Source organism: Physella acuta, unplaced genomic scaffold (genome assembly GCF_028476545.2).
Source record: "Physella acuta isolate Inbredline_101_S28 unplaced genomic scaffold, ASM2847654v3 ptg000608l, whole genome shotgun sequence".
Classification (NCBI taxonomy): domain Eukaryota; kingdom Metazoa; phylum Mollusca; class Gastropoda; family Physidae; genus Physella; species Physella acuta.
The window spans coordinates 18,292-162,470 of NW_026732127.1; the positions used below are offsets into that span (position 1 = coordinate 18,292).

The 144,179-nt window shown below is 39.6% G+C and overlaps 5 protein-coding genes and 1 long non-coding RNA gene across 16 annotated transcripts in view; 3 read left to right on the forward strand and 3 right to left on the reverse strand.

Annotated features, from left to right (window-relative positions):
* The window catches only part of LOC131947842 (uncharacterized), a 10,166-nt gene extending 5,943 nt beyond the window's left edge, over positions 1-4,223 (reverse strand). Inside the window, exon 1 of the mRNA XM_059309201.1 lies at positions 4,112-4,223. Within this exon, the coding sequence (XP_059165184.1) occupies positions 4,112-4,166 (55 nt within the window). The 5' untranslated portion in view covers positions 4,167-4,223. The remainder of the gene's footprint in view (positions 1-4,111) is intronic.
* A 21,790-nt stretch (positions 4,224-26,013) lies between these two features.
* LOC131947838 (uncharacterized) lies at positions 26,014-64,139 on the reverse strand. 5 transcript variants are annotated; one of them, XM_059309189.1, is made up of 13 exons: positions 63,907-64,139; positions 63,633-63,725; positions 60,897-61,025; positions 56,822-57,145; positions 53,316-53,434; positions 52,187-52,412; positions 51,857-52,003; positions 50,453-50,713; positions 49,555-49,608; positions 49,053-49,116; positions 27,929-27,951; positions 27,261-27,311; positions 26,014-26,514 (listed from the first exon to the last, which is right to left on the reverse strand). In XM_059309189.1, the coding sequence occupies exons 3-13, from the start codon at positions 60,949-60,951 to the stop codon at positions 26,465-26,467; spliced, it is 1,374 nt and encodes a 457-aa protein (XP_059165172.1). In that variant the 5' UTR covers positions 60,952-61,025; positions 63,633-63,725; positions 63,907-64,139; the 3' UTR covers positions 26,014-26,464. The 5 variants fall into 5 exon arrangements, with proteins under 5 accessions (XP_059165172.1, XP_059165170.1, XP_059165169.1 ...); XM_059309187.1 differs by lacking the exon at positions 63,633-63,725; XM_059309186.1 differs by lacking the exon at positions 63,907-64,139 and having other exon boundaries at positions 63,633-63,782.
* On the forward strand, positions 41,906-42,720 carry LOC131947839 (uncharacterized). Its single transcript, XR_009387932.1, has 3 exons — positions 41,906-42,014; positions 42,301-42,358; positions 42,597-42,720. It is a non-coding gene; the product is annotated as an uncharacterized LOC131947839 (long non-coding RNA).
* Positions 64,140-71,022: 6,883 nt separating the features above from the next.
* On the reverse strand, positions 71,023-81,722 carry LOC131947840 (uncharacterized). Of its 4 annotated transcripts, none has more exons than XM_059309195.1 (8): positions 81,661-81,722; positions 81,115-81,232; positions 80,438-80,625; positions 79,000-79,213; positions 77,367-77,651; positions 76,575-76,688; positions 75,872-75,912; positions 71,023-71,629 (listed from the first exon to the last, which is right to left on the reverse strand). In XM_059309195.1, exons 2-8 carry the CDS (start codon positions 81,119-81,121, stop codon positions 71,600-71,602), a joined length of 879 nt encoding a protein of 292 aa, XP_059165178.1. In that variant the 5' UTR covers positions 81,122-81,232; positions 81,661-81,722; the 3' UTR covers positions 71,023-71,599. The 4 variants fall into 4 exon arrangements, with proteins under 4 accessions (XP_059165178.1, XP_059165177.1, XP_059165176.1 ...); XM_059309194.1 differs by having other exon boundaries at positions 81,115-81,259; positions 81,661-81,681; XM_059309193.1 differs by having other exon boundaries at positions 76,575-76,679; positions 81,115-81,675.
* A 457-nt stretch (positions 81,723-82,179) lies between these two features.
* Positions 82,180-115,649, forward strand: LOC131947841 (uncharacterized). 4 transcript variants are annotated; one of them, XM_059309196.1, is made up of 8 exons: positions 82,180-82,308; positions 88,163-88,435; positions 93,733-93,864; positions 103,082-103,375; positions 103,576-103,680; positions 104,674-104,704; positions 114,269-114,312; positions 114,731-115,649. In XM_059309196.1, exons 1-8 carry the CDS (start codon positions 82,254-82,256, stop codon positions 114,814-114,816), a joined length of 1,020 nt encoding a protein of 339 aa, XP_059165179.1. In that variant the 5' UTR covers positions 82,180-82,253; the 3' UTR covers positions 114,817-115,649. The 4 variants fall into 4 exon arrangements, with proteins under 4 accessions (XP_059165179.1, XP_059165181.1, XP_059165182.1 ...); XM_059309198.1 differs by having other exon boundaries at positions 103,579-103,680; XM_059309200.1 differs by having other exon boundaries at positions 82,206-82,324.
* A 1,688-nt stretch (positions 115,650-117,337) lies between these two features.
* LOC131947815 (uncharacterized) overlaps positions 117,338-144,179 on the forward strand; it is a 31,730-nt gene continuing 4,888 nt past the window's right edge. The window contains exons 1-3 of the mRNA XM_059309152.1: positions 117,338-117,514; positions 117,748-117,858; positions 140,497-140,595. Of these exons, the coding sequence (XP_059165135.1) occupies positions 117,445-117,514; positions 117,748-117,858; positions 140,497-140,595 (280 nt within the window). The 5' untranslated portion in view covers positions 117,338-117,444. The remainder of the gene's footprint in view (positions 117,515-117,747; positions 117,859-140,496; positions 140,596-144,179) is intronic.

Sequence of the window (144,179 nt, forward strand, 5' to 3'; positions counted from 1 at the left end):
GTATGTTTAGAACAGTCACCTAAATTCTGACGCTATGTTCATTCTGAGTTAGTTATATCCCCCCACCACCACCACCTCACCACCATAACTGGACAGGTCGTAATTGTGTAGAGAGACATTAATGTCACACCTAGTGACAGTAATGTCACACCTAGTGACAGTAATGAATGAAGTTGATCCCCCCCCAACCCACCACGAACTGATGTGTTTTGACATTTACAATGAAATGTGCCGACATATACATTTCTTTATTAAGATAGTGATTATTTCCCTCACTGGGGCGGAACTAGAAAAAAGGCTCCCCCGCAAAAAGTTATTGCTTCACCCCTTTATATATATATATATATATATATATATATATATATATATATATATATATATATATATATATATATATATATATATATATATATATATATATATATATATATATATATATATATATATATAAGTAGAATGCGTCACTAAATTTTATACAATCTATTTCCTGCATAATTTAACGTATTTCATTGCAACGTATAACTACCCTGAGACAACAAACCAGATAAAATTATGCCCAAACTTATTTCGAGCCTGAAATAATCGTGTTTTATAATTAAAAAAAAAAAAACTTTTATTTGCCATAAAACAAATGACTACATATTTACAATAACAGAATTTACTTACCATTGATAGGTTAATAATAATTGAATAGATTAATCAAAGTTAAATAAATAGTTAACTTTGGTATATACAAAAACCAATGGAAAAAACAAAAGGGGGAATAATCATAATCATAAGGTGTTGATTACCACGAATAACCATAAATTACAAAGCTGTAACAAAAAAAAGTTTACTAAACATCCAAAGTTCAAAAGATGTCAGATTACCTTGTGACCTACTTAGGTCTTTTTGCTTTATGTATATTTAATCTCCTGAGTTATGTATTTGTCCTTGGGAGAATTGTCAGTTCACTGGTACGAATCGGTCAACTGAACTCTGTCACATCAGGTGATTGTATTTTTAATCCCTGACAGAACCTCAACCAATGATCTTGCGACCGTGAGGATCCTTGACAGATCCTCAACCAATAGTCTTAAGACTTTTGAGTTATTTCCCCTTAATCTGAGTTGTATTTAATCTCGGGTTTTTTCATGTCTAGAGGCAGCCAGATTGACCTTTGGACCAGGAGAGTTGTGCCGGTGGTTATGTACGCCACTTTGCAGTATTGTAATTATGTGAAATGTTTTATCACCTTTGTATAAGGTATTGTGTGGCAAGTTGTAGTATTTCAACTATTTTGTTCTGGTGTATTATTGCACCTTTTTGATTACTTCGGTTTTATTTTTTTCCTTTATTTGGATTTCTATTGTTGTAGAGGCTATACGTCTCTTCTTGGTTTTTTGTGGTCATTATGATGCCATTCAGTTGTGTGAAGTATTGATCTGTATTGGTGTATAATTTACTAAGCCACAGCTGTGATATATTGTGATTTTCTCAAACTGTAAGTTGGAGTTTTTGAGCTTATTTATTGTACTCTTAGAGTCTGTACATTTTGAACTTACCTAGTGTCATAGCTTGTACATTTATTAAAAAGGTATTGATAGTTTAAGTCGTGTTGAGTCTCTTCGATTTGTCGTGTTTTACCCCTAGACAACATTAACGAGCTCACGGCAAGTTGTTGGGATTCCATTAAAGTGACTTCTATCGGTACCATACCAAACGAACCTGGGGTGTCCGCTCCCTCCGCGGCTGTCGGGGAGCGGTCCATAACAACCTCTTTACTACTTAGTATTGTTTATCTTAAATGCCTTACCCTTTTAATAAGGTGATACTTTTCTAAACCACTGATGTTTCCAATAAAGTGACTTCTCATGGCTGGCAGCGTCTATATTTAATACAATTACAAAACCCGTGCCGTTCTGACAGTGTTACACTGGGGTCATAGGTTATGGGTTGAAAGGGGGGGGGGGGGCAGACATCAGAAATACTCCTTGTTTTTCCGCGTCTGGTCGGGTTAGGGTTAGGGTTTTGCTTGTTCTGCGTGGTAATCAGTGGGGATGGTTTGGTAGTAGGTTTGCGTTTGACGCCTGTTCTTTGTGGCTGGGCGTGTCGGGCTCTGTATTGTGTCGGTTGTAATTATGTGATCGGCGTAGCCTGTCTTGGCAAGCTTTGATTTTCTGTTGACTAGTGTTGTACAAAGTTCATCTTGTGCTGGGTCTGTGGCTGGTTTCGCTGATAGTTGATCATCTGTTAAACTTCTGTCATTATATTCGTCTTCAGTTTGTAGCTGATCTTGACCTTCGTAATGATTGCCTTCTTCGTCTACACAGATATTGTCTCTTTCCCTTACGAATGGGTTCCTACATGCTAAAGGGCCGTGTTTTGTAGTCGAACAAAGTGAGCATATTGTCTTCCTACTGTTCAACTGCAGGAGAATTGTATAGGTTTCATCGCCTATTTCCAGTTGAATAAAGTGTGGTAATTCGTTGGCTGGGTGTTAGGGCAAAAATCAATTGCCCAGCTGTCTCCTTTTCCGATTTTAAGAGTTGTAATCATCTATCTGGTTATGAAATGGATGTCACTATGTCGTTTACCATGTCCTTGTTAAAAATTGGTGGTATCCATTTAAGGTGACTTATTGGTGACTAGTATGTGTATCGTAGACAAAGATCTCTTCTAGAGTGATTTCATCTTGCTAACTTTTATGATCATTCTTAAGGTGTTCTTGTGGTGTTCTTGTGGTGTTCTTGTGGTGTTCTTGTGGTGTTGCCCCGGTGAAAACCCCGGGATGTTGATCTATTAATGAAGTTGTTGTTCTCACAGTTGTGGAAGTTTCCGCATTTTCCCGCGCAATGTTCAGGGTGTCTGTTACACTACATGGTGCAGTTTCTTGTCTAGGATGAAATCTCGACTCATCTGCATCATTTGGGTATTCGATTCTGTTCTCTGGGTATAGTTGGGGCAAACTGGGGTATTTTAAGAGATCTCCTTTACCACCTTTTCTAGACATATTTTTTTTCTTTGTTGATGAACAAGTGTTCGAAAAAACGAGTGTTTTATAATTATTTGTGTAGCATTTATGCTCATCGAAAATTGTGAAAATAATTATTTGAAACAGCAAGCTGGTCAAAAGTATATAAACTTGATTTGTCCAATGGTTTCTCGCGTTAAGTTTATTTTCATGATTTAAAAACATTAGTATTATTAAATTTGAATACCTTCATTTTTATATAGCTATACAATTCTTTATTATGTCTTATTTAAATAATAGTTAAGATAATGAATTGCTTTTTAATTTACATAGTACACAACTGTTTAAATGAGCTTTATGGGCACCCCTATTTTAAAGAAGGGCAATAAGTCATGGAAGTAGTGTTAAGGTTTGCCTATCTTTCAAACTATAGCCCTTGTAGATTCAAAAATATTTTTCTACGCAACAGTGTGTGTTAGCTACTGTAGAGCAATCACTGCTATAGTAGACATGTTTTTTTTTTACAAAATCACTATCAAGGTGCACGAAAAACATTATTAATGAAAAGAAAAGTCATTGTTTATTGGTAGGCAATGGGCCCCCTAAATGTCCTGGCCTCCCGGGGTTCCTGCGGCATGGTAGTTCCGCCCCTGTTTACCCTAGTTCGCTTCTCTTAATTAATATTCCAGCAATTATTATGTCAATTTTTTTACAATGATTACAAAATATATTGCGTATCGTTCATTGTTATTCATTGTATTGTGTGTATATTTTTACATCATAGCGAAGCAATGACATACATTCAATATATATATATATATATATATATATATATATATATATATATATATATACATATATATATATATATATATATATACAAATGATGGAAAATTTTGAACCCCCCCCATGAGACGATCCTGTTTACGCCACTGCGTACACACATGTTTTTGTGCATGCTGTTTAAAATATATATATATATATATATATATATATATATATATATATATATATATATATATATATATATATATATATATGGGTATAGAGGGCCTAGGATGGTTGCTAAAGTACAATAAATCGATTTTTGTCATTAACTCCTCTCTAAACATACAATTTCTAGATGTGTGATGTAAAATATCTATAGCTATTACTTACCAGTTAAATGTATGCTGCAAATTAAAAGGAAAACTACGCTTAACCAGTGGAACATTTTGACGTTACATTTCTGTTACCAACACAAGCATTTATTTTAATGTGGGAAAACAAGCGTCGTTCTAATTTTTTTTACTTATTCGAAGCTTGTGGACACACGTTATATTTTGTTTTTAACCTCTGATTATATTTTTAAAGCATCAGAAAGCCACAGTCAACATGAAAGCAGCAACAACACATTCTTTGTTGTAGCAGTAATTCTTGTGCTGTTCATGGCAGTGGCTACATTTGTTGTAAGTAAGTATTTAAAACAAATTAATTGGGATACTATTTATATCACGAGAGAAATGGCAGGTTGAAGGAGAAATACAACGGGCGCTAGGTTGTTAGTGTTGTCTTTTTCTCCACACTAAAACCAAAATCACCATCTCAACTTCAAATCTAACTGGAAACGAAAAATGTAATTGAAAACGGATTTGTATTCAGAATCCTGTTACATAGGTTCCCGTGTTTTGCTGTTTAATGTTGTGTTAGAGTGGGTCATATTGGGTCCTATATCCCGTTACATAGGTTCCCGTGTTTTGCTGTTTAATGTTGTGTTAGAGTGGGTCATATTGGGTCCTATATCCCGTTACATAGGTTCCCGTGTTTTGCTGTTTAATGTTGTGTTAGAGTGGGTCATATTGGGTCCTATATCCCGTTACATAGGTTCCCGTGCTTTGTAAACACACGAAAGTGCAAGGATATGCATGGTTGGTTCTATTGTAAAACCATCCATTGTCTTTGTCAACACGCTTTTAAGATCAATGAAAACAACAAAAGCCTAGGTTTTTGAAGAAATATAAAGCACGCCATGAAAACAACAAAAGCCCAGGTTTTTGAAGAAATATAAAGCACGCCTTGAAAACAACAAAAGCCTAGGTTTTTGAAGAAATATAAAGCACGCCATGAAAACAACAAAAGCCTAGGTTTTTGAAAAAATATAAAGCACGCCATGAAAACAACAAAAGCCTGGGTTTTTGAAGAAATATAAAGCACGCCACGAAAACAACAAAAGCCTAGGTTTTTGAAGAAATATAAAGCACGCCATGAAAACAACAAAAGCCTAGGTTTTTGAAAAAATATAAAGCACGCCATGAAAACAACAAAAGCCTAGGTTTTTGAAGAAATATAAAGCACGCCATGAAAACAACAAAAGCCTAGGTTTTTGAAAAAATATAAAGCACGCCATGAAAACAACAAAAGCCTAGGTTTTTGAAGAAATATAAAGCACGCCATGAAAACAACAAAAGCCTGGGTTTTTGAAGAAATATAAAGCACGCCATGAAAACAACAAAAGCCTAGGTTTTTGAAGAAATATAAAGCACGCCATGAAAACAACAAAAGCCTAGGTTTTTGAAGAAATATAAAGCACGCCATGAAAACAACAAAAGCCTGGGTTTTTGAAGAAATATAAAGCACGCCACTCTAAACTTTTGGTTTAGGCAACATAAACTTTTGGTTTAGGCAACATAAACATTTGAATTAGGCAACATAAACTTTTGGTTTAGGCAACATAAACATTTGGTTTAGGCAACCTAAACATTTGGTTTAGGCAAGATAAACATCAGGCAGAGGTGGGTGGGGGTAGGTAATGAGATAGGCATGGGCGGGTGATGAGTACCAACTTCCTTATTTCCGAGTCTAAAGATGTAATACTTGGCTAATAGTTAGAACTCAAAGAGATAAGCATAAAAATATTTTTTTTCATTTTTTAAATCCTCCGTTGCCATGGTGACGGCGGCCATATTGGATTTTATTGACGATTTTTAAATGGAAATAACTCAAAAATGGTTTGTACAAATTTCATAAAAACTTAATATAATCTTGAGACACATGTGTTTAACACTTCTGATAGATTACATTTTCAAAATAGAAGATAGTTTTTTTTTTACTTTTTTTTCCCATACATCGCTGTAAAAATTTCATTATTTCGTCAATTTTTTTCACTATTTCAACAATACAATTTTTTTTTTAAATTTCCAAAAGTGTTCTATCAGTTTTATTTGAACATATATACAGAGTAACTGTAGCAAATTTAGTTCAGTTCTGATAATTATTAACAAAGTTATTTCAATAATTGTACACAAAAGTATCAAACTGAGAAAAACGCAAAAAAACCAACAAAAAGTTGCAAAAAAAGAAAAGTTACAGCTGTATGTCACTAAAATTGACCACATTTATTGCCTGAAGTATGGTGTTGCTGAATATATTCCTTCTGAGCTTGTTCAGCTGTTAGTTTCCTTTTTTTCTGGCTTTCTTTGTTTTACCTAGAGCTGTAGTAAAGCTGTTGTGAAGGCGTCTTTTTTGGCGTCCTTCACTGAGTCTTCGACTATGGTTTCCTTCTTTTGACAGCAATGCCATAGCATGCATGGTCCCAATACTGAATTATGCTATCGCAGAAACAGCAGTATATTTTGCATGGTCTCATGTCTAAAGCCAATTATGATAAGACGATGTCTTTGTTTATTGTGAATGGCCTTGTTCTGGATTCTTTTGCAGTTGTATATTTACGGTTTACAACATTTTTATAACTGCCACACCATGCTTGAAGCAAACCCTTTACACTTTTTTCATCAATAGTAGCCACTACATCACAGTTACACTCTGGGCAAGGAAATTTATTGATAACATCAAGAAGCAAATCACAGTCGACAATAATTCTGCATGGCTGTTGTTTACAATTAGCACTACCATACTAGATGTAACAGTGCTTTCTTCTGTCTGTAAAAACTGTCTACATTGATATAATAGATTGGAAACACTGACGAGAAGCCGCGTTGGTTGTTAACAAGCCTTTATTCAGCCATGATGGAAGAGAGAGGGCGGAAGTGACGAGAGACAATTATTTATAAACATGTAAGGGACATCACTCAAGATAACAGTATAAATATAATACTAATACAAGAAGAGTGAGTTCCCTTGACTTCACAAGTCTCACTATATTACATCCCTTTACCCTTAGTAAACACAACACATCTCTCAATAGAACAATTTGCAGTATCCTAAAATCACCAATTATATTGTAACATGAACTCTATGGTAGATTACATCCTTACAAACAATGCACAATATGTTACAACATAATTAAAATACAAAACAATGATGTCAAAGTCCTTTTTTGTGATGACTGTTAGAGATGCTCCAGTGTCAAGTTGGAAGCTGATGCTCTTACCGTTGATATTAACTAGTACATTGATGGGAGAATGACTTATTGATTTCACAGAGAACAGGTTGAAATCCGGCTGCGAATCAGTTTGAGCATTTTCACAGGTAGAGTGGTTCATTGGTTGGGTTAGGTAGTCTTGGCGAGAGTTAACATAGTGCTGCCTTTGGTTGCGGTACTGTCTTGACTGGCTAGATTTAGCAACAGACGAAGACTTTGCAAAGCAGGCCTTGGCAATGTGACCTTGCTTACTGCACTTATAACAAGTTGCAGACTTGAACTTGCACCGATGAGATGCATGGGGACCTTTGCATCGATGACATTTTTGATAATTATTACTAGATTTAGATCTAGGCTTTAGACGTGCAGGCTGTTTAGCATAAGTTGGAATGCTCTTATGGGGTTGGTGTTTGTTGACTAACCTGCTGTTTACTGCATGGATCTCTGAAGGTGCTAGAGATCTCGCCGCATCTGATGACTGCTGTAATGAAGTTGCAAGTTGTATTGCTTTTTCTAATGTTAGATCTGACTCGAGCAGCAACTTTCTTTGAACATCAGGGCTGTTTACACCTGTCACAAACTTTTCACATAGTCTGTCAGACAGCGTTTCTCCGAATTCACAGAATCTACTTAAATGACGTAAAGCAGCAACATATTCTGATATTGACTCGTTTGGTTGACGCGTCCTACTGTCAAATCTAGCTCTACATAGAAACTTTGATGGGGTAGGCGCATGGTGGTCTGTTAGCAATTTGCTCAGCTCGTTAAAGCTCTTGGTAGTTAGACTAGCTGGTGCGCATAAGTCCTTTAGTAGCCTAAATTGTTGAGGCCCTATGACTGTTAACAAAACAGCTCTCTTTTTGGCTTCTATCGTCACGTTGTTTGCTTCAAGGTAAAAGCTTAACCTATCTAGATAATCATGAATGATTTCATCATTCGAATCAAATTCTTTTATTTGGCCATACAGCGCCATTATTCTAGAAATACTTAGCCAATATGCTCTAGCAAACCTCTTTTTGAGTAAGTAGGTGCTCTTTCTAGTGGATTATTTATCCTCGTCGCCAATTGAGGTAGATTGGAGTGGTTCTATTATAATACACTGACGAGAAGCCATGCTGTTTGTATATAGATTTTATTGGGCCTCAGCTAACATGATGGAGACCGGAACAGGAAGTAACAATATATAAATACAAGGGACATCACTCAATAACAACATTATAAATATAACTAATACAAGAAGAGTGAGTTCCCCTGACCTCACAAATCCCAATATATTACAATTGCCGCAGTTTCTTAGTAAATGTGCATATTACATCTGCACCAGTGCTTGTGTGAATAGTGCTAGATTGAGTCGAGGTAGATGCAATCAGTTGCATTCGGACGTGCCCTTGCTTTAGTAAATTCGTTAGATGTGTGTATCTTTTTTTAGCGAGTGTTTTGCTCTACCCATTATCGAAAGAGAAACAAATTAAATCGTCTCACTGCTTATGATAATTCACACAAACTAATCTAAACTGTTAAAAGTATATTTAATTTAAATAATTATATGTTAAAATAATGTAAGTATTTCACAGAAGCTTAGAGAAACAAAACTAGATCAAACTTAGCAACGCGCTGAAACTAAGGGAATGTTTACTTCCGAAGCGAAACGACCAATCGCTAACTAGCTTCCGCCGTTGAATGCCAATGAGAAAATTGAGGTCAAAAATTTGCATACCGGAAAAACCCAAGTGAGTAAAATAAACAACTTTATGACGACGACAAATAATCACATTAAAATAGGTATTTTGATTGGTCCTTTAATTTTAGAACAAATAAAGAAAGGAGGTCACGGCCTTTCCATTGATATGAAACACATTAGGCTTCGGCGAAATCTAATAGTACTTTTCTAGGTCGAAAAATGGCTATTTTTACCGAAAAAGTGAACAAATTACCCTGAACACACTACTTTGAACCCGGTTTTTCATAAATAAATAATGTTTTCAGGGTCATAACAATGTCATTTTTAGATTCAACGATGGTTATTCTGTATAGATCAAGTAAAAGTGGGAAATCGATGATTTAGTGGATTTATGAACTAACCCATGCCCTTAACTATTGATGAGATAATGAGATAGACGGGGATTAAACTATTGATGAGATAATGAGATAGACGGGGATTTAACTATGGATGAGGTAGTGAGATACATGGGGATTAAACTATTGATGAGGTAATCAGATAGACGGGGATTAAACTATTGATGAGATAATGAGATAGACGGGGATTAAACTATTGATGAGGTAATGAGATAGATGGGGGAGGGAGAGTGAGAGAGACATAAATAAAGAGTATAATTGACATGGGAATAATTAGGTGACATCTTGCGACATCAGGAAACATCCTGTGACATCGGAATAGACCAGATGACATCCATTCACACACCTCTTATAATTGGAACTAACCCCCCCCGCACCCGCATGTTCAACATGTCACGTGTGCGTACGTGTAAGGATCAGCTCAAGTTGATGCCTATCGTTTATGTTAATGTAATTATGTTAATGTAATTATGTTAATGTAATTATGTTAATGTAATTATGTTAATGTAATTATGTTAATGTAATTATGTTAATGTAATTATATTAATGTAATTATGTAATGTAATCACTTTGTATGGCTCAGTAACTGTACAATCTGTTTTGGTATGACTCATTTAGGTCGTTTATAAATTAGCTACTATAATTTCTCACTTTGTAACCATCTGATACATGAGGTGGGGGGGGGGTGGGGGGGGGGAAGATGTCAGATGAATTATGATATACCTATGTGCACCCTGAATCACATACATTTAGATCTTGACTTGTACCCCATAAGTCATCTGATGTAGCCCTGTGCACTTGGGTTCCCAAACTTTGTGTAGGTCTGTGTTCCCTTAGTCCAGTGGTTCCCAAACTTTGTGTAGGTCTGTGTTCCCTTAGTCCAGTGGTTCCCAAAAGTTGTGTAGGTCTGTGTTCCCTTAGTCCAGTGGTTCCCAAACTTTGTGTAGGCCTGTGTTCCCTTAATCCAGTGGTTCCCAAACTTTGTGTAGGTCTGTGTTCCCTTTGTCCAGTGGTTCCCAAACTTTGTGTAGGTCTGTATTCCCTTAGTCCAGTGGTTCCCAAACTTTGTGTAGGTCTGTGTTCCCTTAGTCCAGTGGTTCCCAAAAGTTGTGTAGGTCTGTGTTCCCTTAGTCCAGTGGTTCCCAAACTTTGTGTAGGTCTGTGTTCCCTTAGTCCAGTGGTTCCCAAACTTTGTGTAGGTCTGTGTTCCCTTAGTCCAGTGGTTCCCAAACTTTGTGTAGGTCTGTGTTCCCTTAGTCCAGTGGTTCCCAAACTTTGTGTAGGTCTGTGTTCCCTTAGTCCAGTGGTTCCCAAACTTTGTGTAGGTCTGTGTTCCCTTAGTCCAGTGGTTCCCAAAACTTGTGTAGGTCTGTGTTCCCTTTGTCCAGCGGTTCCCAAAACTTGTGTAGGTCTGTGTTCCCTTAGTCCAGTGGTTCCCAAAACTTGTGTAGGTCTGTGTTCCCTTAGTCCAGTGGTTCCCAAACTTTGTGTAGGTCTGTGTTCCCTTAATCAAGTGGTTCCCAAACTTTGTGTAGGTCTGTGTTCCCTTAGTCCAGTGGTTCCCAAACTTTGTGTAGGTCTGTGTTCCCTAAGTCCAGTGGTTCCCAAAACTTGTGTAGGTCTGTGTTCCCTTTGTCCAGCGATTCCCAAAACTTGTGTAGGTCTGTGTTCCCTTAGTCCAGTGGTTCCCAAACTTTGTGTAGGTCTGTGTTCCCTTAGTCCAGTGGTTCCCAAACTTTGTGTATGTCTGTGTTCCCTTAGTCAAGTGGTTCCTAAACTTTGTGTAGGTCTGTATTCCCTTAGTCCAGTGGTTCCCAAAACTTGTGTAGGTCTGTGTTCCCTTAGTCCAGTGGTTCCAAAACTTTGTGTAGGTCTGTGTTCCCTTAGTCCAGTGGTTCCCAAACTTTGTGTAGGTCTGTGTTCCCTTAGTCCAGTGGTTCCCAAACTTTGTGTAGGTCTGTGCTCCCTTAGTCCAGTGGTTCCCAAACTTTCTGTAGGTCTGTGCTCCCTTAGTCCAGTGGTTCCCAAACTTTGTGTAGGTCTGTGTTCCCTTAGTCCAGTGGTTCCCATACTTTTTGTAGGTCTGTGTTCCCTTAGTCCAGTGGTTCCCAAAACTTGTGTAGGTCTGTGTTCCCTTAGTCCAGTGGTTCCCAAAACTTGTGTAGGTCTGTGTTCCCTTAGTCCAGTGGTTCCCAAACTTTGTGTAGGTCTGTGTTCCCTTAGTCCAGTGGTTCCCAAACTTTGTGTAGGTCTGTGTTCCCTTTGTCCAGTTGTTCCCATAACTTGTGTAGGTCTGTGTTCCCTTAGTCCAGTGGTTCCCAAACTTTGTGTAGGTCTGTGTTCCCTTAGTCCAGTGGTTCCCAAACTTTGTGTAGGTCTGTGTTCCCTTAGTCCAGTGGTTCCCAAAAGTTGTGTAGGTCTGTGTTCCCTTAGTCCAGTGGTTCCCAAACTTTGTGTAGGTCTGTGTTCCCTTAATCCAGTGGTTCCCAAACTTTGTGTAGGTCTGTGTTCCCTTAGTCCAGTGGTTCCCAAACTTTGTGTAGGTCTGTATTCCCTTAGTCCAGTGGTTCCCAAACTTTGTGTAGGTCTGTGTTCCCTTAGTCCAGTGGTTCCCAAACTTTGTGTAGGTCTGTGTTCCCTTAGTCCAGTGATTCCCAAACTTTGTGTAGGTCTGTGTTCCCTTTGTCCAGTTGTTCCCAAAACTTGTGTAGGTCTGTGTTCCCTTAGTCCAATGGTTCCCAAACTTTGTGTAGGTCTGTGTTCCCTTTGTCCAGTGGTTCCAAAAACTTGTGTAGGTCTGTGTTCCCTTTGTCCAGTGGTTCCCAAACTTTGTGTAGGTCTGTGTTCCCTTAGTCCAGTGGTTCCCAAAAGTTGTGTAGGTCTGTGTTCCTAAGTCCAGTGGTTCCCAAAAGTTTTTTATAGGTCTGTGTTCCTAAGTCCAGCGGTCCCTTCCATTATTAACCTGTAACAATGCCTACTAGAGATATAGCACCGTTATACCTTATACATTGCACTAGCGCATGAAAATTGCATGAGAGGGATCGATAAATTATACAACGTAGCCTAGGATTGATCGATCACCTCTACATTACACCTATAGCCTATTTATCGACCAACTTTATCGCGCAATAGATGGTAGAGGGCATTGAAGTTGATTATTTAGCAACCATCGTTAACCTAATACAATCTCTATACACTAACCTAATACAATCTCTATACACTAACCTAATACAATCTCTATACACTAACCTAATACAATCTCTATACACTAACCGAATACAATCTTTATACACTAACCTAATACAATCTCTAGACACTAACCTAATACAATCTCTATACACTAACCTAATACAATCTCTATACACTAACCTAATACAATCTCTAGACACTAACCTAATATAATCTCTATACACTAACCTAATACAATCTCTATACACTAACCTAATACAATCTCTATACACTAACCTAATACAATCTATATACACTAACCTTATACAATCTCTATACACTAACCTAATACAATCTCTATACACTAACCGAATACAATCTCTATACACTAACCGAATACAATCTCTATACACTAACCTTATACAATCTCTATACACTAACCTAATACAATCTCTATACACTAACCTAATACAATCTCTATACACTAACCTAATACAATCTCTATACACTAACCTAATACAATCTCTATACACTAACCTAATACAATCTCTATACACTAACCTAATACAATCTCTATACACTAACCTAATACAATCTCTATACACTAACCGAATACAATCTCTATACACTAACCTTATACAATCTCTATACACTAACCTAATACAATCTCTATACACTAACCTAATACAATCTCTATACACTAACCTAATACAATCTCTATACACTAACCTAAATAATGGTTTGAGGTGTCAGATCAGCCAAGAGGTGTAGCTACCCCTCCCGGCGACCGGGGACAAACTTTCAATTTGGCGCCCCCCTCGGGAGCAAATTTTTAATTTGCACCCCCCCCCCCCCCGGTCAAACTTTCGATTTGCACTCCCTTCAAACTATTTATAATGCAAAAAGGCATCTAAAAGGACATTTATTTTTCCAACCCATTTTGGCGCACCCTAAGGTCGGCGCCCGGGGACATATCCCCCCCCCCTCCCGCTCGGTCTCTGGAACAGCCTAAACCAACAGTCGGATAAGAAACAGAAAAAGTGTTTTACTTTTAGTTTCGATGGTTTTCTAGCAGGAAATCACGTGACTCGTCTTAGAGGTCACAGCATGTGTAGCACAGTACAAGTGTTTAACTTTCAGTTTCGCTGGCTGTCATACAAATACACAGTTTCGTTGGCTGTCATACACATACACAGTTTCGTTAATACTCCAGGATGTCAACATCGAGAGAGAAAACAATTTAAAATGTTTAAAAATAAATGTAACTTTCTCCTTGGTTTAGATCAGGGGTCTCCAAACTTTTCAGCCCGAGGGCCGCATTAACTATCAAATATAAGTTCGGGGCCCAGAGTTTCTCCCAGGCATCTCATTGGGGTGGCATTTTTCCTCAGCCACCTACAACAATTTTTTTCCGTGGACTAAAAGATCCTTGAGGGCCAGATGAGAGGACCTCGCGGGCCGCATCCGGTCAGCGGGCCGTAGTTTGAAGACCCCTGGTTTAGATCATGTGAACTTGTGGCGTCACAAGGTCGTGTGTAATACGATGTGGTACATGTGGGTGTCACATGGTGTGGTAGAAGTGGGTGTCACCTGGTGTGGTAGATGTGGTTGTCAATCGGTGTGGTACATGTGGGTGTCACATAGTGTGGTAGATGTGGGTGTCACATGGTGTGGTAGATGTGGGTGTTACATGGTGTGGTAGAAGTGGGTGTCACATGGTGTGGTACATGTGGGTGTCACACAGTGTGGTAGATGTGGGTGGCACAAAGTTGTCATCATCAACAAACGTCACCATCAACACACGTCACCATCAACACACGTCACCATCAACACACGTCACCATCAACACACGTCACCATCAACACACGTCACAATCACTACACGTCACTATCAACACACGTCACCATCAACACACGTCACCATCAACACACGTCACCATCAACACACGTCACCATCAACACACGTCACCATCAACACATGTCACCATCAACACACGTCACCATCAACACACGTCACAATCACTACACGTCACCATCAACACACGTCACCATCAACACATGTCACCATCAACACACGTCACCATCAACACACGTCACAATCACTACACGTCACCATCAACACACGTCACCATCAACACATGTCACCATCAACACACGTCACCATCAACACCAGTGTTTCTTCCAGACTTTTTTCTCCGGGGGAGGGGGGGGGGGCTGGAAATTTTCGGGGTGGGGGCGGTAAACTTTCTTCTGTGAGGGCGGACACTGTTAAAAGTATATATTTTCTATATAAATTATATAAATTTCATTTCGTTCGGGGGGGGGGGGCGGTAAAAAAATTTCGGGGGGGGGGAGCTTAGCCCCCTTCCCCCCCCCCCCCCCCCCCCCCCCGAAGAGATGCCTGGAAGAAACTCTGATCAACACACGTCACAATCAACACAATGACTTGGAGTAAACAACTCAAAGGACAGCTATAAATAAATTACATTTCAATTTCAGTTTTTTTGTTTAAAAAATCCGTACTTGAGTTTTATTTTAGGCTTCAGATTTCAAACTAACTTCGTTTCTTCTCAAAATACTTTACGTTATAATTTACGTTTATACATTGGATATAAATATAGATCTATTTATACAAGCACACACAAAGAAGAATACTTAACACACCCAATAAAAACTACATTGTTTCATAATGTGTCATTATGAACTAAGCACCACAATTAGAAACGGAAATTCCTGGGATGACATTATTTTGTAATATTATGAAACCCCTATGATCGGGAATCCCTGAAATGATTTAATAATTTTTCATTGTATGTTAGTTTTATTGTATATTCTATACTGTTGTAATGGTTTTCAAGCTTTTCATATCTGGATAAAAAATAAGGATGGTCAAAACAAACATTATATCCGTTAGATTAATAAAAGTGTATGATTAATGTTTCAAGTTAATTTGCAATTTCACCGAAAAATCGTTCAGTTTTAGTTTCAAATTGAAGCGACAATTATATTGCTAGGGTAGGTAACTGTAATATTATAAGGCAGCCATTTACTAGCCCGAATTACCTTGCCCTATCCAATTGGTTAACCAGGCTATTTCAATAATATCGACGTGATTACGAATTACAATCGCAGTTAAAAGAACAAATGAATAGTTACATATTTTGTGACAATTAATATTTTTTATAAAATTAGAAATGTAATACATAAAATAACTATCTTTATACATTCCCCTGTGTAATATATTTTAGGATAAAATACCGACTAAAAAAAAAGATAGATGACACATGTTTTTCTATAAAAAATACATGTTCTTAAAGTGTTATGTCTATTTACATGTTGCTGTTCTTAAATTGCTTTTGTTATAATGGTGTTATAAATAATGAATTATTTATCAATTAAAAATTGTGTGAGGTCTACTATATTATTTTAAAAGGCTGCGGGAAGTCATAAAATATAGGCACCGTGTGTTTTTTTAGATTTTCAATTGTTTATGTCATTTTAATGGAAACTACATGGGATGACAAAATAAACTTATATGGTTAAACCAGGGATGACAAAATAAACTTATATGGTTAAACCAGGGATGACAAAATAAACTTATATGGTTAAACCAGGGATGACAAAATAAACTTATATGGTTAAACCAGGGATGACAAAATAAAGTTATATGGTTAAACCATACCACCAAAAGCCTCTTGATCTAACTTAACGAGTGACATACAGACCAATGACATTAGCCAATTATTACCTGCATGTCGCCACACATAATATCACCACACTAGGTCCAGTGACATACAGACCAATGACATTAGCCAATTATTACCTGCCCCACATAATATCACCTCACTAGGTCCGACCCCACCCAACTTCACACACAATAATTCTTGTTACTACTATCAGGTTGAGGGTCACTCAAACAGATTAACTCTACTTCACCTGCCCTATGTGTCTTGACCCTTACTTTTAAATAAAAGCGACCACATTGTTAAAATTATTCCAAGTAAAAACTTCACTGTTTTACAATAAAATTATTTTTTAATAAGTAAGTTTTTAACATAATAGACGAATAACCCTAACTCTAACACTACGACCTCATGAATTAACAAGGTGTTTTCTACGGTGTAAAATTGTATAAGTCGCTGGTCAGTCGAGGTCAGTTTTGCCCCTCTCGGCGTGGACTTGGTGCCCGACGGCCATTAGCTCCAGTTGTCTGTTCGCCCAAGGCGAGAGCATGCAAAATTTGAAACATCTGCAGCAACGGCAAATTCATCTGACCAATGTAATCAAGATGACCAATGTAATCAAGATGACCAATGTAATCAAGATGACCAACCTAAATGTATTTGATCAATGGAAATGTGTTTGATCAAAGGTAATAAGTTAACCAATGGAAATCTGTTTGATCAAAGGAAATAAGTTAACCAATGGAAATCTTTGGGTCAAAGGAAATAAGTTAACCAATGGAAATCTGTTTGATCAAAGGAAATAAGTTAACCAATGGAAATCTGTTTGATCAAAGGAAATAAGTTAACCAATGGAAATCTGTTTGATCAAAGGAAATAAGTTAACCAATGGAAATCTGTTTGATCAAAGGAAATAAGTTAACCAATGGAAATCTATTTGATCAAAGGAAATAAGTTAACCAATGGAAATCTATTTGATCAAAGGAAATAAGTTAACCAATGGAAATCTATTTGATCAAAGGAAATAAGTTAACCAATGGAAATCTATTTGATCAAAGGAAATAAGTTAACCAATGGAAATCTTTGGGTCAAAGGAAATAAGTTAACCAATGGAAATCTATTTGATCAAAGGAACTAAGTTAACCAATGGGAATCTGTTTGATCAAAGGAAATAAGTTAACCAATGGAAATCTATTTGATCAAAGGAAATAAGTTAACCAATGGAAATCTGTTTGATCAAAGGAAATAAGTTAACCAATGGAAATCTGTTTGATCAAAGGAAATAAGTTAACCAATGGAAATCTTTGGGTCAAAGGAAATAAGTTAACCAATGGAAATCTGTTTGATCAAAGGAAATAAGTTAACCAATGGAAATCTATTTGATCAAAGGAAATAAGTTAACCAATGGAAATCTGTTTGATCAAAGGAAATAAGTTAACCAATGGAAATCTGTTTGATCAAAGGAAATAAGTTAACCAATGGAAATCTTTGGGTCAAAGGAAATAAGTTAACCAATGGAAATCTGTTTGATCAAAGGAAATAAGTTAACCAATGGAAATCTGTTTGATCAAAGGAAATAAGTTAACCAATGGAAATCTTTGGGTCAAAGGAAATAAGTTAACCAATGGAAATCTGTTTGATCAAAGGAAATAAGTTAACCAATGGAAATGTGTTTGATCAAAGGAAATAAGTTAACCAATGGAAATCTATTTGATCAAAGGAAATAAGTTAACCAATGGAAATCTATTTGATCAAAGGAAATAAGTTAACCAATGGAAATCTGTTTGATCAAAGGAAATAAGTTAACCAATGGAAATCTGTTTGATCAAAGTAAATAAGTTAACCAATGGAAATCTTTGGGTCAAAGGAAATAAGTTAACCAATGGAAATCTTTGGGTCAAAGGAAATAAGTTAACCAATGGAAATCTGTTTGATCAAAGGAAATAAGTTAACCAATGGAAATCTTTGGGTCAAAGGAAATAAGTTAACCAATGGAAATCTGTTTGATCAAAGGAAATAAGTTAACCAATGGAAATCTTTGGGTCAAAGGAAATAAGTTAACCAATGGAAATCTGTTTGATCAAAGGAAATAAGTTAACCAATGGAAATGTGTTTGATCAAAGGAAATAAGTTAACCAATGGAAATCTATTTGATCAAAGGAAATAAGTTAACCAATGGAAATCTATTTGATCAAAGGAAATAAGTTAACCAATGGAAATCTGTTTGATCAAAGGAAATAAGTTAACCAATGGAAATCTGTTTGATCAAAGGAAATAAGTTAACCAATGGAAATCTTTGGGTCAAAGGAAATAAGTTAACCAATGGAAATCTGTTTGATCAAAGGAAATAAGTTAACCAATGGAAATGTGTTTGATCAAAGGAAATAAGTTAACCAATGGAAATCTATTTGATCAAAGGAAATAAGTTAACCAATGGAAATCTATTTGATCAAAGGAAATAAGTTAACCAATGGAAATCTGTTTGATCAAAGGAAATAAGTTAACCAATGGAAATCTGTTTGATCAAAGGAAATAAGTTAACCAATGGAAATCTTTGGGTCAAAGGAAATAAGTTAACCAATGGAAATCTGTTTTATCAAAGGAAATAAGTTAACCAATGGAAATCTTTGGGTCAAAGGAAATAAGTTAACCAATGGAAATCTGTTTGATCAAAGGAAATAAGTTAACCAATGGAAATCTGTTTGATCAAAGGAAATAAGTTAACCAATGGAAATCTTTGGGTCAAAGGAAATAAGTTAACCAATGGAAATCTGTTTGATCAAAGGAAATAAGTTAACCAATGGAAATGTGTTTGATCAAAGGAAATAAGTTAACCAATGGAAATCTATTTGATCAAAGGAAATAAGTTAACCAATGGAAATCTATTTGATCAAAGGAAATAAGTTAACCAATGGAAATCGGTTTGATTAAAGGAAATAAGTTAACCAATGGAAATCTGTTTGATCAAAGGAAATAAGTTAACCAATGGAAATCTTTGGGTCAAAGGAAATAAGTTAACCAATGGAAATCTGTTTGATCAAAGGAAATAAGTTAACCAATGGAAATCTATTTGATCAAAGGAAATAAGTTAACCAATGGAAATCTTTGGGTCAAAGGAAATAAGTTAACCAATGGGAATCTTTGGGTCAAAGGAAATAAGTTAACCAATGGAAATCTGTTTGATCAAAGGAAATAAGTTAACCAATGGAAATCTTTGGGTCAAAGGAAATAAGTTAACCAATGGAAATCTGTTTGATCAAAGGAAATAAGTTAACCAATGGAAATCTGTTTGATCAAAGGAAATAAGTTAACCAATGGAAATCTGTTTGATCAAAGGAAATAAGTTAACCAATGGAAATCTGTTTGATCAAAGGAAATAAGTTAACCAATGGAAATCTATTTGATCAAAGGAAATAAGTTAACCAATGGAAATCTATTTGATCAAAGGAAATAAGTTAACTAATGGAAATCTTTGGGTCAAAGGAAATAAGATAACCAATGGAAATCTATTTGATCAAAGGAAATAAGTTAACCAATGGAAATCTATTTGATCAAAGGAAATAAGTTAACCAATGGAAATCTGTTTGATCAAAGGAAATAAGTTAACCAATGGAAATCTGTTTGATCAAAGTAAATAAGTTAACCAATGGAAATCTTTGGGTCAAAGGAAATAAGTTAACCAATGGAAATCTTTGGGTCAAAGGAAATAAGTTAACCAATGGAAATCTGTTTGATCAAAGGAAATAAGTTAACCAATGGAAATCTTTGGGTCAAAGGAAATAAGTTAACCAATGGAAATCTGTTTGATCAAAGGAAATAAGTTAACCAATGGAAATCTTTGGGTCAAAGGAAATAAGTTAACCAATGGAAATCTGTTTGATCAAAGGAAATAAGTTAACCAATGGAAATGTGTTTGATCAAAGGAAATAAGTTAACCAATGGAAATCTATTTGATCAAAGGAAATAAGTTAACCAATGGAAATCTATTTGATCAAAGGAAATAAGTTAACCAATGGAAATCTGTTTGATCAAAGGAAATAAGTTAACCAATGGAAATCTGTTTGATCAAAGGAAATAAGTTAACCAATGGAAATCTTTGGGTCAAAGGAAATAAGTTAACCAATGGAAATCTGTTTGATCAAAGGAAATAAGTTAACCAATGGAAATGTGTTTGATCAAAGGAAATAAGTTAACCAATGGAAATCTATTTGATCAAAGGAAATAAGTTAACCAATGGAAATCTATTTGATCAAAGGAAATAAGTTAACCAATGGAAATCTGTTTGATCAAAGGAAATAAGTTAACCAATGGAAATCTGTTTGATCAAAGGAAATAAGTTAACCAATGGAAATCTTTGGGTCAAAGGAAATAAGTTAACCAATGGAAATCTGTTTTATCAAAGGAAATAAGTTAACCAATGGAAATCTTTGGGTCAAAGGAAATAAGTTAACCAATGGAAATCTGTTTGATCAAAGGAAATAAGTTAACCAATGGAAATCTGTTTGATCAAAGGAAATAAGTTAACCAATGGAAATCTTTGGGTCAAAGGAAATAAGTTAACCAATGGAAATCTGTTTGATCAAAGGAAATAAGTTAACCAATGGAAATGTGTTTGATCAAAGGAAATAAGTTAACCAATGGAAATCTATTTGATCAAAGGAAATAAGTTAACCAATGGAAATCTATTTGATCAAAGGAAATAAGTTAACCAATGGAAATCGGTTTGATCAAAGGAAATAAGTTAATCAATGGAAATGTGTTTGATTAAAGGAAATAAGTTAACCAATGGAAATCTATTTGATCAAAGGAAATAAGTTAACCAATGGAAATCTTTGGGTCAAAGGAAATAAGTTAACCAATGGAAATGTGTTTGATCAAAGGAAATAAGTTAACCAATGGAAATCTATTTGATCAAAGGAAATAAGTTAACCAATGGAAATCTTTGGGTCAAAGGAAATAAGTTAACCATTGGAAATTTGTTTGATCAAAGGAAATAAGTTAACCAATGGAAATCTGTTTGATCAAAGGAAATAAGTTAACCAATGGAAATCTGTTTGATCAAAGGAAATAAGTTAACCAATGGAAATCTTTGGGTCAAAGGAAATAAGTTAACCAATGGAAATCTATTTGATCAAAGGAAATAAGTTAACCAATGGAAATCTATTTGATCAAAGGAAATAAGTTAACCATTGGAAATCTATTTGATCAAAGGAAATAAGTTAACCAATGGAAATTTGATCAAAGGAAATAAGTTAACCAATGGAAATGTGTTTGATCAAAGGAAATAAGTTAACCAATGGAAATCTTTGAGTCAATGGAAATCTATTTATCTTGTTTCGTAAAGACATATTAACAAAATGAAGTAGTTGAATGTGATATTTTTTATTTCTACTTTAGATGTTTCAACCCACTAATCTATGTAGAAAACAGCGTCTACAGTAGGGGTCGGCGTGGTCTAGTCGGTAAAGCTCATGGTTGCTAAACCGAAAAGTCTCGAGTTCGAACCCTCGGGCAGATGAGGCTCGTTAGCTGGGGACAACCACTCTTCTAGGAGAGACAACTCCAAAATTAAACAACTGCTGCCTTGTAGTTTGTTCTTGGTTGGACAGAGGCTATGGAAGCAAATCCAAAAAGAAAAGCAGGCTGAAATCGGAGTCAATGGCCTCAATGGCGCAAAACCAGTTGACACGTAACGCTTAATTGTGTTGGAGGCGTGGTCGAGTCGGCAAAAAGCTCATGGTTGATAAAATTCGAGCAAAGTCTCGAGTTCAAACCCATTGGCAGATAAATCTCGATCCCCTTCAACACAAATAAATAAGAACGAAGAAGAAGAAGAAGAAGAAGCGTCTACAGTAAGTTAAACTAAATCTGTACACAATGCTCTACCAGCGGTCAGAGGTCACGATTCGTTCTGTCCCGGTATCTTATAGTCAAGTCTAGTCATGTAGTCCAACTTAGTCATGTAGTCCAACTTAGTCATGTAGTCTAGCTTAGTCATGTAGTCCAACTTAGTCATGTTGTCCAACTTAGTCATGTAGTCCAACTTAGTCATGTAGTCTAGCTTAGTCATTTAGTCCAACTTAGTCATGTAGTCTAGCTTAGTCATGTAGTCCAACTTTGTCATGTAGTCCAACTTAGTCATTTAGTCATGTAGTCCAACTTAGTCATGTAGTCCAACTTAGTCGTGTAGTCCAACTTAGTGGTGTAGTCCAACTAAGTCATGTAGTCCAACTTAGTCATGTAGTCCAACTTAGTCATGTAGTCCAACTTAGTCATGTAGTCCAACTTAGTCATGTAGTCCAACTTAGTCATGTAGTCCAACTTAGTCATGTAGTCCAACTTAGTCATGTAGTCCAACTTAGTCATGTAGTCCAACTAGTCATGTAGTCCAACTTAGTCATGTAGTCCAACTAGTCATGTTGTCCAACTTAGTCATGTAGTCCAACTTAGTCATGTTGTCCAACTTAGTCATGTAGTCTAACTTAGTCATGTAGTCCAACTTAGTCATGTAGTCTAGCTTAGTCATTTAGTCCAACTTAGTCATGTAGTCTAGCTTAGTTATGTAGTCCAACTTTGTCATGTAGTCCAACTTAGTCATTTAGTCATGTAGTCCAATTTAGTCATGTAGTCCAACTTAGTCGTGTAGTCCAACTTAGTCATGTAGTCCAACTTAGTCATGTAGTCCAACTTAGTCATGTAGTCCAACTTAGTCATGTAGTCCAACTTAGTCATGTAGTCCAACTAGTCATGTTGTCCAACTTAGTCATGTAGTCCAACTTAGTCATGTTGTCCAACTTAGTCATGTAGTCTAACTTAGTCATGTAGTCCAACTTAGTCATGTAGTCCAACTTAGTCATGTAGTCCAACTAGTCATGTTGTCCAACTTAGTCATGTAGTCCAACTTAGTCATGTAGTCCAACTTAGTCATGTAGTCCAACTTAGTCATGTTGTCCAACTTAGTCATGTAGTCTAACTTAGTCATGTAGTCCAACTTAGTCATGTAGTCCAACTTAGTCATGTAGTCCAACTTAGTCATGTAGTCCAACTAGTCATGTAGTCCAACTTAGTCATGTAGTCCAACTAGTCATGTTGTCCAACTTAGTCATGTAGTCCAACTTAGTCATGTTGTCCAACTTAGTCATGTAGTCTAACTTAGTCATGTAGTCCAACTTAGTAATGTAGTCTAGCTTAGTCATTTAGTCCAACTTAGTCATGTAGTCTAGCTTAGTCATGTAGTCCAACTTTGTCATGTAGTCCAACTTAGTCATTTAGTCATGTAGTCCAACTTAGTCATGTAGTCCAACTAAGTCATGTAGTCCAACTTAGTCATGTAGTCCAACTTAGTCATGTAGTCCAACTTAGTCATGTAGTCCAACTAGTCATGTTGTCCAACTTAGTCATGTAGTCCAACTTAGTCATGTTGTCCAACTTAGTCATGTAGTCTAACTTAGTCATGTAGTCCAACTTAGTCATGTAGTCCAACTTAGTCATGTAGTCCAACTTAGTCATGTAGTCCAACTTAGTCATGTAGCCGAACTTAGTCATGTTGTCCAACTTAGTCATGTAGTCTAACTTAGTCATGTAGTCCAACTTTGTCATGTAGTCCAACTTAGTCATGTAGTCCAACTTAGTCATGTGGTCCAGCTTAGTCATGTGGTTCAACTTAGTCATGTGATCCATCTTAGTCATGTGGTCCAACTTAGTCATGTAGTCCAACTTAGTCATGTAGTCCAATTTAGTCATGTAGTCCAACTTAGTCATGTAGTCCAACTTAGTCATGTAGTCCAACTTAGTCATGTAGTCCAACTTAGTCATGTAGTCCAACTAGTCATGTAGCCCGACTTAGTCTTACAGTCTAACTTAGTCATGTAGTCCAACTTAGTCATGTAGTCCAGCTTAGTTTTACAGTCTAACAGTCATGTAGTCCAACTTAGTCATGTTGTCCAACTTAGTCATGTAGTCTAATTTAGTCATGTAGTCCAACTTAGTCATGTAGTCTAGCTTAGTCATTTAGTCCAACTTAGTCATGTAGTCTAGCTTAGTCATGTAGTCCAACTTTGTCATGTAGTCCAACTTAGTCATTTAGTCATGTAGTCCAACTTAGTCATGTAGTCCAACTTAGTCGTGTAGTCCAACTTAGTGGTGTAGTCCAACTAAGTCATGTAGTCCAACTTAGTCATGTTGTCCAACTTAGTCATGTAGTCCAACTTAGTCATGTAGTCCAACTTAGTCATGTAGTCCAACTTAGTCATGTAGTCCAACTAGTCATGTAGTCCAACTTAGTCATGTAGTCCAACTAGTCATGTAGTCCAACTTAGTCGTGTAGTCCAACTTAGTCATGTTGTCCAACTTAGTCATGTAGTCTAACTTAGTCATGTAGTCCAACTTTGTCATGTAGTCCAACTTAGTCATGTAGTCCAACTTAGTCATGTGGTCCAGCTTAGTCATGTGGTCCAACTTAGTCATGTAGTCCAACTTAGTTATGTAGTCCAATTTAGTCATGTAGTCCAACTTAGTCATGTAGTCCAACTTAGTCATGTAGTCCAACTTAGTCATGTAGTCCAACTAGTCATGTAGCCCAACTTAGTCATACAGTCTAACTTAGTCTTACAGTCCAACTTAGTCATGTAGTCCAGCTTAGTTTTACAGTCTAACAGTCATGTAGTTCAACTTAGTCATGTAGTCCAACTTAGTCATGTAGTCCAGCTTAGTCATGTAGTCCAACTTAGTCATGTAGTCCAACTTAGTCATACAGTCTAACTTAGTCATGTAGTCCAACTTAGTCATGTAGTCCAGCTTAGTTTTACAGTCTAACAGTCATGTAGATCAACTTAGTCATGTAGTCCAACTTAGTCATGTAGTCCAGCTTAGTCATGTAGTCCAACTTAGTCATGTAGTCCAACTTAGTCATGTAGTCCAACTTAGTCATACAGTCTAACTTAGTCATGTAGTCCAACTTAGTCATGTAGTCCAGCTTAGTTTTACAGTCTAACAGTCATGTAGTTCAACTTAGTCATGTAGTCCAACTTAGTCATACAGTCTAATTTAGACATGTAGTCCAACTTAGTCATACAGTCTAACTTAGTCATGCAGTCCAACTTAGTCATGTAGTCCAACTTAGTCATGTAGTCCAACTTAGTCATGTAGTCCAACTTAGTCATGTAGTCCAACTTAGTCATGTAGTCCAACTTAGTCATGTAGTCCAACTTAGTCATGTAGTCCAGCTTAGTCATGTAGTCCAACTTAGTCATGTAGTCCAGCTTAGTCATGTAGTCCAACTTAGTCATGTAGTCCAACTTAGTCATTTAGTCCAACTTAGTCATGTAGTCCAACTTAGTCAACTAGTCCAACTTTTTCATGTAGTCCAACTTAGTCATGCAGTCCAACTTAGTCATACAGTCTAACTTAGTCATACAGTCTAACTTAGTCATGCAGTCTAACTTACTCATGCAGTCTAACTTAGTCATGTAGTCCAAATTAGTCATACAGTCTAACTTAGTTTTACAGTCTAACTTAGTCATGCTTTTTAAAATTTAGTCTGGCAGTCTTAATTTAGTCATGTGGTCTCAATTTTGTAGTTTAACTTTATTCGTGTAGTCTAATTTAGTCATGCAGTCTAATTTATTCACGTAATTTTATATAAGATATGATTTTGTATTGAATGACTCTCGTTATTTAATTCAAAGTTCAATAAATCTTGTCATAATTTTGCGATTGAATTCTTTTAAAATGTCCACACACACACACACACACACACACACACACACACACACACACACGCACGCGAGCACGCGCGCTCGCACGCACACACACACGCACACAACACACACAATTACGCAAATTAAAATGTGGATGGGCCCCACAGTGAAATTTCGAAATATTTGACAGAAAAACAAACTAAATTCTCTAACAGTATAAAATAAGCACATTAAAAATAGTTGATAGAAAAGCACACCAGATATATATTTTACATCACTTTGTTTTCTGCAACAATTTGAATCAATCTAATAAATGTCATTGTAACTTTAACACTTAAAGAAATACAGAACGTTTTTTAGCTTGACATGCAATGGGATTATCAAAACTTTGTAATAAAATATACGAAAATACGCGTCATACACATTTCTAGGTTTTCAGACATCAAAACATCACATCACGACATCAAAACATCAATACATCAAGACATCACGTGGATCCATTTAGAATGTGGCAGATGGAATAAGATCTAGGCTGTTGGCAACACAGTACCACATGGGTTGGGAACATTTGCACTCGCTGAAGAAAGTAAACAAATTAATCGAGCCTAAATGCTATTTGTTCGCTAAGCCTCCGACTGTGTGATCATATACGAAGCTGAAAGAAAATAAAAACTGATATCCAACACCCGAACCTATATTTATTTGGGTCAATCCACAAATAATACTTTTATCGATGTCTATCCTAATTTGACAAATTTTTATTCCATCCGAAAATATATATGTTTTGCTGTCTATTCCTAGTAGAATATCTATTGCTGTCTATCCCCTTATTGAATATATATTGATATATTTTACATTATAAACACTAACTCTCTTGACCACAATTGAAAAATGTAAATGTTGTATCTTTCACGAGATCTTACAATCTGTGACGTCTCTCACGTTAGTTAACATGTTTTAGTAACTAGCTAATGCATATCTTTGACGTCTAACCCACTAACTAACATGTTGTAGTAACTAGCTAATACATATCTTTGACGTCTAACCCACTAACTAACATGTTGTAGTAACTAGCTAATACATATCTTTGACATCTAACCCACTAACTAACATGTTTTAGTAACTAGCTAATACATATCTTTGACGTCTAACCCACTAACTAACATGTTTTAGTAACTAGCTAATGCATATCTTTGACGTCTAACCCACTAACTAACATGTTGTAGTAACTAGCTAATGCATATCTTTGACGTCTAACCCACTAACATGTTGTAGTAACTAGCTAATGCATATCTATGACGTCTAACCGAGCAAAAAACTTACGATGTCTCTCCAACGTTAAATGATTTTTCCTCATGGGCTGCGTGGCCTCGTCTGTACAGATGTATGGATACATTTAATTAAAACAAGGCTAATTACGGTGATTACCTTCGTGTTTTATTATGTTAATTAACTACATAACCGATTATATATGTTTGATTTGAAATTTTGAATTGGTCGGCATTCATGAACCAACACCAATTACGATATACAAAACATTTTAGGAAATTCATCGACCCAGAGCTGTTGTTTAAGTTAGGATAGTGATTAGTTAATTAATTAATGATTGTATCAACTACTGTGTAAGTTTGGATATTGATTAGTTAATTAACTAATGATTATATCAACTGATGTGTAACTTAGGATGGTGATTAGTTAATTAACTAATGATTGTATCAACTGTTGTGTTAGGATACTAATTCGTTAATTAACTCATGGATATATCAACTGTAGTATAAGTTAGGATAGTTAATACTTAATTAACTAATGATTATATCAACTACTGTGTAAGTTAGGATATTGATTAGTTAATTAACTAATGTATATATCAAATGTTGTATACGTTAGGATAGTGATTAGTTAATGAACTCAAGAATGTATCAACTGTTTTATAAATTAGGATAGTGATTAGTTAATTAACAAATGAATGTATCAACTGTAAAATTCCTTACCTTGATACGCTTGACCCCGTCTCCTAAAAAGACAGAACATATACTTTTGTTTTTACATACATTATTTCTATATTGGTAGTTGATAGGCTACATGTTTTATGTGAACTAAATGGGTAGGCTACATGTTATAGTATAACTATATGGGTAGGCTACATGTTTTATGTGAACTATATGGGTAGGCTACATGTATTATGTGAATTATATGGGTAGGCTACATATTTTATGTGAACTAAATGGGTAGGCTACATGTTATAGTATAACTATATGGGTAGGCTACATGTTTTATACGAATTATATAGGTAGGCTACATGTTTTATGTGAACTATATGGGTAAGCTACATGTTATAGTATAACTATATGGGTAGGCTACATGTTTTATGTGAACTATATGGGTAGGCTACATGTTTTATGTGAACTATATGGGTAAGCTACATGTTATAGTATAACTATATGGGTAAGCTACATGTTTTATGTGAACTATATGGGTAGGCTACATGTTTTATGTGAACTAAATGGGTAGGCTACATGTTTTATGTGAACTAAATGGGTAGGCTACATGTTTTATGTGAACTATATGGGTAGGCTACATGTTTTATGTGAACTATATGGGTAGGCTACATGTTTTATGTGAACTAAATGGGTAGGCTACATGTTTTATGTGAACTATATGGGTAGGCTACATGTTTTATGTGAACTATATGGGTAGGCTACATGTTTTATGTGAACTATATGGGTAAGCTACATGTTGTAGTATAACTATATGGGTAAGCTACATGTTTTATGTGAACTATATGGGTAAGCTACATGTTTTATGTGAACTATATGGGTAGGCTACATGTTTTATGTGAACTATATGGGTAGGCTACATGTTTTATGTGAACTATATGGGTAAGCTACATGTTGTAGTATAACTATATGGGTAAGCTACATGTTTTATGTGAACTATATGGGTAGGCTACATGTTTTATGTGAACTAAATGGGTAGGCTACATGTTTTATGTGAACTATATGGGTAAGCTACATGTTTTATGTGAACTATATGGGTAGGCTACATGTTTTATGTGAACTATATGGGTAGGCTACATGTTGTAGTATAACTATATGGGTAAGCTACATGTTTTATACGAATTATATAGGTAGGCTACATGTTTTATGTGAACTATATGGGTAGGCTACATGTTTTATGTGAACTATATGGGTAAGCTACATGTTGTAGTATAACTATATGGGTAAGCTACATGTTATAGTATAACTATATGGGTAAGCTACATGTTTTATACGAATTATATAGGTAGGCTACATGTTTTATGTGAACTATATGGGTAAGCTACATGTTATAGTATAACTATATGGGTAAGCTACATGTTTTATGTGAACTATATAGGTAGGCTACATGTTTTATGTGAACTATATGGGTAAGCTACATGTTTTATGTGAACTATATGGGTAGGCTACATGTTTTATGTGAACTATATGGGTAAGCTACATGTTTTATGTGAACTATATGGGTAAGCTACATGTTTTATGTGAACTATATGGGTAGGCTACATGTTTTATGTGAACTATATGGGTAAGCTACATGTTTTATGTTAACTATATGGGTAGGCTACATGTTTTATGTGAACTATATGGGTAAGCTACATGTTTTATGTGAACTATATAGGTAGGCTACATGTTTTATGTGAACTATATGGGTAAGCTACATGTTTTATGTGAACTATATGGGTAAGCTACATGTTTTATGTGAACTATATGGGTAGGCTACATGTTTTATGTGAACTATATGGGTAGGCTACATGTTTTATGTGAACTATATGGGTAAGCTACATGTTTTATGTGAACTATATGGGTAAGCTACATGTTGTAGTATAACTATATGGGTAAGCTACATGTTTTATGTGAACTATATGGGTAGGCTACATGTTTTATGTGAACTATATGGGTAAGCTACATGTTGTAGTATAACTATATGGGTAAGCTACATGTTATAGTATAACTATATGGGTAGGCTACATGTTTTAGGTGAACTATATGGGTAAGCTACATGTTTTAGGTGAACTATATGGGTAGGCTACATGTTTTATGTGAACTATATGGGTAGGCTACATGTTTTATGTGAACTATATGGGTAGGCTACATGTTATAGTATAACTATATGGGTAAGCTACATGTTTTATGTGAACTATATGGGTAGGCTACATGTTTTATGTGAACTATATGGGTAGGCTACATGTTTTATGTGAACTATATGGGTAGGCTACATGTTTTATGTGAACTATATGGGTAGGCTACATGTTTTATGTGAACTATATGGGTAAGCTACATGTTTTAGGTGAACTATATGGGTAGGCTACATGTTTTATGTGAACTATATGGGTAGGCTACATGTTTTATGTGAACTATATGGGTAGGCTACATGTTTTATGTGAACTATATGGGTAAGCTACATGTTTTATGTGAACTATATGGGTAGGCTACATGTTTTATGTGAACTATATGGGTAGGCTACATGTTTTATGTGAACTATATGGGTAGGCTACATGTTTTATGTGAACTATATGGGTAGGCTACATGTTTTATGCAGATGCGCTGCGACCCTTCCAGGTGCCCGGGGCGAACTTTCAATTTGGTGCTTTCCCCCCCCCCCCCGCTCACACACACACACACACACACACACACACACACACACACACATATATATATATATATATATATATATATATATATATATATATATATATATATATATATATATATATATATATATATATATATATATATATATGTGTGTGTGTGTGTGTGTATGTGTATAATCGTGTGTGTATTCGTGTAGTATATAAGCGTGTGTGAGTGTGTGTGTAAGCGTGTATGTGTGTGTGTGTGTAAGCGTGTGTGCGACAGTCCGGGCAAGGTTTAATAATTACAGAGTATGATTTTCATTCCAAATAACTTTACGCCAATTAAATTCCCATTCAGATGCGTTTTACTTTTACAAAAGATTAGTAATGTCAGGGAAAAAAACATGACTGATTTGAGTTAGAAGGTGGTTTGTAGCAAGCGCTAATTTGTTTTGACCAGCCTTTTATTTTCTATTTTTTGAACGATCTCTGTTGTGATATGGTACAAAGTCAATTATAAGTTTGTTAGAAATGGTACATACAAGTGACATACTAGAGCAACTTATCAGAAACATTTATTGTTCGCATTGGCACAAAAATCAAGCGAGTTGAAGCCTATGCACCTTAGGAAACCGAAACGAAAAAACTAAGAAAATCAAAAGAGCTTAGAGCAGTGGTTCTTACCTGGGTTCTATCCCACCCACACACAAATATGATTCACGATCGGATTTCGTCAATGTAGACGATAAATTAAAACTATTAAGAAGGATTCAGTGAAGGCGTATATGAAACCCAGAGGCGTATCCAGGTTTTCGTTGTAGGGGGAGCGAAAAGAGCAAAAAAGGCGCCAAATTTTTAACACGTTCTATATACGTGTATTATATATATATATATATATATATATATATATATATATATATATATATATATATATATATATATATATATATAATTACTATCTGTATGTCATTACTTCGCTATGATGTAATTTAAATTGAAAGTAGCACTCTGAAGAAATAAGATAAAACACACAATGTAGGCCGACAAAACAAAAATTGTATCAATCTAAACAAAAAAAATATATATATATATACACACACTACAACCAAAAACAATGAACGTAACACAATCTGTTTTATAATTCTTGTAAAAAAAATTCCTTACATAATAATTCCTGGGAAATTATTTAAGACAAGTGAAATAGGGGAAATAATAACTCTCTTAATATAAATATGTATATATCTACACATTTAATTAGAAATGTCAAAACAAATAAATAATTACTTTAGATTATAATGAAATTGTATAACATTATTCGTGTTTACAAAATGTTTTTGTCTATAATCAGAATTTAATATATCGTCATCATAAATGCTAAAGTATTACAGCATAATGAAAGTTTTTAAAATCAGAGTTGGTATAAAACCACGATTTTCGATATAATAGAAAAACATTCGGAATAACATCCTACGTTTAACTAAATATCGGTCTTTTAGTTCAGATCATGTATTTGATTAACTACTGCTTCTTTGTGTTCTTTAAAGATCATTTTCTAACATAGTGATAGGTATGGGTTAGATCACTGTATTGATCACACAACTTTTTACTGGTAATTGCAAAAACAATATTCACTGAGTTTTACGTTTAAAAAGCTAATTTTCTGGCGGCATGGTATTTTGGTACATCATTACCCGTTTTTCTACATGTACTTAACAGACCAGTTCGGGGTGGGTTGGGGTGGGGTGGGTTCAACTTCATTCACCACTGTCCGTTCACTTTAGGTCAATTATCGAACCCGGTGTATACCTAGGTGTGACATTAATGTCGCCCTACACAATTGTGGTGGTGAGGTGTGTGTGTGGGGGGGGGGGAGATAACCAACTCAGAGTGAACATAGCGTCAGTTTTTAGATGACTGTTCTAAACATACATGTATATTACACAAATATATATTTCAGAAATAGATTTAAATAAGTAGCAATGGTATTATGACAATATTTTTTTACAGAGGGGTCCATGGGGGAGGGGGGTTGTAACTGTTTCATATAATTTGTAATCGTAATCACTATCGCCCGAAGTGTAACAAAACTACTACTTCATCGTGATGACGTCAAAATTTCCCCACCACTACGCAATTCGCTCATAAGTAAATTTAAATAGAGGTGCCACATCAGTTGTATTTGTTTCTGTATTGTAATTTTTTTTAAATTAATTCAAATTGTATATATAAAGTAATTATGTGTGAAGTTTTATGAATAACATTTTCTAATTCAATTATTCGTAAGCAAATACATTATACAGTTCCCTTAAACTTAACACCCCTCTTGCCAAGTGGTACTACCGTAGAGTTTTTTAAACATTGCAATGCATCGTAATGGTTATTTTTAGAATGGCAAACTGATGCAGCTGTTAATACGTGTTGTAAACGTAGACACTACTAAACTAGTACAATAATGCTTAATTGCTGCATGAAAAGAAATCTTGTGATTTACATAGATTTGCGACCAAAATTTTTTTAACAAATATCATTGTTTAAAACTTAGAGTTTAAAAAGTTTCCAAAAAGGCGCCACTTTACTGAAAATGGCCAGAGGGGGAGCGGCCGCTCCCCCTGCTCCCCACCTGTGTACGCTACTGATGAAACCGTTAGGGTTCGGTACCACCAAAAGGTTAAGAACCACTGCATTACAGTGTAGTTTGTATAAGATGCAAGCTTATTTGGTCTACTTTTGGTTGTGTCTTTAGAAAAATTTCGATAATAGTGTATTATAGTTTTAAATCATCAGTTGAAAAAAGTAACAAAGCATAATCTGTTGTCGTGTTGTATCATTTTTTACATCGTTTAGTAGGTCTAGTAGACTGAACTATGTGAAAATTGCAGTATTAGGACTTGTTACGAAACAAGCAATAAAAAAGAGATCTATTCGACTTATGTTTTTATATCTTTAAATTTAGTCTTCCGTCCACCCGCTCCGACCGTATGTCATTTTACTGATCAGATAGCTATTCAAGAATCCGTGATATTTATTTCTCTTCAATACAGTGTTCCAGGCAAGATGTAATGCAATCAAGTAAAAGTATCTGATCTCTAACGTTGAAGTCGAAAGAATCCCTAACCCTAACCCTAACCCTAACCCTAACCCTAACCCTAACCCTAACCCTAACCCTAACCCTAACCCTAACCCTAACCCTAACCCTAGCCTTCGGTACCCGTTACACGTGAATTATCGGCCTACTTGCCTTCGGTACCTGTTACACGTGAATTAGGCCTATAGGCCTATATTATTTTTAATGTTATACATATTTGGAAATAATAAGTTATAAAATAGTTAGTGATCAAAATTCAACACTACACGTTGAGATATTAGTGACAAAACAAAGAAATAACTAAATAGCTAAAAATCCTGCACATTTAAATAAACAAAGGCTACTAATATCCTAATATTTTATACAATTGTTATTGGTTAAAACGTAATGTGTTTTACTACACGTTGAACAATATTAGTCACCATACAAAGATATAACTAAATAGCTAAAAATACGACACATTTAAAATAACATAGAATACCAATACGTATTCGAAAACATATGTACATTATTAGTCAACAGAACACCATATTAAACGCATACATGATTAAGAGACTTAAATGAATGGTCATTATGATTTGTTTTAAAGTAATTTGTGTTAGTTTGACCTATAAAATTGTATATATTTCATAAAGTACGTCTTGATGAGTAGGCCTAGATCTATATCTAAATCAAATTTAAATGAAGTAGCTCCTTTCTTTAAATTCTAAAATCGGAAGATTCACATAAAAAAATAAACCGGGAGTGATCTCCCCTAAACTTTCTCGAATATTCTTATATAAAACAACAGGGGATGGGAACTCGGGATATAGCTATGATTTTTAATCCATTTTTAATACTTATACTTTTTAAAATAGAATAGAATCTCATAGAAAAAAGAATTGCGCACAAAGCGAACGCCAAATAAAGATGTTCATAATATTGCGCAATATTATTAGTACCTTATAAATTTACATGCGTTTTTTGAGAAATCGGAAATAGCGTAAATTAGTACTTCCGGTCAACGGAAATTACTCAAAATTTGAAAGAACGTAGAGAATTAGATCTTTTACTTACATGTGAAATTTCATTTATCTATCTGAAATAGTACTCAAGTTATAGGCTTTTGAAAAATTCAAAGTAGAAAAAGTACCACTTCCGGTTATCGGAAATCGCTCAAAAGTTGATACGGATCTACGATTTCGAGAAAATACTTATATATGAAATTTCATCAACCTAGATGTAACGGTACTCAAGTTATCGTGTTTACACACACACACACAAACGCACACTCATACACACACACATTCGGACAAGATTGCGAAATTATGTGAGGTGTAAAACGTCGATATTTGTAAAAATCTCGATTTTTTTTCACGATTACAATACTTTCTCTATACTTCGTATATACGAGAAAGTAAAAATTAAGTTTGGCTTAGTGTGTCTCGAACCCGTATCACCCGCATGGTATCAAGTACACTATAAGAAACTTAACTTACGCGAATAGTCATATTATATCAAATTTTTAAATCCCAAATTAGCCAGTTTTATAGATAAAGAAACAAAGATTTCTATAAAATATTTTAGGCCTGAAATAGTTTAATATATAGGCCTATAAATTTATTGTTGGAATAGATTCTAGAGTAGATAGAGTCTAAATCTAGATCTTAGCGTCTACGTCTAGTTTTTGCGTAGATCTAGTCTAGATCAAGAATACAAATATATAAAGTAAATTTTATAAATTTAAGCCGGAAAAGGGAAAATCGTATTGTATACATTTCATAGCGTAGGTAGCTCTAAATCATAGTTGAATGAAATAGTTCATCTATATATTATATAAAGCCCGACAGGGCACTTCCCGGCACCGCAGGCGCGTCAAGTTTGGCACGATGATGCCTTGAGGTAATAGAACACGAGGCCCGGTGACGGTTGGCCGAAAAGTCCACGGAGAGGGAGTCAAAACTGACCTCGACTGACAGGCGCCTTATATGGGCTATATTACGAAAATAACTTTTGCAGAACGACCCCCCTTGATATTTTGTGAGGTGGTAGGAGATCGCCTAGGGGTGTCAGAAAAAACTCGGCATATCCGGGAAAAATCAGCAAATGTGTAAAAACTGACCAGTTGTATTTCCCTATATAATATTTGTATTTTATAGGAAAAACAGAGGGTCATTTCAACGCGGATATTAGGGCACTTACCTTTCGTATGTCTGGCTTATTTTTTTGCATGCACCTGTGTAAATGGCTTGGCCTTTTGGGAAAACTGTCGGTTTGACTCAAAGCTTTCTACGAGGGCTAAAAAATGATCGCGAGGGAAAATCTCTTTATTTGAGCTATATAACGACAACATTTTTTGCCGAACGACCCCCCTTGATATTTTGTGAGGTGGTAGGTGAACACCTAGGGGTGTCAGAAAAAACTTGCCACATCCGGGAAAAATCTGCAAATGGGTCAAAACTGACCAATCGTAATCCCCTGTATAATCTTTGTATTTTATGGGAAAAACAGGGTAATTTCAACATCAATTTTAGGATACTCAACCTCTATTTATCTGGCCATTTTTTTGCATGCACCTCTATAGATGACTAGGCCGTATGGAAAGACTGCTGGCAGACTCAAAGCACTCGACAAGGGCTAAAAAGTGACCGCGAGTGAAATTCTCATAATATAAGATATATATATAAATAAATTGACGAACGATCTCCCTAATATTTTGTGACGTCGTACACCGCCCCCTGAGCATAAATAAAAAACATTATTCCCGTCGAAAAAAAACCCTTTAGAGTCGTTAGATTTGTCCAGATGACGTATTTTTTTTATAAGCAATTGTTTGTGAAAAAGTAAACAAAGACATACTTCGTTCGTTCAATTTTCAAGGAAGGTAACTTTTTTAAAATAATTATGTTTTAAACAACTGTATACTATTTTAAACATAAACAGAAAATGACAAAGTATAGCATTTGTGTCAGTAAAAAATAAAGTTGTTAATTAAGGTACGTATCCTAATGAAATAAGTTAATAATTTTAAAAGGCAATGTAATATAAATTATGAGATATTCTGTTCATGGAACCTCTGTAGTTCTAATTCCTTTTTAGTCATACATTTCGAACTTTCCAATATTTTCTGTGAAAATGGACTTTCATCAACAAAGAACAACAACATTTTCTCTAAAATTAGCATTACTGTTTAAATTTAAGCACTCCACACCTCAACCGTCACTAAATAATTAAGTATTCAAATTCTTAAATGTTTTTGAAAATCTAAGCGAAGCTAGGCAGTATGCCTAGTTTCTTTATATACTAAACTCGGAAGATGACGTCATTAGTTTCGTGCTTTTTCCTTAGTGTAAACATTAAGTGACGTCATTCTTAAATGCGCTTTTGTCCCAACTATAAACGCTTTTCCGGTTGCATAATTAAAATTGTTTTTCTACATTCGAATACGTCTTTATTTTTTTATTTTTCTTCCATAAATAAAATTGTGTTTATACATTTAAAACATCTAACATATTATTTTCGACACAAGTCTGTATCAAGTTCTCCATATATCGCTGAAGATTTTGATGTGATATCCTGCGAAAATATTATGCGGACAAAGAGAGAGAGAGAGAGAGAGAGAGAGAGAGAGCACCCCATGCGAATGGCTATCTCTGTTTTTGTCAATGATCAGATCACTGAGTAACTAATAGATATACCAGCACTTCCTGTATGGATCAGCCGACTAATTCAATGATAATTGTTCCGACTCTAAGCATTTTGAATCTATAAATAGAATAACAAAAGGAAGGAAACGAAATTTTAAACTGATTTCCGCCATTAAAAAAATAACATGGAACCTACAGTTCACGACACATAGCATAGGAATTTAAAATAAATATTAGGCCTATAGGTTTAATACATATTGCATAGAATATAGAAATTTAGATCTAGTGTTCTGGTTAGTAGTTATTTCATGTTTATTAGAATATAGTCTAGAATCTAATCATACGGCTGCATAAAAAGAAAGTTTGAAGGAAATAGAATAGGAATCTAGAGAAACGGAGGTAAGAAGGTTAAATTAGTAATTTACATGATTTTTATTGTAGTTTCACTGTTTGTTAGGCCCAATTATTAAATCTTTAGATCAGAGGTCTAGCTTGATAATGTGTGGTATCTATTGTGGTGCATTGGAATGAAAAGCCCACATACTTAAATATAGAATCTAGTAGGCCTAGGCTATACTATAACTGTACTGCCCTATACTTTAAATTTGTTGCCACAAGAAAAAAGCCTATTTACTATTAGGCCTATTAGTTATAATTTAATTAAATTGAAATATTTGATTATCTTTATAGTTTATAGTGAATGCATGCTAATGAGCATTATTCAAGCTGCTGTTATATTTAGGCTCATAGGCCTATATACTCTATAGCTTAGGCTTTATACTATAGACTATATATTATATACCAATATTGTGCATAAAACTTAAAGCATGTAAGCATACACAATAATAATTATCATTAGACCTATAGTAACTAAGACTCGTACTATTTAGTACTACTTTAATAGTACCTTTAAACTATTAGGCATAATGAAATAATGATTAATGATTTCAGTGTTTTCCGCACTCGAGAGGAAAGAGGTTGCAGGGAACTTAGAGACTAATCTTTGCCAACATACTGGATTTCTGGTGATGACAATAGCAGCAAATAGTATGCGGCTCAGTTAATACTAAAAACAATTGATTTTACTAATTAGTGGTAAGCTCTTTTTTAAAATAATATATTATAACATGGTATCGCAAAGGTTCAGGTTATCCAATAAATGGTAATTAGAGTCAGGTTTAGGACTATAGTTTAATGCTTGGTTAGTAATATGCATCAAGTTGGGAAAGACATAGAAATGGAAATACATAGAATTTAATATGTTCATTCGCAAACGTTACTATTTAAATTTTTTTAGGCCTGCTATTTATTGCTGAATAATAAAATCACTATACTTATCCACTATATTATGTTTAAATAAAGTGAGTTTAGATCAGTCGAGTAAATAAATTTAATAGCAAGACATAGCTAAAATTTACAATGAATATATATATATATATATATATATATCGATGGTCTCGGTCGCAAACCGTCTAACTCAAAAAAATTCGATTTTCTTTTTTTTACATATATCAAAAGCCAATATGATTCCCCATAATGCCTGAAAATATTAGAGAAATCTGTAGAATGATTATTGAGATATAATCATTTGAACAAACCGCCTATTATTTCTAGCGCTAAAAATCTCAGCGCAAAACGAATATCGCTATATTTGTCAGTACACTTTTGATCGGGAACGCAGTCGCACGCCGTAATCACACAATTTTACAGCACAGCAGTCACAGTACTTATAGGTAAGGATATTTGATTAATTATGTTCAACTATTCTATTACATTTTATCATTTTAAAGAATAATAAACAAATAGTATTTGTTTAATATAGCCTACTTCCAGATTTTCAATAACCAAACTGAATTGTTTACATTTTTTAGGCTAACACAATGCTTTGAAACTAGATCTTTATTCTAGAATCTAAATATCAATCAAAACAATATAATTCGAATTATATTTCCACAAGAATGTGCAATAAATTTAATAATTGTTGATTCACTACTAGCTTTAGATTGAGGGTTTAGATACGTGTTAAGAAATGTTTATATGGTAGGTTACAAAATGTTTGGCGTACATGTTCAACGACATGGTTAGTTGTCTTTAGTAAATGCTTTTATGATTAATTTTTCAACAGACAAGCCTATCTCAACACACCAGCCTGTCTCAACATACCAGCTTCTCTCAACATACCAGCCTCTCTCAACAAAACCAGACTTACCACATAACAGACCAGCCTCTCTCAACAGACCAGCCTCTCTCAACATATCAGCCTCTCTCAACAGACCAGCCTCTCTCAACAGACCATCCTCTCTCAACAAACCAGACTTACCACATAACAGACCAGCCTCTCTCAACAGACCAGCCTCTCTCAACAGACCAGCCTCTCTCAACACACCAGTCTTACCACATAACAGACCAGATTCTCAACATATCAGCCTTTCTTAACAGACCAGCCTCTCTCAACAGACCAGCCTCTCTTAACAAATCAGCCTCTCTTAACAGACCAGCCTCTCCCAACACACCAGTCTTACCACATAACAGACCAGCCTCTCTCAACAGACCAGTCTCTCTTAACAGATCAGCCTCTCTTAACAGACCAGCCTCTCTCAACATACCAGCCTCACTCGACAGACCAGCCTCTCTCAACATACCAGCTTCTCTCAACAGATCAGCCTCTCTTAACAGATCAGCCTCTCTCAACAAACCAGCCTCTCGACATACCAGCCTCTCTCAACAGATTAGCCTCACTCAAAAGACTAGCCTCTCTCAACATATCAGTCTCTCTCAACAGAGCAGCCTCTCTCAACAGACCAGCCTCTCTCAACAGACCAGCCTCTCTCAACATACCAGCCTCTATCAACAGACCAGTCTCTATCAACAGACCAGCCTCTCTCAACAGATCAGCCTCTCTCAACAGATCAGCCTCTCTCAACAGACCAGCCTCTCAACATATCAGTCTCTTTCAACAGACCAGTCTTACCATACAAGACACCAGCATCTGTCAACTGACAAATCGTAATGGCACCAGCATCTCTCAACAGACCAGTCGTAACATTAAGGCACCAGTAACTCACAAGAGACCAGTCTCTCTCAGCAGACCAGTCGTAATATACAAAAGACCAATCTCTCTCAACTGACCAATCTTACCCTCCAAGATACCAGCCTCTCTCAAAAGATTAGTCTTATCCTACAATAGACAAGCCTCTCTCAACACACCAGTCCTACCATACAATACACCAGCCTTTCTCAACAGATCAGTCGTAACATACAATAGACCAGCCTCACATAACAGACATTAGACACCAGCCTCTCTCAAAAAGACCAGCCTTACCATACAAGAGACCAGCCGATCTCAAAAGACCAGTCAGACCTATCAAGAATTCAAAGCGACAGATATTCGTGCACTGCAGTACAAGCCTGATGCTACTGTCTACTTCAAAGAGAAGTAGCAGATAGCAGGCAATTGCTAAGCTAGGGTCGTAAGATTATGATCTCACCTGTAGCCCCTGTCAAGTTGTACAAGAGCAGAAAAAAAAGATAAAAGCTGTCATATATGAGCACCTAAAAGCAAGTCATAAACACACCTTTTTATGATGATTTCCCTGATTTTAAAAATATGTTGCAATTTTAATGTTTCTTTATGTGACGTTTATTCAAAGAATAAATTTTAAAAATAAACACATTTTTTTGTGTTACATTTTTGTAAAATAAGTAAACATTAGGTCAGTATTAATGTGATTAGTGTGTTATGTCTCATTCATAATATATCTGACAATACGGTTTCTGTTTTTACTATTATCATTCTACAAACCCAGCACCCACCAGATTTAGTAAAATAAACTGTGAGAATAGAAAGATGTAATAAATAAAGCATAACCTTCAACAGTTAACAAGTCTAGTGCTAAATACAGACATAATGAATACACTCGAAAGCGATAAAGCCATACTAAAACATCTCTATTAAAAATTTAAACTGACCCCATAATGTAGAATAAACTCAAATAATTAAAATATGAGCCCAAAACTATAATCTAAATATTATGAAGTGTTAATTATAACTTAAAAACATAAACATAACTAAATCACGTTCATTGGACAAAACGAACGAACGCGGCTGAGACCGAAATTCTCGGCTCAAAACAGCTAAGTCTGCGCGCGCACAGATAGACGGTTTGCACCGAGAATTTTAGACCGAGCAAACCGTCTATCTTTCTAAACACGCTATAATTTTGGAAATATCAACAAAACCCATTTTAAAACGCTACAGTATAGTCGGTAGAGAGTTTCTTCGGAGATATCTTTTTAAAAAATTTGTATTAGAGCGATCGATAAGGAAATAATCAGTTTTTTGTCTCTCCTGTAAAATTTACATTTTCGGAGTTAGACGGTTTGCGACCGAGACCATCGATATATATATATATATATATATATATATATATATATATATATATATATATATATATATATATATATATATAATTTGATTGCTATTTTATAAAAGTATGTAAATCACAGACCAAACATTACTTTGTATTGTGTCTACAACTTAATGAAAAATGCTACTACTTTGATGGATTGCACTAAATAGGGGTTAGCTTTAATTTAATAATTTGTGAGATATTCTTGATAATCTATGTGTAAATTGCTTTTCAGGACTATGAGTGTGTGTTTGGCCATCCAGATTTCATAACTACAACTGATGTTCAATTACAAGGGATATTAATCAGTCTCCGTGGACTATACACTGTGCCTAGTTTCATCCTCAGGTAACTGTACTATAGGCATAACCCATTTTTTAAAGTAATTATTATAGCAAGAGATAGCATTGTATGTTATAATAAATATAATGGATTTTAATCCAAAATATTTTATTAATTATTGTCTTTTTTTAAATTCTAATAAATCAGTGAGTGTACAACATAGAGGGCATTATATTTGAATGATAATTGAAACACATATTGTTATAGAGCTCAAAACTATGTACTTATCTAATATAATTAATATACTGAAACAGTTTTATTGAAGCATATTATTTCATATTTTACCACACAGAGACTGATGTGTAAGCTTAAAGTAAAGACATCAAATCAAAGTATCAGCCATCAAGAGGGTAAATATTGATAGTCTACTTCATTAATCTTCAATATGAATGAACACAATTTTAAATCTATAATCTTTGCTGATAATGTTTGTTTCTTGTTATTCATCATGTTCAGTGCTTTATCTTTTCAAAGTAATTAGTTATAGTAAAGAAATATTAGAGATAGTAATATAAATTTGTAATTTATTTTTCTTGCAAGTTCCACAAAAGAAAGTATCAAAATATTTTGCCTTTATTTCATTTACAGAAAAACATTCAAAATCATATTGTGATACACAAGTCAAGCAAGTCTGACCAGTATTTTGATACAGGCCAAGAAAAAGCTGGATACTTGATTGGAAGGGTCGCACAAAAAACATGGGTTATTACTAGGGAAACAAGCTCGCAATACAGTTCACTGTTAGGACAGGAAGCCAAATACTTCTAAACTTATTTGAATCATTTTTGCTGTTTATTATAATTCATCCATTTGTCTTATTAAATATATAAATTTATATATATACACAATTCCTAATATAGAATTTCTAAAAATGTTTTATTATAATATTTAAAAATGAAACAAACATGTTCCCAGAACATAGCCACATAATGTCAACATGTTCCCAGAACACAGCCACATAATGTCAACATGTTCCCAGAACACAGCCACATAATGTCAACATGTTCCCAGAACACAGCCAAATAATGTCAACATGTTCCATGAACTCACAAAATGGCAACATGTTCCCAGAACACACAAAATGGCAACATGTTCCCAGAACACAGCCAAATAATGTCAACATGTTCCATGAACTCACAAAATGGCAACATGTTCCCAGAACACACAAAATGTCATTATGTGCCCAGAACACACAAAATGGCAACATGTTCCCAGAACACACAAAATGGCAACATGTGCCGAGAACACAAAAAATGACAACATGTGCCGAGAACAATGCCCCTTACAGATGACATGTTCCCAGAACACAGCCCGTAGTTGGTCTGCCATAAAAAGTTAACAATACTTTACTTTTTCCTTAACAATTTTACAAGCAGGTAATAAAGCCATAAATCTTTACTGTGGATATAGCCAATAAATAGGGTAACCTTCACTATATGCAATTTGTAGTTTTCAATGCCTGTCCCATGCATATTATTTAGCCTATTGTTTTGGGTCTTGCTTCATTTACTCAATAAATTATATAGGCATGAGAATTTTCATTTTAATCTGCAAAAGCTACATTCTGTACATTATTATTTTCAAACTACATCATATATTTTTCTCTTCTCTGATAAAAAATATTCCTCATATTGTTTGTGTCAAGTATTTTATTTTTATCTATGCAATGCTATATTCTTATTTTATAATAATTACTTTTATACAAATTCTTTTGAAAACTGTTCTTTATTGATTTGTATCATTTTCTTTATTTCTGAAAAATAAAACTTTGTTTGGGAATCCTTTTTTTGTTTCTGTACATATAAATACCTACCAGGCTTAATATCCAGCAACATTAAACAATTAAGTAGGGCCTATTGTTAGTAATGGTAAATTTTATACTAATTAATGTGATTTCAACTGTGTCAATGTTGCTACCAACTCCAATAATTAAAACTGAAGCCATTTACTATGAAGTAAAACTTGGGTGTAATCCAAATCCACCCAGTTGCCGGGGGCAAGGTACCAAACATGATGTCCAGTAGAGGGTTAAGAAAGTATCATTATTAAATCACTATTAAACCCCTCCTCGCCTACGCCATTGCTTGTATGCATATGGACGTTATCGGAATTTACTGTATTGCTTATAAGTCGAAAATGCGAAAATGCGAAAAAGACACGTTTAACATTACTAGTTTGAAGAATAACATTCATGTTAGCCGAAACAGGTGTATTCTAAAGTTGTTTAAATTCATTTTATTGTTCATTACGATTATGATGTCGTAAAATATAGGCCTATTTAAAAAAAGCATAACTAAAAAGTGTTTAAACGCATTTTCTTCTAAGAAAAGCCGCACATGCATGATATCATTAACATTACGGCAAATCAAACCCTTGAAGAAGCCCCATCAACCATTCAATTATTATCGACATTAGCTCAACCCCGGCAACTAACGTGTCCCAAAACCAAGAATTGAAATCTTGACCCATTATTCTGATTAATTAGTGGTTAAACATCGTTAGGCATCTGAAAACGTTGGTTTTTAATCTAGTGTACTCAAAAAGGAACAACATAAAGCTTTATGCCGCCTTAAAAACCCATCCCATGTTACGAAAGGCGTCGATAGAGAAAGAATAAGGCTTTGAGTTAGAACAGGCAAGGGCTTAGATAACTGCCAAAATACCTAATCTGTAGACCTCACAAGTCTAGACGATATATTTGTGCCTCTGTTTTTAGACTTTCATAACAAATGCATGTGATGTGGTCAGTAGGTACATAAAAGAGAAAAGTAGTTTTAATCTAGAGACTTCAAACATTTCTGAAGGACCGAATTTGAACTTGTAGGCCGTGGTGTCGATGCCAAAGTTTAGCGTCGTCCGCAAAGATAAGCTATCGTTATATCATCTATATGCCCATATTGTGACAGATATTTACAAATGTGTCTAATATAGGACAGAATACATAGCTACTCAACAGAGTTAAGCGCAATCACTTGTCCACGACTTAAGAAACCACTGTACTGCAAAACCCACCTAAATGGAAAATGTCTTAGATGTGTGTTTTAATACAAATGTGTACCTCGTCGCGAGTTAGGACCTGTAGGTAGTCTGTTACTACTCTGTATCTAAAAACAATAAAAAGATAACGTGAATTTTATTTGTTCAATTTCTTGGTTAACTGTATTTGTTGCATCTTGTTCAATTTTGTTAATATTGAAAATTGATTAACCTAAAGGGTTCAAATGTAACAAAGAAAATTGTGACTAAGTTTCCGGGTGCGGGTCTACGGACACTAGTTAAAGTAGGCCCTATATATCTATTTATTTTTATAGAAAGTATGTTTATCTGTTTGTCCTATATGAATTACTACATCTTTTTCATCGGATCGCCATAAAACTTTGTGAACAGAGTTTTTTTCCAGGAATCTATTCGGAGGGGGGGGGGGGGGGGGGGGAAGCAGAGCCCCCCCACCCCCCGAAGAAAGTCTATCGACCCCCCCCCCCCCACCCCCGAACGAAACGGAATTTATATAGAAAAAAAAATACTTTTAACAGTGTCCGCACGCCCCCCCCCCCCCCCCCCCGGAAAGATTTCGCCAGGGCGGCACCCTAGCAGGAAGCAGAAGCGTAGCAACCTATTCCGGCAGCCGGGGCGAACTATCAATTATGTGCCAACCCTTTTTAAAGGCTGGCAAAAAGGCGCCCATCCCTACATACACTCCCCTATATAAAATAATTGAGGATATCAGCCATGTATAAATCTGTTTTCTTAAATTTTACTGAAGAATGAGGATTTTTTTTAAAATTGTCTACCCCTTTTGGCGCCCCATTCGATCTGGGGTCTCTGACAGGAAGCAATGCAATTTTTTTCCATAAAAATAAAAGCCAGATGCAATTTGACACTGTTCGTACGAGAGTCATAAAATTTTGGGTAGTTGGTGAAAAGGGTTTCGAGAAAGAAAAAAATTCTTAAGTGTGGCACCCTGGGAGGGTTCGATTTTTCTAATTATACGATTATGAGCTCAGAATCCAGAGGGGAATCCAGAGGGGCTATCTGATCAATTGCGGTCATAGGTAATACTAGATTCAGCAGAGGCGCAGCGAGGGGGGCGGGGGTACATATGTCCCCGGGCGCCAACCCTAGGGGCGCCAAAATGGTTGGAAAAATTTAAAAGCTCATTTTAGCTATAGTTTTGCATTATAAATATTTAAAAAATACGGGGAGGGGGCGCCAAATTGAAAGTTTGTCTCCGGCGGGAGGAGGGGGGGGCGCCAAATTGAAAATTTGTCCCTAGGCACCAGGAATGGTGCTACGCCTCTGAGATTCAGTGATAAAACTACACCAGGTTCATCCGCCAGCTCCCCGGCGGTTGAGTGGCCCAGAGCGACACTACGGTTTAGATGGGCTACTATAAATGTTCACTAAGTAGAATAATGAGCGGTTAGGGTTAGGGTTAGGGTTAGGGTTAGGGTTAGGTGAGCCTTGGTGCGTCTAGGCGACAGTGTGGACAAACCCGCGCCCCAAAAACGAATATGTGGGTTTGTTTGTTTAAGCATTATCAAAGATTTCATTCGTTTGTCATTCAAATTTGAGAAGTTATTGCTAATACCCCTGTGGTGGTTTCTACGAATAAAAAATCGATTTGGTGGCGCCCTGGCAGGGTTCCATTTAGCTCCCCGGGTTTTCCCGTGAGTACTATGGTACCTTTGTTCGTTTTAATAATTGCGAAACGCTATGAATATGATGGGCTACTATAATCGCTCACTATACCGAGTGAGGCGCCTTCCTACCTACGCCCACCTACCTACATACCTTACTCCCTGCCTACGTACCTACCTATCTACTAACCTGCCTGCGCTGCTGCCTGCCTACCTACTTTCCTACCTACCGTTATTCCTGCCAAACTGCTTTCCTTCCACCCCGCCTGTCTACACACCTCACATCCTACTTACACAAACACATATCTTCGTATGTATATATGTATGTGTTAGTGTGCTCTAGGACTATGTATTTTTACATTTTTGTTGTTACGTAGAACTATTCAGTATAAAGGAGATTCCTTTTTTTTTTTTACGTTGTAACTGTCGCTAAAATATTCTTTTTTGTATGTGTGCATAAAATAGTGTAGGTTTATTAACAAAAGTAAATTTTAGTATGTATTTAAGTGTATATAATCATTTTCGTCAAGCCAATGTGTTCAGAATCTTAAATTTAAAAACCCATGAAACTCGATAGCCAAAGATTTAGAATGAGAATAATTGCTATTTAACCAGTAACACCTATTCTAATTATTGTAATAATATTTTTTAAAAATAATTATACACAGAGATAGATCGTTTTCTTATATAATTTATTTAAAAAGTCAACTGTATTTCATAACAAAAATTAACACAAAATACATTCGAATAGAAACTGTCAAGGGAGACTACTCTAATATTTGTAGGAATAATAGTTTTTATTTAGAGTTTTTTTTTTTATGATTAGAAGAAAAGTTAATCATGTAGGTTCTATAAAAGATTACCTTGCATTTAAAAAAAAAAAGATATTAGATAGGTTTAGAATGAGAAATAGTCAAAATTATTTATTATATTCATTAGTTGTTTTTTTTAATAATATAGTACAAAGACCTGTTTTAATTATTTTTTAAAAATCTTATTTTAATTAATAAATTATAAATGAAGATCGAGGATCTATATTTTTAAAAAAATAGTTTAACTGTCCCTAAACAATTGTATCAATCGCTGAGAAATTAAGAATTAATAATTACGTTTAACGCTTTATTAATTAAACGAGTTGAATTATTTCCGTTTTGATAAACTCTCTCTCTCTTTATAACTACTAACGCTTTATCATTGAGTTTCTTAAGAGAAAAATACAGGAGAGCGGTAGTTATCATTGACTCTGTCATTGATAATTTCATTGAGTCTTTCATAGAAAATAGTGTTTGATCGGCTGGAAGTGCGCACATGGGCTTTTATATATTAGGATATGGGTAGGCTACATGTTTAAGTAGAGCTATATGGGTAGGCTACATGTTTTATGTGAACTATATGGGTAGGCTACATGTTTTATGTGAACTATATGGGTAGGCTACATGTTTAATTATAACTATATGGGTAGGCTACATGTTTTATGTTAACTATTTGGGTAGGCTACATGTTTTATGTGAACTATATGGGTAGGCTACATGTTTTATGTAAACTGTATGTGTAGGCTACATGTTTAATTATAACTATATGGGTAGGCTACATGTTTTATGTGAACTATATGGGTAGGCTACATGTTTTAGTATAACTATATGGGTAGGCTACATGTTTAATTATAACTATATGAGTAGGCTACATGTTTTATGTTAACTATATGTGTAGGCTACATGTTTTATGTAAACTGTATGTGTAGGCTACATATTTAATTATAACTATATGGGTAGGCTACATGTTTTATGTGAACTATATGGGTAGGCTACAAGTTGTATGTGAACTATATGGGTAGGCTACATGTTTTATGTGAACTATATGGGTAAGCTACATGTTTTATGTGAACTATATGGGTAGGCTACATGTTTTAGGTGAACTATATGGGTAGGCTACATGTTTTAGGTGAACTATATGGGTAGGCTACATGTTTTAGGTGAACTGTATAGGTAGGCTACATGTTTTAGGTGAACTATATGGGTAGGCTACATGTTTTTTGTGAACTATATGTGTAGGCTACATGTTTAAGTATAACTATATGGGTAGGCTACATGTTTTATGTGAACTATATGTGTAGGCTACATGTTTTAGGTGAACTATATGGGTAGGCTACATGTTTTAGGTGAACTATATGGGTAGGCTACATGTTTTAGGTGAACTGTATAGGTAGGCTACATGTTTTAGTATAACTATATGTGTAGGCTACATGTTTTATGTGAACTATATGTGTAGGCTACATGTTTTAGGTGAACTATATGGGTAGGCTACATGTTTTATGTGAACAATGTGGGTAGATAAAGTTGAGATGACCCAGCTATACAGATTGACTTTTAATAAACAGGCGGTTGAATATGTCACGTGACTGACTGACCTTGACCTTGCTGAGTTATTTCCTCTTGACTTGATCAGGTAGAGAATGAAAGCGACGGCAGCGGCTGTCAATAATACAGATGAGATGGGTTAGGGTCAGGTTTAGGGTCAGGGTCAGGGTCAGTGTCATGGTTAGGGTCAAGGTTAGGATTAGGGTTACGGTTAGTGTTTGTGTATGGGTTAAGGTTATGGTTAGTGTCATGGTTAGTGTCAGGGTTAGGGTCAGGGTCAGTGTCATGGTTAGGGTCAAGGTTAGGATTAGGGTTTGGTTAGGGTTTGTGTATGGGTTAAGGTTATGGTTAGTGTCATGGTTAGTGTCAGGGTTAGGGTCAGGGTTATTATCAGGGTTAGAGGCATGGTTAGTTTGTTATTTTGTACTGTAATATCTTTAGTGGGTTAAGGTTTACAGTTTGTTTTGTTGTACTTTAATGTGTTATATGGGGATAGGGTTAGGATGTTATGTGCGGTGGGGGTTTGCGTTTAAAATTAAAATGTAAACAAACCTATCGGGATAACGGCTAGAAACCATAGGTAGTGAAAATTTTCGTTTTTTTCATCTGTAAATCAGAAAAAAATAAAGTTAAATTGTTGATCTAAATTATCTATCAGTAACAGTACTCAAGTAATTGGCTTTTGAAAAAGCGAAAGTAAAATGAATTCCATTTCCGGTTACCGGAAAATCACTGGAAAGTTGGTACAGAACTACAAGTTTGATGTAATACTCATATGTTCTTAGACACACATACACACAAATGCACACACGCATACACTCATACACACATACTAACACACATGCGGACAAAATTGCAAAAATAAGTTCCTTCTCAGGGAGGTGTAAAACGTCGAGATTTGTGAAAATCTCGTTTTCGATTTCAATATTTCTTGTAAACTGAACCTATCCTTGAACTCACTAAGAAAGGGAATATTTCTCCAGTAGCTTGTGATCTCGATATTGTAATCGCTTGTATATTTTAAAATTGTGTTAGTTTGTTTTATTGTGCAATGTAATCTTCTGCTGCTTCGCTCTTAATTTTAGTGTTGGGAGTGATTTCCTCCAAAACAGTTTAAAGGCAGCAGTGATTCGAACTCGGGGCTTATCTGTTTAGTAAACTATGCGCTTAACCGACACGACCATGCCGACCTCATTCCATACACTAATTTTTAAACATGGTGCCAAATTTCAGCACCCCTCCCCCACAAACACACTCACGCATGCACGCTCACGCACAGATACACTTGATAAAAACATGTCACTATGATAAATGTCATGATGACATATGTTATGATGACATATGAAACGATGGCATATAACACATGTCACAATATACATGCCGCGATGACAGACGACTGTAAGACAAATGTCACATAAAACTAGAAACATGTGACGATGACATGTCTTACCTTGAGAAGCCTGGGTCTCTCTGTAAAGGTCAAGGCCACACTTGATCAGTCTAATTGATGACGTATTGAAGCGATCTATGCACGTGCACCACTCCTGTAGCTGGGCCAGATCAGTGTGGGGTGAGCTGTGGGGTGAGCTGTGGGGGGAGCTACAGAGCTCGATTGTCCCCACCAGACAAAACTCGTCGTCTGTGTAGCAGGACTGGGTGCTGAAACACCGGTGTGGGCGGGCAGGGGGGCAGGTGGGGGCACTCGTGGACCCTGGCGGGGGGGGGGGGTAGAACATTGCTTGGTTAGTTGCTACAGCTAGAGTCTACTATGTTAGCTGCTACAGCTAGAGTCTACTATGTTAGCTGCTACAGCTAGAGTCTACTATGTTAGCTGCTACAGCTAGAGTCTACTATGTTAGCTGCTACAGCTAGAGTCTACTATGTTAGCTGCTACAGCTAGAGTCTACTATGTTAGCTGCTACAGCTAGAGTCTACTATGTTAGCTGCTACAGCTAGAGTCTACTATGTTAGCTGCTACAGCTAGAGTCTACTATGTTAGCTGCTACAGCTAGAGTCTACTATGTTAGCTGCTACAGCTAGAGTCTACTATGTTAGCTGCTACAGCTAGAGTCTACTATGTTAGCTGCTACAGCTAGAGTCTACTATGCTAGCTGCTACAGCTAGAGTCTACTATGCTAGCTGCTACAGCTAGAGTCTACTATGTTAGCTGCTACAGCTAGAGTCTACTATGTTAGCTGCTACAGCTAGAGTCTACTATGTTAGCTGCTACAGCTAGAGTCTACTATGTTAGCTGCTACAGCTAGAGTCTACTATGTTAGCTGCTACAGCTAGAGTCTACTATGCTAGCTGCTACAGCTAGAGTCTACTATGCTAGCTGCTACAGCTAGAGTCTACTATGTTAGCTGCTACAGCTAGAGTCTACTATGTTAGCTGCTACAGCTAGAGTCTAGTATGTTAGCTGCTACAGCTAGAGTCTACTATGTTAGCTGCTACAGCTAGAGTCTACTACCACTGTTTACAGACAGCATGTAGACAACCCACTAGTGTTATAAGACAGCATGTAGATAACCCTATTATGTTTACATACAGCATGTAGTGAGGTCAGTACACGAACTTTTTTAGCATGTTGTTGAGGAGTTTGCTGATATTTGATTGCTATGAAGACTAGCGAGTTGCCCAACAAGTTACAGTTACTTGAAGATAAACGGCAAAAACATTTATTTAACCCTAACCCTAACCCTAACCCTAACCCTAACCCCAGTCCCATGTATTAAAAAAAGCCAGTGAGAAATCTAGTCCAGAGGTTTACAGATCAAAGTAAAACATGGCTTTATTCCAGTGTAATTTAGACGTAGATCAGGATCTGGAAAAAAAAAACACAACAAAGTCAAACCTGACTGTGAGTTTGACACACTCTCTTGTGACGTCACCACCTGCGCCTGTGTGACCCCCTCCACTCCTGCCCCTGTCGGGTGACTGCAGGTAAAACTTGTGTTGTCGTCTGCCGAGTCCAACAGGTTTTGAAGAGAGCTCAAGTTTTCTAGAAACAAAATCATTTTCTATTCTGAATGCTCAATAGCAGACAAGAAAGGAAGCGGCACATTCTTTACAAATCTGTTTTTATTTTTATTTTTCCCATGGCATTGTCAAATATAATCGTATTAAATGAAGGTTATCCATTTGCTATTAGCTAGAGTATATTAAAAACAAAAGGAGCACTAACTAAAAATGGAAGGAAAGGCATATTTTGTGCCCAAGTCTAAATCCCCTTTAAGATAGGAAATGTTTGCAAATAAAAAGATGTTGATGTTGTAGTCTCCTTGCTTGATGGCGTCAAATGGGATGTGTTTGGTGCAGTCGGTGAGGTCTTGTAGCGGATCTTCTGCCACACTTGTTTCTACAGCAGTCGTCTGCCCAGTCGTCTGCCCAGTCTGCCCAGTTGGCTGGCTCTGTGGACATGACATGTTGTTGACATTAGGGGGCACACACTTGGTTGGATAATTGACATGATTAATACTAATACTATTGCATTTTGTTGTGCAAATTTGCACTTGCGGTATTCAAACATAGGTTTAATATTTTTGCGAAAATTCTCTACAGTGTTATGCTGTATCTGGTCATTAAATTTAACATCGAATTTCTTCACATACACATTTCTTCACATACACATTTCTTCACATACACATTTCTTCACATACACATTTCGTCATATACACTTCTTCACATACACATTTCTTCACATACACATTTCTTCACATACACATTTCTTCACATACACATTTCTTCACATACACATTTCTTCACATACACATTCCTTCATATACACATTTCTTCACATACACATTTCTACACATACACTTTTCTTCACATACACATTTCATCATATACACATTTCTTCACTTATTCGCAACAGACTTTTACTTTAGCATTCATGTTAATATTATCCTTTATATCCTTTTTCGTCCCATGTCAACCCACAATATCCCATTTATACCTTACTCTATCTCACATTACTCCCACCTATCCCGAAAGCCATTCACTATCCTATAGCACCATCCTATCCCATATAACTTGACACTATCCCATATAACTTGACACTATCCCATATAACTTGACACTATCCCATATAACTTGACACTATCCCATATAACTTGACACTATCCCATATAACTTGACACTATCCCATATAACTTGACACTATCCCATATAACTTGACACTATCCCATATAACTTGACACTATCCTATATAACTTGACACGATCCCATATAACTTGACACGATCCCATATAACTTGACACTATCCCATATAACTTGACACTATCCCATATAACTTGACACTATCCTTGACTTACCCCGACCCAGGACACATAAAAAAGACATTTGCTGAACGCCATCAAATGTGCCGTATCACATGTCAAATCTACCCCAGCTGTAGTCAGCAAACAGTCACATTTTGTGTCGGACAGTTTTTCTGTGGAAGAAAGGTTTTAGTGATTACAATTTTTCTGTGGAAGAAAGGTTTTAGTGATTACAATTTTTCTGTGGAAGAAAGGTTTTAGTGATTACAATTTTTCTGTGGAAGAAAGGTTTTAGTGATTACAATTTTTCTGTGGAAGAAAGGTTTTAGTGATTACAATTTTTCTGTGGAAGAAAGGTTTTAGTGATTACAATTTTTCTGTGGAAGAAAGGTTTTAGTGATTACAATTTTTCTGTGGAAGAAAGGTTTTAGTGATATCAGGAACAATTTTTCTGTGGAAGAAAGGTTTTAGTGATTACAATTTTTCTGTGGAAGACAGGTTTTAGTGATTTCAGGTACAATTTTTTTAAAAGAAAAACTACGAATATTCCTAACACTTAGTACAACTCCACCCTACACTGGGCCTACAACTCCACCCTACACTGGGCCTACACATCCACCCTACACCTCCACCCTACACTGGGCCTACACCTCCACCCTACACCTCCACCCTACACCTCCACCCTACACCACCACCCTACACTGGGCCTACACCTCCACCCTACACTGGGCCTACACCTCCACCCTACACTAGGCATACACCTCCACCCTGCACTGGGCCTACACCTCCACCCTACACCACCACCCTACACTGGGCCTACAACTCCACCCTACACTGGGCCTACAACTCCACCCTACACTGGGCCTACACCTCTACCCTACACCACCACCCTACACTGGGCATACACCTCCACCCTACACCTCCACCCTACATTAGGCCTACACCTCCAGCCTACACCTCCACCCTTCACTGGGCCTACACCTCCACCCTACACTGGGCCTACACCTCCACCCTACACTGGGCCTACACCTCCACCATACACCTCCACCCTACACTGGGCCTACACCTCCACCCTACACTGGGCCTACACCTCCACCCTACATCTCCACCCTACATTGGGCCTACACCTCCACCCTACACCTCCACCCTACACCTCCACCTCCACTGGGCCTACACCTCCACCCTACTCTGGGCCTACACCTCCACCCTACATCTCCACCCTATACCTCCACCTCCACTGGGCCTACACCTCCACCCTACACTGGGCCTACACCTCCACCCTACATCTCCACCCTATACCTCCACCTCCACTGGGCCTACACCTCCACCCTACACTGGGCCTACACCTCCACCCTACTCTGGGCCTACACCTCCACCCTACATCTCCACCCTATACCTCCACCTCCACTGGGCCTACACCTCCACCCTACACTGGGCCTACACCTCCACCCTACTCTGGGCCTACACCTCCACCCTACATCTCCACCCTACACCTCCACCTCCACTGGGCCTACACCTCCACCCTACTCTGGGCCTACACCTCCACCCTACATCTCCACCCTATACCTCCACCTCCACTGGGCCTACACCTCCACCCTACACTGGGCCTACACCTCCACCCTACATCTCCACCCTACATTGGGCCTACACCTCCACCCTACACCTCCACCCTATACCTCCACCTCCACTGGGCCTACACCTCCACCCTACACTAGGCCTACACCTCCACCCCACACTTCTACCCTAGACTTCCAGGCAACACCTCCACCCTACACCTCCACCCTACACCTCCACCCTACACCTCCACCCTACACCTCCACCCTACACTGGGCCTACACTCAGTGTTTCTTCCAGACTTTTTTCTCCGGGGGAGCACTTGAAATCTTCGGGGGGGCGGTAAACTTTCTTCGGGGGGGCGGACACTGTTAAAAGTATATATTTTCTATATAAATTATATAAATTTCATTTCGTTCGGGGGGGCGGTAAAAATTTTTCGGGGGGGCTTCGCCCCCCCGAAGAGATGCCTGGAAGAAACTCTGCCTACACTTCAACCCTACACTGGGCCTACACCTCCACCCTACACTTGGCCTACACCTCCACCCTACACTGGGCCTACACCTCCACCCTACACGTCCACCCTACAACTCCACCCTACACTGGGGCTACACCTCCACCATACACTGGGCCTTCACCTCCACCCTACACTTCTACACTAGACTTCCAGGCAACACCTCCACCCTACACCTCCACCCTACACCTACACCCTACACTGGGCCTACACCTCAACCCTACACTGGGCCTACACCTCCACCCTGCACTGGGCCTACACCTCCACCCTACAACTCCACCCTACACCTCCACCCTACACTTGGCCTACACCTCAAACCTACACTGGGCCTACACCTCCACCCTACACCTCCACCCTACACTGGGCCTACACCTACACCCTACACCTCCACCCTACACTGGGCCATCACTTCCACCCTACACTTGGCCCATACCTCTACCCTACACCTCCACCCTACACTGGGCCTACACCTCCACCCTACACTGGGCCTAATCCTCCACCCTACACCTCCACCCTACACTGGGCCTACACCTCCACCCTACAACTCCACCCTACACTGGGCCTACACCTCCACCCTACACTGGGCCTACACCTCCACCCTGCACCTACACCCTACACTGGGCCTACACCTCCACCCGACACTGGGCCTACACCTCCACCCTATACTGGGCCTGCACCTCCACCCTACACTGGGTCTGCACCTCCCCCCAACACTGGGCCTACACCTCCACCCTATACTGGGCCTGCACCTCCACCCTACACTGGGCCTGCACCTCCCCCAACACTGGGCCTACACCTACACCCTACACTGGGCCTACACCTCCACCCGACACTGGGCCTACACCGCCACCCTATACTGGGCCTGCACCTCCACCCTACACTGGGCCTGCACCTCCCCCAACACTGGGCCTACACCTACACCCTACACTGGGCCTACACCTCCACCCGACACTGGGCCTACACCTCCACCCTATACTGGGCCTGCACCTCCACCCTACACTGGGTCTGCACCTCCCCCCAACACTGGGCCTACACCTCCACCCTATACTGGGCCTGCACCTCCACCCTACACTGGGCCTGCACCTCCCCCAACACTGGGCCTACACCTACACCCTACACTGGGCCTACACCTCCACCCGACACTGGGCCTACACCTCCACCCGACACTGGGCCTACACCTCCACCCTACACTGGGCCTACACCGCCACCCTATACTGGGCCTGCACCTTCCCCCAACACTGGGCCTACACCTCCACCCTACACTGGGCCTACACCACCACCCTACACCTCCACCCTACACTGGGCCTACACCTACACCCTACACTGGGCCTACACCTACACCTCCACCCTACACTTCTACCCTAGACTTCCAGGCAACACCTCCACCCTACACCTCCACCCTACACCTCCACACCATATAACCTACCATAGACGTGCGACATGTTCACATATAACCTACCATAGACGTATGACATGTTCACATATAACCTACCATAGACGTGCAGCCTGCACGAGAAGACAACTCGTGTTGACCTATTTGAATAGTGGGCCTGGACGCTGTACACCCCCCGGTCATCACCAGAGGTAGAAGGCCACCTCAGTCTGGAGGTCAAGGTCATGCTGTTCACGTACAGGGTAGCCCGCACCCTCCTCTGATAAGGTGAGACAATACACTCGCCGTTGCTATGGTAACAGTTGCTGATCAACTCGCTGTTTTTATGCCAGGACAACATGGCCATCGCTGATTGGTTGAACGTCTGGGTCAGGCTGACCTCGCATGGTTCTCCCACCTCACATGGTGGGCACCCGTGTTGACCTGGAGTAAAGTTCATTTGGTTCATGACGTCAACACACACGAGTTTTATGACGTGTACACACACAAGAGTCATGGCATGTACACATGCGATATGACGTGAACACACATGAGTATCGTGACATCTACCAATAAATAGAAAATTAAATGGTGTAAAAATAATTTCCAATTAATATCTCAGATTACACAACTGATGGAATTCTCAAAGGTACGATCTAGATGGGTTAGGGTAAATTAAGCGAACTGGTTGGGTTAGGGTACATTAAGCGAACTGGTTGGGTTAGGGTACATTAAGCGAACTGGTTGGGTTAGGGTACATTAAGCGAACTGGTTGGGTTAGGGTACATTAAGCGAACTGGTTGGGTTAGGGTACATTAAGCGAACTGGTTCGGTTAGGGTACATTAAGCGAACTGGTTGGGTTAGGGTACATTAAGCGAACTGGTTGGGTTAGGGTACATTAAGCGAACTGGTTGGGTTAGGGTACATTAAGCGAACTGGTTGGGTTAGGGTACATTAAGCGAACTGGTTGGGTTAGGGTACATTAAGCGAACTGGTTGGGTTAGGGTACATTAAGCGAACTGGTTGGGTTAGGGTACATTAAGCGAACTGGTTGGGTTAGGGTACATTAAGCGAACTGGTTGGGTTAGGGTACATTAAGCGAACTGGTTGGGTTAGGGTACATTAAGCGAACTGGTTGGGTTAGGGTACATTAAGCGAACTGGTTCGGTTAGGGTACATTAAGCGAACTGGTTGGGTTAGGGTACATTAAGCGAACTGGTTCGGTTTGGGTACATTAAGCGAACTAGTTGGGTTAGGGCAGTGGTTCCCAGCCTTTTTCGAGCGGCTACCCCCTTTTATAAAAAGTAAGTGACCCGCGATCCCCATAGAATTAAAAAGCCGAAATTAGTATGGAAATTAATAAGCACTAAAATAAGATTTTCTAGTAGACTTTAAATATGAACTACTGTTGATAACTATTTTAATACGATGAGTAAAATTGCATGCTATTTACTAAACATTCGTGGTTAAGGTTTTGTTATATGTCATTATCAACATACAATTTATTTCTTAATTTTGTTTTTAATCGAAGAATAGTGTTGAAAATCGATTCTCGAAAAGTCAATCAATTTTACATTTGGGTATGAATGGTGAATACTACACCAAAATTGTGTGTGCAGTTTTTCATCTTACGCGGAATCATTCTGCAAATCAAAGAATTCATCTTGTAATTTATCGGGAATGCTGGCAACATCAAGGGAAGAAGAGAATGGGTAATGCGTCAATGCAGAATCTTCTATTTTTTAGCTCAGAGAAATGGTGCTGCAGTTCATTTTCAAGAGATTCAAGATGCCCAGAAATTGTTTTTTCAAAATTTTAATTATCTCACTATGAGATTTATCTACCACACTGCAGAGTTTCTCAAATTTACAATATTTCCAAGATTTTTTTCTTCGTCGATTTTGCAGTTTTGATAAAAATGCCCCGAGATTATCATGGAAAGTGATAATATTCGATCATTTTCCCTGAAGCTTCAGGTTAAGCTTATCTTGATGTTCGAACACATCTGCTAGGTATGATACTCTCTCCAACCACTCTATGTCGTTTTAAGTATACCTAAAGGTCTTGTTTCCTTTGCACTTCCAAGAACAATTTGATTTCAGATTTCAATTAAAAAAACACGATTTACAATATTTCGTTTGACAGCCAGCGTACTGTAGTGTATAAAAGCAGAACCTCGTGATCTATATAAATGTCTTTGCTCAGTTCTTTGAAGGCTCCAGATATTATATAATTTACGACTTAAACTAGCAAAAGAGTCTTGATAGCGATTGGTGAGGGCAGTGGTTAGGGAGCTAAATCTTTTCTGTTTTCTGAAAGCCCGATTTTGACCTAAACAGATGGCGCACCATCCGTATAAACCCCCACAGCCATTCTAAACCGTTTTAATCATCCAGTTTTTTAAAAAAAAAACGTATTTATTTTCTCCGTGCTATCTTCACAAAATAGCAACTCTTCTTTGCTATCATCTGAAAGAATATAGACAAAGACCAGCAACTGCGAACACGAACTGACGTCTGTTGATTTATCAACGTGAAAAGCAAACAATGGTGAAAGCTTAATTTCAATAAAAATGTGTTATTTAACATCTACGGACATGTGTGCTATAAGCCGCTGAATAGTATTATTAGGCAGAGATATTTGTTGCATTTTTATTGCACTGTAATCCCCAAGAATTAATTTCACCATCTTCAAATTGCAGAGTTTGATAAGTTTTTTTCCTATTTTTTTTTTTGCGTGGCAATTTCTAATGCGACTTCATAAGATGCTTGTACTAATGCTGTGTGAAAACTTCCTGTTCGATCAAGTCTCTGACGCTTGCAACTAGCTTCATACTAACGAAAGAACTCCATATATTTTGTGTGTGTGTTCCGAATGACTCGTCTCAAATAATGTTTTAGATTTGAAAATTTCATTAACTCGTGACTGAGAACAACTTTGTACAGTACGCATTGCTCCTTCTCTATTCCATTTCCAGTGATGTTAGTAAAACCGAATTTCATATATTCTTCTAAAGATTTATGTTTTGTTTCTCATTACTAAGGTTTAGTATACCAGTTGGCGACCCCCCAGAAAGCCCCTCGCGACCCCCGCGACCCCCAGGGGGGGGGGCGACCCCCCAGTTTGGGATTCCGTGGCTTAGGGTTTGGGTACATTAAGCGAACTGGTTGAGTTAGGGTTAGAGTACATTAAGCGAACAGGTTGGGTTAGGGTTAGGGTACATTAAGCGAACAGGTTGGGTTAGGGTTAGAGTACATTAAGCGAACAGGTTGGGTTAGGGTTAGAGTACATTAAGCGAACAGGTTGGGTTAGGGTTAGGGTACATTAAGCGAACAGGTTGGGTTAGGGTTAGGGTACATTAAGTGAACAGGTTGGGTTAGGGTTAGAGTACATTAAGCGAACAGGTTGGTTTAGGGTTAGGGTACATTAAGCGAACAGGTTGAGTTAGGGTTAGAGTACATTAAGCGAACTGGTTGAGTTAGGGTTAGAGTACATTAAGCGAACAGGTTGGGTTAGGGTTAGAGTACATTAAGCGAACAGGTTGGGTTAGGGTTAGGGTACATTAAGCGAACAGGTTGGGTTAGGGTTAGGGTACATTAAGCGAACAGGTTGGGTTAGGGTTAGAGTACATTAAGCGAACAGGTTGGTTTAGGGTTAGGGTACATTAAGCGAACAGGTTGAGTTAGGGTTAGAGTACATTAAGCGAACTGGTTGAGTTAGGGTTAGAGTACATTAAGCGAACAGGTTGGGTTAGGGTTAGAGTACATTAAGCGAACAGGTTGGGTTAGGGTTAGGGTACATTAAGCGAACAGGTTGGGTTAGGGTTAGGGTACATTAAGCGAACAGGTTGGTTTAGGGTTAGGGTACATTAAGCGAACAGGTTGGTTTAGGGTTAGGGTACATTAAGCGAACAGGTTGGGTTAGGGTTAGGGTACATTAAGCGAACTGGTTGAGTTAGGGTTAGGGTACATTAAGCGAACAGGTTGGGTTGGGGTTAGGGTACATTAAGCGAACTGGTTGAGTTAGGGTTAGGGTACATTAAGCGAACAGGTTGGGTTAGGGTTAGGGTACATTAAGCGAACAGGTTGGTTTAGGGTTAGGGTACATTAAGCGAACAGGTTGGGTTAGGGTTAGAGTACATTAAGCGAACAGGTTGGGTTAGGGTTAGAGTACATTAAGCGAACAGGCGATTACCTAGAGTGAAACTTAGGCTCCATCCTAAGAAAGAAAGTTTGAACCAAAGAATCATCTGGCTGTCGTCTGACAGAATCTGTCCAAGTTCTTTGACTGACTGTATGTTGATTGTTTGACGAGAATCTAAAACTTGTATAAATATGGGACGATGTTTATTTGATTGTCATAAAGATCATTTACTTTTTAAAAAATAAATACACATCGTTATATAATTACAAAAAAAAAACATATAGGCTACATGCCTTCACAAGCCGAAAAAAACAAAAAAAAAAACAAACAAATGTAAATACGACTTACATATCAGCAATGTTATCCCTATATACCCAATGTATATATGTGTGGCCTATACACACGACTTATATATCAGCATGTATGGCCTATACAAAGTTTATGAAAGACTGTAATCGATTTATAGACGACTTCTAAAGAGTTTACTAATGTAGGTGTCGAGGGGTGATTTGTGTGCTACACAGTCGACATATGTACGATAGACATTGCATGGAACTTCACAGCACTGGATCAAAGTCTACACAATTTAATTTTTGTCTTAGACTAACCCATCTGCTTTATACAAGACTCTGAACAGGGTAACACATATTGAGTAGTAACACCAATACAGTGGTGAAAACAATACAGTGGTGACACCAATACAGTGGTAACACCAATTCAGTGGTGACACCAATACAGTGGTGACACACATGAGTGGTGACGCACATATACAGTGGTGACACAAATAGAGTGGTGACACAAATAGAGTGGTGACACAAATAGAGTGGCGACACCAATAGAGTGGTGACACAAATAGAGTGGTGACACCAATACAGTGGTGACACCAATATAGTGGTGACACACATGAGTGGTGACGGTCATATACAGTGGTGACACAAATAGAGTGGTGACACAAATAAAGTGGTGACACAAATAGAGTGGCGACACCAATAGAGTGGTGACACAAATAGAGTGGTGACACAAATAGAGTGGTGACACCAATACAGTGGTGACACACATGAGTGGTGACGCACATATACAGTGGAGACACAAATACAGTGGTGATACATATACGCGGTTGATCGCACAACGTCTGCGTTTTCGATGTTTATTTATAGCAGTGTTCCTGACATCAGGTCATAATGTCAACACCACTTATCACACAGCACTTAGCACACAGCACTTAGCACACACCACTTAGCACACACCACTTAGCACACACCACTTAGCACACACCACTTAGCACACACCACTTAGCACACACCACTTAGCACACACCACTTAGCACACACGACTTAGCACACACCACTTAGCACACACCACTTAGCACACACCACTTAGCACACACCACTTAGCACACACCACTTAGCACACAGCACTTAGCACACACCACTTAGCACACACCACTTAGCACACACCACTTAGCGCACACGACCTAGCGCACACCACTTAGCACACACCACTTAGCACACACCACTTAGCGCACACGACCTAGCGCACACCACTTAGCGCACACCACTTAGCACACACCACTTAGCACACACCACTTAGCACACACCACTTAGCACACACCACTTAGCACACACCACTTAGCACACACCACTTAGCACACACCACTTAGCACACACCACTTAGCACACACCACTTAGCACACACCACTTAGCACACACCACTTAGCACACACCACTTAGCACACACCACTTAGCACACACCACTTAGCACACACCACTTAGCACACACCACTTAGCACACACCACTTAGCACACACCACTTAGCACACACCACTTAGCACACACCACTTAGCACACACCACTTAGCACACACCACTTAGCACACACCACTTAGCACACACCACTTAGCACACACCACTTAGCACACACCACTTAGCACACACCACTTAGCACACACCACTTAGCACACACCACTTAGCACACACCACTTAGCACACACCACTTAGCACACACCACTTAGCACACAACACTTAGCACACAACACTTATCACACACCAATTAGCACACACCACTTAGCACACACCACTTAGCACACACCACTTAGCACACACCACTTAACACACACCACTTAGCACACACCACTTAGCACACACCACTTAGCACACACGACCTAGCACACACCACTTAGCACACACCACTTAGCACACACCACTTAGCACACACCACTTAGCACACACCACTTAGCACACACCACTTAGCACACACCACTTAGCACACACCACTTAGCACACACCACTTAGCACACACCACTTAGCACACGACTTAGCACATACCACTTAGCACACACGACTTAGCACACACCACTTAGCACACACCACTTAGCACACACCCCTTAGCACTCGACACTTAGAACACACCACAGCACACACCACTTAGCACACGACACTTAGCACACACGACTTAGCACTCGACACTTAGCACACGACACTTAGCACACGACACTTAGCACACGACACTTAGCACACGACACTTAGCACACGACACTTAGCACACGACACTTAGCACACGACACTTAGCACACGACACTTAGCACACAACACTTAGCACACAACACTTAGCACATAACACATTGTTGCTACTACAACCCTAACCCTAAGTTCCTACACTAAACCAACTGGATAAACTTAGAAGTGCCATCTACACAGGGGTCAATCTTCGTGACCAATCTTGCTGACCAATAGAGATTTTGAACACACATATATCAGTAAACTAGCCTAATATTTAGTAGTAAACTCACCTGATAGCTAATTAATCACACTTAAAGTCAAGGATTGTCTAGTAAAATCAACTGAATAACACCAACAAATTAATGATTGTCTAGTAAAATCAACTGAATAACACCAACAAATTAATGATTTTCTAGTAAAATCAACTGAATAACACCAACAAATTAATGATTGTCTAGGAAAATCAACTGAATAACACCAACAAATTAATGATTGTCTAGTAAAATCAACTGAAAAAGACCAACAAATTAATGATTGTCTAGTAAAATCAACTGAATAACATACTTGTCACAAATGGTTTCTGATTTGAAAAACATTTTCGGGAATTCCCTCTAAGCTCGACAACATGATCCTACTAGTTCCAGCGCTGTTAGTCTTCTGGTAGAGCTAAAGATTTATTTCACGGGACGATCCGTGTAAAGTTTATTACGAGTAAAGGTTCTGTGTGTTGTCATTGTTCATTGAGTTCTACCACAACATGATCTTATGGTACATTAACCAACACAGACTACAGCAGTGTGTTGAACATTCTGGAAACCGACATGAACATGACCTTAACTCAAACAAGAAACCGACATAAGTAGTATATTAGATCCCTTTTGGACCGCAGGCGCAGGCGCAGGGTGAGGCGGATGGTGAGGCGGAGGCGGAACAAAGGCTATATAGGAAAATACTCCCCGCCTGGGTGAGGCGGAGGGACAATGACATATAGCAAAATACTCACCCACCTGCCGGAGGGTGAGGTGCCGGAGGTACAACGGGATATAGTAAAATACTCCCTGGGGGAGCTGGAGGTACATCCACATATAGGAAAATACTCACCCAACTGGGTGAAGGTGGGTGAGGCGGAGGAGCCGGTGGTACAACGACATATAGTAGAATACTCACCCACCTGGGTGAGCAGGTGGGTGAGGCGGAGGTACAATGAGATATAGTAAAATACTCACCCACCTGGGGGAGGCGGAGGCGGTGGGTGATCAGGTGGGGGCTGACCTTGTGACGTAATCAGTGACCTTGTGACGTAATCAGTGATCTAGTTACGTAATTTTAATGAGATTTTAATGAGTTTTTTAATTAGTTTGAATTTAATGTCTTAAATTTTAATTAATTTTTATTAACGAGTTGCGTAATTTGATTATTTGTTTGATTATTTTTTTAATTTTAATTTATTATTTGTTTATTTTTAATTTTTTAAATTTCTAAATTTTAAATTTTAAATTTTTTATTAACGAGTTACGTAATTGGATTTTAATTTTTAAATTTTTAAAAATTTTTAAATTTTTTAAATTTTTAAATTTTTAAATTTAAATTTTGTAATTTTAATTTATTATTAGTTTGATTTTAATTAATTTGATTTTTTAAATTTTTAATTAATTTTTATTAACGAGTTACGTCATTTGATTATTTGTTTATTTTTTAATTAATTTTGTTTTTTAAATTTTATTTTTAAATTTTAATTAGTTTTATTTTAATTTTTTAAAATTTAAAATTTTATTTTGTAATTTTTATTAACTAGTTACGTAATTGAATTTTAATTTTTTAAATTTTTAAATTTTAAATTTTATTTTTTAAATTTTTAAATTTTATTGACAAGTTACGTAATTTGGTTAATTGTTTGTATTTTGTTTGTTTATTTTTAATTAGTTTAATTTTTTAAATTTTAATTTTTAATTAGTTTAATTATTTTTAACTATTTGCGTAGTGTTTTTTTGAACACTTGTTAAGTTTACTCCGTGATATTTTAAAAGCATTTGATGACTTGGAAAAAACGTTAATAAATAAATAAAATATAAATAAAATATAAGAAGTGTGTGTGTGTGTGTGTGTGTGTGTGTGAATGTGTATACGTTTAGCATGCTAGGTGTGGCGCCCAACACACAGGGTCGACGCGGGTCGATCAATATTATTTCTTTACTCGATCAAAAAACCTATGACACTGTACGTATAACTGTTAGTGGAAAGTGCGGTACCAGCTGTCGCATATTGGCTTCGGTGAGAAGCATCTAATGGATCCCATTAAACGCTAGACCCCCTGTGGTGTTCGCTTCAGTGAACCCGACTTAAATCAAACTGAGCTGTCAACGGGAAAACTTCACTAGTAGATCGTTGCGTGCGGGGTGCCATTAGCGAGTAACAGCTGGCGTTAAGTCAGGACACAAAGAACCTTCTATTTTCGTCAGCGTTAGCGTTGTGTTGGAGAATATAAAAATTAAAATCAAACTAATTAAAATGAATTTCAAACAAATAAACAACAAGTAAACAACAATTAAACAATTTAAAATTAAAAAATAATAATTTAAAAAATTTAAAACTTTAAAAATTTTAAAAATTTAAAAAAATTAAAATCCAATTACGCAACTAGTTAATAATAATTAAACTAATTAAAAATAAACAAACAAAATACAAACAAATAATCAAATTAATTAAAACTCGTTAATAAAATTTAAAAATTTTAAAAATAAAATTTAAATTTAAAAATTTAAAAAATTAAAATTCAATTACGTAACTAGTTAATAAAAATTACAAAATAAAAATTTAAAAATTTAAAAAATTAATATCAAACTAATTTAAATTTAAAAAAAAATTAATTAAAATAAAATTAATTAAAAAATAAACAAATAATCAAATTACGTAACTCGTTAATAAAAATTAATTAAAAATTTATAAATCAAATTAATTAAAATCAAACTAATAATAAATTAAAATTACAAAATTAAAATTTAAAAAATTTAAAGATTTAAAAAATTAAAAAATTTAAAAAAATTAAAAAATTAAAATCCAATTACGTAACTCGTTAATAAAAAATTTAAAATTTAAAAATTTAGAAATTTAAAAATAAACAAATAATAAATTAAAATTAAAAAAATAATCAACCAAATAATCAAATTACGTAACTCGTTAATAAAAATTAATTAAAATTTAAGACATTAAATTCAAACTAATTAAAAAACTCATTAAAATCTCATTAAAATTACGTAACTAGATCACTGATTACGTCACAAGGTCACTGATTACGTCACAAAGTCACCCCCCACCTGATCACCCACCGCCTCCGCCTCCCCCAGGTGGGTGAGTATTTTACTATATCTCATTGTACCTCCGCCTCACCCACCTGCTCACCCAGGTGGGTGAGTATTTTACTATATGTCGTTTTACCCCCGGCTCCTCCGCCTCACCCACCTTCACCCAGTTGGGTGAGTATTTTACTATATGTGGATGTACCTCCACCTCCCCCAGGGAGTATTTTACTATATCCCGTTGTACCTCCGGCTCAACCACCACCGCCAGGTGGGTGAGTATTTTGCTATATGTCATTGTCCCTCCGCCTCACCCAGGCGGGGAGTATTTTCCTAAATAGCCTTTGTTCCGCCTCCGCCTCCGCCTCACCATCCGCCTCAACCTGCGCCTGCGGTCCAAAAGGGACCTAATATACTACTGACATAAACACTACCTTAACTCAAACAAAAAAACAGACATAAACACTACCTTAACTCAAACAAAAAACAGACATCAACACTACCTTAACTCAAACAAAAACCGACATAACATGACCTTAACTCAAACAAAAACCGACATAACATGACCTTAACTCAAACAAAAAACAGACATGTGACTGGCATAAAGTGGGTTGTTACGTCAAGTGGTTAAAGTCCATGTTGTTACGTCTAGTGTATTGGTACTATTGTCACGTCTAGTGTATTGGTACTATTGTCACGTCTAGTGTATTGGTACTATTGTCACGTCTAGTGTATTGGTACTATTGTTACGTCTAGTGTATTGGTACTATTGTCACGTCTGTTGTATTGGTACTATTGTCACGTCTAGTGTATTGGTACTATTGTCACGTCTAGTGTATTGGTACTATTGTCACGTCTAGTGTATTGGTACTATTGTCACGTCTAGTGTATTGGTACTATTGTCACGTCTAGTGTATTGGTACTATTGTCACGTCTAGTGTATTGGTACTATTGTCACGTCTAGTGTATTGGTACTATTGTCACGTCTGTTGTATTGGCACTATTGTCACGTCTAGTGTATTAATATTATTATCACGTCTAGTGTATTAATACTATTGTCACGTCTAGTGTATTGGTACTAATGTCACGTCTGTTGTATTGGTACTATTGTCACGTCTAGTGTATTGGTACTATTGTCACGTCTAGTGTATTGGCACTATTGTCTCGTCTAGTGTATTGGTACTATTGTCACGTCTAGTGTATTGGTACTATTGTCACGTCTGTTGTATTGGCACTATTGTCACGTCTAGTGTATTAATACTATTATCACGTCTAGTGTATTAATACTATTGTCACGTCTAGGGTATTGGTACTATTGTCACGGTTAGTGTATTGGTACTATTGTCACGTCTAGTGTATTGGTACTATTGTCACGCCTAGTGTATTGGTACTATTGTCACGACTAGTGTATTGGTACTATTGTCACGTCTAGTGTATTGGTACTATTGTCACGTCTAGTGTATTAATACTATTGTCACGTCTGTTGTATTGGTACTATTGTCACGTCTAGTGTATTGGTACTATTGTCACGTCTAGTGTATTGGTACTATTGTTACGTCTAGTGTATTGGTACTATTGTCACGTCTGTTGTATTGGTACTATTGTCACGTCTGTTGTATTGGTACTATTGTCACGTCTAGTGTATTGGTACTATTGTCACGTCTAGTATATTGGTACTATTGTCACGTCTAGTGTATTGGTACTATTGTCTCGTCTAGTGTATTGGTACTATTGTTACGTCTAGTGTATTGGTACTATTGTCACGTCTAGTGTATTAATACTATTGTCACGTCTGTTGTATTGGTACTATTGTCACGTCTAGTGTATTGGTACTATTGTCACGTCTAGTGTATTGGTACTATTGTTACGTCTAGTGTATTGGTACTATTGTCACGTCTGTTGTATTGGTACTATTGTCACGTCTGTTGTATTGGTACTATTGTCACGTCTAGTGTATTGGTACTATTGTCACGTCTAGTGTATTGGTACTATTGTCACGTCTAGTGTATTGGTACTATTGTCACGTCTGTTGTATTGGTACTATTGTCACGTCTAGTGTATTGGTACTATTGTCTCGTCTAGTGTATTGGTACTATTGTCACGTCTAGTGTATTGGTACTATTGTCACGTCTAGTGTATTGGTACTATTGTCACGTCTGTTGTATTGGCACTGTTGTCACGTCTAGTGTATTAATACTATTATCACGTCTAGTGTATTAATACTATTGTCACGTCTAGTGTATTGGTACTATTGTCACGTCTGTTGTATTGGTACTATTGTCACGTCTAGTGTATTGGTACTATTGTCACGTCTAGTGTATTGGCACTATTGTCTCGTCTAGTGTATTGGTACTATTGTCACGTCTAGTGTATTGGTACTATTGTCACGTCTGTTGTATTGGTACTATTGTCACGGTTAGTGTATTGGTACTATTGTCACGTCTAGTGTATTGGTATTATTGTCACGCCTAGTGTATTGGTACTATTGTCACGACTAGTGTATTGGTAATATTGTCACGTCTAGTGTATTGGTACTATTGTTACGTTTCGTGTATTGGTACTATTTTCACGTCTGGTGTTTTGTACTATTGTCACGTCTAGTGTATTATACTATTGTCACGTCTAGTGTATTGGTACTATTGTCTCGTCTAGTGTATTGGTACTATTGTCACGTCTAGTGTATTGGTACTATTGTCACGTCTAGTGTATTTGTACTATTGTCACGTCTGTTGTATTGGTACTATTGTCACGTCTAGTGTATTGGTACTATTGTCACGTCTAGTGTATTGGTACTATTGTCACGTCTAGTGTATTGGCACTATTGTCTCGTCTAGTGTATTGGTACTATTGTCACGTCTAGTGTATTGGTACTATTGTCACGTCTGTTGTATTGGCACTATTGTCACGTCTAGTGTATTAATACTATTATCACGTCTAGTGTATTAATACTATTGTCACGTCTAGTGTATTGGTACTATTGTCACGTCTGTTGTATTGGTACTATTGTCACGTCTAGTGTATTGGTACTATTGTCACGTCTAGTGTATTGGCACTATTGTCTCCTCTAGTGTATTGGTACTATTGTCACGTCTAGTGTATTGGTACTATTGTCACGTCTGTTGTATTGGCACTATTGTCACGTCTAGTGTATTAATACTATTATCACGTCTAGTGTATTAATACTATTGTCACGTCTAGGGTATTGGTACTATTGTCACGGTTAGTGTATTGGTACTATTGTCACGTCTAGTGTATTGGTACTATTGTCACGCCTAGTGTATTGGTACTATTGTCACGACTAGTGTATTGGTACTATTGTCACGTCTAGTGTATTGGTACTATTGTTACGTTTCGTGTATTGGTACTAGTTTCACGTCTAGTGTATTGGTACTATTGTCACGTCTAGTGTATTGGTACTATTGTCACGTCTAGAGTATTGGTACTATTGTCACGTCTAGTGTATTGGTACTATTGTTACGTCTAGTGTATTGGTACTATTGTCACGTCTAGTGTATTGGTACTATTGTCACGTCTAGTGTATTGGTACTATTGTCACGTCTAGTGTATTGGTACTATTGTCACGTCTAGGGTATTGGTACTATTGTCACGTCTAGTGTATTGGTACTATTGTCACGTCTAGTGTATTGGTACTATTGTCACGTCTAGTGTATTGGTACTATTGTTACGTCTAGTGTATTGGTACTATTGTCACGTCTAGTGTATTGGTACTATTGTCACGTCTAGTGTATTGGTACTATTGTTACGTCTAGTGTATTGGTACTATTGTCACGTCTAGTGTATTGGTACTATTGTCACGTCTAGTGTATTGGTACTATTGTCACGTCTAGGGTATTGGTACTATTGTCACGTCTAGTGTATTGGTACTATTGTCACGTCTAGTGTATTGGTACTATTGTCACGTCTAGTGTATTGGTACTATTGTCACGTCTAGGGTATTGGTACTATTGTCACGTCTAGGGTATTGGTACTATTGTCACGTCTAGTGTATTGGTACTATTGTCACGTCTAGTGTATTGGTACTATTGTCACGTCTAGTGTATTGGTACTATTGTTATGTTAGGTGTGATGGACAGTTGCTGTGACTTTGACCGTAACAAGTGCTAAACATTTCTGGATAACACAAGTTTGGTTTGTTTAGTGTTCATAAACCCACTCAACAAAATTACAACCACACCAGGCAATAATTCACAACCACACCACGCAATCAACAGTCACAGCACACCACGCAATCAACAAAGTCACAACCACACCATGCATTAAGTCACAAACGAGTAATAGAAATTCAACAAATTCACTGTAAACCATTTGATGCTTTTGTTTCAAGTCAAGAAAAAAAAACAGTTTTATTTAACAACACAGTCTGTGATAATTAAACATTTTTAATAAATTAATGTATAACCCATACTAGGTAAGATGCAGCTCCATAGAACATATTGCTGAAACAGTTTGCATGTTGTCTTTAATACACCTGATTAAAAAGCAAATTAAATTCTCTAAGCATTAACATATAAACAGTTAAAAAAATATTAAAATTATGCATTGTGTTTTAATTTTGTCTGAAACATATACACTCGTATCTTACAAAATACAGTTTTGTAAACTTTGTCAGATCCATAGCGAAAATGTATCTCAAAGCAAAGCAATGTGGATGTGGCGAGGTAATGTGTATTACACTTAATCAAACATAAAATTGCAGTTGTATTTTTTGTTCAGATTTATATTGAAATCTAAATGGCGTGACATAATTGACATTTAATGACATGACATCGCTGGAAGGCAATGACTAACATCGCTAAAGCTGGAGATAAATTAAGAAGCCTCTAAGGCGAATCGCATCAAAAAAATAGACAGCTCTCAACCAATCAAACTATCTGTTTCACTGTGTCATCAGTTGACAGAAGAAAACAACCAATATCTGCAGGTTTACTATCACAGCAAGTTTACATTATGGGACTTGTCTGTTCTGTTCTCTGGAAATTAATTACAGAACATTTTAAAGATCTATGGAGTATTGGGGAAGCCCTAATTCAATTAAAGATCATTTTAACCGATTCTCACACCAATATCATTCAACTCAATCACACACCAACATCATTCAACTCACACACCAACATCATTCAACTCACACACCAACATCATTCAATCACACACACACATCATTCACTCACACACCAACATCATTCAATCACACACACACATACATCATTCAACTGACACACCAACATCATTCAACTCACTTACACACCAACATCATTCAACTCACACACCAACATCATTCAACTCACACACCAACATCATTCAACTCACTTACACACCAACATCATTCAACTCACACACCAACATCATTCAACTCACTCACCAACATCATTCAACTCACTTACACACCAACATCATTCAACTCACACACCAACATCATTCAACTCACACACCAACATCATTCAACTCACACACACAAACATCAATCAACTCACTTACACACAAACATCAATCAACTCACTCACACACCAACATCATTCAACTCACACACCAACATCAATCAACTCACTTACACACAAACATCATTCAACTCACTTACACACAAACATCATTCAACTCACTTACACACAAACATCATTCAACTCACTTACACACAAACATCAATCAACTAACTCAAACACAAACATCATTCAACTCACACACCAACATCATTCAACTCACACACCAACATCATTCAACTCACACACCAACATCATTCAACTCACTTACACACCAACATCATTCAACTCACACACACACAAACATCATTCAACTCACACACCAACATCATTCAACTCACACACAAACATCATTCAACTCACACACCAACATCATTCAACTCACACAACAACATCATTCAACTCACACACCAACATCATTCAACTCACTTACACACCAACATCATTCAACTCACACACCAACATCATTCAACTCACACACCAACATCATTCAACTCACACACCAACATCACTCAACTCACACACCAACATCATTCAACTCACACACACACATACATCATTCAACTCACTTACACACCAACACCATTCAACTCACACACACACAAACATCATTCAACTCACACACCAACATAATTCACCTCACACACCAACATCATTCAACTCACACACACACACACACAAACATCAATCAACTCACTTACACACAAACATCATTCAACTCACACACCAACATCATTCAACTCACACACCAACATCATTCAACTCACACACCAACATCATTCAACTCACACACCAACATCATTCAACTCACACACATACAAACATCAATCAACTCACTTACACACAAACATCAATCAACTCACACACCAACATCATTCAACTCACTTACACACCAACATCATTCAACTCACTCACCAACATCATTCAACTCACACACACAAACATCAATCAACTCACTTACACACAAACATCAATCAACTCACACACCGACATCATTCAACTCACACACCAACATCATTCAACTCACACACCAACATCAATCAACTCACACACCAACATCATTCAACTCACACACCAACATCAATCAACTCACTTACACACAAACATCAGTCAACTCACTTACACACCAAGATCATTCAACTCACACACCAACATCATTCAACTCACTTACACACAAACATCATTCAACTCACACACCAACATCATTCAACTCACACACCAATATCATTCAACTCACTTACACACAAACATCATTCAACTCACTCACACACCAACATCAATCAACTCACTTACACACAAACATCATTCAACTCACTTACACACCAACATCATTCAACTCACACACCAAAATCATTCAACTCACACACCAACATCATTCAACTCACACACACACCAACATCACTCAACTCACACACCAACATCATTCAACTCACACACCAACATCATTCAACTCAGACACCAACATCATTCAACTCACACACACACACACAAACATCAATCAACTCACTTACACACAAACATCATTCAACTCACACACCAACATCATTCAACTCACACACCAACATCATTCAACTCACACACCAACATCATTCAACTCACATACCAACATCATTCAACTCACACACACACAAACTTCAATCAACTCACTTACACACAAACATCAATCAACTCACACACCAACATCATTCAACTCACTTACACACCAACATCATTCAACTCACTCACCAACATCATTCAACTCACACACACAAACATCAATCAACTCACTTACACACAAACATCAATCAACTAACTGACACACCAACATCATTCAACTCACACACCAACATCAATCAACTCACACACCAACATCATTCAACTCACACACCAACATCATTCAACTCACACACCAACATCAATCAACTCACTTACACACAAACATCAGTCAACTCACTTGCACACCAACATCATTCAACTCACACACCAACATCATTCAACTCACTTACACACAAACATCATTCAACTCACACACCAACATCATTCAACTCACTTACACACAAACATCATTCAACTCACTCACACACCAACATCAATCAACTCACTTACACACAAACATCATTCAACTCACTTACACACCAACATCATTCAACTCACACACCAAAATCATTCAACTCACACACCAACATCATTCAACTCACACACACACCAACATCACTCAACTCACACACCAACATCATTCAACTCACACACCAACATCATTCAACTCACACACCAACATCATTCAACTCACTCACACACAAACATCAATCTACTCACTTACACACCAACATCATTCAACTCACACACCAACATCATTCAACTCACACACCAACATCACTCAACTCACACACCAACATCATTCAACTCACACACCAACATCACTCAACTCACACACCAACATCACTCAACTCACACACCAACATCATTCAACTCACACACCAACATCATTCAACTCACACACCAACATCATTCAACTCACACACCAACATCATTCAACTCACTCAACAACAATATTTAACTCACTCACCAACATCATTCAACTCACACACCAAAATCATTCAACTCACACACCAACATCATTCAACTCACACACACACCAACATCATTCAACTCACACACCAACATCATTCAACTCACTTACACACCAACATCATTCAACTCACACACCAACATCATTCAACTCACACACCAACATCATTCAACTCACACACACTCAAACATCAATCAACTCACTTACACAACAACATCATTCAACTCACACACCAACATCATTCAACTTACACACACACAAACATCAATCAACTCACTCACACACCAACATCATTCAACTCACACACCAACATCAATCAACTCACTCACACACCAACATCAATCAACTCACTCACACACCAATTTCATTCAACTCACACACCAACATCATTCAACTCACACACCAAAATCATTCAAATCACACACCAACATCATTCAACTCACGCACCAACATAATTCAACTCACATACCAACATTATTCAACTCACACACACACTAACATCACTCAACTCACACACCAACATCATTCAACTCACTCAAACACCCACATAATTCAACTCACACACCAACATCATTCAACTCACACACCAACATCATTCAACTCACACACCAACATCATTCAACTCACATACACATCAACATCATTCAACTCACACACACACCAACATCATTCAACTCACACTCACACCAACATCATTCAACTCACACACCAACATCATTCAACTCACACACACACCAACATTATTCAACTCACACACCAACATCATTCAACTCACTTACACACCAACATCATTCAACTCACACACCAACATCATTCAACTCACACACCAACATCATTCAACTCACTCACACACAAACATCAATCAACTCACTTACACACCAACATCATTCAACTCACACACCAACATCATTCAACTCACACACCAACATCACTCAACTCACACACCAACATCTTTCAACTCACACACCAACATCACTCAACTCACACACCAACATCACTCAACTCACACACCAACATCATTCAACTCACACACCAACATCATTCAACTCACACACCAACATCATTCAACTCACACACCAACATCATTCAACTCACACACCAGCATCATTCAACTCACTCACACACCAACATCATTCAACTCACACACCAACATCATTCAACTCACTCACACACTACTATTAGTTACTCACCACTTTGTTAATGTCCCATAGTTTTTTTCCGCCACGTCTTTCTGAAATAAATACATAAAATTACTCTCCAATTTAAAGCTTCTTTCTGTATGCAGGGAGGGAAAATTCATTATCCAAGTAGTAATATTTTAACTTGAAACGTTTCAATTAAATTGCATACACCAACTGCTTCATTATTGCGACACACAAACTCATCAATGTCATACACCAACTACCTCAATGCCATACACCAGCTAACTCATTATTGACATACACCAACTAACTCATTGATGTCTTATGCAATGTTTTTCATATTTCCATTACAAACACGGTGTGTCACATGACAAAATCGATAGAACATTTTCTGGCTCGTGATGGACCCGAATCGATCTTAAACTTGAACATATTCATTCATATAGGCCTACACGACAGGTCAACGTGACACTACATACGTCAATTAAATAATTCCCCCTCATTATGGTTTTTATTTGCAATTAGTTGCACGAAACCACGGCGTACATACAACATCATACTAAAAAGTACAAACAACACCACCTACAACATCATAAAGTACAAACAGCGCCACCTACAACAACACCACTACTTGACACACATACAAAAACAATACACTACAGTAGACATACAACACCACATTACAACACACCACCAACACCTTGTGAAGACACACCTTTAACACCACACCACTACACATGGATAAACTCACTTCTGCGATAGATGACCACTGCAACGGCAACTAGGATGACGATGGCGGCAATAACAAATACACCCACAATCAAGATGACGTCAATGAAAGCGCTGCTGGGTGGAGCTGGGATATCTAAGGGAAATAATCGTTACATAATTCAAATTGAATAAAGCAATAAGCCTGTTTGATAGTTTTGCTAGGATTTAGAATAATTTTTGACAATTCAATACTAAAATTGTACCCCAATCAAAAGGAAACAAATTTATCCGCAAAATTTAAAAAAAAGGTCTTACCCCAAACAAATGGAAACATATTTTATTCCAAAGAAAAACAACATATTTTACCACGAATAAAAACAAAAATATTGCCCCAAATAAAAAGAAACCGATTTTACCCCAAATAAAACGAAGCAGATTTTACCCCAAATAAAACGAAGCAGATTTTACCCCAAATAAAACGAAGCAGATTTTACCCCAAATAAAACGAAGTAGATTTTACCCCAAATAAAACGAAGTAGATTTTACCCCAAATAAAACGCAGCAGATTTTACCCCAAATAAAACGAAGCAGATTTTACCCCAAATAAAACGAAGCAGATTTTACCCCAAATAAAACGAAGCAGATTTTACCCCAAATAAAACGAAGCAGATTTTACCCCAAATAAAACGAAGTAGATTTTACCCCAAATAAAACGAAGCAGATTTTACCCCAAATAAAACGAAGTAGATTTTACCCCAAATAAAACGAAGCAGATTTTACCCCAAATAAAACGAAGCAGATTTTACCCCAAATAAAACGAAGCAGATTTTACCCCAAATAAAAGAGCAGGTAAAGTTGTCTGTCCATGAGTGTGAACCACACACATTGTATTTAAAGACAAGGCTTGAATTAGATGTGTGAGTTTTGTTGAATGTGAAGGTCACACATTGCGACCCGACAGACACTTGCTGTCCGTCATACAGCACCGCGGCTGTACACGGCTCAGCTGTTTGCAGACAGCACAATGTCACCGGCTGTTCGGCCTGCTGGAGGTCAAATGAACAGTGGGTTTTGTTCAGTGGTTTCTTGTTGATTAGTAACAGCAGAGAGTCATGTGCTGAAATAAACAACATCTAAAAATAAATATGTAATCACAAGCTAAATGTAACATTACTACCTATATGTGACATTTGAGATGTATGTGACATCTAAAATGTATGTAACATCACAAGATGTATGTGACATCACAAGATGTATGTGGCATCTAAGATGTATGCAACATCACAAGATGTATGTGACATCTGAAATGTATGCAACATCACAAGATGTATGTGACACCACACGCTGTAAGTGACATCACAAGATGTTTGTGACATCACACGATGTTTGTGACATCTAACATGTATGTAACATCACAAGATGTATGTGATATCTGTATGTAACATCACAAGATGTGTGTTTCATCTAACATGCATGTGACATCACACGATGTTTGTGGCATCTAACATGTATGTAACATCACAAGATGTATGTGATATATGTATGTAACATCACAAGATGTATGTTACATCTAACATACATGTAACATCACACGATGTTTGTGGCATCACCAGGTGTATGTGACATATATGATGTATGTGACATCACGAGATGTAAGTGATTTCACGATATGTAAGTGACATCACAAGATGTAAGTGACATCACGAGATATAAGTGATTTCACGATATGTAAGTGACATCACAAGATGTAAGTGATTTCACGATATGTAAGTGACATCACAAGATGTAAGTGATTCCACGATATGTAAGTGACATCACAAGATGTAAGTGATTTCACGATATGTAAGTGACATCACAAGATGTAAGTGATTTCACGATATGTAAGTGACATCACAAGATGTAAGTGATTTCACGATATGTAAGTGACATCACAAGATGTAAGTGATTTCACGATATGTAAGTGACATCACAAGATGTAAGTGATTTCACGATATGTAAGTGACATCACAAGATGTAAGTGATTTCACGATATGTAAGTGACATCACAAGATGTAAGTGACATCATAAGCCACTTTAAATTGGCGGAGCTGTGATATGTGGCCACTTTAAATTGGCCCAGCTATGATATGTGGCCACTTTAAATTGGCCCAGCTATGATATGTGGCCACTTTAAATTGGCCCAGCTATGATATGTGGCCACTTTAAATTGGCCCAGCTATGATATGTGGCCACTTTAAATTGGCCCAGCTATGATATGTGGCCACTTTAAATTGGCCCAGCTATGATATGTGGCCACTTTAAATTGGCCCAGCCATGATATGTGGCCACTTTAAATTGGCCCAGCTATGATATGTGGCCACTTTAAATTGGCCCAGCCATGATATGTGGCCACTTTAAATTGGCCCAGCTATGATATGTGGCCACTTTAAATTGGCCCAGCTATGATATATGGCCCGTGTACCTACAGTATATAGTTGGCAGCTGCTGGCTGTTGCTGTACACACGGCCATGAACAGGGCTGTATATGAAGCCAGAGATCGTGGACTGGTTGTACCGTTGTAGTGCTGTCATGTTAATGATGATGTGGAACACCATAGGGTTGCTGTTGTCTGTGTGGTTGCAGTAACACAATTCATTCTTGTAACCATGACAACCGTATTTAACATCCACGGCACAACGCTGTAAAATAGTCACTGACTATAGCATGTTTTAGATCTACAACTACAACATTTAATGACTATAGAAGGTTTATGCATGTTTTAGATCTACAACTACAACATTTACTGACTACAGAAGGTTTATGCATGATCTAGATCTACAACATTTAATGACTATAGAAGGTTTATGCATGTTTTAGATCTATAGCATTTAATGACTAAAGCAGGTTTATGCATGTCTTAGATCTACAACTACAACATTTAATGACTATAGAAGGTTTATGCATGTTTTAGATCTACAACTACAACATTTAATGACTATAGAAGGTTTATGCATGTTTTAGATCTACAACTACAACATTTAATGACTAAAGCAGGTTTATACATGTCTTAGATCTACAACTACAACATTTAATGACTAAAGCAGGTTTATGCATGTCTTAGATCAGGGGTCTCCAAACTACGGCCCGCGGGCCGGGTGCGGCCCGCGAGGTCCTCTCTTCCGGCCCGCGGAGATCTTTTTGTCCACGGAAAAAAACGTTTGTTGGTGATGGCTGAGGAATTTTGCCCAGAAAAATCAAAGACACACTGGAAGAAACTGGCCCTCGAACTGAAATTTTATAGTTAATGCGGCCCTTGGACTAAAAAGTTTGGAGACCCCTGTGACTTAGATCTACAACTACAACATTTAATGACTATAGAAGGTTTATGCATGTTTTAGATCTACAACATTTAATGACTAAAGCAGGTTTATGCATGTCTTAGATCTACAACTACAACATTTAATGACTATAGAAGGTTTATGCATGATCTAGATCTACAACATTTAATGACTATAAAAGGTTTATGCATGTTTTAGATCTACAACATTAAAAAAATCGAGCCAAGTAACTTTTAAAATCTAACATTTCGACAAATTACTTCAATTCCGTCGTGTAAATCTAACTCACCAAATCACCCCCCCCCCCCCCCCCGTCCCCCACGTCAAATATAATTACAAATACAATCACAAATACAATCACAAATACAATCACACATACACTCACAAATATAATCACAAATACAATCACAAATACAATCACAAATACAATCACAAATACAATCACACATACAATCACACATACAATCACAAATACAATCACAAATACAATCACACATTCAATCACAAATACAATCACAAGTACAATCACAAATACAATCACACATACAATCACACATACAATCACAAATACAATGACAAACGTACGAAATCGTTGTCCTGATCAGCCACTGTGTACGTGACCACACTCCTCCAATCAGACGTGCTGTTACCAAAACTTATTTGGCTGCTGAAGACCAATTGGTCGACTTCTTGCAGCAGTCCTCGATGGCAGTTGGTCAGACTGGCCGTCTGGACGTAGGGGGATATCGTCACATACTGGCAACTGCTGGACACTATGGTCTCACAGAAAAGTGGTCAGTTAGTGACATCAATAGTAGGATGACATGCATATTAATGTTTTGACAGCAAATACAAATGACATTGACATGGGTGCTGACATGACAATGACACAGCGCTGACATGACAATGATTCGACGCTGACATGACACTGACACGGTGTTGACATGGCACTGACACGGTGCTGACATGACACTGACTCAATGCTGACATTACAATGACACGGTACTGACATGACAATGACATGGGTGCTGACATGACAGATGAACACGATGTTGACACAGATACAGACATTGAGTTTCCTAGACCAAGCCAGTAATTAGGATTATGATGATGTAATAAATGTTATGGCTGTATGTCTTTTCAGTGTTAACCCTAAGGTATAACATCACATGACTTGATATTGTAACACGTAACATGACGTCATGACATCCTGACATGACGTGATGACATCCTGACATGACATTCGGACATCAAATCCTAACCTGCCATCAGAAGTAGCGTCACAACCACACACAGCACAACAGTGCCGATCTTGTGCGTACTCGGACAAAGCTGTAGCGGTACAGTCGACGTCTGCAAGAATCGCGGTACAGTCGACGTCTGCAAGAATCGCGGTACAGTCGACGTCTGCAAGAATCGCATTGTATCACAAAACATCACATTTCATTTTTAGCACCATAGATCTCGGGTCACATCATCACCATAAGTCACATTATAAGTCACAATATCACCATAAGTCACATTATAAGTCACATTATAAGTCACAATATCACCATAAGTCACATTATAAGTCACAATATCACCATCGTTGGCAAAGCTGGTCTGTGTCACCATCTGTTACATGTATAAACGCTCACCATACACACTCACACACAATCATACACACACACACACACACACCGCTTCAACTGTCTGATGATAGTTAGGAAAATATCCATAAAAAATCATTTGATTGAACAAAGGGTAAACATGACACGGAAGCGGCAATCCAAACCAACACATAACACATTAGTTTGCCGGCAACACACCTGTGTCAGCACACCAGGTCACGCGGGCTGCCATACGTCACGCTAGCGGTAAGAGAGAGGACAGCCATCTCTGGTTCCCTGCAGAATGTCTGCCCTCCCCGCCTCTCTAGCGGTTTCTAATAAAGCGGGAGTGATCTCCCCTAAACTTTCTCGAATATTCTTATACTAGATAAATGGCCCGTTGAGGGAGAAATTTCAACGGGCGCTAAGTTGATAGCGTTGTCCTTTTTTCTCTAAGGGAAATCCAAAACCAAAATCACCACCTCAACTTCATATTTAACTGGAAACGAAAAATGTCGCTGAGATTAATTCGGCTAACATCATTGATGTAGTTAACTAAATTCTGCTAACATTATTGTTGTTGTTAACTAATTTCTGCTAACATCATTGATGTTGTTAACTTAATTCTGCTAACATTAAGTATACTGTCAACTTAAACTTGCAGGGTGAAAGAAGGTCATATTTTTTAAACCGTGACCAATCGTCACTATGTTTCAGTCACGAATCACTAATTTGACCAGAGCTACTATCATCCCATCCATAGAGACTATCGTCAAAGTTGATGAAGAAAATATTTGTTGTCACCAGCAAACATGCGATCTGTGTCTACATCTTTGTTTGTTGCTGTTATGCTCTTTATACAAACAGGTAGAAGGTCAAAGTAGTAGGTATATGGTGTAGTATATCATATGTTTGTAACATTAGTAGGTATATGGTGTAGTATATCATATGTTTGTAACATTAGTAGGTATATGGTGTAGTATATCATATGTTTGAACCAATAGTAGATATATGGTGTAGTATATCATATGTTTGAACCATTAGTAGGTATATGGTGTAGTATATCATATGTTTGAACCATTAGTAGGTATATGGTGTAGTATATCATATGTTTGAACCATTAGTAGGTATATGGTGTAGTATATCATATGTTTGAACCATTAGTAGGTATATGGTGTAGTATATCATATGTTTGTAACATTAGTAGGTATATGGTGTAGTATATCATATGTTTATAACATTAGTAGGTATATGGTGTAGTATATCATATGTTTGAACCATTAGTAGGTATATGGTGTAGTATATCATATGTTGGTCACATTAGTAGGTATATGGTGTAGTATATCATATGTTTGTAACATTAGTAGATATATGGTGTAGTATATCATATGTTGGTCACATTAGTAGGTATATGGTGTAGTATATCATATGTTTTTAACATTAGTAGGTATATGGTGTAGTATATCATATGTTTGAACCATTAGTAGGTATATAGTGTAGTATATCATATGTTTGTAACATTAGTAGGTATATGGTGTAGTATATCACATCTTAGTCACATTAGTAGGTATATGGTGTAGTATATCATATGTTTGTAACATTAGTAGGTATATAGTGTAGTATATCATATGTTTGTAACATTAGTAGATATATAGTGTAGTATATTATATGTTTGTAACATTAGTAGATATATAGTGTAGTATATTATATGTTGGTCACATTAGTAGGTATATGGTGTAGTATATCATATGTTGGTCACATTAGTAGGTATATGGTGTAGTATATCATATGTTTGTAACATTAGTAGGTATATAGTGTAGTATATCATATGTTTGTAACATTAGTAGATATATAGTGTAGTATATTATATGTTGGTCACATTAGTAGGTATATGGTGTAGTATATCATATGTTGGTCACATTAGTAGGTATATGGTGTAGTATATCATATGTTTGTAACATTAGTAGGTATATAGTGTAGTATATCATATGTTGGTCACATTAGTAGATATATGGTGTAGTATATCATATGTTTGTAACATTAGTAGGTATATAGTGTAGTATATCATATGTTGGTCACATTAGTAGATATATGGTGTAGTATATCATATGTTTGTAACATTAGTAGGTATATAGTGTAGTATATCATATGTTGGTCACATTAGTAGATATATGGTGTAGTATATCATATGTTTGTAACATTAGTAGGTATATGGTGTAGTATATCATATGTTTGAACCATTAGTAGGTATATGGTGTAGTGTTGGTCACATTAGTAGGTATATGGTGTAGTATATCATACATTTATTCCATGACAAATGATCTCAAGGCCAAATAATCTCACGGACAAAAGATACCGGACAAAATATATCAGGACAAATGATATCATGGACAAATGATCTTAGACAAAATATCTAACAGCAAAATATTAATAGTATGTATAATGTTGGTAGTTCATTTGAACTTTTTTTTATTGACTGTAAATATGGTTTAGTTTTTACGCGCAATAATTCTGAATAAAATGAATTTGTTAAACTTAACAAAGTTCAAAAGATTTATCTATATAGGCCTACTACTAAAACTCAAGTTTGTTTACATGTTTGAATATTTATTTGTTTGTTTTTCTGATTGACTACTGTAGAGGATCTACGCTATATGCAGAACTGTAATAAAATACTTAAAAAAAACTTTTTAAAAAAAACACGTTTTTCTTGTGGACTAAAAAGTAGAAAATAAATTTTCATACATTTGATGACAAAAAACGTGGGTACGTTCACCATCAAATTTCCCGACCCATCTGCCCGACCCACGTTTTTTGTCATCAAATGTATGAAAATTTATTTTCTACTTTTTAGTCCACAAGAAAAACGTGGTTTTTTAAAAAGTTTTTTTTAAGTATTTTATTTTCTCCTTTTTAGTCCGTTGCTACACATGAAAAACGTGGTTTTTAAAAAAGTTTTTTATATAGTTTATTTTCTACTTTATCTAATGACTTGATTAAGAATGACTTGACTAAGTGTTTATAAATACACGGACTAAAAATCTTGAGCGACCAGGATTCGAACCTGGGTTGTCGCGGCCTCAACGCGAAGTACTAACCGCTATACGATCACGGCCAGCGCGCTCACATCGATTGGGGCCGAAGTAACTGTGTCAATAGGCCTCCAGTCTTGTCGGTATCTTTAGAAATCATGTCCTCAATTTTATGGTCCTTGGGGCGTAATTAAATTAAGCTAATTACGGTCTCTAATTGCTAGTTTTTATGATTGCATCTGAAATTGTTAGGCGAAAGTAGCATACATGCCAAATTTCAGATCTCTAGAGCAATCAGAAGTGGGCTAATTTTCGATGTCAATTTTAACAACAAACATCCAAACAAACAAACAAACGCGAAGCTGAGTTAAGAAAAACGTGTTAATAAAAAATAGTATGCAGGTAGAGAACAATTTTTGTTTTCAGACAGACTGTTAATCACAAATTTATTTAAAGACGTTAATTAATTTATTGATTTATTCATTGGTAGATTAACCACATTAATTTTACATTTTTCAAACATTGACTAAACTTCGTGGGAATAGTGACGCCACATAATGTGTTTACTTTTTAGTACAATACGCGGCTTCTATACCGCTAATTTTGCAAAATTATAGACGTAAATTCTAGATACATCTCAGTTGTAGATCTAAAATATAGATAATAGATAATTACTTAGATAATAATGAGTTTCTATATACTAAACTAAACTACTTTAGACCTTTATTATTTTATATAAATATTTGTTTGTATAGCTATGAAATATGCTAATTTGGAAATGCTCGATCCAGGGCCTATTTGCGTAACTTAAGATTCATACGCGGCTTCTATACCGCTAATTGTGCAAAATTATAGACGTAAATTCTAGATATAGCTCAACCGTAGATCAAGAATATAGATAATTCTATCTAAATTTAGATAATAATGAGTTTCTATGGAGTTGGCTAATTTAGATACAATTTAATTTGAAAGATACTAGATCTAGGGCCTATGCGCGTAAATCAAAAAGTAAAATGTATAACTTTATACCGTCCAATATTGTAAGAGCCTAGGTAGCTAAGATGTTAGTATACTAGGTAACCATGCGGGTGGCATGGGTTCTAGACATACCAGTATTTTTTTTTTTATTTTAATTTTTTTTTTGTTTTAGTTGTGAATGATAATGTTGCCTTTGCCTATTGGAGCTTAGCGGGATACAGGGCAGGTGAAGCAGAGTTCACCGGTGTTTTTGTCCTCAGTATATAACGTGGATAGTGTGGTCAGAGCCATGCTCGGCCGGAATCTTTTTTTTTTCAAAGATAAAACATGTTGTCTAAGACTTGGCGGAACACTGGGCAGGTGACGTAGTGTTGGGTAGGTGTAAAGTTCATCTGTGACGACAGCATATGAAAAGAAAGTGTGGTCAGAACCACGCTCAGCCAAAATCTGTGTTTTCACAGACAAAAACATGTCTGAGTTGGGAGGACACTGGGCAGGTGAAGTAGAGTTGACCTGTTTTTGTGACCTAGCTTTTGGTGTGATTTGGAATGGGATCTTCTGACAGTTAATGGGATTCCACTTATTGGGATCCTTAATATTTCATTTTGTTATGTGCTTTAAGAAATGATTTAATGAGTAAAATTTTTAAAAAATCAGGAGAGATTCGTTAGAAAATTACGATTATATCTACAACCATCTTACCTTTATATCTACAACCATCTTAACATTATATCTACAACAATCTTACCATTATGTCTAAAACCATCATAGCATTATATCTACAACCACCTTACCATTATATCTACAACCATCTTACCATTATATCTACAACCATCTTACCATTATATCTAAAACCATCTTAACATTATATCTACAACTATCGTACCATTATATCTACAAATCTACAACACTCTTACCATTATATCTACAACCATCTTACAATCATATCTACAACCATCTTACCGTTATATCTACAACCATCTTACCATTGTATCTACAACCATCTTAACATTATATCTACAACCATCTTACAATTATATCTAAAACCATCTTACCATTATATCTACAACCATCTTACAATCATATCTACAACAATCTTACCATTATATCTACAACCATCTTACAATCATATCTACAACCATGTTACCATTATATCTACAACCATGTTACCATTATATCTACAACCATCTTACAATCATACCTACAACCATCTTACCATTATACCTACAACCATCTTACTATGATATCTACAACCATCATATCTACAACCATCTTACCATTATATTTACAACCATCGTATCATTATATCTACTAATCTACAACAATCTTACCATTATATCTACAACCATCTTACCATTATATCTACAACCATCTTACCATTATATCTACAACGATCTTACCATTATATCTACAACCATCTTACCATTATATTTACAACCATCTTACCATGATATCTACAATCATCTTACCATTATATCTACAACTATCTTACCATTATATCTGCAACAATCTTACCATTATATCTACAACCATCTTATAATAATATCTACAACCATCTTACCATTATATCTACAACCAACTTACCATTATATTTACAACCATCTTACATTCATATCTACAACCATCTTACCATTATATCTACAACCTTCTTACCAGTATATCTACAACCATCATATTTACAACCATCTTAACATTATATCTACAACCATCTTACCATTATATCGACAACCATCTTACCATTTTATCTACAACCATCTTACTATTATATCTACAACCATCGTACAATTATATCTACAACCATCTTACAATCATATCTACAACCATCTTACAATCATATCTACAACCATCTTAACATTATATCTACAACCATCATATTTACAACCATCTTAACATTATATCTACAACCATCTTACCATTATATCGACAACCATCTTACCATTTTATCTACAACCATCTTACAATCATATCTACAACCATCTTACCATTATATCTACAACCATCTTACAATCATATCTACAACCATGTTACCATTATATCTACAACCATGTTACCATTATATCTACAACCATCTTACAATCATACCTACAACCATCTTACCATGATATCTACAATCATCATATCTACAACCATCTTACCATTATATCTACAACCATCGTACCATTATATCTACAAATCTACAACAATCTTACCATTATATCTACAACCATCTTATCATTATATCTACAACCATCTTACCATTATATCTACAACCATCTTACCATTATATCTACAACCATCTTACCATTATATTTACAACCATCTTACCATGATATCTACAATCATCTTACCATTATATCTACAACTATCTTACCATTATATCTGCAACAATCTTACTATTATATCTACAACCATCTTATAATCATATCTACAACCATCTTACCATTATATCTACAACCATCTTACCATTATATTTACAACCATCTTACATTCATATCTACAACCATCTTACCATTATATCTACAACCTTCTTACCATCATATTTACAACCATCTTAACATTATATCTACAACCATCTTACCATTATATTGACAACCATCTTACCATTTTATCTACAACCATCTTACTATTATATCTACAACCATCGTACAATTATATCTACAACCATCTTACAATCATATCTACAACCATCTTACAATCATATCTACAACCATCTTACAATCATCTTCTTACAGGTAGCTTGGCGCCTCAGGTAACTACTTCCGTCAGCCGACTATCACCAGTGTCGTCAGGTGAGCAGACGACAGAATCGCTGGCAGTAAGCCAAATAATGGACGCAGGCAGCGATTGCCACGAGGGCTGGCACAGTGCCAGGTGGCGCGGCTGGTGTATCAAGGTCAGCTCGGACCCGGTGGACAGTCAGCTTAAGGCAGGAGAAATCTGTAACGAGCTTGGTGCCAATCTAATGGCAGGGCCCATGGACAATCAGACACTGCAACTCATCGAATGTGAGTTATTAATGGGTTTTGTTAGGTCCCTGTCTGTTGGCTGGGACCTGTCTGTTGGCTGGGACCTTGACAGGGACCTGTCTGTTGACTGGGACCTTTCTGTTGGCTGGGGCCTGTCTGTTGACTGGGACCTGTCTGTTGGCTGGGACCTGTCTGTTGACTGGGACCTGTCTGTTGACTGGGACCTGTCTGTTGACTGGGACCTGTCTGTTGACTGGGACCTGTCTGTTGGCTGGGACCTGTCTGTTGGCTGGGACCTGTCTGTTGGCTGGGACCTGTCTGTTGGCTGGGACCTGCCTGTTGACTGGGACCTGCCTGTTGGCTGGGACCTGTCTGTTGACTGGGACCTGTCTGTTGACTGGGACCTGTCTGTTGGCTGGGACCTGTCTGTTGGCTGGGACTTGTCTGTTGGCTGGGACCTGTCTGTTGGCTGGGACCTGTCTGTTGACTGGGACCTGCATGTTGGCTGGGACCTGTCTGTTGACTGGGACCTGTCTGTTGACTGGGACCTGTCTGTTGGCTGGGACCTGTCTGTTGGCTGGGACCTGTCTGTTGGCTGGGACCTGCCTGTTGGCTGGGACCTGTCTGTTGACTGGGACCTTGACAGGGACCTGTCTGTTGACTGGGACCTGTCTGTTGGCTGGGACCTGTCTGTTGGCTGGGACCTGTCTGTTGACTGGGACCTGTCTGTTGGCTGGGACCTGCCTGTTGGCTGGGACCTGTCTGTTGGCTGGGACCTGTCTGTTGACTGGGACCTGCCTGTTGGCTGGGACCTGTCTGTTGGCTGGGACCTGTCTGTTGGCTGGGACCTGTTTGTTGACTGGGACCTTGACAGGGACCTGTCTGTTGACTGGGACCTGTCTGTTGGCTGGGACCTGCCTTTTGGCTGGGACCTGTCTGTTGGCTGGGACCTGTCTGTTTACTGGGACCTGCCTGTTGGCTGGGACCTGTCTGTTGGCTGGGACCTGTCTGTTGGCTGGGACCTGTCTGTTGACTGGGACCTTGACAGGGACCTGTCTGTTGACTGGGACCTGTCTGTTGGCTGGGACCTGTCTGTTGACTGGGACCTTTCTGTTGGCTGGGACCTTGAATGGGACCTATTTTAGACTACTCTAGTCTTAGGTCAAAGTCTGTTGGTTAGGTTAGCCTGCCGCCCCTCCTGGAATATAGGCCGCTGACGAGAGCTTTCCAGGCGTCTCTGTCCTGGGCTAGTCTCTCCAACTGTCCCCAGGTGTATCCAATCTTCTTGTTTTTTCCAGGTCATGAATCCAGGTCCATCTTGGTCGGCCTATTTTCCTTGCCCTGTGGATTCCAGGTGAGGGCCTGTCTTGTTATGCTGGATACAGGTTTCCTGAGTGGCCAATCCATTTCCATTTTCTCTGGAGGGTCTCTACTTCAACTGGCAGTTGATTTGTCCGTTGCCGTAGTACCTCATTTCTGATGGTGTTAGGCCAGCGTATTCGAAGGATGTTTCTGAGGCAGTAGTTTATAAATGATTGTGTTTTCTTATTTGTCGCAGTTATTCTCCATGTCTCTGTCCAGAGAGTATAACAGGTTTTACTAGTGTTTTGAAGACCCGGATGTTTTATTCCAAGGGTTAAATTTCCAGAACCCCAAACATTTTTAGTTGGTTAAAGACTGCTCTTGCCTTGCCTGTCCTTATTTTTATGTCTGCTACTGTCCCGCCCTGCTTATCAACAATACTTCAAGGTAGGTGAAACTATCCAAATCTAGGGTTTTGCCTGCCAATGTTATAGGGGTGCTGCTTGATGTATTGACTTTGTTTTATCGTGGAATTGTTGTTGTGTGAGAAAGAAGGATCAGATCGTCAGCAAAGTCCAGGTCATCCAGCTGGTTCCACAGTGTCCACTGCATACCGTTTTCTTTTTCTTTGCTGACATTTATCCAGTCTATGGCCAGTAGGAACAGGAATGGTGAAATTAGGCAACGTTGCCTTTCTCCGGTCCATACAGAAATTTGGTCTACGCATGATCTTTCCATCCTAAAGTCAGCCCCATGAAGTGTAAACTTGGGGGTCTATCTCTCCCTTCATTCTGTTATAAAATATTCTGTTGAAGACAAGTGTTCTCCCTCTATAGTTGGAGCATGCAATAAGATTGCCTTTCTTTGTAAGTTTTATTAGTAATCCCCTTCTCTAGTATTTGTCAATCTTTCCACATTTACTTGAGGAGTGTGTGTCAGAGGCGTAGCGAGGGGTAGGGGTGGGAATGGGGGTGCGTATCGGAGCGAGTGACACAATTTAGGGGGTGACATCAAGGTAAAAAATAGCAAAATATATACAGAAAAACGATAATTCCACTTAATTAAGTGTTTAATTAGAGTTAATTAAATAGTCTTTTAAGAGTAACGTTGAAAAATTCTGACAAGGGTGGAGAGAAGAGGGGGGGGGGGGGGGAGTGACACCATAACGTAAACCTGCTAATGATAGAGAAAACACGCTTCATCAAGCTTTTATAACCGGCTAAAGATAAAAATCATTAGTATTATCTGAGCACAGTTTAAAGCAACGGTAGTAAACCTCTGTACATCTGCTAATTTTTGGCATGCACTTCTATAGATGACTAGGCCATATGGAAAAATTTTTGGTCAGACTCAAAGCCCTCGAAGAGGGCTAAAAAGAAGACCGCGATTGAAATTCTCCTTACATGAGATGTAAATAAATTGACGAACGATCGCCCTAATATTTTGTGAGGTCGTAGACGGACCCTGGGGGGTAACAAAAAAACATTATTCCCGTCGGAAAAAAACCCTCATAGTATTTAGATTTGTCCGGATGCCGTATTTTCTTATATAAACAATTGTTTGTGAAAAAAGTAAATAAAGACTACGTCAGTTGGTATATGTACAAAGGAGGTAACTTTAAAAAGAAGTTTTAAATAATGTTATTACTTTTTTAAAGAAAAAAATCACTATGTATAGCATTCGTTTAAATAAACATTTCGTTATAAATTAATCTATGTATTGTACTGAAATTGTAAAAAGTAATTGCGAAAGTGAATTTAAATATAATATTTGATTTGTACTGTAACCCTCACTCAGTGGGGATGCTTTTACCCACTGAGGTGTTGTGGTTAAGACGGGCTGACCCGGAGATTAAGTACACACCGACACCGACAGTTGTTGTCAAGTACTCGTTTATTTACAGCATCGAGCCATGACGGCGATGCAACACAGTAGTACAAAACAAACTAGCCAAGAAGAAAGAATCCAAAAGACCAAAACCAAAAGACCAAAAGTCCAAAAGAACTGTAGCCCTAAAACAAATGTAAATAAAAAAAGTTACATTCCTGACAACACCATGTGTAGGCTACAATATACACGGGTAACAATAAAATATGTTTTGGCCAGTACACAGTACTGCCAACAAGTACCAATACGTAGTACTACAAATAAATACTTATATTAATACTCACCCTAACTAGTGTGCACATGCAGCACTAGCAGGAATACACAAATAAGTATTTTAACAAACATAATCTATATAACTACCTTCATTAGGTCTACATCTTGGTCCACAGACAGCAGCCTTGCGTGTGCGACACGGCTAGGCATGAAACTACCCACAATCCCATGTCACATGACATGGAACACAGGTAATTTCGCTCACAAAAGCATAAAAAAACAACGTCAACAGTTCAGTTACGGTCCCACAGGGGCCGCAACCCAATGAATAAAAACTTCATATTTTTATCCCCCTTTGGCTGGTAACCATATGTGTTACATGTACTATTTAGGAAGCCTTTGCAGTACTAATAACCTTGCGAGAACTTAGTTAGCGAATACTCCACCCATATTTCCATGACAAGATATTTCTCAAACGGTTTAAACTTAGGCACTAAGCACTCAAGATAAAAGCCAATCACTAATTAATTAATCAATCGAATTCTCAAAAGTTTTATGAAAACCAAAGCGAAGCAGTACTAGGCAGTATGCCTAGTAAATATATATATATATATATATATATATATATATATATATATATATATATATATATATATATATATATATATATATATATATATATATATATATATATATATATATATATATACTAGCTGCATACCCGTGCTACGCCACGGTACATCATTTTTAAATGAACCAACTTGGGAACAGAACAAAACAAAACACAGCACAAACACAAAATAAAATGCTTAAAAAAAACTTTTTAAAAAACCACGTTTTTCTTGTGGACTAAAAAGTAGAAAATAAAATTTTCTTTTGTGCTTCCTCGAGCTGTGCAGGTTCTTGTGATGACTGACAAAAAACGTGGGTACGTTCACCATCAAATTTCCCGACCCATCTGCCCGACCCACGTTTTTTGTCATCAAATGTATGAAAATTTATTTTCTACTTTTTAGTCCACAAGAAAAACGTGGTTTTTTAAAAAGTTTTTTTTTAAGTATTTTATTTTCTCCTTTTTAGTCCGTTGCTACACATGAAAAACGTGGTTTTTAAAAAAGTTTTTTATATAGTTTATTTTCTACTTTATCTAATGACTTGATTAAGAATGACTTGACTAAGTGTTTATAAATACACGGACTAAAAATCTTGAGCGACCAGGATTCGAACCTGGGTTGTCGCGGCCTCAACGCGAAGTACTAACCGCTATACGATCACGGCCAGCGCGCTCACATCGATTGGGGCCGAAGTAACTGTGTCAATAGGCCTCCAGTCTTGTCGGTATCTTTAGAAATCATGTCCTCAATTTTATGGTCCTTGGGGCGTAATTAAATTAAGCTAATTACGGTCACTAATTGCTAGTTTTTATGATTGCATCTGAAATTGTTAGGCGAAAGTAGCATGCATGCCAAATTTCAGGTCTCTAGAGCAATCAGAAGTGGGCTAATTTTCGATGTCAATTTTAACAACAAACATCCAAACAACCAAACAAACAAACGCGAAGCTGAGTTAAGAAAAACGTGTTAAGAAAACACAAACACTACACAACTACAGAAGAAAACACAAACATAATGCAAACACAAGCGAAAACAAAAATACAACACTTAAACACAAAAGAAAAATGAAACGCAAATAAAAACACAAATGAAAACACTGCCGATGGCATAGCTCTGGGGGTCATGCCAGGAGTTTACACTCCCGATGGCATAGCTCGGGGGGTCATGCCAGGAGTTTACACTGCCGAAGGCATAGCTCTGGGGGTCGTCAGGGTGCACAAGCTGCCAATGTGAGAACGTGAGAATATAATCTTTTTAATATCGTTCAATCTGTTCTGTTATTTAGTACCCTTGTATCGACGCCAACATAAATGTCTACAGCTCACATCTCAGACGTCCTTGAAATGTGGATAGCAGCAGACGATTATGAGTGTAACGTCATCAATGTTGTGACGCACGCTTGCAGCAGACGGCTTGATGGAGACAAACTCAACTTTGTATGTGTCAGGGGAGGTTAGTTGTTTTCATGTTACTACATCTACATCTACATCTACATCTACATCTACATCTACATCTACATCTACATCTACATCTACATCTACATCTACATCTACATCTACATCTACATCTACATCTACATCTACATCTACATCTACATCTACATCTACATCTACATCTACATCTACATCTACATCTACATCTACATCTACATCTACATCTACATCTACATCTACATCTACATCTACATCTACATCTACATCTACATCTACATCTACATCTACATCTACATCTACATCTACATCTACATCTACATCTACATCTACATCTACATCTACATCTACATCTACATCTACATCTACATCTACATCTACATCTACATCTACATCTACATCTACATCTACATCTACATCTACATCTACATCTACATCTACATCTACATCTACATCTACATCTACATCTACATCTACATCTACATCTACATCTACATCTACATCTACATCTACATCTACATCTACATCTACATCTACATCTACATCTACATCTACATCTACATCTACATCTACATCTACATCTACATCTACATCTACATCTACATCTACATCTACATCTACATCTACATCTACATCTACATCTACATCTACATCTACATCTACATCTACATCTACATCTACATCTACATCTACATCTACATCTACATCTACATCTACATCTACATCTACATCTACATCTACATCTACATCTACATCTACATCTACATCTACATCTACATCTACATCTACATCTACATCTACATCTACATCTACATCTACATCTACATCTACATCTACATCTACATCTACATCTACATCTACATCTACATCTACATCTACATCTACATCTACATCTACATCTACATCTACATCTACATCTACATCTACATCTACATCTACATCTACATCTACATCTACATCTACATCTACATCTACATCTACATCTACATCTACATCTACATCTACATCTACATCTACATCTACATCTACATCTACATCTACATCTACATCTACATCTACATCTACATCTACATCTACATCTACATCTACATCTACATCTACATCTACATCTACATCTACATCTACATCTACATCTACATCTACATCTACATCTACATCTACATCTACATCTACATCTACATCTACATCTACATCTACATCTACATCTACATCTACATCTACATCTACATCTACATCTACATCTACATCTACATCTACATCTACATCTACATCTACATCTACATCTACATCTACATCTACATCTACATCTACATCTACATCTACATCTACATCTACATCTACATCTACATCTACATCTACATCTACATCTACATCTACATCTACATCTACATCTACATCTACATCTACATCTACATCTACATCTACATCTACATCTACATCTACATCTACATCTACATCTACATCTACATCTACATCTACATCTACATCTACATCTACATCTACATCTACATCTACATCTACATCTACATCTACATCTACATCTACATCTACATCTACATCTACATCTACATCTACATCTACATCTACATCTACATCTACATCTACATCTACATCTACATCTACATCTACATCTACATCTACATCTACATCTACATCTACATCTACATCTACATCTACATCTACATCTACATCTACATCTACATCTACATCTACATCTACATCTACATCTACATCTACATCTACATCTACATCTACATCTACATCTACATCTACATCTACATCTACATCTACATCTACATCTACATCTACATCTACATCTACATCTACATCTACATCTACATCTACATCTACATCTACATCTACATCTACATCTACATCTACATCTACATCTACATCTACATCTACATCTACATCTACATCTACATCTACATCTACATCTACATCTACATCTACATCTACATCTACATCTACATCTACATCTACATCTACATCTACATCTACATCTACATCTACATCTACATCTACATCTACATCTACATCTACATCTACATCTACATCTACATCTACATCTACATCTACATCTACATCTACATCTACATCTACATCTACATCTACATCTACATCTACATCTACATCTACATCTACATCTACATCTACATCTACATCTACATCTACATCTACATCTACATCTACATCTACATCTACATCTACATCTACATCTACATCTACATCTACATCTACATCTACATCTACATCTACATCTACATCTACATCTACATCTCTACATCTACATCTACATCTACATCTACATCTACATCTACATCTACATCTACATCTACATCTACATCTACATCTACATCTACATCTACATCTACATCTACATCTACATCTACATCTACATCTACATCTACATCTACATCTACATCTACATCTACATCTACATCTACATCTACATCTACATCTACATCTACATCTACATCTACATCTACATCTACATCTACATCTACATCTACATCTACATCTACATCTACATCTACATCTACATCTACATCTACATCTACATCTACATCTACATCTACATCTACATCTACATCTACATCTACATCTACATCTACATCTACATCTACATCTACATCTACATCTACATCTACATCTACATCTACATCTACATCTACATCTACATCTACATCTACATCTACATCTACATCTACATCTACATCTACATCTACATCTACATCTACATCTACATCTACATCTACATCTACATCTACATCTACATCTACATCTACATCTACATCTACATCTACATCTACATCTACATCTACATCTACATCTACATCTACATCTACATCTACATCTACATCTACATCTACATCTACATCTACATCTACATCTACATCTACATCTACATCTACATCTACATCTACATCTACATCTACATCTACATCTACATCTACATCTACATCTACATCTACATCTACATCTACATCTACATCTACATCTACATCTACATCTACATCTACATCTACATCTACATCTACATCTACATCTACATCTACATCTACATCTACATCTACATCTACATCTACATCTACATCATCTACATCTACATCTACATCTACATCTACATCTACATCTACATCTACATCTACATTTACATCTACATTTACATCTACATTTACATCTACATCTAATCTACATCTACATCTACATCTACATCTACATCTACATCTACATCTACATCTACATCTACATCTACATCTACATCTACATCTACATCTACATCTACATCTACATCTACATCTACATCTACATCTACATCTACATCTACATCTACATCTACATCTACATCTACATCTACATCATCATCATCTACATCTACATCTACTTCTACTTCTACTTCTATTTCTATATCTACACCGTGTTGACTGTAAAAAAATCCTTCTCCATACGGTCAAACAACGTGTGGGCTGTAAAAAATTTTTTTTTATAAATGTAATGTGATGTTGGCGTCGGTGTCTTTACATTTTTTTGAACCCCTTGTTTGATCTCCGTTAAATGCACCCTGTTTAGACAGTGTGTTAGTGATTACTTAATAAAGAAATTGAGATTCATTTTAAAAATCGGTGATTTATCAAAATTCTAATTTTGTCTTGTTTTATAGATAGAGAAGAAAATGTGTTTGTACACTTTTTATATAGCAAATACAAATTAATTAATAATTTCTGCGTGATAATATACACTATAAATTTTGTTTCCTTTATTTTTGTTTAGGTATGAATCGTTTATCATAATTTCAAAAAAATTTTAAATTGATTAGGAATGACCATTCGGTAATCTATAATGTTAACATTTTTTCGGGCAAGGCCTTCGGGCAAGTGGCTTTCGGGCATTTGTCGCATTCGAACAAGGGCGTGGTCGAAACACCTTCGCAAAATTATAGCAATTAATATTTCTGTTGGCCTGTTGACACAGGAAAACTACATACACTACCTCAGGGGCGGAACTACAGTGCCGCCAGACCCCGCAATGCGGGGGGGGGGGGGGGCCCGGGCCGTTTAGGGGCCCGCAGCCGACCATAATCAATTTTTTTACAATTAAAAAAATATAATTTTCTTGCATTTTTGACTTGATGGTTGAGTTTTGTAAAAAGAAGACTGTAGCTGCGGTTTCATTATCTTTATTCTATAGACAACATCCCGAGTCCTCTTTCTCCTACAATCAAACACACAGATAGGTAAACGTTCTAACCACTTCGATGACTTATCTCCCTTTTTTAAATAGTCAAATATGTGTGCTCGCACCTTTTAATAGATTTGCACTAAACAAATTAAAGAGCAATTACTTCTCTTAATTATTATTTTAAAAAACATAATAAAGAATGACAAAGCGTAAAAATGAAATGTATTTAAAACTAATAATATAAATACAAAAAACATGAACATAAACATAACGCAAGAAACCATTACAAATACGAAGCTTTCATGCTTCATATTCTTTTGACCTACCAACTTACAGGAAGCATCATAAACAACAGATTTAAACAGAGATTTTCTTAACAGAGGGGACGGAGTGGTCTAGCGGGTCTAGCTGCAGAGAGCTGGACTGATAACCCGAAAGTCTCGAGTTCGAATCCGGGTTGAAGTCAGTAAACCGTCCCTGAGTCCACCCAACCTTGATGGGTACCTAACTCACGTTAGGGAAAGTAAAGGCGGCTGTGCATAGTGCTGACCACACTATCTCTTCATATGCCGAGGTCACTGAAACAAGTGAACTCTACTTCACTTGCCCCACAGACCGTCAGGTTTAAAAGTGAAACTTTACTTTACATCTTTACACGATTTCAAACATCAAAAAAAAAATAAAAAAGAAAGGTTAAAAAAAAATTATTTAAAAAGAAAAATGAAATAAATATATTATAAAACAAAAGAGAGAGAGAGAGAGAGAGAGAGAGAGAGAGAGAGAGAGAGAGAGAGAGATATTTGCACAACAGACTAATAGCACTCATACAAATGACGTGTTGTTGTAACTTGTTTTAATTTTTTTTTTCAAAACTAAGAATTTTTCTAAAAACTCGAACAAGTCCGAAATGAGTACTCTATGTTGGTATTTTCGTATTTTGTTTATATAAATATAAATATATATATATATATATATATATATATATATATATATATATATATATATATATATATATATATATATATATATATATATATATATATATATATATATATATATATATATATATATATATATATATATATATGGGGCCCAAAATATTTCTTTGCGGGGTGGCCCTTTTTTATAGTTCCGCCACTGCACTACCTATTGTTATTTCACACATTCTTACACAGGAAAACTACAAAGGCTACCTATTGTCATTTAAACAACCATTTTTTAAACTGTTTTCAAATTTATAGAAAATAATTTGTCCATGACCATATTTACTTACTAAAAGCAACATTTAACATTCTATTAATAACCCACACAGATATTACCCTGAGACATTGATTACCCTGCTACCTGTATATTTTAGCTGGACCGAGACTTTGATTACCCTGCTACCTGTATATTTTAGCTGGACCGAGACTTTGATTACCCTGCTACCTGTATATTTTAGCTGGACCGAGACTTTGGTTACCCTGCTACCTGTATATTTTAGCTGGACCGAGACTTTACCCTGCTACCTGTATATTTTAGCTGGACCGAGACGTTACCCTGCTACCTGTATATTTTAGCTGGACCGAGACTTTGATTACCCTGCTACCTGTATATTTTAGCTGGACCGAGACTTTGGTTACCCTGCTACCTGTATATTTTAGCTGGACCGAGACTTTACCCTGCTACCTGTATATTTTAGCTGGACCGAGACTTTGATTACCCTGCTACCTGTATATTTTAGCTGGACCGAGACTTTACCCTGCTACCTGTATATTTTAGCTGGACCGAGACTTTACCCTGCTACCTGTATATTTTAGCTGGACCGAGACTTTGATTACCCTGCTACCTGTATATTTTAGCTGGACCGAGACTTTGATTACCCTGCTACCTGTATATTTTAGCTGGACCGAGACTTTGGTTACCCTGCTACCTGTATATTTTAGCTGGACCGAGACTTTACCCTGCTACCTGTATATTTTAGCTGGACCGAGACGTTACCCTGCTACCTGTATATTTTAGCTGGACCGAGACTTTGATTACCCTGCTACCTGTATATTTTAGCTGGACCGAGACTTTGGTTACCCTGCTACCTGTATATTTTAGCTGGACCGAGACTTTACCCTGCTACCTGTATATTTTAGCTGGACCGAGACTTTGATTACCCTGCTACCTGTATATTTTAGCTGGACCGAGACTTTACCCTGCTACCTGTATATTTTAGCTGGACCGAGACTTTGATTACCCTGCTACCTGTATATTTTAGCTGGACCGAGACTTTGATTACCCTGCTACCTGTATATTTTAGCTGGACCGAGACTTTGATTACCCTGCTACCTGTATATTTTAGCTGGACCGAGACTTTGATTACCCTGCTACCTGTATATTTTAGCTGGACCGAGACTTTGATTACCCTGCTACCTGTATATTTTAGCTGGACCGAGACTTTACCCTGCTACCTGTATATTTTAGCTGGACCGAGACTTTACCCTGCTACCTGTATATTTTAGCTGGACCGAGACTTTACCCTGCTACCTGTATATTTTAGCTGGATCGAGACTTTGATTACCCTGCTACCTGTATATTTTAGCTAGACCGAGACTTTGATTACCCTGCTACCTGTATATTTTAGCTGGACCGAGACTTTGATTACCCTGCTACCTGTATATTTTAGCTGGACCGAGACTTTGATTACCCTGCTACCTGTATATTTTAGCTGGACCGAGACTTTGGTTACCCTGCTACCTGTATATTTTAGCTGGACCGAGACTTTACCCTGCTACCTGTATATTTTAGCTGGACCGAGACGTTACCCTGCTACCTGTATATTTTAGCTGGACCGAGACTTTGATTACCCTGCTACCTGTATATTTTAGCTGGACCGAGACTTTGGTTACCCTGCTACCTGTATATTTTAGCTGGACCGAGACTTTACCCTGCTACCTGTATATTTTAGCTGGACCGAGACTTTGATTACCCTGCTACCTGTATATTTTAGCTGGACCGAGACTTTACCCTGCTACCTGTATATTTTAGCTGGACCGAGACTTTACCCTGCTACCTGTATATTTTAGCTGGACCGAGACTTTGATTACCCTGCTACCTGTATATTTTAGCTGGACCGAGACTTTGATTACCCTGCTACCTGTATATTTTAGCTGGACCGAGACTTTGGTTACCCTGCTACCTGTATATTTTAGCTGGACCGAGACTTTACCCTGCTACCTGTATATTTTAGCTGGACCGAGACGTTACCCTGCTACCTGTATATTTTAGCTGGACCGAGACTTTGATTACCCTGCTACCTGTATATTTTAGCTGGACCGAGACTTTGGTTACCCTGCTACCTGTATATTTTAGCTGGACCGAGACTTTACCCTGCTACCTGTATATTTTAGCTGGACCGAGACTTTGATTACCCTGCTACCTGTATATTTTAGCTGGACCGAGACTTTACCCTGCTACCTGTATATTTTAGCTGGACCGAGACTTTGATTACCCTGCTACCTGTATATTTTAGCTGGACCGAGACTTTGATTACCCTGCTACCTGTATATTTTAGCTGGACCGAGACTTTGATTACCCTGCTACCTGTATATTTTAGCTGGACCGAGACTTTGATTACCCTGCTACCTGTATATTTTAGCTGGACCGAGACTTTGATTACCCTGCTACCTGTATATTTTAGCTGGACCGAGACTTTACCCTGCTACCTGTATATTTTAGCTGGACCGAGACTTTACCCTGCTACCTGTATATTTTAGCTGGACCGAGACTTTACCCTGCTACCTGTATATTTTAGCTGGATCGAGACTTTGATTACCCTGCTACCTGTATATTTTAGCTAGACCGAGACTTTGATTACCCTGCTACCTGTATATTTTAGCTGGACCGAGACTTTACCCTGCTACCTGTATATTTTAGCTGGACCGAGACTTTGATTACCCTGCTACCTGTATATTTAAGCTGGACCGAGACTTTGGTTACCCTGCTACCTGTATATTTTAGCTGGACCGAGACTTTACCCTGCTACCTGTATATTTTAGCTGGACCGATACTTTGATTACCCTGCTACCTGTATATTTTAGCTGGACCGAGACTTTACCCTGCTACCTGTATATTTTAGCTGGACCGAGACTTTACCCTGCTACCTGTATATTTTAGCTGGACCGAGACTTTGATTACCCTGCTACCTGTATATTTTAGCTGGACCGAGACTTTACCCTGCTACCTGTATATTTTAGCTGGATCGAGACTTTGATTACCCTGCTACCTGTATATTTTAGCTAGACCGAGACTTTGATTACCCTGCTACCTGTATATTTTAGCTGGACCGAGACGTTACCCTGCTACCTGTATATTTTAGCTGGACCGAGACTTTGATTACCCTGCTACCTGTATATTTTAGCTGGACCGAGACTTTGGTTACCCTGCTACATGTATATTTTAGCTGGACCGAGACTTTACCCTGCTACCTGTATATTTTAGCTGGACCGAGACTTTGATTACCCTGCTACCTGTATATTTTAGCTGGACCGAGACTTTACCCTGCTACCTGTATATTTTAGCTGGACCGAGACTTTACCCTGCTACCTGTATATTTTAGCTGGACCGAGACTTTGATTACCCTGCTACCTGTATATTTTAGCTGGACCGAGACTTTGATTACCCTGCTACCTGTATATTTTAGCTGGACCGAGACTTTGATTACCCTGCTACCTGTATATTTTAGCTGGACCGAGACTTTACCCTGCTACCTGTATATTTTAGCTGGACCGAGACTTTGATTACCCTGCTACCTGTATATTTTAGCTGGACCGAGACTTTACCCTGCTACCTGTATATTTTAGCTGGACCGAGACTTTACCCTGCTACCTGTATATTTTAGCTGGACCGAGACTTTACCCTGCTACCTGTATATTTTAGCTGGACCGAGACTTTACCCTGCTACCTGTATATTTTAGCTGGACCGAGACTTTACCCTGCTACCTGTATATTTTAGCTGGACCGAGACTTTACCCTGCTACCTGTATATTTTAGCTGGACCGAGACTTTACCCTGCTACCTGTATATTTTAGCTGGACCGAGACTTTGTTCCAGTCAGCTTGCACACATGACAGCAGTGGCAAAGATCGGGGAAACGGTTCGGCTGACTCTGTGCGTCACCATGGCAACCAGACACAAACAGATATCCATAGATGTGACAAAAGACAACCTGATTGTGCCCAATGTGGTGGTTGAGTGGATAGAGCCAGAGGATTGGAACTCAACATACCACTTCAACATCACCATCTCGAACGTTTCGGCGCCAGACTTTGGGCAAATCACCATCAGAATCCAGAATTTGACTTTCATTCTAACACTTATAACAGGTCATTGGCTACAATTCTTATACGTAGTGTAAGGGCGAAGCCTAGAAGGACTTACTAAGTTCTAACCATTTCTGACTCTAACCACCCCAAACTTGACTCTAACCACCCCAAACTTGACTCTAACCATTCATACTTGACTCTAACCATTGATACTTGACTGTTACACTAATCGACTGTGAACGAAACCTTTTCTCTCACAGAAGACTCTAGCACTGAGGATGTGATCAAAGACGTGGTGGTGTCAGTCATTCTGGTGCTTGCCGTCATGGTCCTTTGTCTAGCGGTGGTGGTGTTTAGAAGGAGAGGTTTGTACTTAGTGTAAGGCGGAGAAGATAGGGGGGGGGTAGTTTATAGGGGGGGGGGGTAGATGATAGGGGGGTAGTTGATAGGGAGGGGGTAGTTGATAGGGGGTAGCTGATAGGGGGGTAGTTGATAGGGGGGTAGTTGATAGGGGGTAGTTAATAGGGAGTAAATGATAAGGGGGTAGAGGATAAAGGGTAGAGGATAAAGGGTAGATGATAGGGGGTAGATGATAGGGGGTAGATGATAGGGGGTAGATGATAAGGGGTAGATGATAGGGGGTAGATGATAAGGGTAGATGATAGGGGGTAGACGATATAAGGGTAGATGATAGGGGGTAGACGATATGGGGGTAGATGATAGGGGGTAGATGATAAAGGGTAGACGATATAGGGGTAGATGATAGGGGGGTAGATGATAAGGGTAGATGATAGGGGGTAGATGATAGAGGGTAGACGATATAGGGGTAGATGATAGGGGGTAGATGATAGGGGGTAGATGATAGGGGGTAGATGATAGGGGGTAGATGATAGGGGGTAGACGATATGGGGGGTAGATGATAGGGGGTAGACGATATGGGGGGGTAGATGATAAGGGGGTAGATGATAGGGGGTAGATGATGGGAGGTAGATGATAGTAGGAGGTAGCCGTAGCCGTAGCCGTAGCCGTAGCCGTAGCCGTAGCCGTAGCCGTAGCCGTAGCCGTAGCCGTAGCCGAAGCCGTAGCCATAGCCGTAGCCATAGCCGTAGCCATAGCCGTAGCCATAGCCGTAGCCATAGCCGTAGCCATAGCCGTAGCCGTAGCCATAGCCGTAGCCATAGCCATAGCCATAGCCATAGCCATAGCCATAGCCATAGCCATAGCCATAGCCATAGCCATAGCCATAGCCATAGCCATAGCCATAGCCATAGCCATAGCCATAGCCATAGCCATAGCCATAGCCATAGCCATAGCCATAGCCATAGCATATATGTTTACATTAACCCTTTTTGTTGTAGCTAAGAGTATCAAGACACCGTTTCAGTTCAAGTAAGTTTTTGATAATCCTGTATGTAATCATTGTGCGAATGTTTCCATAGTGTAGAACCAGTTTTTGATAATCCTGTATGTAATCATTGTGCGAATGTTTCCATAGTGTACAACCAGTTTTTGATAATCCTCTATGTAATCATTGTGTGAATGTTTCCATAGTGTACAACCAGTTTTTGATAATCCTGTATGTAATCATTGTGCGAATGTTTCCATAGTGTACAACCAGTTTTTGATAATCCTCTATGTAATCATTGTGTGAATGTTTCCATAGTGTACAACCAGTTTTTGATAATCCTGTATGTAATCATTGTGTGAATGTTTCCATAGTGTACAACCAGTTTTTGATAATCCTCTATGTAATCATTGTGCGAATGTTTCCATAGTGTACAACCGTGTATCTACTGCAGTATGTAGGTATCTAATCAGTGGCGTATTCATGGGGGAGCTGGGGGCTGTGATATATGTCACAAATGTATTTTCGGTCGGCACATCGATGTAAATTTCAACAGTTCTTGTTATACAGCAATGAAGTATAGAGTACTAGATAAGTGATACCATTTATCACGCGTCCAATGTTTACACCACTTATTAACAGCTGTACTGTTTTGTCATGCTATTGGTAAGCCATGTGATAGGTCAAACACCGTGTCTAGTTAACACTATCAGCCATGTGATAGGTCTAACGCCGTGTCTAGTTAACACTATCAGCCATGTGATAGGTCAAACACCGTGTCTAGTTAACACTATCAGCCATGTGATAGGTCTAACGCCGTGTCTAGTTAACACTATCAGCCATGTGATAGGTCAAACACCGTGTCTAGTTAACACTATCAGCCATGTGATAGGTCTAACGCCGTGTCTAGTTAACACTATCAGCCATGTGGTAAGCATGCAAGTATCGTTTACGCATTTATGTATATATATAGTAAAGATACAGGACATTACCTCCCCGTTAATTAACCTCCGGAAATTCCCCCCCCCCCCCCTCCATATTAGCCCCCGGAGCAAATACCCCCTGACGATTTACCGCCCTGTCAATTACCCCACCGGGGAATTTTCCCCCTTCCCCCCTTAAGTTAGAATCCGAACTCTGACTGAACCTCTATACCTGTATATTACATGAAACCTAACCTTAAGAAAAAGACCAAAACCTTCATTCACCTCAGCCTAAAACTTAACACAAAACTAAAACCAAGTATTGACATTGGTTTAACCCTAACCCTAATCCTAATCCTGGCCATGATCCTAACCATAACCTTAACCCTATCCACAGATCTAGCCCTTATCCTAACCCTAACCCTAACCCTAACCCTAACCCTAACACTAACACTAACACTAACACCAGTGGCGGAACTAGAAAAAATAGGCTCCCCCGCAAAGAAAAAATTAGGGCCCCCTATATATATATATATATATATATATATATATATATATATATATATATATATATATATATATATATATATATATATATATATATATATATATACATATACATATCTATAATATAACGCTGCTGGTAGTGTGTCAGTCCTTCCTTCCGTCATCGCTATAGATTTTGGAACCATAAAAGTAAACATTCGCACCACGCAGTGCTTTTCAGTGCACCGCAGTGTCTTATTATAAGTATTAGAGTAGGGTTTGATTATATAGCGGCATAGAGCTATTTTATAATTGCCACGGTTTTTACTCTTTCGCATAACGTCAAGAAAATATTAAATACACGCACATTGCTAAAACATATTAAAAGGATCAATGTCAAATATCATTTTCGTTAATATTCCTAGAAAAAGTGGATACATTTTAATAACATAATAACAGTACGGTAGAAAAAATCAAATTAAACTGTTTAGTAATAATGCCAAGGGAGGTATTTTAAAAATAAATTGAACTCAATCTAAAAATGTGAATACAGAATCTGCAAGACGGAATAATTGTTGGAATAATATAATTAGCAAAATGTGAATGCAAATTATGCAGACGTGTAAGAGTATATTATTGTTGGAATATTATAATTAGAATTGATTGATAAAAGGCTATCTTTTATTTATTTTATCCACTGAATGTAATGTTTACTACTTATAATTTTTAATCAACTATTAAGCACTATTATAGACGCGTCATCACGTTCATTGGGTGCGCAATGGTTTTAGTTATGAAACTCTATTGTAAATTTTTAAAATTTAAAGTACTGGGGGAAAAAATGCGTGAATTGATAAAGTGATATAATATGGTAGTTAAAACACGGATATTTTAAATACTGCTGGGGGTTTTATAGGAGAGGCGTAGAGAGGGGGGGGGGACATATGTTCCCGGTTGCCGACCTAAGGGGGCGCCAAAGTGGGTTGGAAAAAATTTGCGGAGAGGGGGGGGGGGTGGTGGAAATTGAAATTTTGAGGAGAGGGGGTGCAAATCGTAAGTTTGAGGGGGGGGGGGAGTCAAATCGAAAGTTATTCCCCGGGCGCCGGAAAGGGTCGCTACGCCTCTGTTTTATAGTCATTCACTGTGTCAGACGCGTCCGGCGGCGCTCGGAAAGGGCGCGATTTGGCGCTACGGGCTAGACTGTGAGCAATATGCCTTTTTTATTGCATTTAAATTGTGTTTATGTTATGAGTGTTATGTTTGTTTTTTCGTTTGTTTTTTTGCGTTCGTTTGTGTTGTGTTTAGTTTTGTTCTGTTCACAAGTTGGTACATTTAAAAAAGATTTACCGTGGCGGAGCACGGGATGCAGCTAGTCTATAATATAAGCGGGCTGTGTCTGTCCTTCCTTCCTTCCTTCCTTCCTTCCGTCCGTCATCGCTATAGATTTTGGGACTATAAAAGTAAACATTCGCACCATGCTGTGCTTTTCAGCGCACCGCAGTGTCTTATTATAAGTATTAGAGTAGGGTTTGTTTATATAGCGGCATAGAGCTATTTTATAAATGTCACGGTTTTTACTCTTTCGCATAACGTCAAGAAAATATTAAATACACGCAAACTGCTAAAACGTATTAAAAAGATTAATGTCAAATATCATTTTCGTTTAGCCTATCAGAAAAAGTGGATACATTTTAATAACATAATAACAGTAGGGTAGAAAAATCAAATTAATTTAACTCTTTTCTAATTTTGACAAAAGAGGTAATTTAAAAATACATTAAACTCACGCTAATAAAAAATGTGAATGCAAATATACGTTCGTCATAGAAGGAATTAGTGTTGCAATAATATAATTAGCAAAATGTGAATGCAAATTATTCGGATGTGTAAGAGGAAATTATTGTTAGAAAATTATAATTAGCATGGATTGAGAAAAGGCAATCTTTTATGTATTTTATTCACTGAATGTAGGCCCTACTGTTTATTACTTATAATTTTTAATCAACTATTCAGCACTATTATAGACGCGTCATCACGTTCATTAGGTGCGCAATGGTTTTAGTTATGAAACTCTATTGTAAATTTTTAAAATTTAAAGTACTGGAAAAAAATGCGTGAATCGATAAAGTGAAATATTGTATATATTATAGATACTGCCTATTATTTATACTGTTTTCTAATTATTATTCTATCTTTCGGGTTTTATAGGAGAGGCGTAGCGAGGGGGGGGGGGGCATATGTCCCCGGGTGCCGACCTTGGGGGGCGCCAAAGTGGGTTGTAAAAAATTTGCGAGGGGGGGGGGGGGGTGGTGGAAATCGAAGGTTTTAGGGCGGGGGGGGAAAGGGGTGTTTAGTTTTGTTCTGTTGGTACATTAAAAAAGATTTACCGTGGCGGAGCACGGGATGCAGCTAGTATATATATATATATATATATATATATATATATATAATCTATACCCTGCGTAATTTGGTCTACTTCATTGCAATATATAACAATTCTGAGAGAACAAACCAGACAAATTTTCCAGACTCATCTTGGGCTAGAAATTATCATAACCACTACACACTAAGCTGGTCAAAAATATATAAAGTCGTAAGCTTGATTCGTGAATGGTTTCTCGCGTTATGTTTATTTTTTTCATTTTTGGCTTTTATAATATCAATTTTGAAAACATTGATTTTTATAGCTATACCATTGTTTAGTACGTCTTATTTAAATAATAATTCAGAGAATCTATTGCTTTTTAATTTACATAGTACAAAACTATTTAAATGAGCTTTGTGGGCATCCCTATTTTAAAGAAGGGCAGTAAGTCATGGAAGTAGTGTGAATGTTTACCTACGTTTCAAACTATAGCTCTTGTAGATTTTAAAATATTTTTCTACGCAACAATCTCTGCTATAGTAGACCTGTTTTTTTTTTTTTTTACAAAACCACTTTCAAGATGCATGAAAAACATAATTTTTGAAAAAAAAAAATTCTTTGTTTTTTGGTCGGAACTGGGCCCCTAAACGTCCTGGGCCCTCCCGCATTGCGGGGTCTGGCGGTATGGTAGTTCCGCCCCTGACTAACACTAATACTAATACTAATACTAATACTAATACTAATACTAATACTAATACTAATACTAATACTAATACTAATACTAATACTAATACTAATACTAATACTAATACTAATACTAATACTAATACTAATACTAATACTAATACTAATACTAATACTAATACTAATACTAATACTAATACTAATACTAATACTAATACTAATACTAATACTAATACTAATACTAATACTAATACTAATACTAATACTAATACTAATACTAATACTAATACTAATACTAATACTAATACTAATACTAATACTAATACTAATACTAATACTAATACTAATACTAATACTAATACTAATACTAATACTAATACTAATACTAATACTAATACTAATACTAATACTAATACTAATACTAATACTAATACTAATACTAATACTAATACTAATACTAATACTAATACTAATACTAATACTAATACTAATACTAATACTAATACTAATACTAATACTAATACTAATACTAATACTAATACTAATACTAATACTAATACTAATACTAATACTAATACTAATACTAATACTAATACTAATACTAATACTAATACTAATACTAATACTAATACTAATACTAATACTAATACTAATACTAATACTAATACTAATACTAATACTAATACTAATACTAATACTAATACTAATACTAATACTAATACTAATACTAATACTAATACTAATACTAATACTAATACTAATACTAATACTAATACTAATACTAATACTAATACTAATACTAATACTAATACTAATACTAATACTAATACTAATACTAATACTAATACTAATACTAATACTAATACTAATACTAATACTAATACTAATACTAATACTAATACTAATACTAATACTAATACTAATACTAATACTAATACTAATACTAATACTAATACTAATACTAATACTAATACTAATACTAATACTAATACTAATACTAATACTAATACTAATACTAATACTAATACTAATACTAATACTAATACTAATACTAATACTAATACTAATACTAATACTAATACTAATACTAATACTAATACTAATACTAATACTAATACTAATACTAATACTAATACTAATACTAATACTAATACTAATACTAATACTAATACTAATACTAATACTAATACTAATACTAATACTAATACTAATACTAATACTAATACTAATACTAATACTAATACTAATACTAATACTAATACTAATACTAATACTAATACTAATACTAATACTAATACTAATACTAATACTAATACTAATACTAATACTAATACTAATACTAATACTAATACTAATACTAATACTAATACTAATACTAATACTAATACTAATACTAATACTAATACTAATACTAATACTAATGATAATACTAATACTAATACTAATACTAATACTAATACTTACTAATACTTACTAATACTAATACTAATACTAATACTAATACTAATACTAATACTAATACTAATACTAATACTAATACTAATACTAATACTAATACTAATACTAATACTAATACCAATACCAATACCAATACCAATACCAATACCAATACCAATACCAATACCAATACCAATACCAATACCAATACCAATACCAATACCAATACCAATACCAATACCAATACCAATACCAATACCAATACCAATACCAATACCAATACCAATACCAATACCAATACCAATACCAATACCAATACCAATACCAATACCAATACCAATACCAATACCAATACCAATACCAATACCAATACCAATACCAATACCAATACCAATACCAATACCAATACCAATACCAATACCAATACCAATACCAATACCAATACCAATACCAATACCAATACCAATACCAATACCAATACCAATACCAATACCAATACCAATACCAATACCAATACCAATACCAATACCAATACCAATACCAATACCAATACCAATACCAATACCAATACCAATACCAATACCAATACCAATACCAATACCAATACCAATACCAATACCAATACCAATACCAATACCAATACCAATACCAATACCAATACCAATACCAATACCAATACCAATACCAATACCAATACCAATACCAATACCAATACCAATACCAATACCAATACCAATACCAATACCAATACCAATACCAATACCAATACCAATACCAATACCAATACTAATACTAATACTAATACTAATACTAATACTAATACTAAGTGTCTTTCGGGAAAACGTCCGGCTCCCATATATATATATATATATATATGGGGCCCAAAAATGTATTTGCGGGGTGGCCCTTTTGTCTAGTTCCGCCACTGGCCCTAGCCCTGGCCCTGGCCCTGGCCTTGGCGCTAACCATAATCATAACCATAGCCCTAACCCTTATTCCTAACCCTAGCTGTACCTTTAGCCATGTTCGTGGGGGTAACGTCCTACTGGGCGCGGGGTAATTGACAGGTGGTATTTACTCAGGGGGTAATGTCGGGGATTGGGGGGGGGGATGTCAGGGTGGGGGTAACTTTCGTGGGGGGGGGGGGGTTTCCCTTGTAGTAAACTATGTATTTATGTATGTATCTATTGTTTAGTGTTTTGTGTATGTATGTTTCAGTGTATTATGTACATCTGCATTTACATTACTATGCATGTATATATGTATGTACCTAGAGTTCTATATATGTATTGTATGTATACATATACTATGAATGTATGTGTGTATCTGGAGTACTATGTGTGTATGTATGTAGCTAGAGTACTAGGTATGTATTCTGTATGTACCCAGTGTACACTGTTTGTATGGTGGTTCCGGGTGTAATCCATAAGGTCGATCTACACATCAAGACTCGACTTGCTACCTGACTGGGTCTAGGGTTACTTGACTTACAGCTCGACTTGCTACCTGACTGGGTCTAGGGTTACTTGACTTACAGCTCGACTTGCTACCTGACAGAGTCTAGGGTTACTTGACTTATAGCTCGACTTGCTACCTGACTGGGTTTAGGGTTACTTGACTTACAGCTCGACTTGCTACCTGACAGAGTCTAGGGTTACTTGACTTACAGGTCGACTTGCTACCTGATTGGGTCTAGGGTTACTTGACTTACAGGTCGACTTGCTACCTGACTGGGTCTAGGGTTACTTGACTTACAGCTCGACTTGCTACCTGACTGGGTCTAGGGTTACTTGACTTACAGCTCGACTTGCTACCTGACTGGGTCTAGGGTTACTTGACTTACAGCTCGACTTGCTACCTGACAGAGTCTAGGGTTACTTGACTTACAGCTCGACTTGCTACCTGACTGGGTTTAGGGTTACTTGACTTACAGCTCGACTTGCTACCTGACAGAGTCTAGGGTTACTTGACTTACAGGTCGACTTGCTACCTGATTGGGTCTAGGGTTACTTGACTTACAGGTCGACTTGCTACCTGACTGGGTCTAGGGTTACTTGACTTACAGCTCGACTTGCTACCTGACTGGGTCTAGGGTTACTTGACTTACAGCTCGACTTGCTACCTGACTGGGTCTAGGGTTACTTGACTTACAGCTCGACTTGCTACCTGACAGAGTCTAGGGTTACTTGACTTACAGCTCGACTTGCTACCTGACTGGGTTTAGGGTTACTTGACTTACAGCTCGACTTGCTACCTGACAGAGTCTAGGGTTACTTGACTTACAGCTCGACTTGCTACCTGACAGAGTCTAGGGTTACTTGACTTACAGCTCGACTTGCTACCTGACAGAGTCTAGGGTTACTTGACTTACAGGTCGACTTGCTACCTGACAGAGTCTAGGGTTACTTGACTTACAGGTCGACTTGCTACCTGACTGGGTCTAGGGTTACTTGACTTACAGCTCGACTTGCTACCTGACAGAGTCTAGGGTTACTTGACTTACAGCTCGACTTGCTACCTGACAGAGTCTAGGGCTACTTGACTTACAGCTCGACTTGCTACCTGACAGAGTCTAGGGTTACTTGACTTACAGCTCGACTTGCTACCTGACAGAGTCTAGGGTTACTTGACTTACAGCTCGACTTGCTACCTGACATAGTCTAGGGTTACTTGACTTACAGCTCGACTTGCTACCTGACTGGGTCTAGGGTTACTTGACTTACAGCTCGACTTGCTACCTGACAGAGTCTAGGGTTACTTGACTTACAGCTCGACTTGCTACCTGACTGGGTCTAGGGTTACTTGACTTACAGCTCGACTTGCTACCTGACAGAGTCTAGGGTTACTTGACTTACAGCTCGACTTGTTACCTGACTGGGTCTAGGGTTACTTGACTTACAGCTCGACTTGCTACCTGACAGAGTCTAGGGTTACTTGACTTACAGCTCGACTTGCTGCCTGACAGAGTCTAGGGTTACTTGACTTACAGCTCGACTTGCTACCCGACAGTCTAGGGTTACTTGACTTACAGCTCGACTTGCTACCTCACAGAGTCTAGGGTTACTTGACTTACAGCTCGACTTGCTACCTGACTGGGTCTAGGGTTACTTGACTTACAGCTCGACTTGCTACCTGACTGGGTCTAGGGTTACTTGACTTACAGCTTGACTTGCTACCTGACTGGGTCTAGGGTTACTTGACTTACAGCTCGACTTGCTACCTGACAGAGTCTAGGGTTACTTGACTTACAGCTCGACTTGCTACCTGACTGGGTCTAGGGTTACTTGACTTACAGCTCGACTTGCTACCTGACACTGAATAGAAGATGAGCAGATGATGCAACTACGGCATTTTAGACGCTGGTCAAGTTTTGGACGCTGGTCAAGTTTTGGACGCTGGTCAAGTTTTGGACGCTGGTCAAGTTTTGGACGCTGGTCAAGTTTTGGACGCTGGTCAAGTTTTAGACGCTGGTCAAGTTTTGGACGCTGGTCAAGTTTTGGACGCTGGTCAAGTTTTGGACGCTGGTCAAGTTTTGGACGCTGGTCAAGTTTCGGACGCTGGTCAAGTTTTGGACGCTGGTCAAGTTTTGGACGGTGGTCAAGTTTTGGACGGTGGTCAAGTTTTGGACGCTGGTTAAGTTTTGGACGCTGGTCAAGTTTTGGACGCTGGTCAAGTTGAAATTTTAAAACAACATTTTCAACTTTTGTCCACAGGAGACTGGATGAGTCTATGACTGGACAATTCGTCCAAGTTAATGGTGAGTATACGTCGAGCCACTCGTGAATTCTTGCTTAAATTACATGTTGATGATTTGGTAGTTGGAAGGGCCTGACGTGGGAGGTAGATTAAATACCTTTCACGTGTTGTAATGTAGCTTTATTTAGGTTTCAGAATTTGTTACTCTAAACATTTGCATTTATACTTAAATCTATAGGTACAACTATAAATCTCTTATTTAAATCTGTAAAATATGTTTTGTAAAGTTATATATCTCAGAGGGTAAAGTTAAAAATATTTTAGAACAATTTATCGATCTTTCAGATAAAGTTGTAAATCTTTTCGGTGAAGTTGTAAAGTTATAAATCGTTTGAAAAAAAAAATCTTTCAGATTAATTTATAAATGTTTAAGGTGAAGTTATAAATCGTTTAAGGAAATGTATTCATCTATCTTCTAGAAATGGATGAAATATCAGGCAAGGATAATGAAGAGATAACGAAGAACTCAGCTTTTGGTCAGAGCCTAACCCTAGGAAAGCTTTAAACGAAACAGTTTCATTCATCATACAAGTCAGTTTCTGGGCATGTCCGTCAAATATTCGTAAAAACAGGGGCAGCAACCCTGTATTGGTTTGGTTGACGCTTCGGTCTCATTGAAAATATATTTAGTAAATTATGCTTGAAGGAATGTGACGTTCCGTACATTAGACCCATTGAATGATGGACTATTCAGTTTACTCTACTGCACCCGTCCCATCCAAGAACAACATTAAAAGAACCTACTAATAGGTTTGTTTGTTTTAGGTCTATTTTCTCATTTTTGGATCAGCATAGGTCTCTATTCATTGTATTTTATAACTTAAATATTAATAACAATACCAGATTTGTTACTTAATATGTTAAAACCATTTACACATTGCCGCTCATACATATTGTTTCAATATTTGTGTGATTCTTTACGTGCATTGAAAATACTGAAATGTTATGTCAAGTTACCAGACAGCTTATGGAACGGCGTGGTCCAAGCATTAGAACGTTACGCTGCTAACCTAAACATCTGGGCCCAAGTCTGTAGAATGTCCAAGTGTCCACCCAGCTCTAATGGGTACCTAGCTCACGTTAGGGAAAGTAAAGGCGGCTGGACAAAGTGCTGACCACAACTTTCTAAAAAATATCGAGGTCAAGCAACATATGATCTCTACTTCATCTGCCCAATGGATCGCTAGGTCTAAAGAGGATTCCTTACTTTTTAAGAGTTAGCTTAAATGGTAAGAAAAATGTTAGAGCAGGGTTGATTTCAAGCAACTATGAGTCTGAATCATTTATGAAAATACATAAACAATATGACGGTATGCTGCGATTTGTTAAATATAAGTCGTTAACACGGATTGATTTCCCAGGCTTTGAAAGTACTAAGGCCTCGAGTCATGTAGAAAGTTGGGGGCGGGGGGGGGGGGGGGAGGGTGGAGGGGGCCTGAGCCTTAATGAAAGATTGGGGGCCTGAGCCTTATATTAAGATTGGGGGGGTTGAGCCTTATAGAAAGATTGGGGGGTCTGAGCCTTATAGAAAGATTGGGGGGGGGGGGGGGTCTGAGCCTTATAGAAAGATTGGGGGGTCTGAGCCTTATAGAAAGATTTGGGGGGGGGGGGTCTGAGCCTTATAGAAAAATTGGGGGGAGGGGTGGCTGAGCCTTATAGAAAAATTTGGGACAGGCACTACCCTCGCCTCTCTTTGTTACGCCGAAGACCAGCGGAAATTGTGCGCATGTTTAAGTGCAAAATGTCAGCACGAGAAAACACAACCACTAGATCATGCGCTATGTTTCAAAATATTGATTGGATTTTAAAGGAACAAGTTATTCAAAAAATCATTTTCTGCAGGTAAAAGTGTTTATGGACGAAAGTGCTAAACTTAATTTGTTGACCTAGGTATTCGTCGTTTTTCCCACAATAAGTAACCCCTGTCCTGAAAGCTTGTAATACATTGAACTGGCATAGGGATCATTTAGGCATGAAATAAATTGTAATACATTCAACTGCCATATGCATAAACAGGGAATGAAATAAAAAAGTTAAATATAGAAAATATAGAAATCACGGATATAGCATGAAAGAGTACGAAATAAATAAGTAGACACACCGACAGACACAACAAAGACGCACAGACAGACACAACAAAGACACACAAAGAGACACAACAAAGACACACGGACAGACACAACAAAGACACACAGACAGACACAACAAAGACCCACGGACAGACACAACAAAGACACACAGACAGACACAACAAAGACACACAGACAGACACAACAATGACACACAGACACAACAAAGACACAGGGACAGACACAACAAAGACACACAGACAGACACAACAAGGACACACAGACACAACAAAGACACACAGACAGACACAACAAAGACCCACGGACTGACACAACAAAGACACACAGAAAGACACAACAAGGACACACAGACAGACACAACAAAGACACACAGACAGACACAACAAAGACACACAGAGAGACACAACAATGACACACAGACACAACAAAGACACACAGATACAACAAAGACACACAGAGAGACACAACAAAGACGCACAGAGAGACACAACAAAGACGCACAGAGAGTCACAACAAAGACACACAGACAGACACAACAAAGACCCACGGACAGACACAACAAAGACACACAGACAGACACAACAAAGACACACAGACAGACACAACAATGACACAGACAGACACAACAAAGACACACAGAGAGACACAACAATGACACACAGACACAACAAAGACACACAGATACAACAAAGACACACAGAGAGACACAACAAAGACGCACAGAGAGACACAACAAAGACGCACAGAGAGTCACAACAAAGACGCACAGAGAGACACAACAAAGACGCACAGAGAGACACAACAAAGACGCACAGAGAGACACAACAAAGACGCACAGAGAGACACAACAAAGACGCACAGAGAGTCACAACAAAGACTAACCGACAGACAAAACATAGACACACCGACAGTCATAACAAAGACACACAGACACAATAAAGAGGATGTATGTCCCTGCCTACACTTGGCATCACATCCAACAGTAGTAGAAGAAAAGAATGATGATAATGACGGACCTGTCTGGTCGATGAGACACTTGTGGAATGAAGCAGCCGATAACTTTTAGTCAAGTGACTGTCATAGCGTACATGTTTAGCACCGGCTCTTTCCTATGTAAGTTTGATTATGTTCAGTTCTGTTTAAACATCTCTAGTTCTGTTAAATAATGCTCATTGTGTTAACTGGTAGCAAGATAACATTTTGAGCGATTTAGTTCAATAAATTAAAACAATAAAGTGATGCCCGATTCAAACACTTTTTTTTCACAAATGTAATATTGCTAGAGAATAAATAACTGAACCAAAACCATGAAATCGGCTGACATTAATTTGTCACATCTTTGGAAGTCCAGGGAAAACCCAGCCCGTGTGAGATGTTTATCAAATCTGTCTGTACATTGACTGAGAGCAGGGAGGAGACATGTACCAGTCAAATGGTTGCTTTGTTGTGTGGGGAGAGTAAGTAGCCGCAACCAGCTCGATAACCACAACAGACACAAGACAAAAAACATAAACAACACGCACAACATACATAACAGACACGACACAAAAACATACATACAACACACGTAACTCACACACAACTCACACATAACATATAAAACACACACAACTCACACATAACACACAATGTACACAACACACACATACACAACACACTCAACACACACACAACACACCACACAAATCATATACAAATCAACCCCTCCCCCACATACACAACACCCGAACAACACCCCACACAAAATCCCACACACCAGCCAACACCCCACACAAAATCCCACACACCATCCAACACACAACACAAAATCCCACACACCAGCCAACACCCCACACAAAATCCCACACACCAGCCAACAACCCACACAAAATCCCACACACCAGCCAACACCCCACACAAAATCCCACACACCATCCAACACACAACACAAAATCCCACACACCAGCCAACACCCCACACAAAATCCCACACACCAGCCAACACCCCACACAAAATCCCACACACCAGCCAACACCCCACACAAAATCCCACACACCAGCCAACACCCCAAACAAAATCCCACGCACCAGCCAACACCCCACACAAAATCCCACACACCAGCCAACACCCCACACAAAATCCCACACACCAGCCAACACACAACACAAAATCCCACACACCAGCCAACACCCAACACAAAATCCCACACACCAGCCAACACCCCACACAAAATCCCACACACCAGCCAACACCCCACACACAATCCCACACACCAGCCAACACACAACACAAAATCCCACACACCAGCCAACACACAACACAAAATCCCACACACCAGCCAACACCCCACACAAAATCCCACACACCAGCCAACACCCCACACAAAATCCCACACACCAGCCAACACACAACACAAAATCCCACTCACCAGCCAATACCCCAAAAAAAAATCCCACACACCAGCCAACACCCCACACAAACTCCCACACACCAGCCAACACCCAAAACAAAATCCCACACACCAGCCAACACCCCACACAAAATCCCACACACCAGCCAACACCCCACACAAAATCCCACACACCAGCCAACACACAACACAAAATCCCACACACCAGCCAACACCCCACACAAAATCCCACACACCAGCCAACACCCCACACAAAATCCCACACACCAGCCAACACCCCACACAAAATCCCACACACCAGCCAACACCCTACACAACATCCCACACACCAACCAACACCCCACACAAAATCCCACACACCAGCCAACACACAACACAAAATCCCACACCAGCCAACACCCCACACAAAATCCCACACACCAGCCAACACCCCACACAAAATCCCACACACCAGCCAACACCCAACACAAAATCCCACACACCAGCCAACACCCCACACAAAATCCCATACACCAGCCAACACCCTACACAACATCCCACACACCAACCAACACCCCACACAAAATCCCACACACCAGCCAACACCCCACACAAAATCCCACACACCAGCCAACACCCCACACAAAATCCCACACACCAGCCAACACACAACACAAAATCCCACACACCAGCCAACACCCCACACACAATCCCACACACCAGCCAACACACAACACAAAATCCCACACACCAGCCAACACACAACACAAAATCCCACACACCAGCCAACACCCCACACAAAATCCCACACACCAGCCAACACCCCACACAAAATCCCACACACCGGCCAACACACAACACAAAATCCCACACACCAGCCAACACCCCACACAAAATCCCACACACCAGCCAACACCCCACACAAAATCCCACACACCAGCCTACACCCCACACAAAATCCCACACACCAGCCAACACCCCACACAAAATCCCACACACCAGCCAACACCCCACACAAAATCCCACACACCAGCCAACACCCAACACAACATCCCACACACCAGCCAACACCCCACACAAAATCGCACACACCAGCCAACACACAACACAAAATCCCACACACCAGCCAACACCCCACACAAAATCCCACACACCAGCCAACACCCCACACAAAATCCCACACACCAGCCAACACCCCACACAAAATCCCACACACCAGCCAACACCCCACACAAAATCCCACACACCAGCCAATACCCCACACAAAATCCCACACACCAGCCAACACCCCACACAAAATCCCACACACCAGCCAACACACAACACAAAATCCCACACACCAGCCAACACCCCACACAAAATCCCACACACCAGCCAACACCCCACACAAAATCCCACACACCAGCCAACACCCCACACAAAATCCCACACACCAGCCAACACCCCACACAAAATCCCACACACCAGCCAACACCCCACACACAATCCCACACACCAGCCAACACACAACACAAAATCCCACACACCAGCCAACACACAACACAAAATCCCACACACCAGCCAACACCCCACACAAAATCCCACACACCAGCCAACACCCCACACAAAATCCCACACACCAGCCAACACACAACACAAAATCCCACACACCAGCCAACACCCCACACAAAATCCCACACACCAGCCAACACCCCACACAAAATCCCACACACCAGCCAACACCCCACACAAAATCCCACACACCAGTCAACACCCCACACAAAATCCCACACACCAGCCAACACACAACACAAAATCCCACACACCAGCCAACACCCCACACAAAATCCCACACACCAGCCAACACCCCACACAAAATCCCACACACCAGCCAACACCCCACACAAAATCCCACACACCAGCCAACACCCCACACAAAATCCCACACACCAGCCAACACCCCACACACAATCCCACACACCAGCCAACACACAACACAAAATCCCACACACCAGCCAACACCCCACACAAAATCCCACACACCAGCCAACACCCCACACAAAATCCCACACACCAGCCAACACCCCACACAAAATCCCACACACCAGCCAACACCCAACACAAAATCCCACACACCAGCCAACACACAACACAAAATCCCTCACACCAGCCAACACCCCACACAAAATCCCACACACCAGCCAACACCCAACACAAAATCCCACACACCAGCCAACACACAACACAAAATCCCACACACCAGCCAACACCCCACACAAAATCCCACACACCAGACAACACCCAACACAAAATCCCACACACCAGCCAACACCCCACACACAATCCCACACACCAGCCAACACCCCACACAAAATCCCACACACCAGCCAACACCCAACACAAAATCCCACACACCAGCCAACACCCCACACAAAATCCCACACACCAGCCAACACCCCACAACCAATCCCACACACCAGCCAACACCCCACACAAAATCCCACACACCAGCCAACACCCAACACAAAATCCCACACACCAGCCAACACCCCAACCAAAATCCCACACAACAGCCAACACACAACACAAAATCCCACACACCAGCCAACACCCCACACAAAATCCCACACACAAGCCAACACACAACACAAAATCCCACACACCAGCCAACACCCCACACAAAATCCCACACACCAGCCAACACACAACACAAAATCCCACACACCAGCCAACACCCCACACAAAATCCCACACACCAGCCAACACCCCACACAAAATCCCACACACCAGCCAACACCCAACACAAAATCCCACACACCAGCCAACACACAACACAAAATCCCACACACCAGCCAACACCCCACACAAAATCCCACACACCAGCCAACACACAACACAAAATCCCACACACCAGCCAACACCCCACACAAAATCCCACACACCAGCCAACACCCCACACAAAATCCCACACACCAGCCAACACCCCACACAAAATCCCACACACCAGCCAACACACAACACAAAATCCCACACACCAGCCAACACCCCACACAAAATCACACACACCAGCCAACACCCCACACAAAATCCCACACACCAGCCAACACCCCACACAAAATCCCACACACCAGCCAACACCCCACACAAATCCCACACACCAGCCAACACCCCACACACAATCCCACACACCAGCCAACACACAACACAAAATCCCACACACCAGCCAACACACAACACAAAATCCCACACACCAGCCAACACCCCACACAAAATCCCACACACCAGCCAACACCCCACACAAAATCCCACACACCAGCCAACACACAACACAAAATCCCACACACCAGCCAACACCCAACACAAAATCCCACACACCAGCCAACACACAACACAAAATCCCACACACCAGCCAACACACAACACAAAATCCCACACACCAGCCAACACCCCACACAAAATCCCACACACCAGACAACACACAACTCAAAATCCCACACACCAGCCAACACCCCACACAAAATCCCACACACCAGACAACACCCCACACAAAATCCCACACACCAGCCAACACACAACACAAAATCCCACACACCAGCCAACACCCCACACGAAATCCCACACACCAGCCAACATCCCACACAAAATCCCACACACCAGCCAACACCCCACACAAAATCCCACACACCAGCCAACACCCCACACAAAATCCCACACACCAGCCAACACCCCACACAAAATCCCACACACCAGCCAACACACAACACAAAATCCCACACACCAGCCAACACCCCACACAAAATCCCACACACCAGCCAACACCCCACACACAATCCCACGCACCAGCCAACACCCCACACAAAATCCCACACACCAGCCAACACCCAACACAAAATCCCACACACCAGCAAACACCCCACACAAAATCCCACACACCAGCCAACACACAACACAAAATCCCACACACCAGCCAACACCCCACACAAAATCCCACACACCAGCCAACACCCCACACAAAATCCCACACACCAGCCAACACCCAACACAAAATCCCACACACCAGCCAACACCCCACACAAAATCCCACACACCAGCCAACACACAACACAAAATCCCACACACCAGCCAACACCCCACACAAAATCCCACACACCAGCCAACACCCCACACAAAATCCCACACACCAGCCAACACCCCACACAAAATCCCACACACCAGCCAACACCCCACACAAAATCCCACACACCAGCCAACACCCCACACACAATCCCACACACCAGCCAACACACAACACAAAATCCCACACACCAGCCAACACCCCACACAAAATCCCACACACCAGCCAACACCCCACACAAAATCCCACACACCAGCCAACACCCCACACAAAATCCCACACACCAGCCAACACCCAACATAAAATCCCACACACCAGCCAACACACAACACAAAATCCCTCACACCAGCCAACACCCCACACAAAATCCCACACACCCGCCAACACCCAACACAAAATCCCACACACCAGCCAACACACAACACAAAATCCCACACACCAGCCAACACCCCACACAAAATCCCACACACCAGCCAACACCCAACACAAAATCCCACACACCAGCCAACACCCCACACACAATCCCACACACCAGCCAACACCCCACACAAAATCCCACACACCAGCCAACACCCAACACAAAATCCCACACACCAGCCAACACCCCACACAAAATCCCACACACCAGCCAACACACAACACAAAATCCCACACACCAGCCAACACCCCACACAAAATCCCACACACCAGCCAACACCCCACACACAATCCCACACACCAGCCAACACCCCACACAAAATCCCACACACCAGCCAACACCCAACACAAAATCCCACACACCAGCCAACACACAACACAAAATCAATCCCACACACCAGCCAACACCCCACACAAAATCCCACACACCAGCCAACACACAACACAAAATCCCACACACCAGCCAACAGCCCACACAAAATCCCACACACCAGCCAACACCCCACACAAAATCCCACACACCAGCCAACACCCAACACAAAATCCCACACACCAGCCAACACACAACACAAAATCCCACACACCAGCCAACACCCCACACAAAATCCCACACACCAGCCAACACACAACACAAAATCCCACACACCAGCCAACACCCCACACAAAATCCCACACACCAGCCAACACCCCACACAAAATCACACACACCAGCCAACACCCCACACAAAATCCCACACACCAGCCAACACCCCACACAAAATCCCACACACCAGCCAACACCCCACACAAAATCCCACACACCAGCCAACACCCCACACACAATCCCACACACCAGCCAACACACAACACAAAATCCCACACACCAGCCAACACACAACACAAAATCCCACACACCAGCCAACACCCCACACAAAATCCCACACACCAGCCAACACCCCACACAAAATCCCACACACCAGCCAACACACAACACAAAATCCCACACACCAGCCAACACCCAACACAAAATCCCACACACCAGCCAACACACAACACAAAATCCCACACACCAGCCAACACACAACACAAAATCCCACACACCAGCCAACACCCCACACAAAATCCCACACACCAGACAACACACAACACAAAATCCCACACACCAGCCAACACCCCACACAAAATCCCACACACCAGACAACACCCCACACAAAATCCCACACACCAGCCAACACACAACACAAAATCCCACACACCAGCCAACACACAACACAAAATCCCACACACCAGCCAACACCCCACACAAAATCCCACACACCAGCCAACACCCCACACAAAATCCCACACACCAGCCAACACCCCACACACAATCCCACGCACCAGCCAACACCCCACACAAAATCCCACACACCAGCCAACACCCCACACAAAATCCCACACACCAGCCAACACCCCACACAAAATCCCACACACCAGCCAACACCCCACACACAATCCCACACACCAGCCAACACACAACACAAAATCCCACACACCAGCCAACACCCCACACAAAATCCCACACACCAGCCAACACCCCACACAAAATCCCACACACCAGCCAACACCCCACACAAAATCCCACACACCAGCCAACACCCAACACAAAATCCCACACACCAGCCAACACACAACACAAAATCCCTCACACCAGCCAACACCCCACACAAAATCCCACACACCAGCCAACACCCAACACAAAATCCCACACACCAGCCAACACACAACACAAAATCCCACACACCAGCCAACACCCCACACAAAATCCCACACACCAGACAACACCCAACACAAAATCCCACACACCAGCCAACACCCCACACACAATCCCACACACCAGCCAACACCCCACACAAAATCCCACACACCAGCCAACACCCAACACAAAATCCCACACACCAGCCAACACCCCACACAAAATCCCACACACCAGCCAACACACAACACAAAATCCCACACACCAGCCAACACCCCACACAAAATCCCACACACCAGCCAACACCCCACAACCAATCCCACACACCAGCCAACACCCCACACAAAATCCCACACACCAGCCAACACCCAACACAAAATCCCACACACCAGCCAACACCCCAACCAAAATCCCACACACCAGCCAACACACAACACAAAATCCAACACACCAGCCAACACCCCACACAAAATCCCACACACAAGCCAACACACAACACAAAATCCCACACACCAGCCAACACCCCACACAAAATCCCACACACCAGCCAACACACAACACAAAATCCCACACACCAGCCAACACCCCACACAAAATCCCACACACCAGCCAACACCCCACACAAAATCCCACACACCAGCCAACACCCAACACAAAATCCCACACACCAGCCAACACACAACACAAAATCCCACACACCAGCCAACACCCCACACAAAATCCCACACACCAGCCAACACACAACACAAAATCCCACACACCAGCCAACACCCCACACAAAATCCCACACACCAGCCAACACACAACACAAAATCCCACACACCAGCCAACACCCCACACAAAATCCCACACACCAGCCAACACCCCACACAAAATCCCACACACCAGCCAACACCCCACACAAAATCCCACACACCAGCCAACACCCCACACAAAATCCCACACACCAGCCAACACCCCACACAAAATCCCACACACCAGCCAACACCCAACACAAAATCCCACACACCAGCCAACACACAACACAAAATCCCTCACACCAGCCAACACCCCACACAAAATCCCACACACCAGCCAACACCCAACACAAAATCCCACACACCAGCCAACACACAACACAAAATCCCACACACCAGCCAACACCCCACACAAAATCCCACACACCAGACAACACCCAACACAAAATCCCACACACCAGCCAACACCCCACACACAATCCCACACACCAGCCAACACCCCACACAAAATCCCACACACCAGCCAACACCCAACACAAAATCCCACACACCAGCCAACACCCCACACAAAATCCCACACACCAGCCAACACCCCACAACCAATCCCACACACCAGCCAACACCCCACACAAAATCCCACACACCAGCCAACACCCAACACAAAATCCCACACACCAGCCAACACCCCAACCAAAATCCCACACAACAGCCAACACACAACACAAAATCCCACACACCAGCCAACACCCCACACAAAATCCCACACACAAGCCAACACACAACACAAAATCCCACACACCAGCCAACACCCCACACAAAATCCCACACACCAGCCAACACACAACACAAAATCCCACACACCAGCCAACACCCCACACAAAATCCCACACACCAGCCAACACCCCACACAAAATCCCACACACCAGCCAACACCCAACACAAAATCCCACACACCAGCCAACACACAACACAAAATCCCACACACCAGCCAACACCCCACACAAAATCCCACACACCAGCCAACACACAACACAAAATCCCACACACCAGCCAACACCCCACACAAAATCCCACACACCAGCCAACACCCCACACAAAATCCCACACACCAGCCAACACCCCACACAAAATCCCACACACCAGCCAACACACAACACAAAATCCCACACACCAGCCAACACCCCACACAAAATCACACACACCAGCCAACACCCCACACAAAATCCCACACACCAGCCAACACCCCACACAAAATCCCACACACCAGCCAACACCCCACACAAATCCCACACACCAGCCAACACCCCACACACAATCCCACACACCAGCCAACACACAACACAAAATCCCACACACCAGCCAACACACAACACAAAATCCCACACACCAGCCAACACCCCACACAAAATCCCACACACCAGCCAACACCCCACACAAAATCCCACACACCAGCCAACACACAACACAAAATCCCACACACCAGCCAACACCCAACACAAAATCCCACACACCAGCCAACACACAACACAAAATCCCACACACCAGCCAACACACAACACAAAATCCCACACACCAGCCAACACCCCACACAAAATCCCACACACCAGACAACACACAACTCAAAATCCCACACACCAGCCAACACCCCACACAAAATCCCACACACCAGACAACACCCCACACAAAATCCCACACACCAGCCAACACACAACACAAAATCCCACACACCAGCCAACACCCCACACGAAATCCCACACACCAGCCAACATCCCACACAAAATCCCACACACCAGCCAACACCCCACACAAAATCCCACACACCAGCCAACACCCCACACAAAATCCCACACACCAGCCAACACCCCACACAAAATCCCACACACCAGCCAACACACAACACAAAATCCCACACACCAGCCAACACCCCACACAAAATCCCACACACCAGCCAACACCCCACACACAATCCCACGCACCAGCCAACACCCCACACAAAATCCCACACACCAGCCAACACCCAACACAAAATCCCACACACCAGCAAACACCCCACACAAAATCCCACACACCAGCCAACACACAACACAAAATCCCACACACCAGCCAACACCCCACACAAAATCTCACACACCAGCCAACACCCCACACAAAATCCCACACACCAGCCAACACCCAACACAAAATCCCACACACCAGCCAACACCCCACACAAAATCCCACACACCAGCCAACACACAACACAAAATCCCACACACCAGCCAACACCCCACACAAAATCCCACACACCAGCCAACACCCCACACAAAATCCCACACACCAGCCAACACCCCACACAAAATCCCACACACCAGCCAACACCCCACACAAAATCCCACACACCAGCCAACACCCCACACACAATCCCACACACCAGCCAACACACAACACAAAATCCCACACACCAGCCAACACCCCACACAAAATCCCACACACCAGCCAACACCCCACACAAAATCCCACACACCAGCCAACACCCCACACAAAATCCCACACACCAGCCAACACCCAACATAAAATCCCACACACCAGCCAACACACAACACAAAATCCCTCACACCAGCCAACACCCCACACAAAATCCCACACACCCGCCAACACCCAACACAAAATCCCACACACCAGCCAACACACAACACAAAATCCCACACACCAGCCAACACCCCACACAAAATCCCACACACCAGCCAACACCCAACACAAAATCCCACACACCAGCCAACACCCCACACACAATCCCACACACCAGCCAACACCCCACACAAAATCCCACACACCAGCCAACACCCAACACAAAATCCCACACACCAGCCAACACCCCACACAAAATCCCACACACCAGCCAACACACAACACAAAATCCCACACACCAGCCAACACCCCACACAAAATCCCACACACCAGCCAACACCCCACACACAATCCCACACACCAGCCAACACCCCACACAAAATCCCACACACCAGCCAACACCCAACACAAAATCCCACACACCAGCCAACACACAACACAAAATCAATCCCACACACCAGCCAACACCCCACACAAAATCCCACACACCAGCCAACACACAACACAAAATCCCACACACCAGCCAACAGCCCACACAAAATCCCACACACCAGCCAACACCCCACACAAAATCCCACACACCAGCCAACACCCAACACAAAATCCCACACACCAGCCAACACACAACACAAAATCCCACACACCAGCCAACACCCCACACAAAATCCCACACACCAGCCAACACACAACACAAAATCCCACACACCAGCCAACACCCCACACAAAATCCCACACACCAGCCAACACCCCACACAAAATCACACACACCAGCCAACACCCCACACAAAATCCCACACACCAGCCAACACCCCACACAAAATCCCACACACCAGCCAACACCCCACACAAAATCCCACACACCAGCCAACACCCCACACACAATCCCACACACCAGCCAACACACAACACAAAATCCCACACACCAGCCAACACACAACACAAAATCCCACACACCAGCCAACACCCCACACAAAATCCCACACACCAGCCAACACCCCACACAAAATCCCACACACCAGCCAACACACAACACAAAATCCCACACACCAGCCAACACCCAACACAAAATCCCACACACCAGCCAACACACAACACAAAATCCCACACACCAGCCAACACACAACACAAAATCCCACACACCAGCCAACACCCCACACAAAATCCCACACACCAGACAACACACAACACAAAATCCCACACACCAGCCAACACCCCACACAAAATCCCACACACCAGACAACACCCCACACAAAATCCCACACACCAGCCAACACACAACACAAAATCCCACACACCAGCCAACACACAACACAAAATCCCACACACCAGCCAACACCCCACACAAAATCCCACACACCAGCCAACACCCCACACAAAATCCCACACACCAGCCAACACCCCACACACAATCCCACGCACCAGCCAACACCCCACACAAAATCCCACACACCAGCCAACACCCCACACAAAATCCCACACACCAGCCAACACCCCACACAAAATCCCACACACCAGCCAACACCCAACACAAAATCCCACACACCAGCCAACACACAACACAAAATCCCTCACACCAGCCAACACCCCACACAAAATCCCACACACCAGCCAACACCCAACACAAAATCCCACACACCAGCCAACACACAACACAAAATCCCACACACCAGTCAACACCCAACACAAAATCCCACACACCAGACAACACCCAACACAAAATCCCACACACCAGCCAACACCCCACACACAATCCCACACACCAGCCAACACCCCACACAAAATCCCACACACCAGTCAACACCCAACACAAAATCCCACACACCAGCCAACACCCCACACAAAATCCCACACACCAGCCAACACACAACACAAAATCCCACACACCAGCCAACACCCCACACAAAATCCCACACACCAGCCAACACCCCACAACCAATCCCACACACCAGCCAACACCCCACACAAAATCCCACACACCAGCCAACACCCAACACAAAATCCCACACACCAGCCAACACCCCAACCAAAATCCCACACACCAGCCAACACACAACACAAAATCCAACACACCAGCCAACACCCCACACAAAATCCCACACACAAGCCAACACACAACACAAAATCCCACACACCAGCCAACACCCCACACAAAATCCCACACACCAGCCAACACACAACACAAAATCCCACACACCAGCCAACACCCCACACAAAATCCCACACACCAGCCAACACCCCACACAAAATCCCACACACCAGCCAACACCCAACACAAAATCCCACACACCAGCCAACACACAACACAAAATCCCACACACCAGCCAACACCCCACACAAAATCCCACACACCAGCCAACACACAACACAAAATCCCACACACCAGCCAACACCCCACACAAAATCCCACACACCAGCCAACACCCCACACAAAATCCCACACACCAGCCAACACCCCACACAAAATCCCACACACCAGCCAACACACAACACAAAATCCCACACACCAGCCAACACCCCACACAAAATCCCACACACCAGCCAACACACAACACAAAATCCCACACACCAGCCAACACCCAACACAAAATCCCACACACCAGCCAACACACAACACAAAATCCCACACACCAGCCAACACACAACACAAAATCCCACACACCAGCCAACACCCCACACAAAATCCCACACACCAGACAACACACAACACAAAATCCCACACACCAGCCAACACCCCACACAAAATCCCACACACCAGACAACACCCCACACAAAATCCCACACACCAGCCAACACACAACACAAAATCCCACACACCAGCCAACACCCCACACAAAATCCCACACACCAGCCAACACCCCACACAAAATCCCACACACCAGCCAACACCCCACACAAAATCCCACACACCAGCCAACACCCCACACAAAATCCCACACACCAGCCAACACCCCACACAAAATCCCACACACCAGCCAACACACAACACATAATCCCACACACCAGCCAACACCCCACACAAAATCCCACACACCAGCCAACACCCCACACACAATCCCACGCACCAGCCAACACCCCACACAAAATCCCACACACCAGCCAACACCCCACACAAAATCCCACACACCAGCCAACACCCCACACAAAATCCCACACACCAGCCAACACCCCACACACAATCCCACACACCAGCCAACACACAACACAAAATCCCACACACCAGCCAACACCCCACACAAAATCCCACACACCAGCCAACACCCCACACAAAATCCCACACACCAGCCAACACCCCACACAAAATCCCACACACCAGCCAACACCCAACACAAAATCCCACACACCAGCCAACACACAACACAAAATCCCTCACACCAGCCAACACCCCACACAAAATCCCACACACCAGCCAACACCCAACACAAAATCCCACACACCAGCCAACACACAACACAAAATCCCACACACCAGCCAACACCCCACACAAAATCCCACACACCAGACAACACCCAACACAAAATCCCACACACCAGCCAACACCCCACACACAATCCCACACACCAGCCAACACCCCACACAAAATCCCACACACCAGCCAACACCCAACACAAAATCCCACACACCAGCCAACACCCCACACAAAATCCCACACACCAGCCAACACACAACACAAAATCCCACACACCAGCCAACACCCCACACAAAATCCCACACACCAGCCAACACCCCACAACCAATCCCACACACCAGCCAACACCCCACACAAAATCCCACACACCAGCCAACACCCAACACAAAATCCCACACACCAGCCAACACCCCAACCAAAATCCCACACACCAGCCAACACACAACACAAAATCCAACACACCAGCCAACACCCCACACAAAATCCCACACACAAGCCAACACACAACACAAAATCCCACACACCAGCCAACACCCCACACAAAATCCCACACACCAGCCAACACACAACACAAAATCCCACACACCAGCCAACACCCCACACAAAATCCCACACACCAGCCAACACCCCACACAAAATCCCACACACCAGCCAACACCCAACACAAAATCCCACACACCAGCCAACACACAACACAAAATCCCACACACCAGCCAACACCCCACACAAAATCCCACACACCAGCCAACACACAACACAAAATCCCACACACCAGCCAACACCCCACACAAAATCCCACACACCAGCCAACACCCCACACAAAATCCCACACACCAGCCAACACCCCACACAAAATCCCACACACCAGCCAACACACAACACAAAATCCCACACACCAGCCAACACCCCACACAAAATCACACACACCAGCCAACACCCCACACAAAATCCCACACACCAGCCAACACCCCACACAAAATCCCACACACCAGCCAACACCCCACACAAATCCCACACACCAGCCAACACCCCACACACAATCCCACACACCAGCCAACACACAACACAAAATCCCACACACCAGCCAACACACAACACAAAATCCCACACACCAGCCAACACCCCACACAAAATCCCACACACCAGCCAACACCCCACACAAAATCCCACACACCGGCCAACACACAACACAAAATCCCACACACCAGCCAACACCCAACACAAAATCCCACACACCAGCCAACACACAACACAAAATCCCACACACCAGCCAACACACAACACAAAATCCCACACACCAGCCAACACCCCACACAAAATCCCACACACCAGACAACACACAACACAAAATCCCACACACCAGCCAACACCCCACACAAAATCCCACACACCAGACAACACCCCACACAAAATCCCACACACCAGCCAACACACAACACAAAATCCCACACACCAGCCAACACCCCACACGAAATCCCACACACCAGCCAACACCCCACACAAAATCCCACACACCAGCCAACACCCCACACAAAATCCCACACACCAGCCAACACCCCACACAAAATCCCACACACCAGCCAACACCCCACACAAAATCACACACACCAGCCAACACCCCACACAAAATCCCACACACCAGCCAACACCCCACACAAAATCCCACACACCAGCCAACACCCCACACAAATCCCACACACCAGCCAACACCCCACACACAATCCCACACACCAGCCAACACACAACACAAAATCCCACACACCAGCCAACACACAACACAAAATCCCACACACCAGCCAACACCCCACACAAAATCCCACACACCAGCCAACACCCCACACAAAATCCCACACACCAGCCAACACACAACACAAAATCCCACACACCAGCCAACACCCAACACAAAATCCCACACACCAGCCAACACACAACACAAAATCCCACACACCAGCCAACACACAACACAAAATCCCACACACCAGCCAACACCCCACACAAAATCCCACACACCAGACAACACACAACACAAAATCCCACACACCAGCCAACACCCCACACAAAATCCCACACACCAGACAACACCCCACACAAAATCCCACACACCAGCCAACACACAACACAAAATCCCACACACCAGCCAACACCCCACACGAAATCCCACACACCAGCCAACACCCCACACAAAATCCCACACACCAGCCAACACCCCACACAAAATCCCACACACCAGCCAACACCCCACACAAAATCCCACACACCAGCCAACACCCCACACAAAATCCCACACACCAGCCAACACACAACACAAAATCCCACACACCAGCCAACACCCCACACAAAATCCCACACACAAGCCAACACACAACACAAAATCCCACACACCAGCCAACACCCCACACAAAATCCCACACACCAGCCAACACACAACACAAAATCCCACACACCAGCCAACACCCCACACAAAATCCCACACACCAGCCAACACCCCACACAAAATCCCACACACCAGCCAACACCCAACACAAAATCCCACACACCAGCCAACACACAACACAAAATCCCACACACCAGCCAACACCCCACACAAAATCCCACACACCAGCCAACACACAACACAAAATCCCACACACCAGCCAACACCCCACACAAAATCCCACACACCAGCCAACACCCCACACAAAATCCCACACACCAGCCAACACCCCACACAAAATCCCACACACCAGCCAACACACAACACAAAATCCCACACACCAGCAAACACCCCACACAAAATCCCACACACCAGCCAACACACAACACAAAATCCCACACACCAGCCAACACCCAACACAAAATCCCACACACCAGCCAACACACAACACAAAATCCCACACACCAGCCAACACACAACACAAAATCTCACACACCAGCCAACACCCCACACAAAATCCCACACACCAGACAACACACAACACAAAATCCCACACACCAGCCAACACCCCACACAAAATCCCACACACCAGACAACACCCCACACAAAATCCCACACACCAGCCAACACACAACACAAAATCCCACACACCAGCCAACACCCCACACAAAATCCCACACACCAGCCAACACCCCACACAAAATCCCACACACCAGCCAACACCCCACACAAAATCCCACACACCAGCCAACACCCCACACAAAATCCCACACACCAGCCAACACCCCACACAAAATCCCACACACCAGCCAACACACAACACAAAATCCCACACACCAGCCAACACCCCACACAAAATCCCACACACCAGCCAACACCCCACACACAATCCCACGCACCAGCCAACACCCCACACAAAATCCCACACACCAGCCAACACCCCACACAAAATCCCACACACCAGCCAACACCCCACACAAAATCCCACACACCAGCCAACACCCCACACACAATCCCACACACCAGCCAACACACAACACAAAATCCCACACACCAGCCAACACCCCACACAAAATCCCACACACCAGCCAACACCCCACACAAAATCCCACACACCAGCCAACACCCCACACAAAATCCCACACACCAGCCAACACCCAACACAAAATCCCACACACCAGCCAACACACAACACAAAATCCCTCACACCAGCCAACACCCCACACAAAATCCCACACACCAGCCAACACCCAACACAAAATCCCACACACCAGCCAACACACAACACAAAATCCCACACACCAGCCAACACCCCACACAAAATCCCACACACCAGACAACACCCAACACAAAATCCCACACACCAGCCAACACCCCACACACAATCCCACACACCAGCCAACACCCAACACAAAATCCCACACACCAGCCAACACCCAACACAAAATCCCACACACCAGCCAACACCCCACACAAAATCCCACACACCAGCCAACACCCCACACAAAATCCCACACACCAGCCAACACCCCACACAAAATCCCACACACCAGCCAACACCCCACAACCAATCCCACACACCAGCCAACACCCCACACAAAATCCCACACACCAGCCAACACCCAACACAAAATCCCACACACCAGCCAACACCCCAACCAAAATCCCACACACCAGCCAACACACAACACAAAATCCCACACACCAGCCAACACCCCACACAAAATCCCACACACAAGCCAACACACAACACAAAATCCCACACACCAGCCAACACCCCACACAAAATCCCACACACCAGCCAACACACAACACAAAATCCCACACACCAGCCAACACCCCACACAAAATCCCACACACCAGCCAACACCCCACACAAAATCCCACACACCAGCCAACACCCAACACAAAATCCCACACACCAGCCAACACACAACACAAAATCCCACACACCAGCCAACACCCCACACAAAATCCCACACACCAGCCAACACACAACACAAAATCCCACACACCAGCCAACACCCCACACAAAATCCCACACACCAGCCAACACCCCACACAAAATCCCACACACCAGCCAACACCCCACACAAAATCCCACACACCAGCCAACACACAACACAAAATCCCACACACCAGCCAACACCCCACACAAAATCACACACACCAGCCAACACCCCACACAAAATCCCACACACCAGCCAACACCCCACACAAAATCCCACACACCAGCCAACACCCCACACAAATCCCACACACCAGCCAACACCCCACACACAATCCCACACACCAGCCAACACACAACACAAAATCCCACACACCAGCCAACACACAACACAAAATCCCACACACCAGCCAACACCCCACACAAAATCCCACACACCAGCCAACACCCCACACAAAATCCCACACACCAGCCAACACACAACACAAAATCCCACACACCAGCCAACACCCAACACAAAATCCCACACACCAGCCAACACACAACACAAAATCCCACACACCAGCCAACACACAACACAAAATCCCACACACCAGCCAACACCCCACACAAAATCCCACACACCAGACAACACACAACACAAAATCCCACACACCAGCCAACACCCCACACAAAATCCCACACACCAGACAACACCCCACACAAAATCCCACACACCAGCCAACACACAACACAAAATCCCACACACCAGCCAACACCCCACACGAAATCCCACACACCAGCCAACACCCCACACAAAATCCCACACACCAGCCAACACCCCACACAAAATCCCACACACCAGCCAACACCCCACACAAAATCCCACACACCAGCCAACACCGCACACAAAATCCCACACACCAGCCAACACACAACACAAAATCCCACACACCAGCCAACACCCCACACAAAATCCCACACACCAGCCAACACCCCACACACAATCCCACGCACCAGCCAACACCCCACACAAAATCCCACACACCAGCCAACACCCAACACAAAATCCCACACACCAGCCAACACCCCACACAAAATACCACACACCAGCCAACACACAACACAAAATCCCACACACCAGCCAACACCCCACACAAAATCCCACACACCAGCCAACACCCCACACAAAATCCCACACACCAGCCAACACCCAACACAAAATCCCACACACCAGCCAACACCCCACACAAAATCCCACACACCAGCCAACACACAACACAAAATCCCACACACCAGCCAACACCCCACACAAAATCCCACACACCAGCCAACACCCCACACAAAATCCCACACACCAGCCAACACCCCACACAAAATCCCACACACCAGCCAACACCCCACACAAAATCCCACACACCAGCCAACACCCCACACACAATCCCACACACCAGCCAACACACAACACAAAATCCCACACACCAGCCAACACCCCACACAAAATCCCACACACCAGCCAACACCCCACACAAAATCCCACACACCAGCCAACACCCCACACAAAATCCCACCCACCAGCCAACACCCAACATAAAATCCCACACACCAGCCAACACACAACACAAAATCCCTCACACCAGCCAACACCCCACACAAAATCCCACACACCCGCCAACACCCAACACAAAATCCCACACACCAGCCAACACACAACACAAAATCCCACACACCAGCCAACACCCCACACAAAATCCCACACACCAGCCAACACCCAACACAAAATCCCACACACCAGCCAACACCCCACACACAATCCCACACACCAGCCAACACCCCACACAAAATCCCACACACCAGCCAACACCCAACACAAAATCCCACAAACCAGCCAACACCCCACACAAAATCCCACACACCAGCCAACACACAACACAAAATCCCACACACCAGCCAACACCCCACACAAAATCCCACACACCAGCCAACACCCCACACACAATCCCACACACCAGCCAACACCCCACACAAAATCCCACACACCAGCCAACACCCAACACAAAATCCCACACACCAGCCAACACACAACACAAAATCAATCCCACACACCAGCCAACACCCCACACAAAATCCCACACACCAGCCAACACACAACACAAAATCCCACACACCAGCCAACACCCCACACAAAATCCCACACACCAGCCAACACACAACACAAAATCCCACACACCAGCCAACACCCCACACAAAATCCCACACACCAGCCAACACCCCACACAAAATCCCACACACCAGCCAACACCCAACACAAAATCCCACACACCAGCCAACACACAACACAAAATCCCACACACCAGCCAACACCCCACACAAAATCCCACACACCAGCCAACACACAACACAAAATCCCACACACCAGCCAACACCCCACACAAAATCCCACACACCAGCCAACACCCCACACAAAATCACACACACCAGCCAACACCCCACACAAAATCCCACACACCAGCCAACACCCCACACAAAATCCCACACACCAGCCAACACCCCACACAAAATCCCACACACCAGCCAACACCCCACACACAATCCCACACACCAGCCAACACACAACACAAAATCCCACACACCAGCCAACACACAACACAAAATCCCACACACCAGCCAACACCCCACACAAAATCCCACACACCAGCCAACACCCCACACAAAATCCCACACACCAGCCAACACACAACACAAAATCCCACACACCAGCCAACACCCAACACAAAATCCCACACACCAGCCAACACACAACACAAAATCCCACACACCAGCCAACACACAACACAAAATCCCACACACCAGCCAACACCCCACACAAAATCCCACACACCAGACAACACACAACACAAAATCCCACACACCAGCCAACACCCCACACAAAATCCCACACACCAGACAACACCCCACACAAAATCCCACACACCAGCCAACACACAACACAAAATCCCACACACCAGCCAACACCCCACACAAAATCCCACACACCAGCCAACACCCCACACAAAATCCCACACACCAGCCAACACCCCACACAAAATCCCACACACCAGCCAACACCCCACACAAAATCCCACACACCAGCCAACACCCCACACAAAATCCCACACACCAGCCAACACCCCACACAAAATCCCACACACCAGCCAACACACAACACAAAATCCCACACACCAGCCAACACCCCACACAAAATCCCACACACCAGCCAACACCCCACACACAATCCCACGCACCAGCCAACACCCCACACAAAATCCCACACACCAGCCAACACCCAACACAAAATCCCACACACCAGCCAACACACAACACAAAATCCCACACGCAAATCCTACTACCTTTCATAGCCCGAACTAGAGCTCACGTTGTTTTACACACGATCCACACCGAATTAGTCATCCGACATCATAATACCCCAAGCAACAAAGCAAATTTCATTTTTCGACTTCACGTTTTAATTAACAGTACAAATAACTTTAATACCTTAAATGTGTTAGGCTACATCAAATTAATTATTCTAGGTTATGAAAAAATTATTCAAATTGTTTCCCTCGATCAGGATAGACTGTTTTCGAAAAAATTAAAATTGTATTAGAAAAAAAAAAGTATAATAACTGATTTTTAATTTTTGTAAAAATGATTGAATACAATTATATAATGTACGACATAGTTTAGATAAACTGCGATAGGTAAAACAGCTGTATTTAAAATAATTCCTTTTTACGTTGGAGTATAGATGGAGTATCGCAATCACTCAAACATTCGAAATCAAGATTTTTACAAAACTCGACTTTTACACATTTTCACTCTTAAAATTGTGGTGGCCGTCTGTAACCTCGATACCTAAAGTGCTGTTTCGGTTAAGTTGAAGTAATCTCTTAGATAAGTATTTTAACAAATGAGTAGATTTTTATCAACATGTGAGCGAAGTCCGCTTGCAGAAAGTAATATTTTACTTCAGTTTATAAAAAACCTTTATGGATTCTGTATTGCACCGCTATAAACGCTCTGCGCAAATGCAAAATGTAAGTTCAAAGTTATAAATCTGCTTCACCTCCACGGCCTTTCACGCTGTTCTTATATAAGTCGATTATTTGTGTACATTACCATCCGACATATTTCATAATATCTTTTAAAAACGTTGATGTTTTCCAACCGTTTAAATGACAATAACAGTAGGACTATACACTTTTTTATTTTGTTAGGGTTATCATTATCTGGTCAGTTTATTGTTAAAACGGATCAGTCATAAACAAAGTGTTCGGGGTAAAGCATGTTTTTCTACACTTTCTTCATATTTAAGATTGGTTATTTTAAACTGGTTGCCCCATTTGTTTGGCAGAAATATAATTTTATTTTTAGGGAGCGTTGCTTTAAACAAGCAGTTTCGAGCAGAAAGAGAAGACAGTGTTGTGAAGTTATTTGACGGGGAACAACTCATATGTTGGTGGCATTTAGTGGGTAAATAGCAATCATTCGGCTATTAGAAACACAAGTCTTTAGGAAAATTAAATTTACTATTCATTTTTTTAAAATCAGATTTGGTGGCCCATAAAAATCACGGGCCCCTAGAACAGCCCTCTCAGCTCTTACCCTAATCCACCATTTAGCATGTAGTATTAGAGTAAATTCTTGAGGCAAAATGTGATGTAGGCCTATATGAGTGCTTAATTAGGTTTTAGTTTTAATATCGGACCATATTTAGACTTGTATTTCTGGTAAGATGCCGTTTGGAAATGCTGTCTTTTATGAAACTAAAACTTTAATTGAGTTTGCGTAACAATAGGAATGCATCGAGTTTTGTAACTCTTTAACTAAGCTAGCAACACGGAAAATGTGCATTCTCTATATGATCTTCACAAACTACCCAACTACCCACCCATGATATATATATATATATATATATATATATATATATATATATATATATATATATATATATATATATGGCCTATATATATATATATATATATAATATAGATGATATATATATATATAGATGATATATATATATATATATAGATGATATATATATATATATAGAGAGAGAGATGATATATATATATATATATATATATATATATATATATATATATATATATATATATATATATATATATATATATATAGATCACGGGTTCCCAATGGGGGTCGCGAAGGGCTTTCTGGGGGTCGCCAACTTTTAGACTAAACCTTAGTAATGAAAAAAAAACATAAATATTTAGAAGAATATCTGAAATTCGGCCTTATTAACATCACCGGAAATGGAACAGGAAAGAAACAATGCGTACTGTGCAAAGTTTTTTCATCAACGAGTCTATGAAACCTTCAAAACTAAAACGTAATTTTGAGACGAGTCATTCGGAACCCATCAAAAAGATATGAAGTTATTTCGTCTGCATGAAGCTAGTTGCAAACGTCAGATACTTGATCGAACAGGAAGTTTTCACACATCATTTGTGCAAGCATCACATGAAGTCGCATTAGAAATTGCCAAGCAAAAAACCTCTCACACATTAGTAGAAAATATCATCAAACCCTCAATGTTGAAGATGGTGTAATAAATTTTGGGGGATATTTGTGCTGTAATGATGCACAAATTATTTCTGTCTAATAATTCTATTCATCTGCTTATAGCAGCCAGGTCCGTAGATGTTAACGGATATATTTTAAATGAAATTAAGCTTTCACCATTGTTTAATTTTCGAGTTGATGAATCAACAGCCGTGAATTAGTGTTCGCATTTGCTTGTCTTTGTGGAATATATACATTCAGATGATAGCAAAGAAAAGTTGCTATTATGTGAAGATATCATGGAGAAAATAAATAAGTTTTTTTTTATTTTTAAATGATTAAAAATGGGAAAACGGCTGTGGGGTTTGTACGGATGGTGCGCCATCTATGTTTGGGTCAAGATCGGGCTTTCAGAAAACAGTAAAAGATTTAGCTCACTAGCCAATGGGAATCCACTGCATGATTCACCGGTATGCCCTCGCCAGCAAGACTCTTCCGACTCCATTGCTAATGCTAATGAAAGTCGTAAATTATATTAAATCTGGAGCCCTGAACACCCGTTTGTTTAAAGAACTGTGCAACTATGTGAATAAAGATCATGAGGTTCTGCTGGCTGTCAAAAGGAAATGTTGTGAATCGTGTTTTTGAGTTGACAAATGAAATCAAGTTGTTCTTGGAGGTGCAAGGGAAACAACACCTTTTGATATACTTGAACGACAAAGAGTGGTTGGAGAGAGAATCATACCTAGCAGATGTATTCGAACATCAACAGAGAAAATGAACGAATATTATCTCTTTTCATGACTATCAAAGCTGCAAAATTGGCGAAGAAAAATAAATCTTGGAAATATTGCCATGTTTGATGAGTATGTTTGAGAGGTAAATACAAATTTGAAAGAGGAGATTTCTGTGAATCTTGAATCTCATGGCATCAGCGTTATCCCTGAGCTGAAAGAAGAAGAATCTGTATTGACACGTTACCCATTCTCTGCTTCCCTTGATGTTGCGAGCATTCCCAATGAATTACAAGATAGATTCTTAAATGTGCGGAATGATTCCACGTCAGATGAAAAACTGCTCACACAATTTTGGTGTAGTATGCAACATTCATACCCAAGCGTGACATTGATTGCCTTTCGAGTTTTAGTTCCTTTTGTGTCTACATATCTTTGCGATAATAGAGTTTCAACACTTCTCCAATTGAAAACAAAACAAAGAAATAAATTAAATGCTAAGAATGATATGAGGTTGGCGTTAACAAAAACTCAACATGAATGTCGAGGCTAGTGAATAGCATGCAGTTACTCATCGTATTAAACCAGGGGTCTTCAAACTTCGGCCAGCGGGTCGGATGCGGCCCGCGAAGTTCTCTCATCCGGCCCGCGGAGATCTTTTTGTCCGCTGAAAAAAATATTTTTTGGAGATGGCTGTTGAACTTTGCCCAGAAAATTCAAAACAATTTGAAAATGTAGCTTTGGGTGCAAGTACCATTGCCCGTCGTGTTGCGAGCATTGGTGAAAACATTGTAACTCCGATAGCGAAAAATACAAGCAAGTCTCGCCATTTTTCGATTGCAATGGATGAGTCGCTGGACAGCTATTCCACCTCTCAACTTCTTGTGTTCATTATAGGTGTGGATGAAGACAAGAACGTAACACAAGAGCTGGCTTCCCTACATAACATGTATGTCACTATAACCGGAGAGGATATATTCAATATTTTTTTTTAAATCGCTGATTATAACTTGGACTGGATTAAACTGTCACCTGACTGTACTGAGTTCCCCACGTCATTCATCAAAGACCTCCAGCTGCAGTTTCAGTAGCGTTTTTCTGACTTGGATTCAAAGTCAGAAGAAGTGAAACTGTTTCAAAACCCATTTGAAGCAAATGTAACCAGTTGCCCAGATGAACTGCAGCTGGAGGTCAATGAATTGCAAGCAAATGTGGCCAGTTGGCCAGATGAACTGCAGCTGGAGGTCATTGAATTGCAAGCAAATGTGGCCAGTTGCCCAGATGAACTGCAGCTGGAGGTCATTGAATTGCAAGCAAATGTGGCCAGTTGCCCAGATTAACTGCAGCTGGAGGTCATTGAATTGCAAGCAAATGTGGCCAGTTGCCCAGATGAACTGCAGCTGGAGGTCATTGAATTGCAAGCAAATGTGGCCAGTTGCCCAGATGAACTGCAGCTGGAGGTCAATGAATTGCAAGCAAATGTGGCCAGTTGCCCAGATGAGCTGCAGCTGGAGGTCATTGAATTGCAAGCAAATGTGGCCAGTTGCCCAGATGAACTGCAGCTGGAGGTCAATGAATTGCAAGCAAATGTGGCCAGTTGCCCAGATGAACTGCAGCTGGAGGTCAATGAATTGCAAGCAAATGTGGCCAGTTGCCCAGATGAACTGCAGCTGGAGTTCAATGAATTGCAAGCAAATGTGGCCAGTTGCCCAGATGAACTGTAGCTGGAGGTCATTGAATTGCAAACAAATGACCTCCTCAGAGACTAGTTCAAAGAAGGGCCTATGTGTTGATATA

Bases quoted from the DNA above. Each gene is read 5' to 3' on its own strand.
- LOC131947838 (XM_059309187.1), bottom strand. From the start codon at position 60,951: ATGATTCTTTGGTTCAAACTTTCTTTCTTAGGATGGAGCCTAAGTTTC. The intron at 53,435-56,821 runs GTAGGTTATATG...TTTCTTCCACAG, and splicing joins GTGCAGGCTGCACGTCTATG to AAAAACTGTCCGACACAAAA. The intron at 27,312-27,928 runs GTAAGGAATTTT...ACATCTGTACAG, and splicing joins ACGGGGTCAAGCGTATCAAG to ACGAGGCCACGCAGCCCATG.
- LOC131947840 (XM_059309192.1), bottom strand. From the start codon at position 81,289: ATGTTTTGTGATACAATGCGATTCTTGCAGACGTCGACTGTACCGCGA. The intron at 75,913-76,574 runs GTGAGTTTATCC...TATTTATTTCAG, and splicing joins AGTGGTCATCTATCGCAGAA to AAAGACGTGGCGGAAAAAAA. The intron at 71,630-75,871 runs GTGAGTAACTAA...ATTAATTTCCAG, and splicing joins TATGGGACATTAACAAAGTG to AGAACAGAACAGACAAGTCC.
- LOC131947841 (XM_059309196.1), top strand. From the start codon at position 82,254: ATGCGATCTGTGTCTACATCTTTGTTTGTTGCTGTTATGCTCTTTATA. The intron at 88,436-93,732 runs GTGAGTTATTAA...AAATGTCTACAG, and splicing joins GACACTGCAACTCATCGAAT to CTCACATCTCAGACGTCCTT. The intron at 114,313-114,730 runs GTGAGTATACGT...TCTATCTTCTAG, and splicing joins ACAATTCGTCCAAGTTAATG to AAATGGATGAAATATCAGGC.